General features: G+C 43.9%; 1 protein-coding gene across 2 annotated transcripts; it reads right to left on the reverse strand.

Annotated features, from left to right (window-relative positions):
* Positions 1–8277: 8277 nt before the first annotated feature.
* On the reverse strand, positions 8278–105971 carry RILPL1 (Rab interacting lysosomal protein like 1). 2 transcript variants are annotated; one of them, XM_069215004.1, is made up of 8 exons: positions 105601–105971; positions 76057–76207; positions 46130–46248; positions 45453–45671; positions 34864–35033; positions 22075–22167; positions 18072–18159; positions 8278–11901 (listed from the first exon to the last, which is right to left on the reverse strand). In XM_069215004.1, exons 1-8 carry the CDS (start codon positions 105883–105885, stop codon positions 11896–11898), a joined length of 1131 nt encoding a protein of 376 aa, XP_069071105.1. In that variant the 5' UTR covers positions 105886–105971; the 3' UTR covers positions 8278–11895. The 2 variants fall into 2 exon arrangements, with proteins under 2 accessions (XP_069071105.1, XP_069071106.1); XM_069215005.1 differs by lacking the exon at positions 18072–18159.
* Between the last annotated feature and the right edge of the window lie 38208 nt (positions 105972–144179).

A 144179-nucleotide genomic window follows, 5' to 3' on the forward strand; every position in this document is an offset into this window, starting at 1 on the left:
GGGGGTAGGTGTGCCCCCCAGAAAGTCCTGACGTGCCAGGCAATTGTTCAACCTCAGGGTGGTGACCCTGGGTTGGAGAACCAGGTTCAGAGGTTAACCTCTGACCTGGTGGGAGGTAGGCGTGCCTCCCAGAAAGTCCTGGTGTGCCAGGCAGTTGGCCAACCTCAGGGTGGTGACTCTGGGTTGGATACCCAGGTTCAGAGGTTAAACTCTGACCTGGTGGGAGGTAGGTGTGCCTCCCAAGAAGTCCTGCTGTGCCAGGCAATTGTCCAACCTCAGGGTGTTGAATCTGGGTTGGATGACCAGGTCCAGAGGTTAAACTCTGACCTGGTGGGGGGTAGGTGGGCCCCCCAGAAAGTCCTGGCGTGCCAGGCTATTGCCCAACCTCAGGATGGGGACCCTGGGTTGGGGAACCAGGCTCAGAGGTTAAACTCTGACCTTGTGGGAGGTAGGTGTGCCTCCCAGAAAGTCCTGGTGCGCCAGGCAATTGTTCAACTTCAGGGTGGTGACTCTGAGTTGAATGGCCCAGTTCAGAGGTTAAACTCTGACCTGGTGGAGGGTCAGTGTGCCCTCCAGGAAGTCCTGGCATGCCAGGCAATTGTTCAACTTCAGGGTGGTGACTCTGAGTTGAATGGTCAGGTGCAGAGGTTAAGCTCTGACCTGGTGGGGGGTAGGTGTGCCTCCCAGAAAGTCCTGGTTTGCCAGGCAATGATCCAGTCTGAGGGTACAGACCCTGGGCTGGAAGACCAGGTTCAGGGTGTCCCCCCGGACCTGGAGGGAGGGGCTACTGATAACAGTGCCCCTACCATGTTGTCTTCTGAGGAGGCCACTCCTAGTTGGAGGGTGCTGGACCCCAGAAGGGAGGGCAGGGGGAGGGAAGCCTCACCCCGGGCCCTAGTCCAACCTGAAGGTACAGACCCCAGGTTGGAGGGCCAGTTGCAGGTTAACAGCCCTGCACTGGTGGAGGAATGGTACAGGGCGACTTCTGTAAGCACCCTGACCATGTTGGACTCTGGGGGTACCGCTCCAGGAGGGAGGGTACAGAGCCCCAGAGGGGAGGACCAGGTTCAGGCTGTCATCCCTGACCTGGTGGAAGGGAGAGTGGTTAAAGGGTGCCCAGCACCTGGGGCTACCGCCTCCCACTCTCCACAGCCACAGTGGTTGGAGAGCTTTGAGAGGCCTGGGGCCTGGCTCTCATCCCTGGCAGCTGTCAGTAATCACTGTGGCTTGCTGTCCGGGTGGACAGAGTTATCCCTGGGGAGGGGACAAGTGTCACACCCCGGGGGTAGAGTGGGCAACACCACTGTGTTGGTCATGGTGGTACTATCCTGCTCCTAGGATACATCTGTGAGCAAAGTAAGGTTAGGTGCTGCACAGATGGGATCCGCAGGTAAGGAGAAAGGTTCCCCATGGGTTGGCTTAGTGGGCCCTGAGAGTATGGACAGAGGGATCCAATTGGAGTCAGGAAGGTGAAGAACTGGAGCATGCCCCTGCTGTTGTGGGCCTGGGTCCTTGTTCTGTCGCCTCAAACAGGGAAGTACATCAGGATAGTGATTGTTCTCCCCTGGCTTTAGGCTGGTAGGGGGTCATGTTGGACCTGGCTTTTTGACAGGGACATCCCCAAACTTTTTGCCTCCTTCCTCCTATTTTTTCTGACCTGTTGTTGTTGGCTTTTGACCTCTGGGCACTTTACCACTGCTAACCAGTGCTAAAGTACATATGCTCTCTGTGTAAATTGTACTACTGATTGGTTTATCCATGATTGACTATTTAATGTACTTGTAAGTCCCTGGTAGAGTGCACTACATGTGCCTAGGGCAGGTAGATTAAATGCTACTAGTGGGCCTGCAGCACTGGTTGTGCCACCCACCTCAGTAGCCCCTTAACCTTGTCTCAGGCCTGCCATTGCAAGGCCTGTGTGTGCAGTTTCACTGCCACTTCGACTTGGCATTTAAAGGTACTTGCCAAGCCTAGAACTCCCCTTTTTCTACACATAAGTCAACCCTAATGTGTGCCCTAGGTAACCCCTAGAGCAGGGTGCTGTGTGGGTAAAAGGCAGGACATGTACTTGTGTGGTTATATGTCCTGGTAGTGTAAAACTCCTAAATTCGTTTTTACACTACTGTGAGGCCTGCTCCCTTCATAGGCTAACATTGGGGCTGCTCTCATACATTGTTGAAGTGGCAGCTGCTGATCTGAAAGGAGCAGGAAGGTCATATTTAGTATGGCCAGAATGGTAATATAAAATCCTGCTAACTGGTGAAGTCGGATTTAATATTACTATTCTAGAAATGCCACTTTTAGAAAGTGAGCATTTCTTTGCACTAAAATCTTGTGCCCTTCAATCAATGTCTGGCTAGGTTTAGTTGTCAGCTCCTTGTGCATTCACTCATACACACCCCAAACACAGGGTACTCAGCCTCACTTGCATACATCTGCATTTTGAATGGGTCTTCCTGGGCTGGGAGGGTGGAGGGCCTGCCCTCACACAAAGGACTGCCACACCCCCTACTGGGACTCTGGCAGACAGGATTGAGCTGAAAGGGGGCTTGGTGCATTTCTTAGAGACTCTTTGAAGTCACCCCCACTTCAAAGGCACAACTTAGTATAAAACAGGGCCTCTGCCCTACCTCATCAGACACTTGCTGGAGAAGAAACCTGAACCAGAAACTACATCCTGCCAAGAAGAACTGCCTGGCTGCTCAAAGGACTCACCTGTCTGCTTTCTACAAAGGACTGCTGCCTTGCTGTTGCCCTGCTGCCTTGCTGAACTCTTGTCTGGCTGTGAAAGTGCTCTCCAAGGGCTTGGATAGAGCTTGCCTCCTGTTCCTTGAAGTCTCAGGACCAAATAGACTTCTCTCTTCCTCTTGGACGCTCCGTGCGCCGATCTTTTCGACGCACAGCTTGTTCCGCGGCAAGAAAAACGCCGCACACCGACGCTAATCGACGCGACGCCTTCGGGACGACCGAAACTTTGACGCACGGCCTCGCAAGGACAACGCCGCCCGACTTCCCGGGAGAAATCGACGCAACGCCTGCCGTGAGATCAAAACTTTGACGCACGGCCTCGCAAGGACAACGCCGCCCGACCCCGCAGGAGAAATCGACGCGACGCCTGCCGTGAGATCAAAACTTTGACGCAAGGCCTCGCAAGGACAACGCCGCCCGACTCCGCAGGAGAAATCGACGCGCCGCCTGCCGTGAGATCGAAACTTCGACGCGCAGCCCCGCAGAACGACGCGCAGCCGGAAAACAAGCAGGAAAATCCACGCACAGACCCGGGACATCTGGTAATCCCCGCGACCCACAGAAAGAGACTGTCCGCGTGCCGGAAAACGACGTCCGACTTCCCCGCGTGAAAAATAACGACGCAAGTCCGTGTGTGCTGGGGAGAAATCGACGCACACACCCTTTTTCCACGCACCTCTTCCTTTGTGGCCCTCTGAGGAGATTTTCCACCAGAAACCAGGTACTTTGTGTTTGAAAGAGACTCTGTTTACTTTCTAAAGACTTAAGACACTTTATATCACTTTTCAGTGATATCTTTACAAATTCATATTGCAACTTTGATCGTTTTGACCTGAAGATACCCAGATAAATATTATATATTTTTCTAAACACTGTGTGGTGTATTTTTGTGGTGTTATGCTATGGTGTTGTATGATTTATTGCACAAATGCTTTACACATTGCCTTCTAAATTAAGCCTGACTGCTCGTGCCAAGCTACCGGAGGGTGAGCACAGGCTGATTTTGGATTGTGTGTGACTTACCCTGACTAGAGTGAGGGTTTTTGCTTGGACAGAGGGCAACCTGACTGCCAACCAAAAACCCAATTTCTAACAGTTGGCAAATACACAGATCGAAGCCCACATAAGCGACACGTACTGAATAGCAATAAAGAAACACAATGAGGCAGTCGATAGGAACAGACACATGCTGTCAAAAATAATTGATTGTATTAGTTTCTGTGGTGCTTTTGAACTGGCATTACGAGGACATGATGAATCTGAAAGTTCCTCAAATTCTGGTACATTCAAAGGCCTTGTGGATTTAATTGCAAGCATAGACAGTGAAATGGAAGCACATTTAGCAAGTGCTACAGTCTTCAAGTGCACTTATAAAACAATACAAATTGAATTGCTTGACTGCATGCTAGAGATTACAAAAAAGCTACATTGTGGAAAAGTTGAGAACTGCAGACTTTGTGGCTACTCAGGCTGATAATAATACCACTGATGTGGCCTTTAATACACAGTCCGTACTAATCTTTAGGGACCTTGCCAATAAAAGTAAGGTTGTGGAGAGATTCTATGGTTTCACACATTTCAGACTAGTGCAGAAACCATTGCTTCAGCTATACTCCGTGACCTGAACTTGATTGTTCCACAGACCCCTCAAAAATCAAAGACTTATTTTACAAAGCTACACTGGTGCTTCGGTAATGAGTGGAATCCCTGGTGGACTACAAAACAAATTAGAGATGTATACCCTAATGCCCATTATGTCGACTGTTATGCCCACCAACTTAATCTTATTATACAACAAGCAGTAGCAAGTATCTCTGAGGCACAAATTTCTTTTTTGGATGTAGCAGGCATGGCAACTTTCTTCTCACATTCCCCCAGAGGAATGGAAATACTTAAGGACATTGTCTCCAGCAGGCTTCTAAAGGGATCCCCTAATCGTTGGAACTTTCACATACACATTATCAACCTAACATACCAATAAAGGGTTGATCTTGAGAAATGTTCCGACATCCGCAGAAAAAACATCCACAGGCTGGTCCTCACTACAAAGGAAATATGTTACACAACAGTTGTGCATGCAAGGGAACAGTTTTCTTTTACAAAGCATTTGGTGAGTGCCACATTACTGCAAATTATGATATTTTCCTCCCTGAGCGGGCACTGCGTGAGGCTGTGGAAGCGTATCCTTTGCTCAACAGAGAGGATCTGAGAAATGATTGTTCAGAATGCATGTCAATCGGCAGGCCACTGGTGCCATTTATTTGCTCACTTTAATTCAGGAAGTTACTAAGGACAAATCATTAGAGAGATTGTGGTTTTACAAAAAAATTGTCATTACCACTTCTATTTCAACAGCAGAGTTGGAACAATGTTTTTCAACTTTAAACAGAATCAAGACATTCCTGAGGAACACCACGATTGAGGAAAGACTAAGGCCCAGATTTATACTTTTTTAGCGCCCCAGTTGCATCATTTTTTGGCGCAAAGAAAGTATAAATATGGGCCTAAATGCTTTAGCAATGCTCTCTATAGAGAGACCTTGATAAGAGAATCCCAGACATTAATATGCAAGTCATTGAGAAGTCTGCAACTATGAAACACAGACTTACTGATTTTGTCTTCAAAAAGCGAACAATATTTGTTAATCCTAAAACTTCTTGAATGGTGACCTGCTCAGTTGTTCCTCATCTGCTCAACAGATACTGAAATCACTGATGTTTGCATGGCGTCAGTCTTTCCAACATTTACCATATGATTGCTCTGAAACTCCGATTATGTTATATTTTAGCAGCACCTCTCTCAATAAGTTGTGTGGGTTCATCCAGCCTTCTTTTCAATTGCTATCTGATCCAAAACACCTATTTATTTTTTGATAACTTTGTTCTGCCTGTCAACTGCAAGATAAGACTGGTGCTGCAGTAGGTCACCAGCTTTGTTGGGCCACCACCACCACTTCTGAACAACAACGCATCACTCACAATGTTTGTAACTGATGCAGCTGTTTTTCATGATGTAATGGACCGGAAAACGGAGCTAATGGAGCCCCATCATCAGGATGGGGTGATGTGATCATATTTCTTCTTCTGAATGAGACATACTGTGCCTTGTAGGGTGACCTACTGCCTTTTAATGTTTATTCCTTGCTGTCTTATTGTGTCCAGTCAGACAAATCACAATAACTTGTATTTCCTCATTCATTTCATTTGTAAAGGTACATAAATAAATAAGGAAATCTGTGAGGTAGTCAGCATTGTGCTCTCAAAGTCTGTTAGGAAGTTCTGTACTGAATAAGCGGCAACCTACATCATTATCATATGACATCTCTTTATTGATGTAATAACTACACTTTCACAATTGCCTTATTAGCCCTTCTTGCTCTCTCAAATGTACTTAAAAACGCACCATTTGCCCAGTTTTTTTCAACATTTTCTCAGGGAGGAGAAACCTCCCTTATTGCAGTCGGGCTTGCTCACAACAGGTCGCTTATTCAAACTTTTATGCCCCTCCTTTTCAAATGTCACCAGCCACCACTGGTCTTTAGGTTAGACCTAAGAGAGAAAAAAATCAGGCTTAGGGAAGATGTTTCTACAGCTGATATGCACACATGCAGTGAAGGCAGGAGCACAGCTCATTATTCTTTCCTTCTCCCATGACCATGCTGCACATACTCAAGACGGGCAAACCCCTTGTCGTGCTGGTGTTTTTTTGGTATCGTTTGTTGGTTTGACTCAGATCCTGTCCTCTCTGTTTAATCTCCCACCTGCTGCGCTATAACGTGGACTGCAATGCCTAACTTCTATGGGACTCTGGTTGCAAAGCATTTCTAGATCAGTGGTGTACCTGATGTGGGTAAAGAACCTGTGCTTTCTAAGTGAGTCCACAGTTGATAAGGTGATTGCAAGAAGTTTATGAGTGAGATGGCCACTATTTCAATGGCTGAGAAGGTTGAAGCGGACCGAGCTGTCTTGTTAGTATGGCGTGTTTCTTTCCTTAGAATTCCTGCTCTTTTCTGACAAGGTTTTCCACCTGGGCCAGCTTCCCACCAGACTGCTGGGCTAGTCATATTCACAATCCCAAAACCCCACTGTGACAGAATCAGGCTCTCTCAGTATAATTGTCATGTGCCCTGATGTAAAGTGAAGCTGACTGTTAAAGCCGCTGGAACACTGAATGCCTCCATGCCAAATATCCATGCACTTCCTGCGCTGGCATTCAGGTGGTACCATGCACTTGACGACAGTACACCTCACCTGTCATGATTAAGAAGATCAGAGAGTAAATTAATCCCTAGTTGGATGTAACATTCCTACTAGCCTGGTATTAGATTGGATATGAGATAAACAACAAAAGTTCAAACAGTAGATTGTTGTAAAGAAAACGCTGACGAGTCCAATTCATGATTATGAAAAACAGAACATAGAGTTAATCTATTGGTTGTTGTAACCTAACCATCAGAATTTCAAGCCGATTTTATTATTTTTTTGCAAAGCATCTACCAGTAATCTCACATTTGGTAAAGTCAAGCAGAAGAAACTAGAAAACATCTGCAAAATCGCTGTGTGCTATCTGTGCTAAACAGAAATTACGTGTTAAACGGCCGTTTCAGATGCTCAAAAGCTGGACCAAGAAACTGCTATACCAGAGGGTTCGAGTAAGTAAAGCCCCGGGAAGCCTATGAAGATCTGATATGGAGGGCGCACTTCCAGCACACCTTTTGTACCAGGAAAGTGAGAGGGGACATAAAAGACGGAGATGCCTGACAAGATGGCACTGAGTGGACAGCCAGAACCCATTCAGGGTATATACAAAGGTGGAGGAAGTAGTTTAGTAGCATGGGGCTCCTACTCCTTTCAGGCATTAGCGCTGCGATGAGGGCTCTACATTTGCTAGCAGTGCAGTTATGATATATATATATATTTCGGAGGGTATTTCAGAATAAAATCAGATTTTGACTCACAAGTATATCCTTTATTTCGCTAATGCGTTTGGATTGTTTAAAGTTGTCTGGATGGAATCAGTTTTTTTTTTTTTTTACATTTGGGGGAAACTATTGTTTGAAAAAGTTGGGTTTTTGTATCTTTGGGTGGGCACTGTATGCATGTAAAAAGAGGCTTCAGGGGTTGATGACAATGGCACAAGTGACAAAGGGGCACTGACTAGTTATTAGAAACATCCACCAAGTGAGGTATGGGGTAGATTGACTATTAGGTGGAAATGGAAGGTACCATGTCGTCGTACAGGTTCCTTGATATCTTGTCACCCAGAGCCAATGATGGAACCATTACGCTTTCCAAAGTTTTCCTCCGTTTCCACGACAAACGGTTAAGCAATAAAAACTCCAAGTGGTACAAAACAGAGCTGCAAGTCAAGTCTTTCATCAATGTTTATGACCATGAACAAACAGCACTTGTATGTCTCAATGCACCAAAAGCGCACATCATTGTAGCTCATATTGACAAATGAAGATAGCAATGAAATACATTTTACAAAAACAGCTGTAAAATGAGTAAAGACAACGTAATTCAAACACAAATTTGAAATGTTCTCATTTTATTAACCAAGATCGTAGATTTCCTAATGGCAAAATTCCAAGGCACTCTCACCATGTGCACCAGTATCTACACTATCTACACGATTTAGGCACTATAAATATAGTGAAATAGACATTCATAATCCCTTTGGAAGATGCACTTTGTACAAGAGATTCCGTACTCATGATGCTAATACTTAGGCGAGATCAAGAAGGTAGGCCCTCCCAGATACAAGTGATTTCATGATTGTTTTTCCACTAGGGACATCACACAATCTAAAATGCACAGCATAAACGTTTAGAAAAAGATGTTCATTGTACAATAGTAAGGAGCTGAAACTGGCTTACTGAGTGAAAGGTAATCCACACAATTGGATCTGAAAATAAGTGGGTGTCATCAAATGACAAAAAGGGAGTTTAATGTTGATGCTTGAAATAATGTATCTCTCCTCCCCACCCTTCACTCCCAACCAAAAACAAACTAACCAGCCAGGAGTGTTCGGACAGAAACTGCATCACATGTGGCTCTGTGTAGTTGCAGAAGTAGGCAAACTAGCTGTTTTTGCTCTAATATGGACTCATAGACCAAGAACCTTTGGGACCAACATTCAGGACATGCAGGTTACAAAAACAAAAAGAAAACCTTCTGTGAGTAGTAGCAAATAAATAAATAAAATATTAAACACAAACAATAGTTCTGAGGGTGGCTGTGTAGGGGCACTACTCCCACCTCTGTACTATTAATAAAATGATGACTTCACAAAGTAATTTATTGGAAAAATCAACATTTTAGTTTTATTTCATTCCACAAAGAACGCTCACATTTAAAGAACAGTTCCCACGATGCTGAAGGGAAGAAACCTGGAAATATTTATTCCTCTAAATGTTGAATTTTAGGAGCCATTTGCCCTGTTAATTATTTCTTCTTATCCGGCACCTTGTGGCGCTGCTGCCCTCCAAGACGCGATGCCTCAAACAGTGAACTCCACATATGGGCATGCTGCCTTTCGTACCCAAACTCAGCAAATTTACTTAGCCAAAGAATAAGACGTTCCCAAACAAGTAATCACAGGTTAACCTATGTCCAAATGTTGCAGTGTACACAGGCTCCCTTGAGGCCTGCATCACAAAGAATTTAGCTGTTATACGGAAATCTATAAACCCTAAATTGCATGCTACGATTTGCTTTTTTTTTTTTTTGGTATGCACATTACCACGTCAAATGCCTAAAATAACCAAACAGATTTTCACCTGTTGGAAAATCAGTAAGTTAAATTTTTAGGTACAAATGCACCATAATTGTTTCCTTCTTTCTCTTCACAGAAAGACTTTGTGGGTGTTTTCTGCCTTCGCAATGGTCAGAAGATATGCCTAGTCCAGGAACAACTATGTGCCAACCAACCCTAAACCTAAACGTACTGCTGAGTTTTGACATACTGGCCTATTTTACAATTTTCTATTGGCAGGAGTAAAATGCTAGATTCTGTCTCTTAGGTCCTTTAATTCTAAACAGGTTCTCTGATTCTACACCCATCTAAAATTAAAGCAGGTGTAAAAAACAGGCTTATGAATGAGTTTGTGCCCTTTCCCTAACACAAAACTCTATTACTTTAGAAAAGACTGATCCATCAATTGGGATATCTCATTTTACAGTTCAATTCACCCTTCTTTAGAATGATCAACCTAAAGGCCTTCAAATTCCAGTAATTGTCGCTCTACCCCATTAGAAAGAGACTGTTTGCATTCTACAGCTGAAACAAGGTACACACCCACTCATAAAATGGTTTACTAACTTACCCATTAATTCACTCAAGAACAATGTAATGTCTGTGATAGTGGCAACAGAGGTGGATCCAATAAAAAAAAAAAAAAAAGGTTTCCAATGATTATCCCAGCCAACACGGAAATCAACCTGGCTTTCAGAAGTGCACAACCGTTCTGGCAAAGTTTCTTGTGTTTAAAAACACAGGTCACCAAACGGTTATAATAGAAACATGAAATTCCTAAGATTTGCAGAGGTTAACAGGAGTATTACTTTAAAAAAGTACAGATTTTATGATGTGATACTAAGTTCTTGTGCATAAATGTAAGAGCAATAACAAATTCTCTTGATTTAACAACAATAAAACGGAGCTCATACACAGAAGTAAATAAAGTTGCAATCAGTCATTTTCAGAAAAATCAGAATTACCTATGGAATTCACACCCCATGTCAAACTGTTTAAGTTTCCATGTTACAAATTTCAAAAAGCAAAACCACTGCAAACTTATGTGTCATAAAACAAAGCCCTCACAAGAACCTGTAGAGATGCAGATGCATTTTTAAGGGGAAGAAATTAGTTGCTGTAAATATTACTGCCTGAGATATTGTCATGAAACAGTTAGAAGAAACATCTCCTTGCAGAGCACTTTTATACAACGTATCTTTTAAAAAACATCAATTATTTTTTACAATAGCAAAACATTTTAAGTTACTTTTAAAGTGCTTCATGCAGCTTAGAAAGGCCAAGAAAACAAAGGTCTGTTTAACCAAGGAAGAATTTGTACTGTCGTTGATTCCATCCTATATGAATGGCAGAGAGTGAATCCAGGATTTCCTGGAGTCCAAACACAATTAACATGTTTTAATAAAAGCACTATAAAAGTAGGCAAATTATTATTTTTGTATCATTCACTTTAAGAATGTCATGCTTTTTCAGAAAAACATGGAGTTAATTGGTTATAAAAATCTATACAAATCTCGAAAATAGGTTATTTCCCTCATAAACAATGTTTTCATCACATAGTACTTTTTCCACATACATTTCCTCCATCTCATCTTTTGTGCAGTTTCCGGTGATTAGGAATTTGCTGGTATGAACAAATGAACTGATTTCAAATTTGCCTCTAGGTCCTTTGCAATTCTTCGTTTTTGCAGTCTCCAGACGGAAATCTATTAGGCGCCAGGACTTCATTCATAGCATCGATGTCCATTTCAAGTGCAACACTGGGAAGTGGGTAATATCATCATTGTGCAACTTCTGGCTTTGGGCACTGGAAGATTTAAAAAGCCTTTTGCACAAGGTACTAATTACAAACTTGCAGCTGAAAAAAATAATAATAATAACACAAGTGCTTTTTTAGCAAAACTGCACAAGAGCTAACCTTGAGCTGGAATAGCTCATGGCTTCCCTTTTCTCATTAGCACACTTTTCTAGTATTTTAAATAAGCTTGAATTACATAAAAGTATTGCTAGGATGCCAAAGACTAATGTTGATATAATTATATATATATATATAGGTCTATAAAACTGGGACTCATCCCAGTGCATCCATGTATAAAAGATGATCAGAACATTGTTCTCTTCTGCCCATGAACATGTAAGCAGCTCATATATAAATGTCTTTTCTCTTGAAATATATAACCATTCTGAAGTAGGTAGCAAATAAAGATATTTTGTAGTCCAAAAGCAATGAGAGTTCCAGGCAGCAACTCAAGTTACAGGTCTTGCAATGCCTCTTGCCCTTGCTCTGTGTAGTAATTTTCTCTGTTATATTCATCCCAGGCGCCAAAGGATTCTTCAAAGTGGACGTTTTTGTGAGTTGTCGATGTGCGCTTTTTATCTCGAGAGAAGAAACTAAATCTTTAAAAAAGAAATAATTGGCGAATTAATGCACTGCATCATGGAAGTTGTTTTACAGTGTAGTATTCAAGGCGTTTGTATGTTAATACTGAGAGTTGTTAATACTGATCTACAAGAATACTGAATCCTCAACAAAGGACTACAGTGTAAGGCAAGTAGATATTTACTTTTCTTAACACCACCCATCCTTGCTTTCAGAGGTAAATACAAGCACAATTAACAAGAGCGATTATATTTACAGTACTATAGTAGTGAAGTCGATGTAGTGGATGCAAAACTATTGTCATGCAGTGTATTACAAACTAATACAGTGACCCACTGCCCTTGAAGGCACCCGGCCACTCAACAACTACACAATACAAATGAACATATAATGTATACAATGTACGTGTCTTGTTAAATCTTCTTCCACTTCATCTACTAGCCCACATCAGCTTCCAGAGTTAGAAAAGCTTCTCCTTTTATTCAACGAGGGACTAATACAAACGCTAGCAAAGTTTTACAGGAGAGTGCTTACTGAATGGGACTAGGGAAATATGTTTAAAACCTGCAACAGGTCATCCTTTCTACCCTCAACACTAAACATAAGACATCCTAAAGACTTCACTAGACATGCTTATGGACGTGGAAGGGTGATGTAGAGATTGTAGGGCTCTCAATCGCAGTTCTGCCAACACTTCAAACATATTATAATAAGCTCTAGCTTACAAATATTCAGACAGTGAGGATTTATTTTGTTGGGCAGCATTTTTTGATGGTGGTTAGTGGTGTCTTCACCAGCACCCGAAATTTGCTTTAAATTTAGTCAACTGGAGTTCGCGTTAAGGTGAGTTGTGAAAAACAAGCACTTGCTGATGATCAGCTATGCAATGGATAAGACCCCCACACTTAAGCATTCACCTCTCACTAACATCTATAAAAAATGCACCCGCATTTAGGAACACTCGATTTCACTGGTACAGCGGGCTCATTCCCTGTGTGAAACTCAGACCCCTACAACAACATTAGTTTCTATATGCTGCTTGGAGATGGGTCAACATAGATTTCCTATCTCTTCCACGATTCCAATCGTCAATGCAACATTTATTTTTTGACACCATTCATATTTTCAAAACCAACAAATGTGTGACAATTAATAAAATGCCTCTACAGGCCAGAAACTTCAGCACTGAGATCCCCACCACAGAGGTCTGGAATATAGGCTTCCAACTTATCCAAAACTGCTAGGGTTAGTTCTTCAGTGTGCACCTGCACTTGAAAAGTGACCATTCAGAAAAGTTTAAACTTCACAACATTTCATGGCTGGTGTCCTCTTATGGGATGGAAGCTGAAAAGAAGGGGCCTTGTGCAGAAAATCCAAGAAGAGGCCTTGTGCAGCATACCATAAATACTTTTTAAAGCACAAAGCCTACTTTCCAACTTTCAGCAAACATATGAATTGTGTTAAATTTCAACCATTGTTGTGGACTGCAGGTCATTATATTTGAATGACTGGATAGTGTCTGCAGGAACCATCCAGGCCACAAACAGTAAACCTATTTTTATAAATAGATCCCCCAATTTTGTATTCCTGCAACTCTGATATTAAGCTGATGTTTTAAAGGACTCCAGAAATTGTGGCCACTGAAGTGAACGGCAAAGCAGATTTTTAAAAATATAATAAAAAGAAAAAAAGAAAAAGAAAACTTACTAAGGGAAACAATCTACACTCAAAACCGGTCATGTTTTTGCTTTCAATGATCAAACCCTAAAATAAAAATTATGTAAAATGGCAATTTTAATAACTCATTTTTGTTTTCAACATGTATAAAAAAGATTTACAAACTTTATTCCAAAGGGCCTGGCACATAAAACCAATAGGGTAATATTTCATAAAAAGTAGTGCCTTTGTGCCTGTGTTATAATCAACTATCAGACTATAATTAACATGGAAGAGACGTTACTACTGAACTATACAACTGATGGTGAGTAGCAACCCTACACATTGCAAGAAGTTCTACTTTAGTAGTTTGTCCAGGTCCCAAACACCAGGAAGCATAGTCCGAAACAGAGCATTAACATTTAAAGTTTGTTGCAACTCGCAGAACAAAGAAAGCTACGACTATCTCTGCTCAATTACCAGGTGTCAACAAATAATAATATAAAGTATGGGCCATAACCATTTTATCTAGTTAGAAACACAATTTTCGTTGGACTGCAAACAAAGTGAGCAAATGATGTGATGAATGCCACTTCAGCACTAATACATACACAGTTGTTTGACAGACCTTTAGGCCATGCGAGAGGGGCATGTCTAAACCGACAGGAGTAGTGTCTTCTCAGGATGGGCAGGTGGATGGTATATCACTGACCACAAGCAAACAGCTGGTTTGCTGGCTGACGTGTGACTCCATCGACTGAAATGACAATGTCCTTGTGTGTGTGGGAGACTTTCTGTTGAGAAGACATCCAACATTCACAATCCCTGGTTCTCACTCTGCAGGGGGAGGCTCACGAGCTGTTTTGCTCCTCGGGGGCGTTCTAGATCAGGGGGGTTATCTGAAGGCAAGATAGGACCCATCTGTATCTTGACAAACCTCGAGGCCAAACTCCTCTGGGCTACCCTGGTCGACTCACAGCTCTTTTTTAAACACCTTTTATTGGATTTTAAGACATGTACAACACAAATAAACCTTGTTTCACAGTTATCAAGCATAGAACCTAGGTCCTCAGGGCACACATTAACTACACACAATAAGCCCATCCGTATAAGCCCCCCCCCATTCCTCCAGATCTTTTGGTGCTTCTCAGGGCTGCAACAGGGCCTATATATGGGGTTTTTCTGCCACAGCATAATATTCCAGTCCATGATTCCATTTAGCTATCAGGACTTCTTGCGCCAATGACGTGCAAGGTCCATCTTTGTAATAATGAAGCCTGTGACAACGAAAATCTTTGTGTATTGACTCCCTCCACCCTACTCGTCCATTAACCCAAGTAGCATCACCTTTGGGTCCTGGTTTACTGACCTGCCCACTACAAGTGATATTGTGGAACAAACTGTTCACCAGTACAGCTGTTTGATAGGACATTCCCATATAGTGTGAAAAAAGAGTCCTAAGGATTGGTAACATCTCAAACACTGTGGGTCTAGGTCATTATTAATTTTGTAGAGCCTTGTGGGGCTAAAATAAACATGGTGCAGGTATTGTAACTGGATCAGTCACCATTTAAGAAATTGCCAGCGTCCTAGGGGCCATTCTGGCCTCCACCTAATCTTCTTCTTTCAGGGGCCCCACGTCACCCCGACCCCTCCTTCAAAGTCCTCATACTCTGGATTTTATTCACCAGCATGCAGTATAAGATAGAAATACTTTTCTTGCCCACCTGTACGTCTGCAATATGTGTCTCAAGAGGGATGTGTTGCAGAAAGGTTTGTGTAGGATCGAGGGAAGCCTCAAGTGCATGACGCAGCTGTAGATATAGATATAATTGTGTCTTGCGTATTTCATACATGTCAGCGAGATATGAAATGTGCACATGGCAGTGCCCTGTCAGAAGTCCCAAAGCCTGGATACACCACTATTATCCAGTTCCAGAAGCCCTCCAGCAAGATTGTATGCTTGAACCATTTCCCAGCCGACAATGGTCTGTGTTGCAGGTGGGAGGTTTGTGGGTGTACTGGAACCATAAAGTAGGTTGAGGATCCCCTGGTGTTCAAGGGCGCAAAGCTCTAATGTTATGGAGGGGTTGTGCCACCTGGCGAATAGCCAGTCATTTACAGGTATTAAGTGGCTGGCCCAATAGTACAATCTTAGATCAGCAGTCCCCAGTCCCCCATAATAGGGGATGAGAACCCACTCACCATCTCTGCAGCAGATCAGTAATGATTGAAAATGGCACAGTGTCAAAAGAGGCCTGGCCTTTAAACAACAGAGTAAGTGAGCAACACATGGCGCGTCAGTACAGTACTGTTCCCAGTCCAGATGGCTAAAATAAAGTGACAATAGGTCACCCCTCATTAATCCAAGGCCTTTAGCTGCTTAAAGCCTTGAAAACAACTCTTGTTGACCAAGGTGTCTCTGTATTTGTAAAGGCTCAGGTGGATGGTCTCCCATACAGACTCAATAGACACTGTTCACCTCATCTAGTTATTAGACTGTCCCAAGGAATGCCACCACAGGTAGGGTGAATGTACTGTACCCCAGTGAGAGCCATGGAATATCTTAAATAATGCCCCAACTTCAAACATCAGAGGGCTTTAAAGGTCTGCATGAATGAGAGGATGAGCATTGCTGCCCAGCAGGAGTGCAATTTTATGTTTATTTTACCAACCAATTGGATACCCATAGTCATGTAAAAAAATGTATATTGAGCCCTCTAGCCAACAATAAGATCATCGTCATCCTCTGAATCACCGATTATGGTTGGTTCAAGACGAGCACCCGTCTGGGACTGTCTTTTTTTGCTGCCAAAACAAGCTTCACATTCCAGAGAACCTGGTGGTGCCTTCATTTAAGTTATTAGTGAATGGGACTGCTTTCACGAGCTTGTCCAGCCAACATGTGAGGCCCTCCATCACTTCAATCACTGAACTTGGACAAGCCACTGCACATCTAGCATAGGATGGCAACAACTATTTATTATCTCACTCAGTGCGTCTTGCGAGTGGATGCCATTCATATGGGGGTGTAATGGTCTACACAGTTTTTTGTAATCTTCTCATTGGAGATGTATTTGCTCATAAACCTCAAGGAATTATAGAGATTAGAATGTAAGAGACCCCAAAAAAATATCAGGACCTTTTATCAGCATAAAGCAATTTTGTTCAAGTCATTTGAATTTGGTGTATTAATGTCAAACATATGCAACACATTTTTCTATACTATAGAAATAATATATCACATAAATAATTCACATCAACTGTCAAAATTCTTATGTGTATATCATTATATATTATGTTAATTAGTTATTCAGAGTGACCACATGCATCGTTCATTTTCTACAAGTCATCCTGATGCTTAGAATTATCATTTATTCAATGATGTTTAAAAGGACTGAACTACTAGTTCCCTGAAATGTGCATTATGTGGTTGAATTTAGACAGAAGAAAGCAATGGAAGACTGGAACATTTCAAATTGCCCTCCTTAGACTGAAAGTCTCTAAATGTTCCCACCATAACCAATGATTTGTTGGGGATCTTTAATAAACATAAAACAACTGTTCTACAGGACAGGTGTGCCCACTTAATTTCTTGCAATAGCCAATATTATATCTGATATAATATATAGAATTTAAATTGGAGAAACACAAACGTGTCGAATAGGTCTCACAATGGAAAGTACAAATAGATTACGCAAATGACCAATAAAAAGCACCACATGGTAAAAAGGCAAGAAGTGTTTTTTCGTTATTGTAAGAATTTGATTTTGGCCTTTTGTGCAGAATATCTTCATTATAAACAACTCTTTCTGGACAAGATACATACAATGATATACACCACAAGAGGATGCAAAGTGCAGGATTAGCAAACAGTAACTGCACACTAACACACAAACATAGCTGGTTATGGAATTGTTTTTTTTTTCTCTTGTTAAAAAATACGTATTCAAGGCAGGTGTATTAGCTTGATTACAGAACAAAAGTGCTTGCAAATGAAGCCGTAAAGGCTCAGGGATGAACTAACTCATAAGGTTAATATGCCCATTGGTCATTCCGATTGACAGATGTGACCCCGTACTGTGATTAAAAGATCCCACAGGCAGCCAATCGGAATGCAACCAACTGCAAATATTAAAGCAACAGTACTACTAGATGCATCCAGAAAAAAATGATTTTAATATTTGCAAAATCTTGCATTTTTTATACATTTGTACAATACTTTCTAATAAAAAGGTGTGCAATTTTTATTTTGCCAAGCACCCAGTTTTAGCCTTAAGTGCTGACAGGACACTACTGGACAGCAAGCATCCAAGTAATATCGGCCACCGCGTGATGTGTTCTAACTGAATAAATAAAAAAAATCAAAATTTATATGGGAAATTATATGGGGAATTAATAGGAATTATGGGAAAATGTTACTCCTCAAAAAGTTGCTGATACTGTAGTACTGCTGCTTTACTACACACACGAGTCATGCAAGGAAAGCCAAACTTAAAAAGGCAAACTAAAAAAGAAAGAAAGTGCCTACAAGGGAAACAAGTCTTCTGATTGGCTGCAATGTGGGATCGTCTGGAATCAAACCAGCTGCTACCATGGGCATTATGGCTGTGAACATCCTGGTCAGAAAAGTACAGACACAAAGATAAAAGACTAGAGTAAGAAACAAATACATTCCAAAAAAGAAACAATCAATATGAGTGGTGGACCAAGTTTGGACTATCACACAGTGTATTTTTCAAGTTTGTTTAGCAAAAAAGGTATGTTACAGCTGCATCTCCGAAGATCAATGAAGTTTGGAGTTTCCCCCTGGAGTTCCAATGCAGTCAGTGGTATGTTGTTATGCAGAATAGAGGCAATTACCACAAGGAGAACTTGACTATAAAAAGCCACTGTGGGAAGGAGCCAAGTCGGCCCATGTCTAAGGAAGAATTTAAAGTGTGGATCAAACTGACAGATCCCCCAAATGGAGGATGGAACAGCGGGCATTTAAAGTGTACATTCTCAGCTATTAATGAGATGGATCAGTCACCGTGAGCTTTGTTTACAACCTAAGATTTATCTTGTACCAAAGCGCCAGGCGGAAGGTAGAAGAGATCATCACATATTAAAGCTGCTTCGTAGGCAGCTACAGCTAAAACCACTTTGCACTTCAGAAATCCTATTTTGGGTCTGTTTCAAAAAAATGTAATGCAAACTCTGCTAAAGCAGAAACTACTGCCAGAAAAGCCCAATGGATGTCGCTAACACATTTAAAACAATTAGTTTGATCAAGAAAGCCAGAGGCATCTAGGGCTTGGCCATGTGGGATGCTGGCACCTGAAAAGAGCTATACAGAATGACCAGGTGCACAAGGATCCAAAGTTATCTATGCCTACTTCAATGCCTCTAGCTTCCTGCAGCACCAAATCTAAAATCTATGACTCAGTTGATGTGGATATATAAACTTCCATGGGCCTTACAAGCTTTCAGCAGCAAAACCTATGTAGTCATTTACTTCCACTTTGAATCCTTCCCCAATAGCTAAAGTATTGGTACTGCAACTTTGTATCACAGAAATACAGAAGTTGACAGGAGGTCTAAGCAGACATTTTAATTCAATATTTCACATACCTCCCCCAATTGTGACACCTAGGTCATTATAGTTTGAATTTTATACTCACTTTACTGTTCTCCTGTCTTGGTCCATGAATTCCTTCACTGTGTGAAAATGTATGCAAGTAAATTTCATATCGTTCCTATCTTACTTGTTTAGGGCTTACATAAAATTACTTGTTTTACACCAAGTGAATTAACTGAGGAGTCACTGAGTGGTTCTTGTGTTACTTAGCACTAAAGCTAGTTGACCCACACGATCAGGGATTACCCGCCGGCTTAAAAATAACAGGTCCCAGTTAGCAGTACAAACACTGTGGCTTTTCAAAAAGAATGTAAGCACTCAACAGCTGAAACTGTGTGTAATGTCTCATCTTGTTTTTTTCTGTGAAGAGTTTTCAGTACTTTCCAATCTGAGAATAAATGCGCCAAAACAGTTTTAAAATGTTACGTTGGTTAGTTTTATAAATTAAGAAAACGCTCACGATCACTCTAGTCTGACATTTCCACAACTATGAACAAGCTGTTTCATTCTGCCATTAACCTACATTCCCCTTCAACAGCCTTACATTTTTTAAACAAAATTAGATTTCATACCCGAAAACTGAATATATCTGTTTGCAATTTAGAGACCATTTTGTTGGAGTCTGAACATCATCTTCCTCGTACCTACGTACTACATATAATGGCCTTCTGTTAATGTTTTCTTTGAAATTTAATTTTACAGTGAAAACATTTTCTCAGAACCAACCACTTCGTTATTTTTACTTCCTTTATAAAAATGAAAAACCTTTTTGCAATTTTCAAGAAATAATTCAAGGTAGTGATTTCCTAGAGGGCATCCCAAAGCATTAAAGAAACCATGACTATCAGCCCATCATTATAAGAACAGGGAGCTCCGGCCCTGCCCTCGAAGAAACTGAAAGGTAATGCTTCGGTAGAGAACTAGAGTACCCGTCAATACAGCAACCTACTCCAGCCACACTTCAAGCCAAGCCAACCCCAGAACAAATACAATCCACATGCCATACACACCAGCTGCCAGATTTATCCAACCCTTCAGCCCCAGCGAGTCGGACGCTACCCCCACACAGTATGAGCCAATCTGCCCCAATCTTACTCAATCTGCGACAAGTAGAATCCAGAATGCACGTTCATCCCAACCCGCCCACACTCCAACCTAATCTGTAAACCATGCAGACTCTCCTACCCCTACAAGTACAGCCCAAAAGGCACACCACCAGTCCAGCCAAACTTACCCTCCAATCGTCTTTGTTCCTGGTCAACTAATATCTGCCCTATTAAAAGAATTAGTGTCAACTCTAATAATCCACACTTTTAATTATCCATGAAATGAATCCAACATTTAACACAAACAAAAAAACAACAACTTTATTTTGGGTATTTTTTAAGTGTTGACCAAGCCCTGAATAGCAACAGAGCACAGCAATCGATGATAATCAAAACTGGGTTACGTAATGTATAGCAGCGGAGATGCAAATCAGGAAAGTGATGTGGCTGAGATGCAAAATCATAACTATAGGAACATAAAAATACAATATTGGAGTGGAAAATGCACGCAGCATTGTTAGATGGGTTGTAGTGAGTGCCACAGAAATGAGGGTTGTAGGTTATGACCCACGCTGTTAAAACGTGAGTCTTAAGGATAGTTGGGATGTATTTTTAAAGTGCAAAACTGGCTGATTTAAAAAAAAAAATCATTTTCTGCATCTCTGGTTGTGAAAGTTCTTTAGGCGAAGAAAAATGGAAAAGTTCCTCACAATCCTAGTTTTGCATCAAGGAGATCTTAATTACAATACACTATGCACTAAAAAACTCCACCCACGAGACCTCAGAACCCTTTGTTACTTAGATAAATAACTGAACTATTTTAACACTGCTTCTCAAGTACATTTCCTGTCTTTTGAGCTTCTATAGAGATGTATACAGAAACGTAAACTGAATGCAAGGAGCCTTGTTTCATCCTCTCTACTAAAAGGAAATTTAAACTGCAATTAACACAGCTAAATATAAGCAACAGCCTTGTTAAATAGAAATTTGTCCAAAGCAGGGTACTTTAAAATCACAGAATGCAGGTCAGAGGAATGGCAAAGGCAGCCATACGCATGACTTCTTGTCCCAGAGATGGACAAGTAGTATGGGCTGAGTAGCTGCATGCTCCTTAGCACGTTTTTGGAAGACAATTAGCACCGGATTCCCTTTCTGCCCCTTGTAGCGGAAACAGACTGCTGGGAGGATCTGACAGTCATCAGCTAGATGTTACCTGGGACTTGGTGCTTCAGCATACTTAAGCGGGGGTGGCATCCTGTTAGTTGAATTTAAGCTGTTTGGATGTTGTCCAAAAATTCAAATGCATTTTAGCAGGAATTTCTGCATCATCTGTAGAGCAGCCTAATAGAATGATGGACAGCATTTGCCTGTTTTACATCATAAAGTAAGAACTGTTCAATTACGAAATTGCAGTTACAGCTACAGACTCTCAGGCCAAAAGACAATTTTCCTACAAGCCATTGAGCCAACTGGGGATCAATCAATTTGAAAGATTTGAAGTACTAGACACTGTTCTGTCTCCTAAGAGGGTGGAAATGGAAAACTTGCTGAAAGAAAAGGAAGGGGCTGTTACATCATTGCTCAGAAAGAGTGAAAGCATTTCCAAGCAAACTTAACGGTAGGTACTGTTTTTGTGTATCTTATTTTCAAATAAGAATTCATTGTTTGGAGAACTTCACACAAGTTCACGTCTGCTATCCCGGTGCTCTAGGCTGGCATTGTCACTCTGAAAAAAGGAAATATTTTTTTTACAATATCTTACTTTTATCTTCCTCGGATGTGTGTGTGCCTAAACTCACTGAACTACCACATTAACTAAATAAAGAACACTGCAATGAAAACAGCAGATCAAAGAAATCACTACTTACAATCGTTTAATACCGGATTCTTGTTGTGTTGGCATTTTTGAATGAATTATGGGTGTTGGGTGTATCACTTTATTTTCTTCTTCTGCTTCCTCACTGTATATAAATAAAGCAAATTATTAACCCATCTCCTTCCTGCACATCCAAATACAATATAAAACTTAATCAAGAAAAAAAACAAAAAACTTTTTTTTACTTTGTTGCTAGGAACTTTCAACTTCCTTCTTTCTCCTGGTACAAGAAGACTTATCCTCATCACAACCTGACACTGATACATCAGATGATAATTCTGTTTTGAACCATTATCATACGACATCACTTTAGGAGGTATTCTCTTGATGCAGATGATGTGAAGTGTGAGATGGCTGCCTTAACTTCTGCAATCTTAAGTACAAAGTCAAGAAACTTTACTTCCCAAAAATGCCCGTGCGTGCCTCACCAGTTCGATATTTTTCAATCCTGTTATGCATGTACTTAACTAGAAATGCTGGTAAAAAAAACAGCATTTTATACAGATAAAATTTCTAATTCCATTAGACTGTTTAAAATGTTCCACAAAAAAAAGAGTGTTATTAAAGAAAATGTCCAGCTTTCAAGGTAATAGCAGACACATATGACAAAAGTGTGACTGGACCCAACTTCACCAACATCCTATTTTAATGGTTACGAAAGCATGAACTAACCAGCTGAACAACAAACATGCAACCAATTTTCACTGCACAGTTACAAAATGATTCAAGCACTTTTGACTTTCTCTAATCTTTTTACAGTGAACTGTGAATGTTTTTATAAATTAATTAGAGACGACAACAACTAGCTAATGCAAGCACTTCCACATCTCCATGCAGGTTTAACTGTAACTGATCTATTTTGGGATTACACTGGAAAGAAAATAAATGTTTAAAGTGAACAGGTTGAAGTATTTAGGAACTTTATGTATTACATTGTGCAAAAGTATTTTGGGCATGTAGCTGAAAATGTTCCCTATATTTTCTTTACAGCGACTAGTGTCTTTTTAAACTGTCTATAACACAAATTTGATAAACAAAGTAAAACATATGTGTGAGTATTCTGAGCCAACTGCTATTCCTGAAATTTCTCTAAATTCTTGGTTTGAAGATCTGGTTTTCTTTTCATCTTGATTTTCATTTATTTCCATTCTGCTTCTGCAAATACCATATTTTGTCACCTGATCCACTTCATTTCTCCTTTCTAGATCTTTAATTTTCCTTTCCCTGCTCACTATCGATCTGTAGCATGTTCTATATGTTTGTTACTTTATGTCTGGATAGCTCTCACTTGCCTTCTCACTATCTTTAAGACACTTCTATTCCCTTTTCTTTGTTCCTTCTCCACCCACTCTCTCTTTTTTCTCTTCACTGATGTTTAAAAATATGATGTTGTAAATGAACAGCTCTTCAAAGCAGATCAAAGTTAAAATAGATCAGGGATCAAGGAGTCTTGACTTCTGCAAATTAAAATCTTGTTTAGGCAACATCATCTCATAGCCAGCAGGAGGAATATTCCTAGCTAGAAATAAAAAAGAAACAATCTTTAATCCATTTCAATCCTGAACAGGCTCAAGTACTTCCAGTAGGGACCAACAACATACTGTGCACTTCTATAACAGGTTTTAAACCATTACTGTTGAGCAAAAAAGGTCCTGGTCAGGATATGGATCTGAGATGACCTGGACATACAGAGAGGAGGAGGATATAGTTGGCAGTCGCAGTCGAGTTCTCTCCATTTCAACACTTATTTAAAATTTGCTGGCATGTGCATTAGACCAGTTGTTCAAATTAAGCTGTGGATTGCCAAATCCATGTCATAATTTCTGCATAACCACCATTTTTCATCATATCCATTATGTATAAATCTATTTTACAAGAATATTCTAAAAACAAAACTAGGGCCATATTCCACCATCCTGGACCTATACTGAACATTCATAAAACATAATATTGCATTATATGACAGTGCTTGAATTTGCTCACAGAACAATTGCATTCAAGGATTTTCAGTCTAGCCTGGCAAGTTCACTGTAATAACATCTAGTATTCGGAGACAGTTTCCTTTCTAACCTCCGTTAGCATCCTGTACATCTTTCATGGTTTTTATTTTAACTTATTCTCTTGTCATCCCTCCTATTGGAAGGCAGTTCCATATATCTCGCAGCCTTTTGGTTATGACCTTTCTTAAGTAACTTTGCGATAGGCTGGAATGCTAGCCAGAGCATTCCAAGCACTGTTTGTGTGCATTATTTCTCTGACAAGTCCCATCACATGGTCTCTTTTTCCACTCACTGCAACTGAAAAAGGCCCATCCTTTCGAGTGTATCCAGACAACCATACCCTGATATACGTACAAGTATGTCATATATCACCCAGTCTTTTTATCTCCTCCATAAGATTTCTGGTTGAGGGCATGCACCAACTCACAAGGCCTTCTACAGACAGTCACAAAACAAAAACTGACTGAACAGCCAACACTCCTCTGGTGCTTCATACTGCCCCGCCATATTGCTTTAAAACATTGAAGTCAGATACAATACCAAGGACAGTCTAAGGTTTCTGAACCTAAAAGTTATACTTACCCAGAAATTAAATTAATCTTTTGCACTTGACTGACAATATTTAACATTTTCTGAAATGTTCCACTCTTCCTGATATACCCCCTTTAATGCTGGTCTTACCTTTCTCAACAGGGTACTCCACTCTGAAAAAACTATATTCGGCAATGATTATGGGGCACCCCTTTGTTATCCCTTTTAACCATTCACTGGTACCCTTTTATTCCTAAACTAAGACCTATGAACAGAGACATTGGATGCAAGCTTTGCCTCTGAGCATTGTCAGGTTTTTAAGAAATCCACACACACTACACTAATCAAGTTCCTGCATAGTCATTCACAATCTGATTGTTTACCATAAACATACGTTTCAGGGGTCAGATCATGCAGCTACTGATTATGTAATCTAACTGGTGTGGAATAATCCAGTAGTGAAACTTTCATTTGGTTCTCCATTATTTATGCTAACCTGGTTAAGGCTTATGAGCCTACAGCTGCCAGTGTCAACCCCACTTCATAGGTTTTGATCTGCAGCCACATCTGCTAGCATCCCATCTGCCAAACAGTGCTGCAACTCAGTTTGCACAATTCGCTCCAGAGCAGGTCCTGGATATACATGGTGCAGGACAAATGGACAGTTTAAGGTAAGGACCCTGCTAGGCTTAGCCTCCAAAGGCCTTAATTCATCACCTTTCACACGTACTAAAGCCCAAGTACCTAGACCCGATACTGCCCACACAGTGAGCTTTAAACTGTGTACTTTGTGCCTTTTTGCTCATGAATATTTATGCTGCTGAGCACAACATTCCCACATAAGAGAAATAGTAAATATGAATAACAACATTAGTAACTATGGAAGGTTTGCTAATACTAACCTCTCATACTGGAGCCTGAGAGGCTTCTAGCTTTACCGTGTTCAAACATCGGAAAATCTTAATAATAGCAGACAACTGTGATAACTGTGTAAAGTACATCCTATTCAGCAGATATGTATAGCTTTTGACTTGTATACTGCCAGAAAACAGCTGTGACAACTTCAGTGTCGGATAACTACTAGTGAGGGCATCTTTTTTTTCATTTTTTTCCAGCTAGTCAAGCTATCATCCACCATTTTCAATGCAAGTAATTATTATACATAGTTGTTATAATTCTCTGTGCTGTTAAAAAAAATACCAAGTGTTTGAAAAGCCTTTATACATCACTTCCAAACCTTTGTTTAACGCACTGCTGTTGAAGAATCACTGTCTACAATGTACACTGAGTGTGCTTTGGGCCAGCCTCTAAGCCATGAATGGAAGGCTTTCCTGCTTATCTCAGTTTCCTGCTCCTTCCTTATCCAATGAGTTTCCTCTGTAGTCTTGTGCTTGTCCCGGCCTGATGCCTTCCTGGCTATATGACTTGCACTGCTAACATGAGGGGATTCATTTTTGATTCTCTTTAAACATCAATGGGTCTGCATTGCTTTATACACTTTCTCCTGCCTTCTCAGATAATTTTTTTTATTTTTTTTAACTTGACTTTTTTTGCATTGTTTGTGTGAGCATCCGGCAGCTGCACGCTACTACATAGCCACTTTCTTCTCGGAACAGCTGCTGTCTGTCTGCCACCTGCTTTGTTTTTATTCGTTTTTAAAAAACATTTTTTATTAATTATTAGTGCATCACTAGTGTATAATGATACTAGGCAACTCACTTGTCTTTTAGAGTTTGTGAACACTTTATTTAAATTTAAAGAGACAGTCTGCAATTTTGAAACCGTAAATTAAAATGCCAGAATGGCAGCTGAAGCATAACCACTTCAGTTTTACTGCCCATTTTTGCGCATGTCTAACGATGCACCAGTGGCCATCTTGAATTCACTTTTCTTTATGATAAAAAACATTCCAAGATAGCCACTGATGCATCGGGATGCATGTGTTTGAATGCACTGTGTGGCACCAGCCTACATTTTCTATTGTTTTTTTTCTTAAACAATAGCAATCAAGGGGGGATGCAAGCCAGTTTGAAGGAAGCCCTGCGGCCCTCAGCCCCCAATAAAGTATCCTGGGATGCTGCTGCCTCCCTCGCTACACTACCTGGAAGGTTCCTGACCCCCTTGAAGTGCACCAGCAGGCTTCAAAGAGCTGCTCCACCTACTACGCTCTTCCAGGCTGCGTGGACCTGGAGGCCTGGAGATGCGGCCTGCGACAGGTAGTGCAGAGGGATGCGAATGACGGGTGCATATCACCCAAACTCAGACACAGTGACCCAGACGGAGACATAACGGTTGGGTAATTCCATCCCCCCACCGCACAAATGTTGCAGGCGAGCCCTCTACTGGAGAAGTGCCACAACTGATGCCGTGTCCGGCTGCGTTGGCTGCTCAGGATAGTGTGTGGCCAAGGTGGAGGCACCAAAGCTACAGTGGCTCCCTCCTGGTCTGCTGCAATGGGGACCCTGGATAGGAAGAACCCACTGTTCTCCTGGTTGATCCTGGTTCGGCTGGGTGACCATCGGGAGGGGCCCTGTATCTCAGCTCTGGGTGCCTCTCCTCCCTCACCAATGCAAACTGGGGCCTCTCCTGCCATATAACCCCTCCCTCAACCGAGCTCTTCGCGCCCCCCCACCCCCCCATTCCCCATGAACTACATTGGCTGCCCTGACCCCTACTTAACTTCGACGACTCTTGCAATGGGAATGATCAGGGAGCAAACACCGGGGGTCTCAGTAGTGTCTTGTGGAAACACCTCCTTATCCTGCAGGCACCCAGGCCAAAGTCTTGGGCCAGCGACTAGGAGGTCAATACGCACGTGTCAAATCCACAGAATCTACTCTGGCATTCCTTGGCCCATCGGTCACTGACACCAGTGCACACATCAAGGCCTTGCAAGATCAAGTGGCATATCTCAGATGACGCATAGATGACCAGGAAAGAAGATCTTGGCGCAACAACATACGGATAGTGGGCCTCCAAGAACATGCAGAGGGTCCCAGCATGGCGCTTTACCTCGAAGACTGGTTCTCAACGACCATCCTGCAGGGAAACACTCTACTTTCTTCTCTATCAAGCATGACCACAGTGTGCCAGGCAGGCCACACACCGCTCTCCCCAGGACCTCCTCCACACCTGGTGGTCACCCGCCCGTTCAACTACAGGGATAGGGACCATATCCTGCAGGTCATCCATACCAGAGGCCTGTGGAAGGTGAAGAAACTCAAGGTAATATTTTCCCGGACTACACACTACTGGTGCAACAACGAGGGCCTCCTTCATGGCCATGAAACAATGCTTTCGTTCACATAACATCAAATACACCCTCCAATTCCCTGAAACGCTACAGATCATGCAAGAGACAGTACCATCATCTGCGCCAACCCAGAGGATGTATGGTCTTGGCTGGAACGAAAGGGCATTACAGCTTCTCCGGGGGAATCCTTCCCCCTTGGAGTGGAAAGTGCAGGATTGTCACAGATCACACAACAAATGCTACTCGGTTGGCGCTACAAAGGAACAGGTTGCCAGGGAGAGGGCGCAGGTAGTTGCAGAAGTTGAGCAATGAGCGGCGAACCCTATCTCACTGGTTCGGTTGTGGGAATTCACAAAAGTGACTCTCCAGACACAGACCTAGATTTGATGGCTTTATTACTAGGAGGAGGCCCTGAAGTGACTCCTCAAACGACTGTGGAAGTAATATAGGAATACACAGGCATTGGGACTGTCCTATCTTATCCCGGGTTACTCTGTGCATCATGCGGTAAGACGTGGTGAGATGATGCGGCACTGGTGTATTGGCTGAGGGTTGCATGCTCCGTTCATACAGACTGCTGCTGCCACCCACACTTGCAGACAGCAACATAGTAATTTACTAGATTAAAAGTTTTGTTCCTTGCAGCATTACAGTGCTATTGGTCAGGCACCTTATGGTGCACTAGCTTAGGAAGGGTGTTCAATGCTAATTTCAGGTTTCCATTTGTTAGTCCTGAGTGATGTTAACCCTTTTTTTCTATCCTCATTTCTTTACTCATGTTACATTGGTTATGTGTGTGTCGTCGATGGGGCATGGCGGGGAGGTTGAGGTGGTGGGTGGGATCCATGGGGTGATAACGGAGATGTTATGCGAAACGCTATAGGGTACACCAATACTTAAGCAGATGCAAAATCCAGTTTGCATTACTTCAGGAGACCCCGGACCTTGAAAGTATGTACAAATGAGGGCATGGTACAATTATAGGGACCACCTGCTCTCATTACGCTAGGGGCGCCCTCATATGGGTAGCCCCGGGGTTCCACTGGAGGTCCTACACACAATACCTGGAAGGGAGGTATGTAATCTTAGAGGGAACAGTAGAATGCTCCCGGTGTCACTAGTCTCCTTGTACACCCCCAACGCTAATCAGGTCCTTTTCTTGCGATCCCTCACCCCTGCTCTGCTACATAACGCATTGGCGCCCTGTTACTGGGAAGGAGATTATAAGTGCATCCCAGATCTAGACAAGGACCGCTCACGCCCAACACTACCTGGTACTTAATCTGAAGCGCTTTCCCACCACCTGAGACACTGGGCTTCCCGTATACAAGTACTAGATGCCTGGCGCAGCTTACACCCTACATCCCGAGAATACTCCTATTACTCTGGACTCCATGACTTACACACCAGAAGGTATCTTTTTTACTGCAGTCTGGAAGCACTGACGAAGGTCACGTACGCTAAATACCTAGGGCGTACCTCCTCTGACCACTACCCACTCCAATTTCAACTATCATGGGGCACCAGAATCCCCACATGGAAGCTCCCTGTTGAGACCTTGTGTGACTGGGCCTTTTTTATGCCACTCTCTCAGATCACATTACCACATATTTTAATGCGAATGAAGGCATGGCCTCTGATGCTTGCTGAGAGTGCGACACATTTAAGGTGGTGCTCTGCAAGCATGCAGTCAAGACAGTTTATGGTGTTAAATTTGTACTGCGCAGGAAATGTAATTCCCTGAAAACAAACATCCGAAGACACAAGCAAAGGATGACAGGCCAGTGGCCGCCCCTTTGGCGCAGGCACGACTCGCCCAATAAATGGACCTAAACCAAATGTGCAAATTGGATTATAATGAGTACCTGACCAGAAAACAAGTAGAAAGTGACAAAGCCAGCAGGCTACTGGTCTGGCTCCTCCGTTCTGACTCCCCTCGGGTCCCTACCATGGTTATTAAAGGCGAGGTAGGCACAACACCCAAGACGACATCAATGATGCTTTCTCCTCATGTCACCAAGTCGTGCACAGTCCAAAGATTGGTAGATGCAACCCAATTACATATAAATTACATATATCTGCCACAACTGCAGGTGACGCAATGGGTGACCCTCGAGGCACCCCTGGCAGACACCGAAATTACTGATGTGATTAAAAAAATAGCTTGTGGCAAGACCCCGGGGTGAATGGTTGGCCAATCAAATTCTATTCTGCTTTTTAGGCCACATCAACTCCTCGCTTGATGAAAGTCTTTAACTCTGCATACTACGGGGATATAACGTCCTGCCTCCCTCAGTAAAGCGGTACTGATTCTCTGCCCAAGCGTGATAGGGGCCCCTTATTGATGGACTCTAATCGTCTCCTTTACTTATTACATTCAGAGTTTAAGATTCTTGGTAAGAAGCTGGCTAACCAGCTAATCCCTATTGCGCAGCATCTAATTCAACCTTATCAGAACAGGTTCATACTTGGTAGGAATACTTTTATGAACCTCCGCCGCCTGATATTGTTTTTGGCACGATCCATGGCCAAGAACCCCTGGATCACAACGCTGGACATAGAAAAGGCGTTCATAACCCTCGGGTGGGAGTATCTGAAAGAAGTTCTCAAGAGAATGGATACAGGCCTCGGATTTCTTAAATGGATTGATTTGTTATACAATATACCTCTTGCAAGGGTTAGAACTGGAAACACTGTCGCGTAGGCTCTCATTATTTTAATGAGACTACTGGTTTTTGAGTGGCAGAATCCCCTGCGGTGTGGGAGACTAAGTCTAACCCACTGTGGGTGACACCTGTCGCTCCAATCCTAACTAGCAGTGCCTCATCTCTACCCAAGGATAGGGAGGACTGGGCAGCCGCGCACATAACATACTTGGCTTCTCAGGGAAGTCGTGGTCACTCAGGTCTCATCCGTTTCTCTCATTTACAGTTCAGTCTGATATATAAATGACAAGCAGAAGCAGTATATGTTTCAATAATGAGTTTAATAAAACAACTTAATCTTAGATAGCAAAGCGTGGGCTGCAATAACCAGGACGACACAACATGAAAGTATTAAAATTGTGACGAGAAGAGTGAAGCATTAAAACAATGCTATCATATTGTCACTATAATCAATGGACTAGCTCCTACCTAGGCTATGATAGAGCACAGCATGTTAAGCTCTAATTCTGCCCTTCAGGTTCCCCTGGGAAGACATCAACCCCCATACCTGAGCAAAGGCCTGCAGTCTGCGATAGCATCTGTAGCGAAGCATTCAGCAATCAGCATACAGTCGTGGTTCCCTGGCTGGAATCTCCCTCCAACGTGTAAGGGACAAGGAAGTGTTTTTATAATAACACAGCTGATGTTCTGAGAAAATGTCCCTACGTAAGGATGTGTGTTTTCTACGAATGCTGGAGACTAAACTTCTACCACGTTCACTGGCAATGTACCGTGCTGTAGCCTTGGAAGAAGCACAGAGTAATCAAGAATGTTCTCAAACAAGACAGAGTGCTGGCCTAGGCAAAAACAGTTAGATAAACGAAAAATAAAACAAGACCGTAAAAATGGTTATTGTAACAATAATAAGACAAAGCTCAATAAAATATATCTAGGTTAAAGTGCACAGCGGCCTAGTGTGTTAAAATAAAGTGCAAGGAGCTATAACTAAAATGGCTACACAACAACACTATCTCTGACACATTTAACAATAAGCGTGGCACTGTGATGCTATTAATTGTGTTTGACCAATGACTGTGTTTCATCATTGCGCATATTAGTTGCTCAATGTTCACCAGTAGCACATTACATGTTGTATTCAGTTTAGCTGCCTATTGGCTTTAACATGGAGTAAGCCATTACATTCTGTATTCAGTTTAGCTGCCTATTGGCTTTGACATGGCATTAGACATTACATTTGGTATTTAGGTTAGCTGCCTATTGGCTTTAACGTGGGGTTAGACATTGCAGTTGAGACATTGCAGATGAGCTGTGTTTTTCCAAGCTGTGTTTTTCCACATGGTAGACCAAGCTGTGTTTTTCACACCAGACCTTAGCTGATAAGAGCACGTAGATTTTGTGTTTACCTCTCAAGCCAGTCTGAGAACGTGAGGCTCGGGAGAATTGGCCACTCTCCAAGTTTCTTCTGTTCTCACACTGAGTTTGCTTTTAAGGATGACTCTGGACTACAGCAGGGTTAGATTGAATCTGCTTGATTTCAGACAGGAACGGAGACGTCAGTTGCCTTTCTCCTGTTTGGGTAGAAAATCTCTTTCTTGCAGTTGACCGGAGTCATCAACTTGCAGACCCCAGAAAGATGAAGCTGGGTTATAGGCCCTACAGCCTTCCAACGGTGATGAATTTTGACTTTTATGCTTTGCTTTGAAGTTATGCTATAATATAATCACATGTATTTGCTGTGTGCATTGCAACTGAGAAGTACTTTGATATATTTTGCTTTCATTGCTGTGACTACTTTTGAACGCGTGCTGCCAATCGACTAATTTTGTCTCTCAAGAACCTCGTGGTGAAGTAATAATAACAATAAATGTCTTCTTTAAACTCAGAAGTGCATTCCAGAGAGGTTCTGTAAGCTCGGTTATGAGATAAGAGCAGGAAAGCAGAGCAGGCACCCACCAGGGATGCCTGTTATCCCCCATAATGTTCATATTGGCCGTGGAACCACTAGCTTATGCACGCCAAGCATGTGCCGCGGACTCAGAGCAGATGACCACTGGCACATAATCTCCCTGTAAACCAACAATGCCCTGGTATACTTACGAGACAACGTTGCCACTCTCCCCAGCTTACTGATGCTTTTGCAACTGTTTGGGATACATCGGGTATTAGGGTGAATTGAGATAAATCCCATTTGTTCCCCCTTAGAGCTTCGACTGAGGAACAGCGGAGAGCACTTCTACAAACCCCTCTCCCCTGGACATTCGACTCTTTTAAATACTTAGGTGTCCAAGTGCATCACTCTGGCAAGGATCTGATAGATGGTAATGTGGGCCAAGCCCTTCCTTCCAAGAGAAAAGGCATAACTCCTGTTCTGGACTAACCTTCTACTTTCCCTGGCAGGTAGGATTGTTATATCCAAAATATGTGTATAATTGTGAAAGCCCTTTCTAAATTATACACACCGTTGGAGAGGGGAGGACTGGGTGCCCCAAACCATGAAAACTATTATGCCACTGCCCAACTCCAGTGGCCAATGCGTTGGCTAGTGTACCTGAATACATCCGACCAAGGACATTGGTCTGGTAGGACTACATCGACCTCTGTGCTGCACTAGGCAGAGGTGGCGGCGAGGGGCGGCAATGCTCTCATGTGAGTGGTCAAAGCATGCTGGAAAAAATGCATAGTCCAGACCAGAGCCTGTCCCCCTTATGCACCCAAGCTTTCCCTCTGGGCTATACCAGAATGCATTGAGCTACAATCGCGTCCAGATCCAGCCCTATGGACTCAGGGGGGCCTCACTATATGGGGCGATTTTTTCACAGACAAGATTATTAATACATTTGAAAGCTTGGTGGATGACTGTGGGATACCGCCCGGATCCTTCCTTATATACGCTTCGCTCCCTATATACAGCTTGACGAAAGACACATGCCGAACCACAGATGTCTCCGAGGCATGTTGCATGGGGGAGGACACAAAGCTGTCATGCACCTCTAAGGCTCCCTAAGCATGGCCCGGAAACCCCCCCACTCACACCTACTGAGATACTGCCCATGCCACTATATTAACAGATAAACATTGGACTCAACGCAAAGAGTCGCTGAAATATATCTCCACAAATGCCAGTCTGAAATATACACAATTCAACTATCTAAACCGCACTTATCTTACCCTAAAACGTCTGGCACACATGTATCCTGGTACCACAGAAACCTGTTCCCGCTGTCACACCAACGGGGATGACTTAATACATGTGGTGTGGAACTGCTCACTACTTGATCCTTATTGTGGGGAGGTGATGGGATTTCTCTCTGAGGCTACTGGCTCACTGGTGTTACGAACAGGGCTCCACTGTTTACTGGGGGTTACTACCCGCACAACTGCATACAAACTCATCAATTAATTTATAGACCTGCCCTTAGCACTGGCAAAAAAAAAAAGTCATGTGTTGGAAATAGCTCCCAATCCTCCGCCAATACCCCAAGCCCTGTGGCTTTCAGACCTGTGCTCCGGTATAATGGTGGAGCAGCGGGCACTGCATGCAACTGGATTGTGAGGCATGGACCAGACCACCTGACTGGCACCATTAATTAGAGAAGGAAGAGGAAGGAAATCTGATCATAGACTACATTGAAAGATGCCCCATCCCCATACACCAGGGACACCTGTAATGGGGGCATGTCCTCTCGCCGGGAACGTCTATCACTGCCCACACAGACTCCCATCCACCATACCTCGAACTCTCACCGATAATGACCTAACATGCACCAAGGACATATGGCCCCACGGCCAGCCCACTCCCCATCCCCTGCATCCTATGCCGTGCCCACACAATGCATCCAATATTACTGGTATTGTATTTCCTCACTGGTAGCAATAGTGCTACTGTTATTACCTACGCTGTCCGTGAGATTGTTTAATTTGCGCCTCACACTGATTCCTGAATGTATTTCATTGCTGAAAGATCTGTTGCACATACAATGTATACTTATTTGGTTGCTATAATAAACTAAAAAAGACATACTGGGGAAAAACACAATGGCACAAGCATTGACAACACCAACAGGTAAGAAATCTCTTTTTAAAGGTAACACCTATTTGTTTGGACAATGATTGCTTAAACTGTACATTGAATCCCAGCCGCAGCAGTCGTTTTTTACACATACATGTAAAAAGGTTGGCTATCAATCACAACTGGAAAGGGAAATGCAGTGGATATGCACAGAGTTCAAGCTATTCAGTGCAAACAAATTCAAATAATATTAAGAAGGAAATGTTCCTTTAAGACAACATTAGTTAGGCAATATTTGCCCCCCTACAACTGCATGCAGTACCTTTTATAGTATGCTATTTCTTCCTGTAGTAAAAATACTTTGGCTTTCAGTTCATTTCTTTCGTGTAAAACATCACGAAGCTCTTGTAATGTAAATCTTGGGCGATTGGGATCCTTCAAATCCAAACTAGTTTCAGATTCAATAATATATTCCTCATTCTTTGATTCAGTCTGTAAAACAAAATGAACACCACCGGTAAATGGCTACAAGTTTACATACAGCTTCCGTCCAGTCACAGATGGTACATTTCCAAATGTCCCGCCTTGAGCTCTAGTTAAGCATTTTTAATTTATGTATTCATTTTAGGTGGTATGTAGGGTGTCACAGGCCAGTTTCATGCTGCAGTTTTAGATAGAATGTGGATTTTTTGCACAGGCAACAAATAGACCCATGTAGTGAGGTTTGACATTGCTATAACACATCAGATAATTTAATGGTGTGGTACAAGAAAGTTATCTATCTAACTTATCTCTATGCAGGTATCCTTTAAAGTACTTGAAGTTATACTAAGGTTATTTCTAAATTCACAGATGGATCCTTGTCATATATTAGGATATCCATACAAGATAAAGTAAACAAATCCAATTTACAAAGTCAGCAGTTAGTCTAAAAATCTGGCATAGACCCAGCCCTTCAGGACAAACTTGGGCATCGACACTGTTTTATGATGCTGAAGAAAGAAGATGCAAGACATGAGTGAGTACTGAACTAAGCAGAATAACACCACATTTTCAGTTATTTTCTGAAAATAAGACTGATTTCTTTATACAGGATGAGCAGAGCCTAGCGGCCAAAATAGGAAGGCTTTCCCACAGGTTTTGGCACCATCAATTTGAAAGAGTAACATATGCTGGTACCAGTGAAAATTAACACCTCAATAAACGTGAGGGGCCCTTAGGGATTACCTTTGGCGTCAAAACACATGACTTTAAAATGGGCACATGTGGCCACAGTAGCTAGTGTATCCAAAAACTAGTTAGGTTATCAATAACAACCTGTTTTTGTGCCTAGAATTTAAATATTGACTACCTCACAATTTATTGGTACTTTGGATGAGGTCATAAACTAGAAATAGCATTAAATATTATGACATTTTCGTGCATTCTCCTTTTTTGCTGAGTAAATATTAAAAAATGAAAATATAACATATGAATGTCAGGACATTTTTCTTTGAAATAATATAAGTATCAGTCATTTAATCTTCTCTTCGTAAAATCAGCATCATTATCTGTTAAGTCTTCCTTGTACATTTCAATTTAGCCAAGGCAAAGCCAATAAAAGTGTGGTACTGGATGCCAGCCTTGTGCCTTTCTCAATGCTTGTTTTGTTTTTTCATGTTTTTAAAAAACGTCACTGCTGGAGCAGATGCCGGGCCCTTGTCAATCTTTAAATAAAAAAAAATATTTAAAAAAACCTGGCTAAAAAAACTATTTTTTTTAATCTAAAAAAGCACACACTGTAACAGTACTCACGGGTACTGAAGGGAACTACTTTGCATGGGGATGTGTTCCTTGAAAAAGGATAAAATACTGTCACTCACACTGAAGTTAGCCAATGGCTGAATTGCGGAAGGAGAAATTGATTGACAAAAAGACGAAGAAGTATGGCTGAAAGCCCACAAAAGTACATATTTTATGTTTATATCTTTAACAAAATCAAATGTTCCCTGCTGATGCCAGCCCTAAAAAGTACACGAGATGGAGAAGGGGACAAGCATCCTTGTGACAAAAGTGTTAGAATGGGATTTCACCATGTGCAGGACACTGATGTGATCATTGTTCAGTAGAAGTTTTACATTGAAAAGACTAATAACCCATTACCCGTAACTTAAATGTGGTAACAGACATGGACATTTTCCCTTAAATAAAATTAATTAATTCTTGAGCAATTTCTCATAGAATTCAGCCAATAAATGAAACAGTTCATTCAGAAACCTGACTGACGGATAATCAATAAGGAAGCTAGCTGAGTCTCAGAAAAATAAATCAGTTTAGCTCCCAGAATCGCACAACACGCAGGCTAGCAGAACTCTTGGTAATACCTCAATGTGGGGGAAAGGAACCTTGGAAAAACCGAAATGGGTCAATCGAATGTCTACCTGACTGATTTTCTGTAAACGCAAATAAGCTTGTGCCTCCAAAACACAGACTCCTATTAATCAAAGTTTATCTTGATGAGAAGATAATTCTGAAAAAAATAGATGCTACTTGTTGTAACAGAGCTAGTAAACGTGTTCTTTCGTACACCACGGGCCCATAAACGTACAAGTAGAAATAATCTGCAGCTGCCCAAACTCTTCATTACTGCATCTGAGAGTGTGGGTTTGTTTTGTCTGAAGATGTTTCAAAGGATTAACTGTCCACCTAGTAAAGTCTTCTTGTTCTGCTCTTCTCACCTTCAACACCGGCCAACTATGTTTTCAAGTTTGCTCACTCTTTTTTGTTATACTTTTGTGCCAAACCTCAACATAACCTCACAAAAAACGCAAAACATATTCCTCTCAAGTCAGCTATTCCTACACCTTTATAGAAGGGCCAATCTGTCAATCTATTCCCTCCTTTCATTCTTTATCTTATTTTTGCAATATCCAACGTCTGACTTATGATGGTAAGCTGTCCAGAAACCACAACTGAGAGGTATATGTTGTTATGCAAATTAACTGAGAATATTTCTCGAGATATGACAATGATACCATAGGGGCAAACAAATGAGGGAGAAGGACTCAAGCATGTCTACATCGAGGGAGTGAACTGCCTGTGATTGGCCGACAGTAATATCAAGAACAGTGACGGAAAGTAAAAAACGGACAAAGGTTGCACCCAGTGACTGGTCACTCGGTGGCGAGATTCATATCCAAGTATGTAGGTTAATGTGGCAGATACCTTTTAGATGGGTGGGTTCAGTAAGAAGATTTAGCATCCATAATTGATGCATACACATACAACATACTTAACTCTCTTGATAGGACAATATCTCGGGTTAGTTAAACTTATTGAAAATTAAAACTTTGCCAAGGACCTAGCCAGTACTTGAAAGCCTGGGTCTTAGGGTGCCAGGCAGTCGCTACCATGGCTGAGGAGGGCACTGACAGAGGGTCAAATATAGACTCCTCATTCAAGGAACAAGAAGGAAACATTGCTTTGATTTCTCCCTCTCCATTTCTTTCCCCAAAAGAAGATAAATATCTTTACAGGGAGTGCAGAATTATTAGGCAAATGAGTATTTTGACCACATCATCCTCTTTATGCATGTTGTCTTACTCCAAGCTGTATAGGCTCGAAAGCCTACTACCAATTAAGCATATTAGGTGATTTGCATCTCTGTAATGAGAAGGGGTGTGGTCTAATGACATCACCACCCTATATCAGGTGTGCATAATTATTAGGCAACTTCCTTTCCTTTGGCAAAATGGGTCAAAAGAAGGACTTGACAGGCTCAGAAAAGTCAAAAATAGTGAGATATCTTGCAGAGGGATACAGCACTCTTAAAATTGCAAAGCTTCTGAAGCGTGATCATCGAACAATCATGCGTTTCATTCAAAATAGTCAACAGGGTCGCAAGAAGCGTGTGGAAAAACCAAGGCGCAAAGTAACTGCCCATGAACTGAGAAAAGTCAAGCGTGCAGCTGCCACGATGCCACTTGCCACCAGTTTGGCCATATTTCAGAGCTGCAACATCACTGGAGTGCCCAAAAGCACAAGGTGTGCAATACTCAGAGACATGGCCAAGATAAGAAAGGCTGAAAGACGACCACCACTGAACAAGACACACAAGCTGAAACGTCAAGACTGGGCCAAGAAATATCTCAAGACTGATTTTCTAAGGTTTTATGGACTGATGAAATGAGAGTGAGTCTTGATGGGCCAGATGGATGGGCCCGTGGCTGGATTGGTAAAGGGCAGAGAGCTCCAGTCCGACTCAGACGCCAGCAAGGTGGAGGTGGAGTACTGGTTTGGGCTGGTATCATCAAAGATGAGCTTGTGGGGCCTTTTCGGGTTGAGGATGGAGTCAAGCTCAACTCCCAGTCCTACTGCCAGTTCCTGGTAGACACCTTCTTCAAGCAGTGGTACAGGAAGAAGTCTGCATCCTTCAAGAAAAACATGATTTTCATGCAGGACAATGCTCCATCACACGCGTCCAAGTACTCCACAGCGTGGCTGGCAAGAAAGGGTATAAAAGAAGGAAATCTAATGACATGGCCTCCTTGTTCACCTGATCTGAACCCCATTGAGAACCTGTGGTCCATCATCAAATGTGAGACTTACAAGGAGGGAAAACAGTACACCTCTCTGAACAGTGTCTGGGAGGCTGTGGTTGCTGCTGCACGCAATGTTGATGGTGAACAGATCAAAACACTGACAGAATCCATGGATGGCAGGCTTTTGAGTGTCCTTGCAAAGAAAGGTGGCTATATTGGTCACTGATTTGTTTTTGTTTTGTTTTTGAATGTCAGACATGTATATTTGTGAATGTTGAGATGTTATATTGGTTTCACTGGTAATAATAAATAATTGAAATGGGTATATATTTGTTTTTTGTTAAGTTGCCTAATAATTATGCACAGTAATAGTCACCTGCACACACAGATATCCCCCTAACATAGCTAAAACTAAAAACAAACTAAAAACTACTTCCAAAAATATTCAGCTTTGATATTAATGAGTTTTTTGGGTTCATTGAGAACATGGTTGTTGTTCAATAATAAAATTAATCCTCAAAAATACAACTTGCCTAATAATTCTGCACTCCCTGTATTTGTTAATATGCCTATTAAAGAAAGCAAACATGGTTTTAATGACCTTCAGCCGATCTCTATTTCGGGTCTAGGGGCATGGCTATGATCGGAGTGGTAAGATGAAGAAGGACAACGGGTTATACAAGAGAGTCAGATGATGTGAGTTAATGTTCCACACATTCCCTTTAATAGCTGAAGTGCAAAAAGCGATACAGATTGACTCCCAGGCATTCTTGCATTCCATTGGTCGTTTACACCAGAGGCAGACTGCACACTTGATCTACAACCAATACTTCAAAAGCAAAAAATTAGGAATTTGTGTCAAACCACAGCTGAACCACCAATGTATATCGACCTGTGCCATAAATATTCATCACACACGCTATACAATTTGTGTGCATTGCTTTACAGCTCTAGGTGTGTTAAAATGTAGGAAACAAGCATTGCCAATGCCAATAGGTCTGGCTTTAAAGGAATGTTGCATGGTAATCTGAAGCATAACTATTAATTACTAATAAATAGCAAGGGAATAGGTATGTATTAGTGTGGAAGCAAAGAACAGTTGAGTAATATTGGAACAGTTTAAAAGATCAGGTGACAGTTGTACTGTTAAGCCAGACCTAAAAATGCACATAGAGTAATGACTGCCTTCCTCCCATTGGTGCTGCTGTCACAGAAAAATAACAAATTATCTAGTCATTTAAGACACGTTAATAGCATTCCAATGTGGGTGCCCCTCAAAGATCAAAGATCAAGATTAGGTAGATAAATAAACAAAATGATCATAGCAGTACAAAGGGCAAACACTTTTTGTGGAAGCATATACCTTCTGTCCAATCAAAACATGTACTTCCTGGCTCCCACCACATGGGTGGAACAAAAGCACTTCTCCAGTGATGTTCACATAATAGTCTAGCAACAGCTGCAAAGTCAAGACAAATTATAACAAGAATTGGCAGTGCCAATAGGTATCGGCTATGCAAGAGCTATTGGTCTGGCAATACATTTCAGTTGGTGTGGCTCTGTTCTGCATGGCTAAATGTTAGTGGTGTGGGGTGGATTGGAGTAGGGTATATTGGGATAGAGTGCACTGGGGTAGAGTGCAGTGGGGTAGATTGGAGTGGGGTTGATTGGAGTGGGGTTGATTGGAGTAGATTAGGGTAGACTAGTGAAATGGAGTAGATCTGAGTGTGGTAGAGTGGGGAGAGGTAGACTGGAGTGGGGTGGAGTGGGGTAAACTGGAGGGGGTAGATTGGAGTTTAATGGGATACACTGGAGTGTACTAGAGTCGGGTGGGGTACAGTGGGATACGTTGGGCTTGATTGTAGTGGAGTGGGGCAGCATGAAGTAAATTGGGGTGGGATGGATAGGGGTTGAGTCGGTGGGTTAGATTTAGCTAGTCTGTACTTAAGTGGGGTACATTGGATTGGGGTAGACTGGGGAAGAGTGGAGTGATGTGGGATAGAATGGAGTGGGGTAGAGTGAGGTAGACTGGAGAGAGGCAGAGTGAGTTAGATTGTACTGGGGTAGATTAGGGTAGATTGTAGTGGAGTGGAGGCTACTGGGGTAGACTGGAATGGGAAATATAGGAGTGGGGTAGTTTTGGTTATAGTGGGGTGGATTGGAGAAGGGTTGACTTGGGTGGGGTGAGTGGGGTAAGTCAGGGTGTAGTAGAGTGAGCTAGATTGAAGTGGGTAGACTGGGTACAGTTGGGTAGACTGGGGTAGAACAGGGTATATTTGGATACATTTTAGTGAAGTGGAGTTGACTGGAGTGGGGCAGATTGGGGTGAAGTAGATTTAATTAGGGTAGAGTGGGGTACATTGGATCTGGGTAGACTGGGTAGACTGCCGTGGGGTAGACTGGAGTAGGGTAGATTGGGGTAGAGCGGAGTGGGCAGGTTGAGGTAGATTGGGGTATTTGTGGAGTGGGGTAGACTGGGGTAGGGTAGACTGGGGTAGAGTGGAGTGTGGTATTTTGGGGTACCATGGAGTAGATTAGAGTGGGGTAGGTTGCAGTAGGGTAGATTGGAGTAGGGTAGACTGGAGTGGGGTAGATTGGGTTAGACTGCAATGGGGTAGATTGGAGTGGGAAAGATTGCAATGGGGTAGTTTGGAGTAGACAGGAGTAGGGTAGGTTGTAGTGGAGAGGGGTAAATTGTAGTGGGGTAGAATAGAGTGGGGACAAGTAGACTGGAGTGGGGCAAAGTGTGGTATATTGGAGTGCAGTAGCTGCTTCACAAGTCTATGGCATTAATTTGTTCCTGTAAAAGGGAGCACCGAATTGTAAAAGAAATTAAGTGACCCAAAGCTGTTGGTAAAAGGAAGCGCTAAACCAAAAAACAGTAACCTAGAACAATGTTAGTTCCCTGAATCACAGCGCAAGCTGCGGAAGAATGCAAATCAAACAAGATCAATTGGTATGTTGTCCATGCTAACGAGAGAGAGTGAGACATGTGAATGCCAATTAGGAAGCAGCTTTAAAGACTGACAATCAAGCCAGCAAATGGTAAGTAATGGATGGACTTCAAGCCCTTTATTGTATGTAATACCCACGCAGCAACTGTGCATGCAATCTGTTCGGCGAGACCTAAAAAGCAGTATATTATGTCATGCTTCTGCTTTGAAAAGGATAATAGAGGTACTTGATGGATTCTGTTACTCGGCATTAGCATTTACTAATGAAAGATGAAATTGAACAATGATCTGAAGAGACCTTTAGGATGAAAAACACAAACGAACACATATTTAAGTTTAAAAACAAACACATAGTAATACGTATGTAAAGAAACATTTGTTTCTACCCTAGGGCAGGATGTCAAGCATCCACATGCAGTGCACACATTTATTGGAAAATTCATTAAATACAGAGGTTGTAGGCCTGGGTCTTGATGTGTCTTAATTAGCCAGGCTAGAGACCAAGAAAAAGCAGACACACAAAATGTATACATCACACTTGAGCAAGACACTCAAGAATTATTAGAACGCATTGCAAGAGACTCCCCAACTATGGCACACAATATAGAGAGAGACTGTGGCATTAAGATTCAAGGATGTGGAAGATGATCTGAGGTTTAGAATACTAAAAGATGATGCCAGAAAAGTAGCCGAAGACCACTTCATCGTTAAAAAGGACAAACATAACACTCTCAGGATTGCAGTCTTTTCCTTGTTTCATTGCCCGAGCAGATCTGCTTGACATGCAATATTCAGCCGTCTTTCTTCATTCCTTCTATCCCTCCCTCCTCTTCTTCACTTTTCTCCAGGTTTCCCTCCCTCTGTCTCCCAGTTCAATCCCACCTCCGACTCCTCTTTTTTCCTTCCCTTAATCTTCCTCTCCCCATTACGAGTGCTATTTCTACGATCAACCCTTCTCTCTCCTTTATACCTCCTTCTGCACTCACCTAATTCTAACATATCCCTTAGCCGCTTCTCCTTGTTCGGCAACTAACTTTAGTTAAGACCATAAGACGCATCCACAGATACCATGTAAAGCGCATCTATCACGCTGAGAAGGCGTTCGCACGTGTCCACTGGTCACACCTCCACGCAATGCTTGGACACTTTGGCCTGGGGACTCGGTTTCACGCCTAGATAGCGGGGGCCTACAGCCAGCCGAGGGCCTCGGTCAGGGTCAACGGGGTGTCATCTGCCCCCTTTTTGGTGGGCCGCGGGACCCACCAGGGGTGCCCACTTTCCCTCCTGCTCTTCGCTCTATACATGGAACCTTTTGCGCAGACAGTGAGGGATAGGCCGGAGATTTCCGGGGTCAGATTTGGAGGGGAAGCGTACATGATCGCGCTTTACGCAGATGACGTTGTGGTGACACTCGATGACCCGGTGAGGGCTCTTCCGGTCTTTCTAGAGGAAATGGATGCTTTCGGTGTTGTGTCGGGGCTTCCGGGTGAACCTATCAAAGTCTTGGGTGCTTGACCTTGTGCTCCTGAGGGAGATGTTGAATGAGTTAACACAGCTCTACCTATCCTCGGTGGGAGGAGGACTCCATCCCTTACCTAGTCTGAGACTGCCTACGTGAATTACCGGCTCCTCCTGCGGGGGGTCAGGGCCGACCTCCCGGAGTGGAGACGCTACCCCATCTTGTGGACTGGCAGAATAGCAGCCATCAAAATGCTGATCCTCCCCAAGGCCCTCTTCCTTTTTCAAACGTTACCTGCAGAGCCTCCGTCCAGCACCCTACCGACGCTGCAGAGAGAAATCAATCGCTTTATATGGGGGGTGAGGAGGAGGGGCCTGGGAGTCCAGGATGTGCAACAGTATTATAGGGCCGCGCAGCTAAGATATCTGGTGGAGTGGTCCAGATCGGAAACGAACAAGCGCTGGCTATTCATGGACCGGGCGGTGGCGGGCGCTTCTTTGTAGGGGATTCCATTCCTCCTGCGCCATTATAGACCAGGGGGTTTATCCTTGTCCCCTGTTACCAGAGTTACAATGAAGGAGTGAGACCAGGCAACTCGTTCGGGTGGTCTGACCTCCTTTTCGTCCCCCTTGACGCCCATAGTGGGGAACCTGGACTTCTCTCCGGGCCTGGACTGTCGTGCCTACCAGGACTGGATGGCCTCTGGTCGACGTTCTGTCGGACATCTGTTCAACGAGCAGGGCATACTTTCCTTCGAAGACCTTAGGAAGGTCCCAGTCTCTCCGGGAGACAGAGAGAATGCGCTAGCTTCAGATTTGGCACTGGGTGCTGCACACCCCTTGTATAGGGAGAAAGCCAGTCGCCCCCTCACACAGTACGAAAAATGGTTGTTGACTAGGAAATCAGAAAAAACACATTATATCAGAGTTGTATGACCTACTACAGTGCACAGTCCCAACTCCTAGCATCCCGGGCCGAGCTTGTTGGGAGGCAGAACTGAGGATATCCCTAGCGCCGGAGGATTGGGAGGCGATTCACTACAGGGCACACCACACAGCGCTGCAAGCATGGAGACTGCGATAAAGATAGCCACTTATTGGTACCGCACGACGGCCCGACTCCACCAACTGGACCGCACACGTTCACCCCTCTGCTGGAGGGGTTGCAACAATATAGGCACTTTGACCTACTTAATATGGGAATGTCCGAAGCTGTCTGGGTACTGGGAGGGAATCCTACACGACATCGACACTCACATGAACACCCAATTTCCACGCTTTCCGGCTTATATCCTATTGGGTCTTCCAAATACCCTAACGTTCCCGCTCAAATCTATACAGGGCCGACAGATAGGTCCGGCATTGGGGGCAGCTCTCCAAAATATACTGTCTCACTGGGGAACGTCTCGGATTCCTACGCAGCTGGGGTGGTTAAAGAAACTGGCTGATCCTTGGAATGGAGAGGATCACCCTATCCCTTTCATCGCATGGGGACTCCTATAGAGAGCTATGACACCCCTTTCTGACTTTGCTTTCCGGCGAGGTTAGAGAATTGACATGCCCTAGATATCTGCGACTTCCTCGTTTACAAGAATAGAAGTCTCTGAGACACGTGAGCGGGGTCCGCGCGGCTCCATTATCTATCCCACAGCCACGACTGCAGGCTAGCGCTTCCGGGGGTGGCGGGGCGAGGAGAGAGGTTAAGGGGGCAACCGGCCTGCTGCCTGTTTCTCGTTGGGGAATGTTGGGTGCTGCAACACCCTCCTGTGTCTTTATCCCTTTCTTTCCCCTTTTCCGTTTCTTTAAGTCCAATTCATCAATAAAGAAATTTGAACAATAAAGCACATCTATGGCTACTGTGATCATGTGCTACACAAGTATGTGAAATCAATAAACCAATATATAAGCGAAAGCAAGTAAAAAAAAAAAACAATATTTTGCAAACGTGCTACATCTGTCACATTGGGAACTTTTCTTACCTTCACCACCTCCCCATTTTGGCTCTGCTGCCCTTGCAGCTTTTCCCTTAATTTTCCAATTTCCATCCTCATTTTTCCCGATTCTTGTTCCTTGGTTTGCATATAGGCTTCCAGTTCCACTTTCTGCTCGATCAGGGACTTCCCCTGAGCCTCCACTACATTGATTCTGTGCCGAAGGTCGTGGTTGATCTTCATTAATCGGTTTTGCTGTTGTTGCAACTATCACACAATAATAAAACATGTTTTGTCATTGGCTGTACATTGTTGGGAAAGTTGTACAAAACTAGGCAGTTGTAAGTGTACCCCGCGTGATGGTTCAGTAGTTTGGATTTAATTTTAAACTATTATCTTTCTTTGACAATTTTGCAAGTGCTTGACTTTTAGGATGACAGCGATGAGCAATAAATATCTATCAGCTAGTATCGAACAATCTCTACATCAATATGGAAACGGGGCAAAGGTAGCATGAAAGGTGACATCAGATTGAAAACAAGGATAGAAGACTCAAGGTGATATTTAAGGCTCATGACTCATGAGCAGCAGAAGGAAGTGGCACAAAGCAAATCTTCACCCTAAACTTTTCCCTTTTGGAGTATATGTGGTGATAAATAATGTTTTATATGAACAGCAGTGTTTACTCACACTAACTTAACTTGGGCCGACAACAAAATACTTACTGCCTCAATGTCCTCATTTTTTAAGCCAAGCTCCCGATCCTTTGCTCTGATTTCATCCCTTTGTTTATCCACCACTTCCTTCAATTTTTTCATCACTTGCCGTTCTCGCTCCGACATCCCTAGCAAAAGAGGAGATGCTATTTATGTCTTTAATGATGATGCAGTACTATCAAGTGTCTCTTTTCTAGAGAAGGTTTTTGGAATATCTTTAGGAATGAAAAATCAAAGTATTTCACCAGAAGCAGTGCTGGCTAGTATAACATGTTTATGTGATAAGAACTGGTAAACATAAGAGTTTATAAAACAGAATGTGGGTTGACCTCTGGTCGTAGATGGATTCTGCAATTTACTTGACCAGTTAAAGAGACCTATTCCCTGAGCTCATTTCAGGCAACCCAAGCCTTCCAAAAGACTAATTTCCTGCACACTGCAGACCTGGACAAGCAGAGAATCAAAGGTAATTCAGTGTGGATTTATGCACTGTAACATTCCTCTTGGGGACCGATTCAGAAAACTGCCAACATTCTGCAACACAAAGTAGGTCACAGAATGAAAGTATGAAAGGCAGAGATACTGAACAACCAATCTACGACCTACATAACTGAGTTTGTCTGTTTAGAGATCTCTAATTGCAATTATGCATAATTAACTTACTATTCAAGATCAATTACAAAGGATGCAATAAGAACATATATTCCAAATGAGTGACCTGAAGAATTGAAAACAAATGTGGGAGTGAAACTTGGAACTCTGAAGGGGACGTGATTTTGGAGTGCCTCCCCAAACCATCTGGCCCACTACTCAAATGAAGTACTTAGACAGGATAATTTCTACTCCTGCTTAAGACAACTAATGAAGGTATCACTGGAACAGAGGGCACTCACCATTCAGTGAATCCGAACCACAACACGATTACATCACTTAGAATACAGAATTTAGACTAGAATACAGAATTCTAGAACTACAATATTGAACTCTGCAGTGCCTTTTCTATTGATTCATTAGCACAAAGAAATAGGAAACTACAATTTTACACGAAAAAAAAGACACTATGTCAAAACTTTATTTTAGTGGATGCCATAAAAGCAATTAATAACATACAACTCATATAAACAACACCATATCAACATTAACCTGTTTGGTGCGTCGGACGGCTGGGCGCCGTCTGATGCCATGGTGCCCGTGAGTGGACGGCTCACAGCCATCAGACATACACCGCACTGGAAATCCCTCCACCAGAAGGATTTCCTCCAAATAGAAACAGCCTCTGGAGGTGGGAGAAAGCTTCCCAGCCTCCCAATGCTGTTTCTTTGTTTTCAGAGAAATTACATCAGCGCACAAGTGAAATGAGCCGATTGGCTCATTTCACCTTCTTTGCACTGAAGCTCATGGGGCTATCTCAGCCAAGGAGGGCGATCCCCAAGCAGAGATCCACCCAGTAGACCTCAGGGCTGGGGAGCAGCCCCTTAGGCAAAGTCTTTTGCATCACCCATTATAATTAGGTACAATTCGGTTTTCTGGCCCTGTACCCAATCTGCCCCCCCTGGGGAACAGAAAGCCTACTAGTACACCACAGATTTTTTTTTTATTATTACTAGTATGGGGTAGGGGCTGGCCATGATAGCCTTGTCAATGACCCCACCCCCAAAACATAGTCTTTCTGCCCACCCCTGTTGGAGGCAGAAGCCTGCTGGGACACCAGGGATAATATTTATTAGTGTAGGGGTGGGGGATGCCCAGTATGGGCATGGCAATGCCCCTCCCCCCTCAAAATGGGTGGCTCCTGCTGACTAAAGCATCTCATCCCAATGGTAAAGAAAAGGGGGTTTTACTCTTCTTGGTGTTGATTTCACATATGGGCCAGCAGAGCTTGGCTAACTCCCAATATTGTCCCGCTTACAACGGTGAGCAGCTCCACTTTTTGGGCTTGGGTAGGCTGCTACCTGAAAAAACCTACCAGGCCCAGTCACTTCTGAAAAGTAGACACCTAGGGAAGTTCAGGGAGGTGTGCTTCAAATGCACCCCACACCATTTTCTGACCGACAGTGCCCTTCAAATCTCCAACTTTGTCTGGAGTCACACATTTTCCCTACATTTCTGTGATGGAATCTTTCAGAATCTGTAAGAATCCACAAAATTCCAACCACCCAGCACTGCCCCACCTGTGCCAATAAAAACTCTGCCCTACTTGTTTGGCTGGGCCTAGTGACAGCGACCGAAACTGAGCCAACCTACGTCAAAAGGTGTCTCCACGTAAGCACTCCCACTGTCCTTGGTTTCATCCGTTCCTGTTGCGGCACTAGCCCCAGCCACACAGTTTTAATGTCTAGTTTTAAAAAATGTAGGGGTTAGCCAGGTTTCCCTAGGTGTGGGGTGAGGTAGGGTCCAAAATCTAGAGCTACCCACATCGGGAAAAGAGGGTCAGTTTTCGGTGGAAAAATGTGCTGCATACATGTTGTGTTTTGGGCCGTTTACTGTCACAAGCACTAGGTCTAACTACACAAGTGAGGTACCATTTTATTGGGAGACTTGGGGGAATGCCGGGTGGAAGGAAATTCTTGGTTCCCCACAGTTTCCTGAAATTTCCATCACATAAATGTGAGGAAAATGTGTTTTTTTTCCTCACCGTTTGATTTTTGCAAGGGAATTATGGGTAAAAATAAATCTACAGCTAGGTACATTGCAAAAAACAAGTCAGTTTTCAAAGGAAGAATGCAATGTGTCCACGTTGCGTTTTGGGGTGTTTCCTGCCATGGGCAAGTGAAGTGCCATTTTTATTGGACGACTTGAGGGAATGCAGGGTGGAAGGAAGTTTGTTGCTTCTCGCAGACGGCAGAACTTTGCATCACCAAAACAACCACTAGCCTCTAAAAATTAGTGTTGTCCTTGGATGCACATGTCTCCTCAAGGCCTCACTATCTATTATCGTCCCACTCTTTCTTGGCCCTGACCAATGACAATTTATAAGCCTTCCTAGTGGTCATTATCATGGAAGAGGTTTTTGCTTTTATAGCCATGGCTAAAGTGCACCTTAGCTTCCTACATTCACTATAAAACCAGCTACCACCTCTGCGAGGGGCCTTCTTTTTAATTGCACAGGGAACTAGAAAGTGGGCAGGTCCTGCCTAAAAGAATTTTATGTGCATTTCAATGATTTCGTGCTTGCCATCATTTACCTCCCTGCAGTGTAGTAGTTTAGGCAGGAATTCTTGGGTGCAGTTTCTGTTATTTACCAAAAAAGTCAAGTTCCTCTTACTTGTTACCATTCAAGGCAACGTTTATCGGCTGTATGTTCAATATTTCTAGTGCTAGTAAGGGTTAGACAATCGACCAGGAGTTTATTAAAAAAGCTCTTCCATCGAGAGGCAAAGGGGATAATGATCGATCTCCAGTCATTCTTGGATGATCATCTCTGAATAAGAAGCTCCAAAACAACCGTAATGTAGTCAGTGCGGCTTTTAGACTTCAAGTTGTTAAAAGTAGATGCCCCCTTCCGGTCAGATTTAGTCCTCCAATTTGTGGCCAGTACTCCAAATTTGACTGCAAATGCTTTCAACTGGACAGCAGCCCGCGTCCATCTTTTTACCAGGTAAACCTCCAGCTGGGGATAGCACATCGTTAAATCTCCTCCGCTGTGATTTCAATATTGTCCCTATCAAGGGGCCCAAAAGTAGTGTTAAAATCCCCAGCAAGAATCAGATTGATACCAGGCTGCTGCCTATCCAAGGCTTCCAAAGAGTAGATCGCTGGTGAGGCAGCACCACCCATTTCCCCTCTCGCATAGATGTTAAAAAATGCCGCGACAGACTCTCTAACACTACTTACTTTAATACCCAATATATCCTCACTTTGAGTTTTTAATTGTGGTATTTTACAATTTAGGAAGGTTTTAACCAAAGTTACCAATCCATCTGCTGGCCTTACCACTTTGCGCAGCCTTGCCAGCATAAAGTATGTCAAAAAGCTTGGTCTATATACTGGACTGGGGCACCATGTTTCTTGAAAGAAACTTATTTCAAAATCATCAGTGAATTCGCACCAATGAGGAGGTAGCAACTTAGATTTAAGTCTGGCTACATTCCAAGAGATTACTCAGGTTGTAGATTGCAATAGATTTGCTTTGGAACTGCACAAGAGGCAATTATTGCCTTCGATTGAAGTTTCTAGGACATTTGATGAAATGGCTCCTGCCTCTGCTTTGCCCAGGTGTACATAATCAGCCAAGCCATGGACCCTTCCTGGACGAGAGGGGCTGTTATTATCAAGGGAAGTAAACATATAAAACGGTTTTAGGATATTAAAATCACCACAAGCTTCTGGTACACCATCAATAGTTCTCAAATCATCTTGCCCCACTTTGCTACATGTTTTTAAGCCCCCTAATGACAGCGTCTGACAGTTTTTACACAAGCAAGTGTCCACCTCTACTTGGGGTTGGTGGTTGAAAGGAAATACCTAAGCCAGCCCCAAGTCAATCATTGTCCAGCCCATGCCCAACAGCTGACAAATGGGTGGATTCACCTAATTCCAGCAGTTCCCTTTCCCTTAATCCTACATATTTAAACTGAATATTGTTTCGTTGGGCGGGAAGGTCCGGATGTCCAATGCAACATGGCCATCCACTATGTGCCTATTCCTAAACACTAATTTGATTGTGTTGAGAGATGTTGCAGCATTAGAACATCTTCTAGCTCCCATAAGGTCTTCCCCGATGACTGAGCCATATATCCTCATATGTGTCCTATCAAATAAACTACTTTGTTCTTAGGATACTGTTCACCTTCAAAATTCCTAGGGTCAGCCAATTTTGGGACAATGACCATTGCTAATCTCACCACTGCTAGTCTAAAACCAGCTGTGGGATGGCTACTTGAGCGATTGCTTCCTCTTGAATATATCCCATCTTTTACCCCAGTAGGGTCAAAAATTACTATTCCTGCTGCTTGCTCTAAGAGTCTTGAGTTTGATCATATATCTAGGATTCGGGGCTTCACTGGATATCTCTTGGGTCACATAAGCAGGTTGGAACAAGCTCTCCCTAGAATTAATTGTGGGCCTATGCACTGGTGCCACTGGAATAGCTACTCTTGCGGATCCAATTCAAGGCATCTGCAACCCCCACACTGCATTGTTACTCCCTTTAGAGTGAAGATCTTATCCGTTTGGCCCATGAAAAGACCTACTGTCGATCTCAGTTTACCCACCTCTGCTTTAAGCTCTATGATAAGGAAAACATAAGTGACCATATCAGAAGTTGGTAGGGTGTGTTAAACAATACGTTTGTACACTCCTATCATTAATGGGTACAGACCAGTCCTTGTCTTCCGTCAATGCAAGAAGATGATTTTGACATAATAATGGTGAGCCTGGGAGTGGGGCTACAGCCTCCCTCACCGTCTGATTGCACAGGCCCCAGGCACTGACCGGTTAGTGGCATCATTGGTCTTTCAAAATAGCTAGACATTGTTTGGGATTGTTTTCGCACTTTCGTCATAGCCATAACAGCCCCTGTAATCGACTCCACATTCTCAATTAACTGGTCGATCTCTGTCAGAGATTGGTGTATTAGGCAATATTTTGTGCAGGTTCTGCCACCTTGCACTTCCCCATGTTATCAAGTAACTCAGTTACTCAGGTGAGATTGCCCTTCCCAACGGCTAACCTAAGATTGGGATCCCCCTTAGAATATTAACAGGGTAAATATAAAAAGCCTGCTCCCCACATCTTCCCTTGCGTGCAACATGTTACTTCAGATCTTAGTCAGAGTTAAACATAGTACCCCCTAAGTCTAAATACCAGCTGCAAAGTTTACTCTCAGCTCACCCAAAGACACAGCGGCAGAGTGCTTGAATCTAACTCCTTGCCCCTATTGAAACCCGGTTATCACAATCACACCAACATCCAAGTGCTAATTCGAACACTAGCTTCAAGGCCAGTTAAGATGGAAATCAGTTTGAAAAACAGAATGGAGATAGGATAGCTTCCTTAGCTCCAAGTATGGTTTGGCACTACACCACCAGGAACTGGTATCAATTAAGGGGGCAAAGCAACAACAGGTACTAGGTGGGAAGGCTTATTTAATTCGCCAGCACACGATCCAGAGCACAAAACCTTCCTGTAAGTCTTAAAGACAGGTCTCTTGATCACAAGGACTCAGTCGGTCCCTCCTTGGTCACGCTGGCTTCGCTACATCACCACAAAATGGCCTGCGTCCAACCCCCAAGATTTCGGAAGAGAGGACCAATCCCCACAAACACGCACAATGTAAATAAAATAAAACCGCCAGCCACAGAAGTTAAAAGTTAAAGTTCAGAAGCATTAATGTGGCTTACGGGTAGGGATGTCCATTCCAAAAATAAGGGGTGGGGGCCCTTCCCTGGCTCTTCCTAGCAATGACAGGGAAGGACGAGCCTGCCCTTGACCCGGGCTTTGCCTGGTGGCGGCCAACAGGCATCCTGCACAGCAGGACTTTGAGGCCCTTAAGTAGTGTGGATTTGGCACAGCTGATAGTCCTACAGGGATGTTATGTGGTTCACCCCACCAACCGATGTACCTGAGGGGAGTTGAACGAAGACTCCCTGCCCGTAACACCCTGTTGGTCCTGACCGTGACATCGGGATAGAGGAAATAAAATGTGTCGAACTTCCTGCAAGGAAGTTAGATTAACACATCAACCTATAAGTAGTGTCAGTTAGTTGTGTTGAGGACATTTTGAAAACCCTCAGGTGCTCACCCGATACAATTGGCGATGAGTGGGAATGTACTGCTACCACCTCGCCCGCAGCCTCACTCATCCGGTGCAATGCTCACCCTAACAGCCCTGCCCGCTCAGCAGAGTAATCCGACTGTGGTCTGCCTATGTATCTCTCCACTGACTTGTGCAGACCTTTCAGCCAGCACTACAGGCCACCGTGACCCTGCACGGGCCCCTGTTGCGGTGCCCCATCGCTCCGGACATGGCACAACCCAGGCTCCTGGTCTTTCTGCCTCCTGCGCAGGAGGTCTGAGCCAACAGCGTGTTTGGCCATACCCTTGCTCCCTCAACAGGCCTAATTGCAGCACGCCTTCTGCCCTCACCAAGGAAGCCTGTTTCTCCTGGCTTGCTGCACGACATCGGGAGTGTGTAGACACCTCCTCAAAAAGCTAGTCAATCTCTTTTGGAGTTTGGTTGTCAATGCGCCGGGATGCTTTGCTATACTTGGCAATACCTACTGCGGGTTCTGCCGCCTTGTGCTTCCCCATGGTATCAAGTAACTCCGCCCTTACCAATGTCAGGAATGTGTAGACTCCACATCGGTTTCACAACAGACATGCTGCCACCCGAACTGATCTGTGAGTACGGCCTACCCACCTGCATTTCAGTATTTACAAGGCCCCGGGGGAGGTGTGTGACTCAACCCCATTAACAAAGAGCCCAGAGACACGGAGACAAAAAAGGACAGGGACTGTAACATTTCAGGCCACGCAAAAGACTATTAACAAATTAAAAGGAAAGCAAGGGAGACACACAATCTCAACCGCATAAACATCCGTGCAGCGCAGGAAATTCCTCATTACATCCAGGCCAAAACCTCACACAAATGATGGCCTCAATTCCCACTCCTGAGCTGTTCACATGTGAGGTGCCCCGATTCTCCCTCTCAGCAAAATGGAGGGACTGGATAGCCCACCTAGTATTTCGCAATAGCTATTGAAAATGACAGGAAACACCCTATGCTCCTACACCTGGGAGATGCAGCAATACACAAAATTGCAAAGTCTCTCAATGAAGCAGGTCCCCTGCATACCTACAACACGTAAATCAAGCTCTCGCAATGTACTTCAAATCGCTTGTAAATCCTGATTACAAGCCATTTTTGTTGCGCCAAGCCAGACAACAACAAGATGAGTCAGTCAACGTGTTCTACACTCGACTCGAGCTGGCAAGGACGTGCACCATATTGAACGCAGAAGACGAGATCAGAGCCCAGTTTATACAAGGCTGCTCCTCCACGAAGTTGCAAGAAAATATACTCCAGGTATCTGGAATGTCAATGGCCAACATCTTGACACTAGGCCGGTCGAAGGAACTGTCCAAAGAACGAGCGGCACACATGGAGGCTGTCCTCCAGTGACGCATCAAGACGCATCTGAAGGAGAACAAGAAATTAGCCAAAGTACAGCAAAAATGTAATTTAAAATAAATGGGAAAAAGGGATGTAGAAGAAGGCTTGTGGTTTTGTCCCTGAAAATGGCATGAACAAAGGGTTTGCGGTGCTAAAAATCACCATCTTCACAGCGTTCAGGAACAGGAAGACTTGAATCAGAAAACCCAATTTTTCAACACAATTTTGGCATTTTACTGGGACATACCCAATTTTTTCAATTTTTTCTGCTTTCAACCTCCTTTCAGTTAGTGACAGAAATGGGTGTGAAACCAGGAGTAGTTTGTGTAGATCGTACAAGGTTTTCCTACAGAAAATAACAGCTGAAATAAAAAAAAAATTGAAATTGAGGTGAAAAGAAACCCAGCCATTTTTCTACACGTTTTACTCTGTAACTTTTTCCTGCGATGTCAGAATTTTAAAAGCAATAAACCGTTACGTCTCCTGGCCTCTTCTGGTTGCGGGTATATATACGGCTTGTAGGTTCATCAAGAACCCCACCTTGCAATGGGTTCATCAGAAACCCTAGGTACCCAGAGCCAATAAATGAGCTGCACCTTGCAATGGGTTTTCATTCTATACCGGGTACACAGCAATTCATTTGCTGAAATAAGAGTGAAAAATAGTTATCAAGAAAACCTTTGGGGGGCGTGGCCAAGATGGCAATCGGAGTGGCAGCATAAACCGCAGCTCCGTCGCCCAGCCCGCACAACTATCCTGTCGCTAAGCTCCTAGCCCTCCCTGGGGCAGGGTGAGGAGGCCGTTCGGGGGACCCCAAAGTGCTGCACCATTAATCGAGTACGCGGCTTTGAGGACGCTGCGATCCCAGAGGGGGAAAAAAAAAGCATCGCCAAGATCGGCGCTCGCCTCGTGGACCGCCTAGCCCAGCTGATTGGGGGCTGCGCGCTCGGCCGTGCCGGAATCGTCACTCGGACCCCGTCGCCACCAGAGAGGTAAGGGCTCGATGCCGCGACCCCGTCGTGTGCACCGGAGCTGTCCGCTGGCCCACGGGGGCTGCCCTGCGTGCACAGGGCCGGCCGAGCCCTCCCGCAAGCGTCCCTGCTCCGATGAATGCTGCGCCGGAGCGCGCCTGTTAGAATCAATCTCATTCCTACCGCGGGCACCCATCGGGCGCCCACACTTCGTCCTGAAGCTATGTCCCATACTCGGGACTTCTGAAACTTAATACAGACGCTGTTGACGGCTCGGGAGGCGGCCTGGAAAAAGGCATAATTGGACACTCGCAGGATCGGTAGCCGCCATTTTAGGTGCCTCGGACCTCGGTGGGACCAAGTTCCTGCGGCTCAGTAATACCGTACTCGTCAGCAAAGTAAACTAAACTGTACAAGCGCCCCTCTTAAACGTGTTGCATACCAGGTGCACTGACTGGCCGCATTTGAGTAATAACATCACCTCAAGCCCCACTGTGCCCCCCCCCAAGGCACCAAAAAAGCTAGAATTAGTGAAGACAATGTAATTGGTGCAGGAGGGTAGCGGCAGAGACAGAATAAACTGCGGACGAATCCCTGGGGCACAAGTAGCGCAGATTAAAACATTAGGGGAGCCTCCTGGCGACACTCGTCAGCTCGAGGCTCCACAATAAGTTAAACATTCCTTTCAAGAAACCCTAAACATCCAGCACAAACACTGCTTCCACCTGATCTGGAAGCGCCATATCCACGCCTCCTCAACAACGTGATACCCGGATGACACCGCCAACTGCAGCCTCTTTAAGCAGATAGTCAACGCTTCTAGCTGCTACTTCTTCGGTTAATTGCCGGACTTGAACCCCGGCCGGCCGGCTTGCCACAACACTTGATCTGGTGGCTTTCGCCGCAGGGACCCCAAATGCAACACTAATTCACAGTCACTGCTGCATCTCTCAAATGGTGAAGCCAAAGACCACCCGGGCACCTCTCACCAAAATGGACCACACTACAACATCCCCTCCGGAAGCTCACGCCACTGCACAATCAACATTACAGAAGCTGGAACTAACTTTATAATCACATACTTCACAATTTGAAAAAATACTGCAAGCCATTCTAGACACTAAGAACACCTTGGAAGCCAAAATAGGCTCTGTAACAGAAGATCTCAATATCCTTCGCACTGATCAACACGCTCTAGCCGATAGAGTATCTGAACTTGAAAAAGACACTACGTACCTGCCTGGCTCCATGAAAGACCTGCAACTACAGCTAACGCAAGTTGATTTCTTAAAGCGCAGAACAGAAGATGCAGAAGGCAGGTCTCGCCGCAACAACATACGCCTGGTCGGATTCCCTGAACGCGCAGAGGGCTTAAGTGCAGAACTGTTCATTGAGCAATGGCTCATAGACATAATCCTTAAAAATAATATCCCGAGGTTCTTCTCAGTTGAAAGAGCACATAGAATTCCAGGCAGACCTCCAGCACCTGGCTCACAACCACGGCCTCTTATAATAAGACTCCTTAACTACCGAGACAGAGACCTTATCCTCCAACTATTCCGCAAATCAGGCCCAGTGTGCTACGAAAATGCTACGATAACAGGTTATCCAGACTTTACAGCAGAAGTGCAAAAAAAACGTAACTCCTTCTACTGTGTTAAAATATGCCTTCGCAAACACGATATCAAATACGCACTGATGTTCCCAGCCAGACTTCGGATACAGGATGACTCTCGCTCCCTCTTCTTCACCACCCCGGAAGATGCCTGGACCTGGCTACACGCCAAAGGCCTAGCCGACCCGTTGGACGCAAGCACTCAAGACGACAATAGATCTCTCTCCACGAGGAACCAAAAGCAACGCAAGAGACAGGGAGCCAGACCCTCACCTGAGCAGGCAAAATCCGAGCGCTCTCGGCTCCTTCGAACAACATCCAGTTTTGTCAATGCTCCCACCGCCGCCCTACCCTTGCAAACGGAAATCGAACAGGAACAAGATCTAAACTCTGATTCAACTGAGTCCACATGTGGCCCTCTTCTCACACCACGCACAGCGGACGACATCTGATGAGTGATCGGACTAGCTCACTTAACGCCTAAAAGTTTAATCGCAGCTTCTTTGAGGCTCCTACACGTGGTCTCGCAGTCAACGGGTGCCCCCCGTCTGACGTGCTTCGCCTTTTAAACTATGCGAAACTCGGGCAGGGTAAGACCGTACCTTTGCACCAACGCTAACTGGCACCCCCCTGCTCCATATGGACAATTACCTCACACTGGATTTTTCCGGTATTGTTTTCTATATGTTAATAGTTTATTCGTTGTATGTTGTTTTAGGGTGCACCTCTATATTAGGAGTAGGGATCTATAGAAGGCGGGCCAAATATAGAAACAGCAGCCAACACACAAGAGACGCAGACTGTAGCAACAAAAATACAGCTCACAGCTTGTTTCTTGATTGTCCGCCAGTCACAGCGACTGAGTCCCATAACAATGTCAATACCGGGTCGTTAGATAATTATAATCCCGATCATATAACACACACAAAACAACTATGGCCACTCACAAGCATCCAGGAACTCTAAAATATAAAACACTCACATGGAACGTTAAGGGTATGGCAAATCCTCGGAAACGCCAAAGGGTTCACGCCTTTCTCACAAGACATCAAATACACATAGCTTTCCTACAGGAGACACATTTCACCAAATCTATCCTAGACACCACACATTTAAAATGGAAGGGGCAATTATTTGGCACTACTTCTTCGTCCTTTGCTCGCCGAGTAGCCATCTGGATAGCACCCAGTGTCCCGTTCGCGCCCTCCCGCACGCAATGTGATCCAAACGGTAGATATGTAATACTTGAAGGCACCTTAGACGGGTCCCCATTAGCCCTGGTCGCACTATACTCCCCAAACACGAACCAGCGCGACTACTGGCAACCTTAGCGACCCCACATTGGAAAGCATATGGGGAGGCGACTTTAATAGCGTCCTAGACACTCAAATGGATCGCTCATTTCCCCCACTCATTGCAGCCCCCGCCAATCGTGCTTCAGAATCTCTGGCGCAGTGGGCAACAAACAATAGACTAAGAGATATATGGAGGGTGCATCATCCCACTCACCGCGAGTACTCTTACTTCTCCCCAGTCCATAAACTGCATACTACGATAGATATATTCTTTGTATCCGCCACGGTTAATCACAAAATATGCTTATCTGAATATTTAGCACGCACGATATCAGACCACAACCCATTATGCCTAACGTTGACATGGGGACACATACATACTCGGATACCAACATGGCGTTTGCAACCAGAAGCCCTCCTAGATCCTCCTTTTCAAAATGATATCTCCAAAAGTTTAACCGATTACTTTCTATCAAATAAAAATACAACCCCATCCCGTGCCATAGAATGGGACGCTCATAAAGTGGTGATAAGGGGTCACTGCCTTTCGGCCACGGTAGGGATCAGAAAGGTACTCATTAAGGAATTACAAGACTTAGAAATAAAGCTCCGTAATGCAGAAAATGCAAATGATAATAGTGAACCCGCACTAGCAACACTACATCTGCTTAGGGCTTCTCATAAGGAGACAGACAATAGACTGAGTAAACACGATTACAGACACTATATGACCAGACAACACGCTGAAGGCGACAGATCTGGTAGATTATTAGCTTGGCTGACTCAGCAACCATCACAACTAACACCCATTGGCGCAATATGCTTAAACCCTGACACGATCGTTAATACCCAAGCAGGCATAAACAATGCCTTATCCACATACTATCGGACCCTCTATACGCCCCCTCCACAACCTCCAGAACAACATATTATCAACACACTAAGCCTGGTCCCCCAAAATCAACTTATCCTCGATAACACCGCCACTCTAGATGGCCCCATCACTATTGAAGAGTTGCGTCTTGCATTATCACAAATAGCACGTAATAAAGCGCCCGGCTCAGACGGTCTACCGATAGAATATTACAATTCCCATGCTTCCCTTTTATTACACCCACTAACAGAAGTATTCAACGAAGCACACCATAAATTACAACTGCCGGACTCAATGTGCGAGGCACTGATAGTCGTCCTTCCAAAAACAGGCCGCGACCCTCTAGATGTCAAATCATACAGGCCGCTCTCCTTGCTGAACACAGACTGCAAACTATTAGGAAAAATACTCGCAAACCGTCTCCTCCCTTATTTACCGACTTTAATACACCATGATCAAACAGGCTTCATTCCTGGCAGAAGCACCTTCCTGAACATTAGGAGACTCTTACACATAATACACAGTAATACAAACTCGGTAGCAGTGGCCCTATCTCTAGATATAGAAAAAGCATTCGACACACTTAGGGGGTGATTCTGATTCTGGCGGGCGGCGGAGGCCGCCCGCCAGAATTCCGCCCCCATTATACCGCTCCGCGGTCAGAAGACCGCGGAGGGTATTATGAGTTTTTCCCTGGGCTGGCGGGCGGTCTCCAAAAGACCGCCCGCCAGCCCAGGGAAAAACTCCCTTCCCACGAGGATGCCGGCTCGTAATCGAGCCGGCGGAGTGGGAAGGTGCGACGGGTGCAGTGGCACCCGTCGCGTATTTCAGTGTCTGCAAGGCAGACACTGAAATACTTTGCGGGGCCCTCTTACGGGGGCCCCTGCGACCCCCCCTACCGCCATCCTGTTCATGGCGGCTTTCCCGCCATGAACAGGATGGCGGTAGGGGGGGTCAGAATCCTCATGGCTGCGGAGCGCGCTCCGCAGCCATGGAGGATTCAAACGAGCAGCGGAAAGTCAGCGGGAGACCGCTGACTTTCCGCTTCTGACCGCGGCTGAACCGCCGCGGTCAGAATGCTCGTTGGAGCACCGCCAGCCTGTTGGCGGTGCTCCCGTGGTCGGTGGCCCTGGCGGGCACCGGCCGCCAGGGTCAGAATGACCCCCTTAGTTGGAACTATCTGTTACACACACTTAAAGCATTCGGCTTTGGTGCCGGTTTCATTAACTGGATCAAAACGCTTTACTCCAGGCCCACTGCTCGTGTCAAAAATGGACGAGTTATCTCTGAAGCATTCCCCATAGGCAGAGGCACCAGACAAGGCTGCCCATTATCCCCATTGCTGTTCGCTATTGCTATGGAGCCACTAGCGATTAAACTACGGAGCTATGCACACATATGGGGTATACCGGTGGCTAACACCCACCACATCGTATCTATGTACGCAGATGATGCCTAAATATATCTGCATGACCATTCGGCTTATATGGCTGAGGCCCTGCAGTTACTGGACTCCTTCGCTATCGCCTCTGGACTGCACGTCAACTGGTCCAAATCAAGCATATTCCCCATTTCTCCGTCCCCGGTAGCTCATCATATGTCGCTACCGCAATACAAATTGCCCTGGTCACATATAACCTTTAAATATCTGGGAGTGCAGATTTATCACTCCATCACGGATCTAAAAGAAGGAAACATAGACAGGATCCTTGGCTCCGTTCGCGGCTCAATTCCCTTCTGGAGCTCACTTCCCCTGTCTCCAATGGGCCGTGTGGCGATAGCCAAAATGCTCATCCTTCCAAGGTTTCTATATTACTTTACAGCTCTCCCGCTGTGCTTACCGCGTTCCTTTTTTAATAAGCTGCAATCAATACTAACGGATTTACTCTGGGGTAAAGATAGACGGAGAGTGGCGCTGTCAATAACGCAACATCCGCAGGAGATGGGTGGATTGGGAATGCCTAACTTCGAAAGATATTATGCAGCCGCCCAATTATCATGGCTGTCTACATGGCTATGCGACACCCCGTCGGCTGAAAGCAGGACGTTACAGACACATATAGCATCACAGAGGCTGCTACTCTCGATACTAACTAGTACCCCCCATACGTCTCCCAGACTAACAATACTAGAGGCAGCCCGATTCTGCTGGCGCAGATATGTCCAAACTAAGTCCACATCTTTCCCCTACTCGCCTCTGCTGCCACTACTTCAATTGCCGGGCACCCAAAACCTGGCAATACACCATGATACACGTGAAATGAATACGATCCAATTGGGTGACTTATACTCTCGCTCCGTGATGCGTACTTTCGCCGAACTGGTGACCGCAGGCACTATGCAAAATGGGGCCTTCCTAACATTTAATGCCATAAAGCTATTGCTCAATAATATTTGGGGCGCAGGAGACTCGGAACCTCCCGAATCCTCGCTGCTCACCACTATACTAACCATTGGCAGCTCAAAGAGCATTATTACCACACTATATAAAGCAGTGCTTGAAGCAATATGTACAACACTGCCACACGCAAAGGTGCGATGGGACGCTGTCCTTCCTACTCCACTACCACAGAAGACCTGGGTTACTGCCCTCGCAACAATCAAATCAATATCCCGTAATCCTCGCCTACGGTACACTCAATTTAATTATCTTCACCAATCATATTTATCACCAGCCCGCATTCAAAAAATTTACCCCAACACAACACCAACATGCCCTAGATGCGCTACACCAGCAGCTGACTTCTACCATATGGTTTGGAGGTGCCATTCGATAAACTTGGCCTGGCAACGTGTGACGGAGGTTACAGCAGAGATCTCATCTCACACCCTAGTGCCCACTCCTGACTCCTGCTTACTCGGCATAAGACATCGTACTAAAGCGGACAAACATACGCACAGGTTTATCGACCTTGCGTTTTTTTTGTGTATAAACGCTTGATAGCAATACATTGGAAAGCTCCACATGCTCCCTTCCACGCGACATGGCTACATGATTTACATAGCCGATCCCAAGCTGAAGCCCAGACACTTCACTTGCTACAACACAGAGGTCTCATCCTGGCCCGCCCGGAGGTCTGGGACACATTTGTGGTAGCAATGGAGGCCAGAGACAACATGTATCCCCCATGAACAGGTTTCAACTCACGTACACCACAGCCTGTGCTGACACTGTTAACACCGTGGCCGCACGGCATCAACTCTGATTGTCCTTAAACGCACTCATTGCTAATATCCTTCTTCTTCCTCGAAAGTCATTTCTTAGCCGTGCCCAATCACTCCCCACACGCTTATACATGCTTGTAACATACAATCATAACAAGAAAAATAGTCCTGCCCCTGAACCTCTCAACACCACAGACACTCTTTACACCCCTGAAGTGATTTCTATATTAGTTACGGATATCGTCAGTGTTTGGCCAGACCCCTTAAGCTGCAATCAGCCCTCACAATAGTTTGCATGTTAAATATCACCGCATTCTCCTTTTACAATGCCCTTAACTCTCTCGCATTATTAGGATTAGATGTAAAAAAATTCCCTTCCAGTTATCCCTGCCTTCCTCTTCCCCTTTCCCCTCCTTTCTTTTTCATACCTCTCGTTGTGGCAATGCTGTGTAAAATTATACAAGTATGTAAATGTAGTGCAAAATAACGTACAGCTATTGTATTGCTGTGTGTAGTTTGTGTTCAATAAACAGATTTAAAAAAAAAAAAGAAAACCTTTGGATTTCCAAAATGGGCACAAGATGAGGTGTTGAGAAGCAGTTGTTTTTTGCACATCTCTGAATTCCGGGGTGCCCCTACTAGCATGTGAATTACAGGGCATTTCTCAAATAGATGTCTTTTACTCACACTGTCCTATATTTGGAAGGAAAAAATGTAGAGAAATACAGGGGACAATAACACTTGTTTTGCTATTCTGTGTTCCCCCAAGTCTCCCGATAAAAATGGTACCTCACTTGTGTGGGTAGGCCTAATGCTCGCGACAGGAAACGCAATATGGACACATAATATTTTTACATTGAAATCTGACGTGTTTTTTGCAAAGTGCCTAGCTGTAGATTTTGGCCTCTAGCTCAGCCGGCACCTAGGGAAACCTAGCAAACCTGCACAGTTTTGAAAACTAGAGACCTAGGGGAATCCAAAATGGAGTGACTTGTGGGGCTCTCACCAGGTTCTGTTACCAATCCTTTGAAAACCTCAACATTTGGCCAAAAGACACCTTTTCCTCACATTTCGGTGACAGAAAGTTCTGGAATCTGAGAGGAGCCACAAATTTCCTTCCACCCAACATTCCCCCAAGTCTCCTGATAAAAATGGCACCTCACTTGTGTGGGTAGGCCTAGTGTTTGTGACAGGAAGTGCCCCAAAACACTATCTGGACAGATCAAAATGATCAAATACATAACTACCTGTTTTTGCGGGGGGAGGGGGGAGATAGGGTTTGCGGGCACTTGCATTTTTAGTCCTGGGCTCAGCAGCCATCTAGGGAAACCTACCAAACCCAGCCATTTCTGAAAACTAGACAGGGGAGTCCAGGGAGGTGAGAGTTGCATGGATCCCCCAATGTTTTCTTACCCAAAACCCTCAGCAAACCTCAAATTTAGCTTAAAAAATAAAATCACATTTTTCCCCACATTTCTGTGTAGGATCACCGCACCGGGGCACATTTCCTACCATCCAATATTCCCCTCAGTCTCCCAGTAAAAGGATACCTCACTTGTGTAGGTGGGCCAAGTGCCTGTGACAGGGAAGAGACAAAAACATGTCGAAATTGAGGGGGAACCAAAGTGGGCCCAAAAGGGCAGTTTGAAAAAAAAAAACATTTTTAGGCTGACAAGTGCAGCAGAATTTTTATCGGTATAGATGAGACAATGCTGGGTGGTAGGAATTTTGTGGATTCCAGCAGATTCCGGAAGGTTCCACACAAAAATCCCCCCCCTCCCCCACCCCCCCAGGAGCGAGCCTTTGCATAAGGGGTCGCTCCCCACATATAAAAAATACAAATAAAGAAAAAAAAAAGTATCCCTGGTGTCTAGGGGTGTTTCTGCCCCGCCCCCTGCGGGCCGATCGGCCTAATCATATTAGGCCGTTCTGCCCCCTGGGGGGGGGGGGGGGGGGGGGGGGGGGGGCAGAAATGGCCTAAAAATAATTTGGGCCCCTGGGAAGTGGCCCTTCCCCAAGGAGCTGCTCCGCTCAATGCAATAAAAAAAAAAAAAATCCTTGGTGTCTAGTGGACATTTCGGCTGCCCGATTGCACCGCGATCAGGCAGCAGAAATGCTGAGAAACATGGAAGGAGAGGAAAGGCCTTTCCTCTCCTTTCATGCCTTTCTCGCCCCCCCCCCTGCAAAAGCATTTCTCTTCTGATCCGAGGGGCAGGCCTCTGATGAGGTCAGACGCCACAAGTGGGGAGCAGTGGGGGGGGTCGAAGGGGAAGCGATTTCCCTTCCATCCCTGCAGTGGGAGCACTGAGGCGAGGCTCATGGTGGCCGGTACGGTACCAGGACGTAAAGGTTATGTCCTTGACGCCTCAGCGCCGCAGCCCAGGACATAACCGCTATGTCCTTGGCTGTCGGGGGTGACGGTGTACAAACCTACATGTACTGACAGATTATTTACATGTCTTATCTCAAAGATACTGGGCCTCATTAAGAGTTTGGCAGATGGAAAACTGTCTGCCAAACTCCAGACAGGGTGGCCGCCACCCATGCGGCGACCTCCCCACCTGAGACATTAGGAGTTTCCTGCTAGGTCTAAGTTTCCTGCTGCTGGCTTAATGGGAAACAGGAGACAGCATTGTCTCCGGCTTGTAATCGATCCGGCGGCAATGCTGTAGCCAGCAGGGTGGACTAGCACCCTCGCAATGTTCACTGTCTGTAACGGAGACAGTGAACACTGCGACTGTGCTGGGCAGGGTGTGGCCCTGCACTGCTCATGCAAAGTGCATGAGCAGTGCAGGGCCCCCCGTGGCCCCTTGCACCTGTTATCTGCCAGCCTTTTCATGGAGGTGTTACCACCATGAAAAGGCTGGAAGAGAACAAGGTCGTAATCTGCAGGGCAGAGCTCCTTGCAGCGCTGCCCTGGCGGATTAGGATATCCGCCACCACCAGACCGCCGGGATCCAAGATCCTGGCGGAGCTGGCAGTCGGACTGCCACCATGAATGCGGCGGTCGTAAGACTGCCACACTCGTAATGAGGGCCATTGTTTTTTAAAACCAGTTATTCTTAAATATAGGATAATGATTTCATGTACACAATAAGATTTTTTATTTGCTATGCACTTTCTAGATGTTATATGTGCAGTGGGTAGATTTTAAAAGGCAGTAAAATATTAAAACGTTTATATTAATTTGATCAATATGTACTGAATATGTTTTTTATGTTCTTGTTTAATAGACTACCTCCTTAAAAAAAAACAATATTTTAACTACTACTACTAATGACTAATCCGTTGTCCATTATGCTCTCTTCCAACTCACAAAAACGAAATATACTAGATCAAAAACTTTCCCTCCACCAAGCTCACAAAAAAAATCTCAAACTACAGGAATGGTCAGACTACATCACTATGTTATTTGCTACCTACACTGGCATTCTACTACAAAAATAAATCTAAGTTTTGAAAACGGTATATAGTCAATTGAAGAAGTTTCAACCAGAAGCATTACTTTCTGCCGTTTTTGCCAGAAGAGTTAAAAAGGTCAGCATATGTAGAAAAGTTTGTCAACAAAAGGAATCAAATCTGCAGACTTCCTCATCTCAAAATCATCAAGCATAAAACCGGCAAAAAATATATATTTCCAAGAAGCTCAAAAGGGGGAGGGAGCACACTGCCTAACATACCAGCACACAATCCTCCCAGATGCACTGATGTATGAAAATCTCACGTTAGTTGAAAGTCTTTAGTATTCACCAATATTGGTGCAGCCAGTGCTGTGTATCTCTAGCCAAGTATTTCAGGATATTTGTCCTGCTCCATTATAGAGTAACAACTACAATTTTGGGGTGCTGGCAATGCTGCTCACAGTATTATCAGGTTCCTGTGCCACTACCAGAGCGCAGGTGCATCTCAGAGCTCTACAGGGCAACAAGGAGCCAATCACAAAGGGGAGGAGCAAGCAAACTGCCTGGCATACCAGCAGACAATTCGTTCAGATGTATTGTATTAAATGCAGTGCATCACAGCACTCACTTTAGTTGGAAGTCTTCCGCATTCATCACTGTTGGTTGCAGCCAGTGCTGTGTATCTCTAGGCACACAGTTCAGAGATAATAACAAATCAAGCAAAAGCAGCATGGGCCAAGTTTTCCAAACTTTGGACATATGCTAGTAAGGCAAGACACAAAGGCAGGACACCCTCTTACCACTTCATGATCACAATCAGAACTAAAATGAAGCTAATATGCAGTTATATGTTGTTTGGGCTAAAGATGGTCTGCAAAGCGATAAGTCAAGCCGCACCAATGGACCTGATGTGCCTGACTAGACTAGTCATAGACAACTAATGCAGTCAATGACTTCATTTCATGGTCTGGGTGGAATTCTACTTGAAAATCATTTAGTATTTAAATTTCCTCCCCCAAACTGCAGTAGATGAACACTAACTTTTATGGATAATTTCTTTGCATAGTACTTTTTTTATGATGGTCTTATCACTGCATGTGTAAAGTCTTTTGACCAACTACAGAGTGCTATCTACAGCGAGGCGACATTGCTTAAACTACAACCTCTATGGTTTAAATATCCTTTACATACACTCACCTACAATACCTCACTTGTAAACTACTGCTTATATTACTACGTTCTGCTGCCCAATTATTTTAGTAAATTAGTATCTCTGGATGAAGCAGCCTGCTCTTCATACCATTGAGACTATCAGTTTGTTACCCTTTTTTTAAGGTCTTGTTGCAGAGAGTTTTAGCTGTCTGTTTCAGACCTGTAGTTTCCAATGTTTTAACATATACTTACAGTGGGACACATGCTCATTACTGGAGTGGTCTGTTGTCAATCTAAGATCTCTACTGGTGATTTGTTGTCTTTCCTCCCTAATCGTGTGTTTCTCCCACACAGAGGCATAGATTAATTGTATCCTTCCAATGCTGATGTCAAGGAACTACTTTTCGTTTTGCAAGGCTTGGTCATTAGCTACTACCTGGCATCATTATGTCATGTGGAAATAAGCAATGTTACAATAAGAGAGGTTGTGCATTTCTACACACTAGTACCTGGTATTAGCCAAGAATAATAGGTGGACTTTGAGAATTTACAGAAACACTGTCTGAACGATAATAATTAAAATTTTCCTTTTTTGTCTTCATATCGCTCTCAAGCGCTCTCTATATGAACTGTCCTGGTGCCATGAGAGCCTTATGAACCCCTTCTTATAGGGAAAGCTCTATTGGGGTGTTTACTCCCTTCAAGATCCAATAAAGTTTGGGTTTAATAACGCCCATTTTCATTACAACCCAGCATTAGCATATAAATTGGACACAGAAATTAAGAAAAAATGAAGACGTGTGAAACTGAATATGGAAATGTATGCGTAAACTGTCCATTCTCTGAGATCTGGTCCACTGAAAATAAAAGCACATTCAACTTTTTTCCATGGTTTCTTTCCACTTAAAAAAAAAAAAAAAAAAAAAAGACATTCAAGGGCACCTCGAAGATCATTTTTCTCTGGTACCCTAAGACTTAAGGGGCAGTGATGAACATATAAGGGACCTTAAAAGCTATGGTGTACAATTCCAGGTTCCTTTAGTAATGACCTAAAGTACAGCTGCCCGATTACAGCAAGGGCATATGTTCGATTGTGGGAATCCCTGACAATGACCTAAGGCATGGGTACTCGCAAACATTTTCCCAGGGGCCAAAAAGTTTAGTCTGTGACGTGCCTGGGGGCTGCATTAATGCCAGGGTGGTGGCGGTCGGGTTGGGTGACTAGGGGGATTGGTGGCAAGGTAGGCGTAGGGGAAGCAAAGGATATACATCTAGTGGGTGAAATAAACAATGGGAAACCAGAAAACCTGGAATTAATCCCAGCTTACCCACTTTTGCAAATTTTGTGATCCTAGGCAATTGTTTAGTGTCACTTTCCCTCCTTTTTTTGCATTATCACATTCAAGATGACCTCGAAATACATGATTCATGGTGTGTGCTGCACAAAACCTGCTTCTATGTTTGATTTAATAAACTATAATGTTGTTTATGTATTATAGGAACCCAGGCCACCCATAAAGTGCACATACCAAGTGACTTGCCTCTTTAATTTACTATTGGTGGTGTTCTCAGGGTAAGGGAAATAATTAATGTTTCCAAATTTATGTTTAAAAACTATCACTTTAAAATGAATTCATCTCAATGCACTGATAAAATAAATTGTACTAAGGCGAAAAGGTTCTGCATGCTAACTAAATACATTTAATTAATTTTTAAGAGACTGTCTTAGTTTTACACTTATACTGCAAGATGTCTTTAAAAATGAAGGTGTTTTTAAAGTTAAGTGCAGGAGTCCCTAGTTACTTCCTTTCTTTAACACCAATTGAGTTTGAAATAAATGATTGTGTGTGTACTTAATATTTTTGTTAGTGCGGAGTCGAGCAAACAGCTGCCCAGTGCTCCTGTTGCCACAGGGGCCCAGTGCTCCTGTTGCCCCAGGTACCGCATGTAAAGGTCAGAGGGGCTGCATGAGGCCCGCGGGCCGTACTTTGAGTATTCCTGACCTTAGGTATGGCAGTCTACAACAGAAAAGGGTTTGTGCCTGACTACAGGGACATCTGGTAGGTATGTAAACAGAGTTAATTAGACTTCTCAACCAAAAAACAAACACCATCCAATATTAAATACACTTTATGAAACATTAACTTATAAACATTAAAAGAAAATTTGCAAATATTTCAAAATTATAATTTAACATTGAACAACAAGCAATTTACTAAATTCATTAAAAATAGAGCTACTCCAATTTTTTCAGATTTCAAAAGGAGATATTCAAAAGCAGAGTGCATCAACAGAGTTCTGACTCATGCGTGTATTCAAACTAGTTATTCAGAAGTGCAGCAAGACAACAAAAAAAATACTTGAGAGCAATCTTGAATTTAGTCTATTTGGAAAAAGAGTTGCCATTCCTGATGCTAATTTGACCTCATTATAAAAATATATTAAGAATGTACGAGGCCATGGCAAGTCAGTGGTCATCGGGACATGCTATTTTTAGGGTCTACCTGCCCGTTCTAGGAAGAAAACTCAAGCTGGCAACGAAAAGGATTTTTGTTCATTCAGAAAATAAATGAACAATTAAGATGCCTTTAAATCTTGTTTTTTTAAAAATTCTTTTCACACATGAAGTACAGAAAGTGTGAAAACCAAGGCTGCAGGATGTCAGTTTTTTATAACACACATTTAAATATTTCGTAAATTAAATGTACAAATATTTAAAAATAAATCAGCAGTTTAGCAAAAGCACATTGTTTTGGAATTTTGAAGTGAGATGGAAACAGACTTTAATCTGGATCAAAACAAATCAGAACACATTACTTACTGATGTGCAAATTATAAATATTTGCTAAAACTAATTATTTTCCACATTTTCATTTGTACACTATAAACTGCACCTCAACAGGACATTTTGTGACAATTTAACTAGAAAATATGCTGCCTGTAAATGACCTTGCATTACTACATCATGCTTTAGCAACATAGTTATTAAAATTTATACTTTTTAAACATGAACTGAGAAACGTTCCGTCCCCCGCCCTAATGATAATGTTATTAGTAAACATCCAGGCAAGTCGGGGGTACAGTGTGCTCTATGTGTAGGAAGCTGGCTCTTTATATAGTGGACCAAAATGAGGTACACTGTGCAAAGAGTCTAAGAAATCACCAGAGATATCACAGAGGCACAAATGACATCCCAAATGCTGTTTTTGGGTAGTGTGGTCGAGCAGTTAGGTTTATCAGAGCGTAGTGCTAAGCAGGCACGGTACACACTCATGCATTAAGTCAGACACACACTCAATAAAGAAATCCAACACCAATTTATAAAAATGACACAAACTTTTGTATAAACTTTGATACCAAGATCACTGGAGTCAGGTGAGTACTTTGAGTTATGAATTTTGATGTTTTTCAAAAGTTGAGGCAGTGCTATTTGTGGAGCAGTAATATTATCCTATGGGAGAAAAACATTCTTCATACTGGTACTTAGTTATGTCTTACAGGGCCAAGCTTTTGGACTTAAGTTAAGTACAGGGCAAGGTCCAAAGCAGCACTAATAGGTCACTTTGGGAGGCACTGGGGTGTTAGGGTGTAGAGGTGCTTTTCAGCGTCAGGAGCCCAGTGTTATCCTATGGCGAAAAACATGTACCGCGTGCGGGCACGCAGCAACAACCTACATGACTGTTCTTCTGGAGTTAAGCTAAGTACGGGGCAAAGTCCAAAGCAGCACAAACAATTCACTTTGGGAGGCACTGAGGCATTCAGGTGAAGAGATGCTTTTCAGCCTCGGGTGCCAAATGTTATCCTATAGGGGAAAAATAGACACTGCATACGGGCACTCAGCAACGGCTTACAGGACTGTTCTTCTGGACTTGTGGTGAGTACAGGGCAAGGTCCCAGACCACACCAATAGGGCACCTCGGGGAGCTCTTGTGCATCTGGGTGAAGAGGTGTGTTTCATCATCGGATATTCCATTCAAGTCTATAGGGATTGGTCTGGTTACAGAGTCGCTGCAGGGATGAACAGGAAGGACAGTACAGGGGAACCGACAGGGAGGTGTGACCCTTGAGGTCCTTAGTCATGTGGGGATACCTATGGTCCACTCCTCCTCTGGCTGTAGGGTGCAGGGATGCCTTCTAGCATCGGGTCTAGCACTGGAGTTCCTCATGGTTACGGGGGTGGGGTCCAGGTGTGGACTGGGGTCCATTCTGACCAAATCAACAAGTGGGCTCAGGTGTCACGAGATGGAGAGGCGTGTGGACACCCTTGGTTCTCCTGTTCTGGGATCGGGGCGAACAGGTGCAGAGGTACCCTAGGGCATAAGGTTTTGCCTCCTGGTCACTCGCGGTTGCAGGGGGTCTCCAGAAGCAATCTGCAGACGCTGTGGGGAAGTCCACATTGGGTGAGCAAAGCTTCCTTTCTGGAGGGACTGTTGACCAACTTCAACACAGGCTAGATGGCTCAGGTGCAGTGGTGGTGTCTGGTGTCGGGTTTTTGGAAGCCCCGGTTCTCTGACGGTTTTCTTGGGTGCCTGCGGATGGAGGGAAGCAACTCCTCTGCTCCTCAAGGGTCAGGTGCAGCAGGCAGGCCAGCAGGGTTTGTGCCAATTCAGTCGTGCTCCTCGGTTCTCAGGTTCAGCAGGTGTCTCATCTACTTCTCCTTTTGTGTCCAGCAAAGACCTGAGGATCTGGTGTCAGGAGGTCCCTTTAACCCTCAATTTAAGGGGCATTAAGGGGAATGAAGGGTAGTAGCCAATGGCCTACTTACCCTTCGGGTCTAAACACTCCCTAGATGACCCTAACCAGAGTTCCTAAATTCCACCACACACAAGATGGTAGAATTTCTAAAGTGGAATCCACTTCAGGCTGGCCACCCTATGAGTGTTCCCAGTCGAAGTGTGACACGTCTCCTGCAGAGGTAATTTTCCCGCCTGACCAGGTGCCAGATGGGCCCTGAGGCAGGGTGGTGGCATCCTCCTCTGAGGAAGGCCAGTTTTGCCCAACAAAGGTGGTGGGCTTCTTTGAAGCTCCTGCCTTGGAATGCAAGTCATCCTGTGGGGAGGGATGGGCAATAATCCGGCCCAGACAGGCTTTTTTCTCTGGCCTCTCAAGAGCAGAGGCTCTCACCCTGGGAGGGCAGATGTGTCTGTTGGTGGCAGCTGGCCAGAACTGGTCAGCAAGCTCACCAGCAGTTGGCATGTTTTTTAGGGGGCACCTCTAAGGTGCCCTCTGGGTGCATTTATTAATAAATCAATCAGGGTGTAATAGTACAAGATGTTTGGATACCAAACGTCCCTAGGTTCAGAGAAGCCATCCTGTATTTGGGGAACTCATAGTGACCAGTGTCCAGCATATGTATTTAAAATGGTTTCCCTGTACACTTACTATGGGCCTCATTATGAGGCTGGCAGTCTTCAGACCGCCAGCCTCGCAGTGGTGGTCAGGAGCCCCGCTGTTGCGATGGTCCAACTGCCATATTAAGGCCCTGGCAGTCAGACCATTAAAGTTCTGTCAGCACTGCCAGGATCCATGATCCCGGCGGCCTGGCGGTGGCAGAGATCGTAATCCGCCAGGGCAGCGCTACATGTAGCGCTGCCCTGCGGTTTACGACCTTGTTCTCTGCCAGCCTTTTCATGCCGGTTACACTGCCATGAAAAGGCTGGCGGAGAACAGGTGCAAGGCCACAGAGGGGCCCCTGCACTTGGCATAGGCAGTGCAGGGGCTGACCTGCCAGGCACCGTTGCAATGTTCACTGCCTGCTTTGCGAGGTACAGCATTGCTGCCGGCCTGATTACGACCTGGAGACAATGCTGTAGCCTGTTTCGTTTCCCACTAGGCTGGTGGGTGAAAACTGAAGTTCCCACCGACCGACATCGCAGGAAACTCTTAAAAGCTCTGGCGAGGTGGTACTCATGCTGTAAGTAGCAGCACTTACTTATTAGGGGGCTGAAGGGCCAGGGGATCAAGTGACCAGGTGTCTTGTTTTAGGGAAGGAACACCGGCACTGGTGACCTGGTTAGCAGAAACCAGTGCACTTCAATCGAAGTTGTATCTAAAAACCAGGAAAAAAGTGGGGAGGTACTGCAACCAGAATCCAGCTCCCTACACCCTGTATGTGGGCTAGATTATTTTTATACATTGAGAAAATGCTCACTCTGTTAGGTCAGACAACAGGATGTCTGCTGTGCAGAGAACACTTAACTCACATATTTGAAGGTGCTCTCATTTGTGTCGATAAAAAAAGGCAGCTGAGTGAAATTAAATATTTGCCTGGTATCACAATTTGAGACCAGTTTGTGGTTCAAGAGCATTACCGTTGGCTGGATTAGACTATTCCAGTCACTAGACCTGCAAGTCTGGTAACATTTTTTATATTTTTTCAAGGCCTGTGTTGGAATTATAACATGCTTAACTGTAATAAATGATTTCTCCACAGCCAACTGCCTAAACGTGAACTGTTAACATTCAGTACAGTGCCTGTGATTGTTTATTATCAAAGTTCAAGTCATCCTTTTCAAATGTTTATTACCATTCTAGTTTGTTTCCACTTAATTAGTGTCACACCATAGCAAATCATTCAAGCACTTAATGTCCCAAATATGTCTACAATTGCTTATCAAGGAATCTATAAACTTTATACATGTGATCTTAATCTCGCATTGAAGTGAACACAGTTCTTGTTCTAAATGAAAAACATCTTTGTCTATGCTACACACTAGCCCTAGGGTATGGCATTAAATTCATCCCCTGAATTTATTAAAACCACAGACACAGTCTTTGGCCAATCCTACTAGGCCATTCAAAAACTGGCACAATATGTACATGGTATGCCTTTACTAATGGTACTATTGTTAGACTACAGTATTGACTATTAAAACGTATTAAGCTCATCATGGCTCCTTTTGCTCTTGTAAGTACCACGAACCTGAATTTAGAATTCAAAACAGTAGACTTATATTTATAACTACTACTTACCTTAAATTTCATATTTTCTGTGAGCCAACTAAATAAAGGAGTTCTACTCATTCACTGCAATCACTTGAGCCTTCTTTATATTAATTACCTATTTGCTTGTTTTGCAGTGACACTACGGCAAGCCATGGATGTTGGGGTCCTTTCGGGGTTCAGTCTACAACGACCTAGTCATCGGCATATAGTTAAGTGTTTCTTTGTCTTACTCAATCATAATCGTGGAGGATTATCTCTTGCAGAATAAAGTGATGCTGGAATATCATGGATAAAAGGAGGAATAACAGTGGGACTAAAACGCACTTCTGTTTCAGACTGTGGTTTTTGTTGGGCGCTCCCAGATGCCCCTCATTCACTTGTGCCCAGCGATTTCTATGAAATGCAATTAAGATGCAAATAGTGGTATACGTGCTCTCTTGAGCCCAAGGTAGCTAATATAGACCATAACAAATTTCAATCCACTACATTACAGGCAGATTTAAAATCAAAGAAGCAGATGCATAATGAGGCCCCTTTTGATCCTTTATGAATGACATAATTCAAAGTTAATCAAAGAAGTAATGTCATTTGGGACTAAATCCCACTTGTTCTTGAAGGATTCATTTTAAGGTGTATGGCAAATCCTCAGCTGCTCGCAGCAAACTTTGTGAAAAAGATTTCTGAGGGCACATTTAGAATGGAGTTTAGGTGATAGCCATAGGATTGTAAGACTAACTTCCATTCTTTGAGATCGGAGTGATTATTGATCCTCGTCAGCTTTCTTGATTTTTAGCTCACTAAAGGCAACTTCTTCACTTAAAATGATTTTATTCTGTACAATATTTGAACAAGAGAGTTGTATAAGTTTTATTACATGTTCTTCTTACTGCCTATTGGAAACAATCAAATCCTTACAACTCATCCAGACTACTTCCTTTAAATACTATCTGCCAGTATTGTCTACAGTCTTTGGACCGTACAATCCTTGTTATATCTTCCATGCCTTCACCATAGATTCCTTTTAGTCCTCTTAAGCAGAGTCCTGAAAATATTTAAAGATGACATTGTGCCTACAATAATTCAGTCTTTGTGCTTTCATGTGTTCTCAAAACCTGTTGAAGCTTGTGTACTTCCTTCGAGCCTCCACTGTCAAACCACGCTTGAGGTGTTACAAGACTATAGCTATCTAGAAATAGAATATCAATATAGCATTTCAACCTATATTGCATCAAAGGCTGGTTCACAGAGGCTGACTTGTGTAGATGTCTGCTGGTCACGTTTTAACTCATTCAAAATAGTGATGGCAGTTCATAACCTAACCATTCTTTTGAACCACTAACGCTTTATTCAGATGTATACTATTTTTAATTTGATGTCTGGCAGAAATGTAATGTCAGTGTGAATTTGAATGGGAAGTGGTCACTCCCAAACCAGTACAATACTCTGAATGATCATACATACATATTAAATGCTGAGGCGCCCATGTATATGTGACCAATAAGGTAGCCTATGGAACTTCTGATAACTGGCTTATTTGCTGGCTGGTCACCAGCAAAGCAACCATTTAACATTACCAGCCTTATTTTAGTCAGATATTCCTCACAACTTTAAACAATCAGCTAATATTAAGATGCCCTTCTTCTCCAAATTCAGACTTTAGTAATGACCTAAGATATTACAGTCAGTAAAGAAAATGATCCGTATTTGACTTAGGAACCCCTAATAAAAACCTAAGGGGATGGCATCTTTCCACAGAAAGGATTTATGCCTTTCTCTAGGGACATCTAACAACAACCAAAGGTACTGCATCCTGACTTCAGCTTAACAGTCTGACTCAAGGCACCTCTCAAAATAGCCTACAGCAATGTCTGCTCCTTCTGAAAAGGTTTGCTTCTGACACCAGGGACCTCTAGCAATGGCCTAACGTACCACAGTCTGCTACAGAAAATTGTTTTTGAATCCAGGGAGCCTGCTACACAAAGGATTTGTGCCAAACTCCAGGGACGGCTCGCAACTACCTAAGGTCCTGCAGCCTGCTTTGGCAGGATTTCTAATAACAAGCCTTAGCAAAGCTGATCTGTCGGACCTGCTTTTCCAGTTATAGCCAGACATATTGGCTATGAAAGTTCTTGTTAAAAAAGAGACTCTGACTTTCCAAATGCTTATATATTCACAAGTAATGCTAAACAGTTGGCTACTTCAGTTAATGAGTTAGTCTGTTTCAAGTTTATATTATTCATGTTACAGCATTGTGCCATATCTAATGCCTCAGTAACTTTAGTGACATCAACAGGTTTTCATTTTCTAAAAATGAATGCTTTAGTATAAACATTTTATACTTTTTTATGTGTCTACAACATACACTGAGAGACAACTGTCCTGTGGGCCAAGGTTCTTCTTTTACCTTCATGCTTCTGAAACTCCTCTTCTGTTAAGTTGACATCCTTCACAGTAAGGTTTGTCATCAGTTGCTTGTTTTCTTGCTGGAGTTGAGAAATTTGGGTGAGAAGGTCCTGTGCCTCCCCTCGCCATACATCTTCTATAAGTTCCAGCTCCTGGAATTATAAGAAAGAGCAAATTCCCATTAGTACATATTGGTTTAACTTATTCTATGGGCTGACTAACATTCTTGGCAGGCCTCACCACAGGATGGAAGAAAAATACTTTAAGGTGCCATACACCTAATCCGATCTACTCGCCTATTCTGATCCACCTCTTTGACACTACTACAAATTCTTTTCTTACATCACAGCATTACCGTATGTCTGAGATGACGGTTAATACAAATATATTTAACATTCAGCAACATTTATGTATTTATTCCAGAGAGGCTGCAAAACAAAAACGTTGCTTCCTAGAAAAATAACCAATACAACATATGCACACAAATACAATAATGTACCAGCACAGTCTATATGCGTTTGATACATCTGTGGCAGAGGTCTAGACATGTTCTACTACTTTCTGTTTCATGTGTTAAGATTACAAGTTCCTGCACGTATTTTTCAAAGCTTCTGGAACAATTGAACCTCATCCAGCTTTGCTGTTTGGGATAATTGTAAAGTGTGAATAATTATTATATGATAAACATGCCACATATTTGGTATTTGAAACAGTTCCCCTGACAACAGTAGTTTTACAAAACAGAAGAGGCCGACAGCCATGAGGCATTGGTGAAATTAAGTTAGTAGGCATCTCTGCATGCGAAGTCGCGAGAGGGAATACCAGTCAAAAATTAAGGCGGTGAAGCCACAGCATGGAAGAATCAAATAAAAAAAATGTATCAGCGCGCTACTCACCCGTGAGGGTCTCAAGGCGCTGAGGGGGGCTGCCGTTTTACTCTATGAAGAGCCATGTCTTGAGGTGCTTTCGGAAAGACATGAGGTCCTGGGTCTTGCGGGGGTAGGTGGGGAGGGAGTTCCAGGTTTTGGGGGCGAGGTAGGAGAAGGACCTGCCTCCTGAGGTGGTGCGTTGGATGCGAGGAACTGTGGTGAGGGCGAGGTCGGCGGAGCGGAGGTGGCGGGTGGGAATGTGGAAGTTCACTCTTTCAATGAGGTAGGTTGGTCCAGTGTTGTGGAGGGATTTGTGTGCGTGGATGAGGACTTTGAAGATGACCCTTTTGTCAATAGGAAGCCAGTGGAGGGATCTGAGGTGGGCGGAGATGTGTTCATGGCGTGGGAGGTTCAGGGTGAGGCGTGCGGCTGCGTTTTGAATCCTCTGGAGTTTCTGCTGAAGCTTGACTGTGGTGCCGGCGTAGAGGGCGTTTCCGTAGTCTAGCCTGCTGCTGATGAGTGCCTGGGTGACTGTCTTTCTAGTTTCTATGGGTATCCATTTGAAGGTTTTTCGCAGTATTCGGAGGGTGTTGAAGCAGGAGGAGGTGATCGAGTTGATTTGCTGGGTCATGGAGAGGGAAGAATCTAAGATGACTCCGAGGTTGCGTGCGTGGGTGGCGGGTGTTGGAGGTGGTCCTAGGGTGGTGGGTCACCAGGAGTTGTCCCATATTGTTTTGTTGGGGCCGAAGATGATGATTTCGGTCTTGTTGGAGTTTAGTTTGAGGTGGCTTGCTGTCATCCAGTTGGCTGTGTCTAGGAGTCCGGCGTGGAGGTTGGTCTTGGCGGTGGTGGGGTTCCTGGTGAGGGAGATGACGAGCTGGGTGTCATCTGCGTAGGATATGATGGTGATTCCGTGTGGGCGGAGGATGTTGGCGAGCGAGGCCATGTAAGTGTTGAAGAGGGTGGGGCTGAGGGAGGACCCTTGGGGAACTCCGCAGATGATCTTGGTTGCTGGAGATTGGAAGGGAGGGAGGCGGAATCTCTGGGTCCTTTCGGCGAGGAAAGAGGCGAGCCAATCCAGGGCCTTGTGTCGGATTCCTGCATTGTAGAGGCGTGTAGGGAGTATTTGGGGCAGACAGTGTTGAAGGCTGCGGAGAGGTCCAGGAGGATGAGTGCGACGGTCTCGCCTTTGTTGACTCTGGTTCTGATGTCGTCGGTGTAGGCGATGAGGGCGGTCTCTGTGCTGTGGTTCTTGAGGAACCCAGACTAGGAGGCGTTGAGTGCGTTGTTTTACTCTAGGAAGTGAGACAGGCGGGTGTTCACTTCAGCGCAGGTGGGGGCCCAGGTGTGTAGTAGGTTGAGAGGGGGTGTTGTTGTTAGCCGTGTCCGTGTTGGATGTGGTGGGTGCTGGTGGCGTGAAGCTGTTGTGTATGTCTAGGATTTTGGAGTGGAAGTGGTTGGAGAGGGAGTTGCAGAGGTTATGTGTGTGAGTGGGGTCGATGTTGCAGGATTTGGGTTTGGTGAGGTCTTTGATGATGGTAAAGAGTTCTTTGCTGTTATGTGAATTACTGTCTATGCGTTCCTTGTAGTAAGCCCTTTTGGTGGTGCTTATGAGTTGGTGGTGTTTGGGCATGGTGGTTTTGAGGGTGGAGAAGTTGGTCATAGAGGGTTCCTGGCGCCAAGCTTTTTCTGTTTTGTGACATTCGCGCTTGGATACTTGGAGTTCAGTGGTGAACCAAGGGGCGTACTTGATGGCGCGGGTGGTGATATTTCTTCTGAGAGGGGCGAGGGAGTCTGCGCAGGTTGTAATCCATTTTATGACGTTATGGGCAGCAATGTTGGGGTCGTTGGTGTTTGGGGGTGCGTTTTGTGCGAGCTGGGCGTTCAGGTGTTCTGTGGGGATCTTGTCCCACATGCGGTAAGGTGTGATGTGTTGGTGGTGGTGTGTGGGGGGTTTCGAGTAGAAGTGTACGCTGTGGTTGTCGGTCCAGTGGAGTTCGGTGGTGTGTGTGAAGGTTATGTGGTTGCTGGAGATGAAGATCGCATCTAGCGTGTGTCCTGCTGAGGGGGTGGGTGATGTGACTATTTGCTTGAGTCCTAGGTTTGTGATGTTGTCTGGAAGGGATGTGGAGTTGTGGTCGTGGTGGTTCTCCAGGTGAAAGTTGAGGTCACCAAGGAAGATGTAGTCTGTGGAGGTGAGGGCGTAGGGGCTGATGGTGTCAGCGATGGTGTCACAGAAGGACGGGTGAGGTCCTGGTGGACTCGAAATGAGGGTTCCTCTGAGGGTGGTGTTGGCGTTTATGTGAATGCAGAAGTGCATGTGTTCTGCGCTGTCAAGGGTGTTGAGTGTGTTGGTGGTGATCTTTATGGTGTTTTTATGTACAATGGCGATGCCACCTCCTGGTTTGTTTAGATGATCTCGACGATGGATTCTGTAGCCTTCTGGGGTGGCTAAGGCTATGTCGGGCTCGGATGAGGGATTCATCCAAGTTTCCGTGAGGAAGGCAATGTGTGGTGAGTGTGACGTGATCAGGTCCCAGAGTTCGATTGCATGTTTGTGTATGGAGCGGGTGTTTAGGAGTATGCAGTTAAGGTGATTGCGTGGGCTGTTGTGGTGGTGGTGTAGTTGAGGGGGGGTTGGTGCTGATGTGTGTTGTGGTAGTGTTGTTGTAGAGCGTGCTAGCGTTGTTGTGGGACTTGTTGGGGTTGGAGTGGGGCGTGTGGGGTGTGGGTGTTTTTGGTGTTGTTGTTGTGGTGCATGATGGTGTTGCAGTGGGGGTGTTGTTGTAGGTTGGGGTATTGTTGTTGTAGAGCGTGCTGGCATTGTTGTGGGGCGTGTAGGGGTTGGCGTGGTGGTGTTTAAGATGTTTGTGGGGGTGCTGGAGAACCGGCAGGCATAGCATGTACAGTGTCCATGTGTGTGCTTGGGGCTGGCTTGGGCACAGGTGGGGTGTAGACCTGGGTTGAGGGTGTGTAGTCTGGTGGCTGAGTAGTGTTGTCTGGGGGGTTAGGGTTGCGAGGACCAGGACGACCGGCGCTGGGCGCGGTCCAGGTGCAGACGGGCTTGCCTCTGGCGCGCCTCCGGGGTGAGGGGTGAGTTACAAATCTAATTTAAAAAATGATTTTGGTGTGACGAAACAAGCATCAGGGGTGAGTGTGGCACTGCACTGTTACCCTGCTCCACTTAGAATAACCCTGTTTGGCCTCAGGCATGTCATGAGGCTTAACTTTTAAGAATGTCCTTTTGGAACCACAAATACTAATTGAAATTACATTGAAGCAGTAGAGTTGATCAGCCTTTGAGCTGGCATCTTCTCTCAAGGTTCACCAAAGAAATGGGGTATGGCCAACTAGCAGGTCATTCTGAAGGAATTTATCTCCAGGATGTGTAAAATTGCAATAGTTTGTGCTCCTGTATCTAGCAGCAGAATTCTTGCCAAGACCAGAATCCCTGGATGCAATTAATCTTGCACCAAAGCCCTTAACCAGAGTCGATGGGACCAAAAGGAGGCCACTGTGTTGACTAACAGGTGTTCCAAGTAAGCTGGACCCTGCAGCGCAGTCATTAAATAAAATAATTTTAAAAAGACAACCGACCCACACCAAGATATACCGGCCCACAGAGAAACTATGCAGCAGAGAAGCAAAGATCAGATAAGGGTCTTTAAAGAGAGTGGGTGACACGACTAAAGGACAATGAACAAGTTCTTCTATCAGCATAAATTAATTTTGAGGGTGAGAACCTGGTTAAAGACAAGAAAGTGTCAGAAAAAAGCACAACAGGACGACCTGGCAGGAGGCCCTAGCTTTGCCATCATGAAATGCCAGAGACCTAAAGAGACATCTTCAGAAGTCACACTTTATTGTTGTGGGAGCTGCCAGGCCCTCACAGTTGTTAAAAAAAAAACACTAGCAAAAAGAAAAAACATGTTTTCTTTTCGGTTTTGATTTGGAGAAGTGTGGCACAATGGTTGGAGCGGCAGACCCTGATGCAGAGATCTGGTCCGGGACCAGGGTTCAATTCCCGCCTCGGTGGGTCTTGGGCTCAATTCCTGTGGACCAGATCATTCTCGCCTCGGTGCCTAATCTAATTAATGGGTCCTACTCTGTAACTCTGAGCAAAAGCTTGCTTAATCTCCACAACGGCCCTGACAGCGCTTGGATGCCTGGCTTCACCATGGGGGTGCCCAGGAGTGGGTGCCTCACAGGGAAAAGCCAGGAGGGGTTCCACAGCGGTATGCGTACAGCGCCTTGAGACCCTAACGGGTGAGTAGTGTGCTATACAAGTGCGAAGTTTACAGTTTACATGGCTTTTGTACCACTTTATAGTTGTGGGAGCTGCCAGGCCCTCACAGTTGTAAAAAAATAAAAAAAATAAAAACCACTGTCAAAAAGAAAAAACATGTTTTCGGTCCCAAAAAGCACATATTGCCACCAGTGGCATAACAAAGGCCCGCAGCCCACGCAAAGGGGCTTCCTCAGGACAGCACATGCCCTGAATGAGTCTTGAGGAGGGGCCCCTCCATGTCCTTTGCAGGCGGGCCCCCTCCAGTTTTGTTACGCCACTGATAGAGTGAGAAGTAGAACTTTAATACAAACAAAAAGTCTTTGTTAACGCCAGACCTAATTAGTGACCTAATTCTTAAAGAAAGTCACAAAAGTGCACCCATGGTATATGTCTTTGAATTAGTGGCTTTCATGAATTCACAAGAACTTACAGAAGTAGACCAGGAAATCATATCCCTAGAAAATATTTGTGAACTGTATTTTAGCACAAGCCAATATGCATGTGTAGATTTGCTCATGTGAAAATCTATTGGGCATTTACAAGTTCACTTTCCCTCCAACCACTTTTTTTCCCCAACCCTGAAAGAACTTCTACTTCTGCCATTTTCAGGAGTAAATTTCCAACCTCTCTCATTATGGGAAAAGATTAGAGAAGAGCTGGGGAAATTCCTTAAAACATGCAAGTTAGTAGGTTTGCAGACTCAAAGGCATTCCAGCCCTGCTTACTGTTTCCTCCAGCCCCAGTATGTAGATCTGCAGAAAGGTGGCAACATAAGGAAACTGCTATAGTAGGGATTGATACTGCAAGTACTCAAGCCCTACTATAGTAGTAACCCTGGCATAATCAGAAGGCAATTATCAGAGCTCTTACATAATGAGATTCCTGCTATAATTTGTCGCTGCACTACATGGCACCAAAGGGACAAGTAGGTTTTTTCACAGGACAAGTAGATTTAAGAAGCAACCTGTCCCATGGACAAGTAGATATTTTATTAAATTCCACACCCCTGAAAGTGGATGTCAATGGGAGGAGTGGAGGGCCGTGGGGGCTCTCAAAAGTGGAGGCCACAGGAGGCAGTCCAAAGGGTCAGAGGAGAAAGCCTGCTTTACCAGCACCCATGGTTTGTTGTCTGGGTTATACTGCCAATCCAGGGAGGGCCGAAGTTGTGCCCCTAGGATAAAGGTGGACACATTCGGAAACCCAAGGCCCCATCTGCCGTGGCACGATACACAGTTGCCCTGGCCACTCATGGCGATTTGCATCCCCAGACAAAATTGAGCATTTTGGTGTGAATACATATCTGCATTGATTAAAGTATCAATAGTGGGGGAGTCTGGAGGGCATATAATAGGTGTGGCAATAAGTTCATCTTGAGGCAATTAAGCGAGCCCAGCCAGAAGATTTCTGGCTTGCCCCAGCGATAGCAATCTTTGAATAGAGCAGTAAGCAGCGAAGAATGTTGCCATGATCTAAGTTTTTTGTGCCTGATGTGAGTTGACTGCCCAAATAAGCGATTCTGGAGTTGGACGATTGGAACCCAGCCTTCCGAACAGGTGCCTTGAGGCTATCATGCAGGTCAGATACCCACATGGCCCAAGATTTGGTAAAGTCCACTTTAAGTTCACTTTTAAGCCTGAGGTTCTGGAAAATAAATCTAATTTGCTCATCGGGCTGGGATGAAAGTATCTGGGTTAGTGAGGAAACACAGTATACCATCCACGACAAGAGACAATTTGTGCTTCATCCCGCCGATGTGTATTTCTTAGATTTCCGGGTTGCTTTGAATTTTTGCAACCAAGGGTTCCATAAATAATGCAAAAATTGAAGGGGACGGGGACATCCTTTCAAAGGTCACCCTCAAAAGGGTGATAATAGGGGAAAGAGTCCCATTGATCTTCAGTTTTGATGCAGGTTTCTGAAAGTTAGCTTGTATACAAGTCATTTTCTTGGGGCCCATGTGGATTTTTGTCATGATTTTGGATAGGTATTTCCAATCTACCCTGTCAAACGCTTTTCCAGCATCCAGGGAGAGGAGGGCCAGGGTTGGAGGTTGTATTCTGGTACTTCTAGGAGTTACAGCCAGGCAGTTTCTTATCATTAGCCTGCCTGTTAAGGAGAAAGCCCGATTGTTTGGGTGCTATGATTGTTGGCAAAACATGCTGTAGACGTGTCACAAGGATAGATATAAAGATTTTATGATCGCAATCTTGGAGTCCTATAGGGCGATATGTAGAACCGTTGGTGGAAATTTGTCAGGTTTAAGGAGTAACGTTATGTGAGATTCTAACATTGTGTTGGTAGTTAAAAAATAACTGAATACCCGTGCTAGGGGTTCAACTAAAAAATGGATGAATGCTTTGTACAAGATGGCAGGAAACCCCTCTGGTGCCGGCACTTTATGTGTAGGGAGATTGTTAATGATTGTTCTAACTTCGTCTGGACTAATGACGCTGATTTAACTCTTCTCTAAACTCTGGGGGAACATGGCCTTCCTGACTTTCATCTTGGAGATGTTCGTCCAGGGCTTGGGCTCTACAAAGAGCAGAGTAGTAGTCTTAAAAGACCAATGTTATGTCTGGCGTTGTGATTAATGTTTGACCCTTGTTATCATGGATGTGATTGCACATAGATTGCAGACGTAATTTATGGGCCAGTAATTTGTCAGCCTTGTCCACCCATTCGTAGTAAGTTTGGTCAACATAAAGGAGTTTCTTGGCTGTCTCTTTCATCAAGAGATGTTCTAGTTCCTCCATATGTGGCATAGGAGTCAGAGTCCGCTTGTGCCCCTTTCTTTGCGACGGGATTCTGCTTGTGAAAGTTGGGTTTCGAGTTTCTGTCTACGGACCTTGGCTGCCCTCACGAACGCCATTGTGTGCCAAATCAGTTGCCCCTTGAGGACTGCCTTCACTGCGTCCCATACAGTCACTGGGGACACAGCATTGGTGTCAATGCCACAAAATAATGTTCTAGAGTATCTTTTATGCAGTCACGGAGAGTTGGTCATGGAAGGCTACCTCATTTAAAAACCCATGGTTTTGGGAATGGTCAGATAGAACCATAACATGATCACAGAGTCTAACAGAGGAGGGGGTATTGTGCAAGAAATCAGGAAGTAATCAATGCGCAAGGGTGTTTTATGAACATTAGACTAGAACGTGTAATTCCATATGCGGAGGTGTAGATGCCACCAGGCATCCATCTATGAAAGGTCGGAAATGCCCTGAATCAGGGCGAAGGGAGAAAGGGTGGGTGCTGGGTCTCACTGTCTAGAGCGGGAGCGATCAGTGCTAGGGTCAAGGGCTGTGTTAAAATCCCTGCCTAGGAGTATGTTGTCCCTTGCGAAGGAGGAGAAAACAAATCTCACCTTCAGTGTTAGGTCCATAGACAGAGAAAATTGATGTTATTGAGGATCCCAGGATTCCTATGACGCCCATTACTCGAACCTTGCCATCTCTATACATGCAGTCAGGCTTAAAAAAAAGGTCACTGTGGAGCAATATCGCGAGTTTTAGAGGTGCATAATAATGGTATTGTGTGGGGTACCAATAGGAGCGGAGGCACTTGGTGTCTTCTCTGAGCAAATGTGTCTCTTGTATGAGGATGACATTTACCTCTCACCTACACAGCCAATTAGTTAATGCCCTAAGCTTGATGGGTGAATTGAGACCCTTGGCATTTAAGGTGACAATTTTGAGTCATCTGGGTGAAATCCTGGCAAACTGATGCAATATCTTTGCAGAATTCAACCAGCAGTAGGTGTTTGTCTTCTTGTGTTGCCAGGGTGTGAGCGTCTGAGCTCAATTCTGCTGTCTGGGTTGGAATAGGAGAATCGTCTCCCTGGAACTGGGAGGGATCAGACCTCTGGAGCATGTCCTTAATTGGCCCTCCCATCTGAACTGTAAAAATTACTGCCTCTCCTAATGCATCAGAATTGAAAAATGTGCATACTTCAGATTTATTCTTGCTATCCAATCTTGTTCCTGTAGAATCTCTCTCAACAGGTGTATTTCCCTCTATTTTGAAATACCTATAAAAATACAAATGCATTAAAATTTCTCGATTTGATCACCGGTCTCACACCTGAGTCCTTTTTTTTTCTACAACACTGTACTTATTAAAAAAAACAACCTATGTTATTCTCCTATTTTACAATAACTTTTCCCAACATCCAATTTATCTCTTTGCTCGCAAGTTCTCTTACATTTTGTTGAAAAAAAAAAATCTCTCGGCTTTTGATGTGGACCATTTGATACTCTACTGTATATCCTTTCACTGTTTCAAAATCTAAGTGTCTTTCGTAATTTTCTCCCATTCCTTTACAATTTCTTTTTAATCTTCCTGCTATTTTTACCTGGTTAAACCGAATACCAATCCTCATACTCACTGTGTCCTGATTAAGTTCCTGAATAAGACCCCTGTGATCTTCCGCTTGTGGACTGTCCTCTACCACTTATTCCTTTTTGTGGGTAAAAGTAATTTGAGGTGTAGTCTCCTCTAAAAATACCTCACCCTTGTCCATATGGGCCTCTATAATATAATTAACAGAGAGACTGGCCCCTTCTTCCGGCCCTACCATATAAAATGTCATCTCCAAGGACTTTACGCAGCGACAAATGCGCTTGGTCTTTCACAGTGAAAGTGCGTACATATTTCCCAAGGCTTTTATTAGACCGTCCCCAAACAGAAGTCCTTTTGTTTCCTCAGAAGCCTCTTTCTTAGCCAACTCTCCTAAGTTTGGGCTTATTCTCAAAAGTACTGCTCTCGGTCTTTCTGCTATGAACACACCTTTTTTATTTAAATAAACAAAAACAAATGGCTCTTTGGCTCCAACCTCTTAACAAGTTAATGCCTAAATCAGTTCCTTTAATTTATGATTCCTCAACCATATAAAAAATACTTGCCAGCAGCCTCAGGACATCCAGAAGCTTATCCTCGCATTGTTTTAGTGATCTTTCAAGGCCTTTCCTAGGATCATGGCCTAATTTAAATGTGACCATTCTATCATTTCTTTTATTATACTTCAACTTGCGTCTAACAGCCTGTTAAACTGTTTCATACATATATTGCTGGCGGTTTCCACTAGGTAGTTATAGTTAGGACCTAGTTTCTACATAAAAGTGTTTTTTCACTTGCCTATTTCTTTGGTGCCGCTTTGTGAATCTTCACAAACTTTCCCCCAAAAAATTGCCAGTCCCGTCAGCTGCTGCCTGGAAAGTTTCAGGGTGATCTGCTCAGGGGGGCCGAGAGAAAAAAGGGGGTTCCCAAAACATGTTTTCCCCATTAATTTTTCCATAGGGATTTTGAACAGCAATAGCGCAAAAACTACTGGACGGGGCTACACCAAATTTGGCAGGAAGGTAGGTCCTGGTCCTGAAAGAGCGCTTTTTCTGTTTTGGTGTAATTCCATTCAGTAGTTTTTGAGAAATTAAGGGGAAAACAACTTTGAATATCTAGGGATGCAAAGGATTCACGACCCCTCCCGATCTCTGGCAGAGATCTGATTGGCTGATAACACTTCAACAACAGAAGTCGTTGAAGTGTTATCAGCCATCTTGGGACTCGGCTGAAGCAGAGTCCCCCAAAACAAAAGTTTTAAAAAAAGAAAAAGGGGCCAGGGGCCGAAAACCCTGGCTCTGGCGGTGGGGTCCCAAAGGGACCATCCCTGAGGACTAAAAATATATATTTTTACAATTATTTTGTGAGCGGAGATGTGGTGGATCCGCGTGTAAAATAAAATTAAAAAAAAAAAAAAAACATGGGGTGTAGTAAGCTGGCTCTGTATATACTATATCAAAATGAGATTTAGTGTTCACAGAGACCAGGGGTTCCCCAAAGGCTAAAGTAGATAATTCTAATGCTCTCTTTTCTGGTAGTGTGGTGGAGCAGTTAGGCTTATCAGAGGGTAGTGCAAAGCATTTGTTGTACACACACAGACAATTGAAGAAGCACACACTCAATGACTTAACTCCAGACCAATGGTTTTTATATTGCAAAATTATATTATCTTAATTTATTTTTAGAACCACAAGATTCAAGTTGCAAGTAAGTACTTCAAAAGATTTGCATTTCACACAGGTATCAACAGTACCTTGTTTGAAATTAGTAAGTAATACAGTTTTTGAAATTGTGGCTGTTATCTGTTTTAAAAACGGACACAGTGCAATTTCCAGAAACAGTTCCTGGGGGGGAAGAAAAGTTAGATTGTTTTACAGGTAAGGACAACACTTACAGTTTCAGTCTCTGGGTTTTAGGAAGTCCACCAGTTGGGGTTCAAGTTAACCCAAAACACCCACCACCAGCAACACGGGACCGGCCGGGTGCAGAGGTCAAAGATGAGCAATTTTAACATGGGCTCCTAGGGAGACGGGGGTACTTAGAATCCTGTCTGCCTGCAGGTAAGTACCCGCAACTCGGAGGGCAGGCCAGGGGGGATTAGATGAGCAATGAAGGGGCCACAAGCAGGCACCAAACACAAACCCTCAGCGGCCGCCGGGTGCAGGGTGTAAACAGGACGTCGTGTTTTCAATGCTGGTCTATGAGGAGACCCCAGGGGGTCACTCAGAGGCTGCAGGCTAGGTCCAGGGCTTGTCTCGGGCACACCACCGGTTGGACAGGGAGGAGGGCTGCCTGCTGAACATAGATGCACCGGTGTTGGGTTCTCCAAGGCCTTGGGGGCAGCTTGTGGCATGACTTTCCTATGCCACAGGCAGTGTTTTCTGGGCATGGCATCCTGAGGGGGATGCCATGTCGACTTTGCCTTTTTCTCCCCGCCAACACACACAATCTGCAATAGCAGTGTGCATGTGTTAGGTGAGGAGTTCCTTAGAGCGCACAACACATACTGCAGCCCTTAGGGACTCTACCTGGTCACAGGGCCCTTGGTACCACTGGTACCTTTTACAAGGGGCTTATCTATGTACCAGAGGTGTGCCAAATGTGGAAACAATGGTACATTTTTAGGGAAAGAACACTGGTGCTGGGGCCTGGTTAGCAGGATCCCAGCACGCTCTCAGTCAAGTCAGCATCAATATCAGGCAAAAAGTGTGGGGGAAACTGCAACAAGTGCCAGTTTCCTACAGGAGGCCCCGACCCGCTGCCCCAGGGACCACCAGCTCCCTGGGGCGATCTACTAATTAACGTGGGGGGGGGGGGCTGTGGCCCCCTGATCCGTAGGAACCACCACACCCTGGGGCAAAATGTATTTTATTTGGGGGGGGGTGCAGCCCCCACAGGGCAACACTATATTCTTAGCAGCGCCCACTTCCCCAGGGACCACTACCCCCTGGGGCTAACTCCTTGTAGGATGGGGGCAGCGCTGCCCCCCTCCTGAAGCCTCTGATGGCCCTGGAGACTGCCAACCCCACCCCAGGGCCGGCTCCTGCTACGTCCCTGGAGTTCCCACCCCTGGGACATAGCTGTCTGCTGTGGTTTGGCTACAGTGCTGCAGCCATGCCACAGCAGACACTGTGCTGTTTGACAGCAGGACCTTCACAGGAAGTCCTGCTGTCAAACAGCTGAGCTTTCATCTTTGTCCCCTGCATGTGTGCAGGGGACAGAGATGAAATGATTCAGCAAGCATGGAGCTGCTGTGAAAGCAGCCCTAATGTAACTATAACTTGGCCCTTCACCATGCAAAGTTAATTACTCCACGTTATGTTATTGATGACATATTCTTATCACACCTTTGATAGTATCACAAAAACATTGCAATAAAGTTATTGATCAGACAACTGTGCATGCTGAGGGCATGAGTTACAGTTACTTTAGGGTGCGAGTTATAGTTACTTGAAAGAACTATAACTGCTGAATTTGTATGGTTTTGTACGAGTAAATTCAGAACCTAACTAGAATATCCCTGTAACCTTTGTTTTTTTTCAGTGGATATATATATATAAAAACAAATTACCTTTTTTTAAAAATTCCAGTCTTAATATGCATCTTAAGAACCATGGTGATTTAGGCCCTTCGCAATCTGCTGCAACGAGACGGCCACTGTGTCGAATATCCAGCCGCAGGACAGATGCTGGGCCAATTTTTCCGCCATGGCACGTTGGTGTGTGGATTTCCTCCTTCAGGTCACAACCTTACACTTCCAAGGTCCCAGGGACTTGAGTTGGCACCACTAGGCAAGTCAGGACTCTCAGGAGATGAGCCCAGGCATTGGCAGATGAAGTCTTTGATGTCCCTCAGGGTTCTTAACAGGAGGTGTTGTGTAGCTATTTTAGTTATAGCTCCATACGCGTTATTTTAGCCAACTAGGCCTGCTGCTGTGCACTTTAACCTAGATATTTTATTCAGCTTCGTTTGTTATTTTCCAATAGCCACATTTGTGGTCTTCTTTTATTTTCTCTATCTAGCTGTTCTTTGCCTAGGTCAGCACTGCGTTCTTAAACAAGACATTTCTTTCACTCTGTGCTTTTCTCAAGGCTGCAGTAGGATAGGTTGCCGGCAAACGTGATAACGCTTTGTCTCTAGTGTTCATAGAAACCTACACACTCTTACGTAGGGATCCTTTCTTGGAACATCAGCTGTTTATTAGAAAAACACTACTCTGACCCATGTACATTAGAGGGAGATTCCAGTCAGATGATCATGACTGTATGCCGATTGCTGAGTGATTCGCTGCAGCTGCTTATGTAGACTACAGGCCTCTTGCTCAGGTATAAGGGATGATGTCTTCCCAGCGGAACCTGAAGGGCAGAACTAGAGCTTAACATGCTGTGCTCTAACATAGCCTAGGTAGGAATCATTTCAAAGACTCTAGTGACAATATGGTAGAGTTATTTTTATGCTTCACTCCCTTTGTCACAATTTTAATTCTGTCATGCTTTATCGTCCTAGTTATTGCAGTACATGTTTTATTAGCTAACATGCAGTTGCTTCATTAAAACCTTATTGAAACATATACTGCCTCCGACTGTCCTTGTATATGTGAGACTAATGTAACTGAGAGAAACGGATGCGATCTGAGTGACCACGACTTCCCTGAGGAATCCATTGTGTCATGCACTCGGCTGCCCAATCATCCTTGCTCTTGGATGGAGAAGAGGCATTGTTAGTTAGCCGGAGCAAAACCTGGATTAGGCAGACAGGTGTCACCTGTAGTGGGTTTAGACTCAGTCTCCCATAGTGCAGGTGATTCTGTCACCCAAATCCAGTAGTCTCATTAGGATAATGAGAGCCTACGCGACAGAGGCAAGACCTTAGAGAACCTTAAAAAGCAGGATGTAGAATGCAAAGTCCAGTCCTTTCACTCCCAGGACAGTAGCGGCAAGCTGCTGGCCAGCACAGCAAAGTAAAAGGCAGAGTGGCAGTCCCTCCTACAGCATCCAAATCTTCTTCCTGGCAGAATGTCCTCAGTCTAGAAGTGTTCCATGTGGTGTCAGAGGTCCAGTATTTATACTCAGTTCTGTCTTTGAGGTAGGCAAACTTCAAAGAGAAGTCTTTGTAGTGCACAAGACCCTGTCTTTCCCCACCCTGGCCCCAGACACACTCCAGGGGGTTGGAGACTGCTTTGTGTAAGGGCAGGCACAGCCCTATTCAGGTGCAAGTGTCAGTTCATTCCACCACTCTAGCTCAGGAAAACCCATCAGGAAACGCAGGGCACACCTGAGCTTCCTTTGTGTGACTGTCTAGAGTGAATTCACAAATAGCCTAACTGTCATTCTGACCCAGACGTGTATTCCCTAAAAAGGGAGAGGCACAGAATGCTTAAGGAAGAAAATGCTACTTTCTAAATGTTTTCAAACTTACAAATCGAAAACCAACTTCATCAAAAGCTGTATTTTTAAATTGTGAGTTCAGAGACCCCAAAATCCACATCTCTAGCTGCTCCTAATGGAAAATTACATTGAAAAGATAATTCAAGGCACTCCCCGTGTTACTCTATGGGAGAGAAAGGCCTTGCAATAGTGAAAACAGAAATTAGCAGTATTTCACTATCAGGGCATGTAAAGCACACCAGTATATGTCCTACCTACTGATGGGGCTACCTTGGACCTACCTTAGGGGTACCTGACAGGTAATAAAAGGGATGGTTTGGGCCTGGCAAGTGAGTGCACTTGCCAGATCGACATGCCAGTTTAAAACAGCACACAGAGACACTGCAGAGGCAGGTTTCAGACATGTTTACAGGGCTACTCATGTGGGTAGCACAATCCGTGCTGCAGGCCTAATAGCAGCATTTGATTTAGAGGCCCTGGGCACACCTGTTGCAATATACTAGGGACTTACTAGTAAATCAAATATGCCAAATCATGGAAAAAACAATCACCAATACATTTTAGACAGACAGCATATGCACTTTAGCACTGGTTAGTAGTGGTAAAGTGCCCAGTCCTAAAGCCAACAACAACAGGTCAGGACAAGCATTTCCAATGCAATAGGTCTTGCATTTTCATGCGTTAGAGCTATTGGCATTGTAAATTCAGAACTGGACTTTTCTTGCCACATAAATTGGACAACCCTGTTTCATAATTTCATCTTTTCCTGCCATGTTTTGGTGGTCACTGGCAGCTACTGACATCAGAAATCAAACGCCCTTGAGGAGAGACGAGAAGATGACAGCACTACCTCGCGTTGTGTAAACATCTGAACGAAAATTGGAAAATAAGGCTTGAAAAGTATTTTATTTTAATTTTATCAGAATGAAAAGTCTTGCAAGCATTCTTGATTCGCACTTCAAGGAGCAGAGCAGCCTGAGAAGATTTATGGCCCCAATAAAGGAGATAAGAAATGCCCTGTGTGAGATGTTGTGAAGGCTGGCAGGGAGAGGCCCTGGGGAGAGACTTGAGGTGCGATGCAAGGCTAAGCAACTTTCACATCATTGCTTCTAGGTTCAGCTACATTCTACCAGAAAGGGCATATTGTGGCTTTTGTGAGCAATGAGCTAAATGACCGGGTGTTTCTTTGGTAAAATAAGCTTATTTTAGGTGCCAGAGGTAAACGGGGGCAGCACTGGAATAAAGCCAAAACAAATGTCAGCGATATGGGAGGAGACAGCAGGAACAGAATGCTGCAATAAAATGCAGGCAGCTACCAGTCTAAAACACCCACAGTGAAAGGGGATCACCAAAGAAATAACACAAATAGCCTGCCACAGCAACAGATAAAGAAACCAAAGTGGAATAATACAGTAGTTGGTCACTGCTCTGGAACAGAAAAAGGAGGGAGAAAAAAGCAGAACTGACCACTAGCGAGCAAGAATTTTTAAAGGACATTGCAACCAATAAATGAAATTGCTTTAAGCCATAAGAAGCATACTAAAAGTATAAACGAGGTCGACCTCAAAAATAGGAGGAAGAAGGCAAAATGTTTGGAGATAACCCTGCAAAAAGGGCCAGGTCCAATAATGTTAATTTGCATTTATGATCCTAACATCAAGATTTCTTTTTTGTTTACCCCTTTCAGAGGATTGCATCCTTCGTTGGGTATAAAGGTCATCATCGGGGTAGAGGAGTGAGTTTTTATGTGCAATAGTAGATCTCTCTTGTTAAATCAAACCAAATCCCAACCAAACTGAGCACCATAAAACTCCTACATCACATAGTGATGTCATTAGACAATTGGTTCATTCTAATGTTAGGAGACAGGTCTCTGCCCTGTTGAGAAAGACTTCCTACACTATGCTCATTTAAGAAGAAGTTTCTCCAAAATGTTTTTAATCAAAAATGAATGACTCAATACTTTAACACCCCCTTGTAAACTGGACTATAACTGACCAAAGCTTTTGACTGAATGCCACAGCTGTGTGAGATTCTGTAAAAGCAGTAATTGGCATGAACTTATGACATTAAGTGCAATAAGGAAATGAAACATCAAAAGATCACCTGAGACAAGATTTAGAGGTATGGATTACACCTCTGAATTCCGCCATAAGAGGGCAGTGAGTGTCAGAATAGATTGTTAGCTTTACACTGTCAGATCTTGATGTTTTGCTGGCTGAGGACATAGGGAGGCACTTGTTATATTTTAAACAATACTAATACAAACATTGTAATAAAGTTCATATGTTGTTGAATAGCATAAGGCAACCCCAACCAGAAACTACATTAAATGGCTTAAGAATTACAGGAAGTCTCTGGCAATTGCCAAACCGGGAAGGTAACATGATTTCAACAACTTCCATCTTTGCCACAAGCAGCACTTCCTCTTAGATATTTTAACTCTATCTTTCACCTCTTCAAATTCCAGAGAGAAGCTTGAGGATAAAGTTACAGAAGAAGGAAGCTGCTTCAATCTACTCTCTTGCAAATACTAAGGTTCCTGGGCTGGATAGGTTCATTCTTTTCTTATAAGCCTTTTTGTACAAGGTCTAATATCCACATTTGATAATCAGTTTCTGGACATGAGGCAGATAGCATTAACAATTATTTCAACATTTGCAAAAGCAGCAAAAGACATGTCAAAATGCACTTCTTGTAGCCCTATAGGTCAGCTGAACTGTGACACAAGAATTTAACTTTAGATACTTGCCCACAGGCTAGAGCAAGCTGTTTCACCCTTAATTCACCCCTTCCCAGCAGGTTGTATTGCATTGCAACTAGGCAGAATTCAGATAAATTTAGAAGGCTGAAATAAATATATTTACAGATTACATGTACTAGATTATTGTAAATGTCATGGATAGTCCCTGGCACTTCTATAACTGGACAGTGAGAATGCATCTGACAACCTTAACTTGGGTTACATTCAATCGATAGTGGAAAAATACAACCTGGCTCTAGACTTGAAACCTTTTATTTTCTTATTTTGTGACTCCCAAATCCCGTGTTCAAGATCAACACTATGCGTTATGACCAAATACCGTTACACAAGAACTGGGTTACATAAAATAAGCTCCTTTGATTGTTTTTATATCTTTTTTATTACTTTTGTAAATTGTCAACAAGACATGACACACACCATCAAATGGAACACCCTTCCTTTTGCCACTATTGATAAATTGTGTCTTTTTGCACCAGTGCACCGACAATCCCATTAGTTGGATTTTAGGGAGATAATCCAGTGTCTTCTTTGTTTTTTGCTCTCTTGGTCAAACCATTTGCACCACGCCTAAGAAAAGGTTTGTCTTTAAAAGAACTCCAACATGACCTTTTGCTTTCTGCGATATCCCTTATAAGCGCTGCCTAATATCATAAATGACCACCACAGTTTTATTTAGTAGCCCTCAAAATTAACTGCACCAACAAAATCCATCCTATAGGTAAATATATGCATCTTTCAAAATCAAATATCCTGTCTTATATATTCTGTGCTCTTTCAGCACTTTATATTGGCTCAGTATCTTAGTCGATTTTTCTGCAATATACTTTTAAACAGTTTTAAACAACATACGTAACAATGCAATATGAATAAATCACCACAATAATGCACATGGACTGGTAACGCAACACCAAAAATATTGCTACCTTATGCCCCCTCCCCCCATTTCGTTTCTCACCTTTGTTTTAATATCACCATACCAATCTAATCCAGCATTTGGACAGGACGCCCTAAGTGCACCTTAAAAATACTGCCTCTGTATTTCGTTGCAAACCTAAATTGAGGTGTGGTAATGTGTTACTGAATCGCAATTTAGTTTTGTACACAAGAAAAGATTTTTTGCAGTTGCAAACGACCAGATTCTGTGGTTCAGACCCTCTGCAATCAAAACAAAGTTCTGTACATCTGGACCTTAAGCTTTCAGAAATTATTTACTTGATAGTTAAGGGTTAAAAAGCTCTCTTTCACAGATCCATAAGGAGGCTGAAAATTTGATAGCTTTCACTTTCAGGAATTAGGAATTTTAGAGTCAGCATATATGCCAAACGCTGCCTGAAGCACATAGAAAATTTCAAATTCCAAAAGTATCCTAGTTTAATATTAGGGAGCAGGTTACAGAACAAGAGCGCTGGAAGCAGTTATTACAGTCAGATAAAGTAAAGAAATAAATGAACTACTGTCTAACATAAAAAAAATGAAAAAATACAATATACCTCCTCAAACGGAAGTGTAAGATACTTGCCAGCAAAAGCGCTGTTTAAATAAATGACACCCTGATTTTGTGATCCTTAACACATCACATTAAAAAATTAACTTTATTCGTGAATACGTACATTGGAAATTATGGCAGGAAGTAACTCTAGACTAGAAGCCAAGGTTTAGTGTTTCTTGTACGTCTTGTCTACATTGTCAGCAGTAACACGTGGCAAGGCATGTGTTACCCGAGTGCTTTTTCGTTGGCAGGCTGGCTGTTTGCCCTTACCATGTGTGCTAAAACTTGCCGTATAAAAATAGACCCCTTATCACAGTGAAAGCACTAATTTATTTTTAACATGGAACAGACTGCTAATGAAAACATTTTACGCAATGCAGTTCTAGATGTATAAATGTGTGGGAATGGAGGCATTTGAAGAACAGAACCTACTTATTATTGAGAACTGTCTGGCTGCAGGTCTTTACTGTATGGGGCTTTCATTTGGAAGACATTAGGATACATAACCAGATCAGAACCCGGTAATTCACTGCTGTGACGTCTCAACAGTGTGTAACTATTGGTAAGACGTCACAAAGGTAAGAGCTTGCTTCCCCTTTGTTCTGCTGCCTCACCCAGATCTCTAGCGACCCAAGCATAGAGGGAGGTAGTTGACATTATAGTACTGTAATAAAATACGCCATATTACAATATTCTGTTACACTATATTTGATATACACCAGGGCTTTAAGTGGCATGAAAACAAGCATTTGCAATGCAACAGGTCTCCTATTTGTTCGAGTTAGAGCTATTATCGTTGTAAACTCCTAACCGGACTTTTCTTGCCACATAAATTGAAAGAAAAAAAAAATTCGTAAGATCGCGGTATGTAAAACCCAGTACGATCGCACTCGGTTTTTCAATTTCAGCACGATTGCACTGGGTCTCGCTCGTTTTTTTTCTTTCAATATATTTTATCTATGTCAAACCAAGTGCAATCGCACTGCGTGGAAAATAAAAAGATAAGGTAGTGCAGAAACCAGGCTAAAAACATGGAGCCTTAAATGTTTTAGTAGTTGGCCGGTGCACTAGAGGAGGGCTAAACACCAGAAAAGGTATGGCGTATGCATGCCTTTCACTAATGAAGCCAAGCGGATTTTAAAAGGCAAGCCCATGAACCAATGAAAGGGACAGGCGGGACATGGGTGTGGTTAAAAGCCCAAAGAGAGATTACAACAGGGAGGGATCGTTTGTGCGCTCGACCCTACAAACTTGAGGTCTCTCAAAGAGGTGAGGCAGATGTAATTAAGGGTGTGGCTTAAAAACATGTAAGCTAAAAATATGTGATTAGCATAGTGTGCTGCCCTACTTGTATTTTGCTGCTTCTTTCAGTCATTGCATCCAGATATATATAATACAATAGGTAACATTACACCTATAACAAGATAGGACTATTGAATTTGTCAATGGTTGTTAGTTGCATAAGATAAAAAACAAAAACAATGAATTCGGTGTATAAAATATTGAAAATGCTTCTGTTCGGAAATGATGAGACTGTGAAAGAACTATGATGAGTCTCTGGAGTTACATCAAAGGTAGTGAAGGGTGGGACTGCTGCCGAGGTAAGAGCAAAAGTAGAGAGCCCGATAGGCACCCGTCTCAGCACCTGCTTTCTAGAACCTACTGTGCTACTGAACGCAGGCAGAATTTCCGGCCCCCTTGTAGCCCAGATATACACTAACCAACACAATCCCAGATTTCTGCAAACAGTTACAAACCACTCACCCCTCAGTCTTGCGGTGGCCTATCTTGTTACCAGAAATACATGATTTCGTAACAGGATTTTAATACACAGTAGCCCATTAAACATTGTTTATGGATGAATACCCATGATTAGACTTGGACACAAATCGTACACTTTTCACAATTTTTCTGGGTATTTGTTTATGCTTGCTGGTTTTTCTGATTTAGTAAGGGTAATTGTTTTAATGTTTATTTCTCTACATTTTTCTGTCTGGCTGTCAGCCAAACCTACTATTACAACATCATGAAAAGACAGAGTGGGCGTTGGCTCCACCCTGAGGAGTATTACTTTCATCTATTGGCTACTTGGTGTATCATTCTGCCGTCCAAGAAGTGCTGCACTGGAATACAGGAAGGATTATTTTAAATATGAAAACTACAGTCAATAATCAAGCTCTTTGTCCCATCCGTTATTTATCACCTAGATGGATTCAAAACAGAAAGTCATCTTTTTTTTTCTTTGCTTTCTCCCAAAGTCTGGCAAAGCCAAAGGTGCAGATTGTATTAGAACAAAGCATTTGAGCACAGCCCGCATGTAAACATCATTTGTAAATGCCTGTGTTTACATGCAGGGGTTAGATTAAAGTCAAACCTATTGGCTTTGACAATACTAGGGACTTTTGTTTTCCGACATATTGTCCAAACCGCCGTTTTCAATGCGGCACAATTTGCCCAAAACTACCAACTTCATCCGAGGGGCTGTACTGTGCCCATGGAGGCATGTTCTGCTCTGCAGGGCTGAACACGCCAACTCCAGAAGAATTAGTCAACAACATCCGAGACTGACTAGCAGCCTGCCATGTGTGGGCGGCTGTAAGTGTATGTTAATGTAGTCTAAAGACGAAGGAAATGATTGAAAGACAGTTTTGTGGCACAGACTGCAGACAAAATGGATTCTGCTGTAGGTGCTTCGAGTAGGAGGCCAGAACAGCAAGCCTCTGTGTGGAAGGATGGGTGTATGCAAATTAAGTGTCAGGAAGGAGGCGGGAAAACCCCAGCTCAGTCACAGCAGCAACAGTTACTGCAGGTTAGGGCAGTGCAGTGTTTAGGGTATACAGGGTCACCTCAGCCCAGAAACTGACAGGTCCTAAATCCCCAAGGATACCCCCCAAATCGGTGACTAGAGGTTATGGGATCAGCTCTCTTCAATATTTGATACAGTGTGAAGGACTCGTCAGTCCATTCCTGGCTCCGTGGATCAAGTGTTGCAACCGAACGCGCTGCAGCGTTTCAAACCCACAGGGGTTCTGTGAATGCAGCATGTGACACCCATGTGGCCCATGCCCAACCCAGTCAATACAACGTACAGAACCCAGTATAAATATTCAACACCAATACAATCGTCCCCATCCCTACTTTCTTGTGCACCAGGTGTGCAACACATGGCAACTGCGATCCGTCGCCACCCAATCGCAATGTGGACATTTTCATCCACAGGTGGGAATTAGTGTTGACAATGTCTTAATCAATGCACAGTAGTACCTATAGTAAATATCACTCAAAAGATATTAGGATGGCACTCCAGGTAAACAACACCGCTCACTCAGAGCCTCATTTCTTCACATCCAATAATTGTATCCAAACTTTTCAATACACAAATTGTACCAATAAACTTCTAGCATTCTGGTTTCTTCTCCAGAAAACAACTGATATATTTTGAAATAGCATTGTATTGCAGTCTCTGAAACACAGTGAAGCATTTAGGTTCTGAGTCTAAAGGAATACTATCATATATGAAAGTTTCATACACATTGTAAGCTAGAGAAAGCGGCATATTGTGGTTTAAAGTCTCGTGTGATATCAAGAAAGCTTGATACCTGACGGTCTGCAGCTAGAACGCAACGAGTGGGAACTGTACATTTGATTAACAGTATCAAACCTAAAATTTGTTGTGAGCACAAGAAGGAGGCATTTGTTGATACTAACAATATCCTATATCTGTAACCACACCAATTTACCCTCAGGTTACTGCGGGAGAGTAGCATTGTTAGATATAGCCTGTCCCTTGCAGAAGCCCCTCACGGATGCTCAACGGGTCTCTTGCCTTTCTACTCCAATGACCACGCTTGTTCCTCTCCATCAATAGCTTTGTGTATGAAAACAAACCTACTAAAATAATTCAGCAGCTTCTAAAAATATCTATTGGTTTGGAGACTCCAACAGTGCAATGACGCCGCTGTCCATGGGTGGGACTGCTGCTGACTTCTAGGACTACAAAATGAGGATTTCCTTTTTGCTTTCATGGGCAAATTCTTATTGTGCGGCTAATCCTGGCGCGTTAACTCATACAAAAGATTTACAAACAAAAAAATAGAAAACTGGGACTGGGCTCGAGGTGCCGAACTTTTTCAACGCAAAATCATGGTGTCCTGCTAGCATGTACGTTACTATGGCATACGCATAAGTCATAAATTCGTCTGAAGCAGTAGGGAAACAAAGCTATGCAACATATTATATTATATTTTGGGATTTCGCCAACAAATGCCTGCATTACGACTCTCTGGAGTCCTAGAGACTTGTCTTTGACTACGGAGCGCTGTTACTCTTGGCCCCGATCGTCGTGGATATTTTGTTTGAATATATTTATATTGTATATAAAAAAAATACTTAGCCATCATACTAAGCTATGATACGCGTAGACATGATACGTTATTCAAGTTTTTCACAAAACAAATAAATTTGACAATAAAACTCCTTAACTCATCCAAAGAGAGATATGTCAGGACATATTTTGCTATGTTTCACTCTGCAAAACATTTAATAAATTCAAAAGGAATTCGTTTAATAATAATAATGCAACAGCAGCCACAAATCGAACGCATGCCAGAAATCTAATGTTCCGTCAGTATTACGCGTCAAATATTATTATTATTGACCAACTCAATGTAGACCCCTGGGGGCCATGGCGCTTACCACTGGGATGCGAATGGTTAGAAAATTAAATATTATTAGCAGATCAATAAAGTGTTTATAAACAAAAAAAATGCAAAATGTACAACTGAAAATTGTAGGCTAAAATTGAAGTTGGTGTCCTTAGTTTGATTCATGGAAGTGGTGCAGGTGCACTGCAGCATCGGTATGCAACGACAAAACAGCAGACATTAGGGGCAAAAAAGACAACCCATATGCTTGAATCCGGCATACTGCTTTGTTTTTAAGAAATAAAACTGAAGTGTGAAAAGCTACAAACTTTTAATTAAAATTTCAATTTATTGTATATTTTGTATATGGGTTAAATACAAAGTTTCATATTTGTGCATTTGGTTGGCGTATACTTGCTTTTTTGTGTTTCCATATATTTTGATTTTCAAGATGTACAGATTTTTTAAGCAGGGATCTTTGGCTTCCAGTAGTGATTCAGTGGCATTTACAGAAGTCAAAAGTTTAACAACTGCAGTGTTAACATACAAAAAAAAATTAGGCACCAGGTCTCTGAAGAATTATTTAGTAGAATGTCTTCATGCATACTAGTATTCCCAAAAATATTCATAATGGGAAATCAGAATGACCAGTTTCAACAAGATTATAGGAAACATGAATATAAACAATCATTGACAAAGCCAATAGGTCAGACATTGGTGGTCAGTCTTTTGGTTTTGTCAATACGTGTCTTTGTTTGACATGGTTTTTGTAAAACGTTATTGTTGTGGGAGATGCTCGGCCCTCACCATTCTAACACATACTAACAAAAAGCAAAATTATTCTTTTTGCTGTAGCTTACATTGCCAGAGTAGTTTTTGGCACTGAACAAAAAAGACATTGTGTGCTGATATGCTCCTTGTGAAAGAGCAGATTGGATCATTGTAATGTAATATACCATGGATTTGTAGAGCACAGAACTTGTCGCCTGTGAGGGTATCTAGATGCTGAGTAGGTTCTGCAAATAGGATCAGTCACAGTGAAGCCAGCCGATAGATGGATCGAGAGGGAGATAGAATTTTACTAAAACAAAAGGTCTTGGTTACCGCCAGACCTAATTAGGGAACCAATTCTTAAAGAAAGTCACAAAAGTGCACCCATGGTATATGTCTTTGCATTTGTGCAGATTTGCGTAGTTCATGAATTCACAAGAATTTACAGAAGTAGATCAGGAAATTGTACTCCTAGAAAATATTTTTTAACTGTACTTTAGCACAAGCAAATCTGCAAGTAAAGATTTGCTCATGCAAAAATCTGTTAAATGTTTGCAAGTTCACCTTCCCTTTAACAACTTTTTTCTCCAACCCTGCAAGTTTTACTTCTCACCCTTGTCAGGAGTAAATTTCTAACCTTTCTCAGTATGGGAAATAATTTGAGAAGAGCTGGGGGAAACCCTTAAAACATGCAAGCTAGTAGCTTTGCATAGACTCAAAAGGGCATTCCAACCCTGGAACTACTGCTTCCCACTATGTTCGGCCCCAGTTTGTAGCTCTGCAGTAAGGTAGCTAAATAAGAAATTTGCTAGTATTTAAGCCCTACTATAGTATTAGGCCTGGCAAAATCAGAGAGGCTATTATCAGAGCGCTTATTAAACGAGATTACTGCCATAATTTGTTGCCGCACTACATGGCAGAAAAGGGACAAGTAGATTTTTTTACAGGACAAGTAGACTTATGAAGCAACCTGTCCCATGGACAAGTAGATATTTCATTAATTCCACAATCCTGATCTGAAAAACTACTGATTACCTGAAGAACAGTTTTAGGTCAAACATTTAAAAGTCTATGCAATTGCTATTACTTTGAGAATATGTGAACAATTGAAATTTAAAGTCTAATAAAAAAAAATTCTGTAAAAATTTGAAAATAAATTCCCTCAATATGAAAGAGTTTTTAAAAAGGTAACACTATTGTGTTGTGGTTTAGATGATAAATTATAATAATTATACTAGGACAGAAATGCAAAAGAGCAAAAGTGAAGGAGTACTTGGAAATGGGCCTGCTTTCCGCTTCAATTGTGTATGTTGTACTATTACATGCAGGTGTTGAAGAAGATCTTGGTGGGGTCCTCTCTTTCATCCATGTAATGCGGGGACGTCCTGGAATGTTAACAGCAAAACAAAGGATTACCGGTGGGAGGAGGAGGATACCCACAACTGCAGCAGGAATCACCATTAGCAAAGAGAACATGGGAGTAGGGAAACTGGTGGTGCACAAGGGATGCCAAAAAAAAGGAGTACACCGTTCCAAAAGAGACTGTCTAAACAGAGGACAAGTGTCAGTAATAAGATAGGAGTACCCTCAAGCGTCATAAAGTACGCTAGGCGTCATCATTGGGCTAACTCCTCGTCAGACCGGTACTGCAATGTCTGACGGATCACCACCCAGAAGGTGCTGACACAAAACCGGAGATGGAATCGTGAGTCCGATGGACTCTACAGTTTAGGCTGACAGTGAAGAGTAAGGAGAGTGAAAAGAAAGTTAAAATTGGCTCTGGACACTAGGACGCAAAATTGAATTACTCAAAATGTGGTCAGGCCAAGGGATGGCACCCCTGTGCAGCAGCAATTCATGTGAAGGGCTGCAGTCTACATACAGCACGAAAGAGTATATTGTCAAGAACAAAATATATTTTGGGGAAAAAAAAGGGTAACATCCAAAACGTAATTCTTTTGAAAAGGATAACTATGCAGCTTAATTTTATTTTCGAACTAAATGTTGCTCACTTTTAGTTTCTAACTTAATGTGAACGTGTTTGGTTACCTATAGGATTTGGGGTGCATTAAAAAAAAATGTTGAACACAACCAATGTTGCTTCACAGAAAACCCACACAAGCTCGTTAATATGATAATAGCTTGGCAGGCAGCCCTGAGGCAGCTGTCTATTTACTGCTCAGTGAGGTTCTTGCATTATGTAGTCTATTTTCTTTGCCGTGTCCTGGCGCTTGGATTGCTGAAGAGGCTGAAAGTCTACTGGTGTTGGCACTACGGCGCACAACTAATCCGCAGAAGACAAATATACTCTTCCTCTCATCTAATTATGCATTCTGAAAATTACAGGGGATGTAAAACGTTTCTCAAGACCTGCCCCTTGCAACAACAACAAAAAGTTCCAGAGAAGCAACCCTAGACTCATGAGCTTTCCAAACCTTGTTCAACGCGAAGGGTGTGTTCACTAGGTCTATTTCATGCCAGACAAAGGGTAAACACAAACAGCACTTACCCAGTCTGGAGGGGGCGGGGCTGCCAGCCCCATGATATGACTAATCAGAAAGCAGTACAGTGGCTGCCCAGTGAGATGACTGCTGTCCCTGCTGACATACCGCAGGATTCCTTCCCCATTGCAAATCTCGAACAAAGTACTATAAAATTGTCTCGTCAACCCACGTTTGTCTACTGACCATTCGGGATAGCAAAGTTATAGAGAAATCACACTGAGCAGCAGGAAGGCCCTCACAGGCAGACAGAAGACCAAGCCATTCATTCCAAGTCAGCAGAATAAGTCCCACTGAACACCGTACGTCAGAACTCAATCGTAATGATGCCCTCTGCACTTTAGTGGGGGAGAGGGGGTTTAAAGCTGGCCCACAACATTAACAGGGAATCCAAGGGCGTTTATTAAGGTGCATATTTCACAGGTGGCTTGAAAAAGTCACAATCAACATACTTGTACAGTAGTGTAGATCACATGTGTATAGCACCCTGCTTCCAACAGATGCCCTCGCAGCACTGTATGCGGGACCAAAACGCAAGGTAAAGTGTCACACACGAATAACTACAAAGACCATAACTCACATGTTACATACAGCAAGTTGGGGCAGTAAAGCACGTGACTGCAACGGAACAGATGGACTGTGAACACTGGCGCCAACTAAGTTTGAGACAGTCTATTGAGGATTTCAGGCTTATTACAGCATGCAGTAATTCAGGACCCAGCCATTGAAATCCTACCTGAAAGATCCCTTTACATTTAATAAATGCATGAATATGCAGTAGCCCGGTCTCCAATAGGAGAGTGGGTGTGGGGGGGCAGGTTAATGACTCGCGTGCAGGAATGCAGCCACAGCACGGCTTTCTGAATGAACACTCCCTGGTGAGGGCGCGGAACAGGCTATTAGGACATTTAGGAAAATAGTATGTGGTATGACAATTAAACTACTTGGAGAAATTCAACCTCCCCTAACCCCCCATCCCATCCGGGTCACAAAGGTTAAACCGATAATGATAACGCGCAGATGTGTAATGAACGCTCTCGGGGGGGGGGGGGGGAGGGGACGCACTGAGGGAGCATTGCAACAAAGGTCATAGACACTTTGCAGATGTGTGCATTTCATATCACCCGGTTAACTGCAAATGCTAACAGCGTTCTCTAATAGGCCGCTGATTACAAACGTCCATCCCTACTCACATCCCTGCAGCGAAAATCTCTCCCTTAGTCGTAGCTGCCAGCTCTATGCATTTCGCACCCCATCTTCATTCGCCCCCAACATCTCTTTCAGCCCATCTCCTGCCACTCGCTTTCAGTCATACCCATCACCAGTCAGTCAAATCCTCAAAATAAAATGTGTGGAAGTTTTGTCAAGTTTATTCTAGGGTAAAATTAAACATTTATGGAGAAACGCTAATACGCCGGTATAAAATACGATCGAAGTACACCCTGACGTCTAACAACAAAAACATTCAAACAACGTAGGTTTGTATTTAATTTGAATACCTCTAAACGGTGAAAAAGGAACCGGCAGGGGTTATGCTCCACTCCTGCAAACCTTTCCATCGCCCCCAATGTGTACACTGATAGCAGCATCTGTTCATCTCTCACCTGCATCCTTCTCAGTCTCAGTGTGTAGTATGACCAGACTTACTGCTTCTTCCCACGCCCCGCATAAGACCCCCCAACCCCCCGACTTGTCCTCCTGCCTGAGCGTCTAGTGCCTTGCCACGTTCAGTCATAAAGGATACAAGACTGTCCACACGGTGTGACTGAGTAACTCAGACAGGAAATCTTCTTACAGGCACTTAGGGTGCGGATGCTCACTGCCCAGCCCAATCTGCCACTCACCTGACCTTCCTTTACAATCAGTGGCCAGTGAATGCCAACCTGTGACGCAAACCCTATGTTTATATTTGCCACCAGGGCCCCTATAATTATACTAATAAATTATTTTGATGTACAAATGTTTCTAAATTAACACATAAGTGCCATCACTGCCCCAGTCGGTCAGTTCTTCCCACAACAACAGTCCCTATCCAAGTCTCTACTTGTCATACCCTGCCAAACCCATCCACTGCCAGCCTCCACTTTTCCAGCCCATCGATCACGATCTGGACCGCAGTCTTTCTACCCACTTCCCATCACTACCTACTGCCCCATTCCACATCAAAGCACCAAAGTCACAGTCCGGGTCTTTGGTGCTTCCAACTGCACTCACGACCCATGCCCTTCCTGCACCTCCTGACCCACAGTCAGATGTTTACTGTACTTCCCTTGCCCCTCTACTGCCCCCACAACCACCATTCCATCCCAAGTGGGGCAGTATCAGTGTGTGGTGCCCCCTGTTTTCTTCCTGCGACAAATCCAGTTCAAAGCACCCGAGGCCCCACCTCTAAGCGCTACCTCAATCAAATCACCGCCAAAACCACTCTCAGATGCATCCTGGCCCTCTCTCCACCACAACTCTCTCTTAGCCGCCCACCCCCAACAACCGCAGCCCACCTTCTGGTGCTTCTTGTCCTTCTCCTGCCGCTCCACCCTCTCCAGGCGGAGGCGCTCGAGCTCCAGGCGCAGGTCGTGCTGCTCGGGCTCCATGGCGTTGCGGCTCACCAGCACCTCCAGGATCTCCAGCACCCGCACCACCCGGGGCATGAGCCGGCCGATGGCCTCGCAGCCGTGCAGGTCAATCAGCCTCTCGAACTCCTGGCCCACGGACGAGGCCATATCGTACACGTCCATCACCGTCAGCTCGGCCACCGGCTTCTCCAGGGCGGGGACGTCCTCCATGGTCGCGGGGCTCGGTGCGCTGGACTGCGGGGCACCCACGGTCTCTGCCAGCGCCCGCCAGCAGTGCGCATGCGCGCTCAGAAGCTTGGGAAGCCTGCCATGGACTACTCCTGCAGGAAAGGGCCGTCTCTGCGCGTGCGCGCACTGCAACCGGGGGCGCCAAGGAGCAACGCCTGGAAGGGAGCGGTACTGTCAGCATCATGGGGCCTGCCAGATCCCGACCGCGGGTGCAATGAACAGACTGACCGGGGTCATGATGTCACAGATGTGTTAATTTAGAAACATTTGTACATGCCTAACGCAATTAACTTCTTACACCATTTACTTTCTCGATGTGATTTGCGAATTGGCAAGAACAATGGAATTGGAGGTAATTCGTCTCCAGTAAATCAAAGTTCGTCCAATTAATATTATTTCATGCTCCGTTATAACTTCTGAAAGGGACAATCACCTATTTGAAAGTCCTCTGAAGATTTTTTTATTGGTAATTCCAAGTTACAAAGCATCGGATTCCATTATAATTTAACACATTCGTAAGTGGACTCAGATAACACCATAAAAACAGCCAACATGAGTTTCGCAGGAGAATTCGCATTTTAACTTGGAATGGCAAATACATCTCCTACAGATGCAACTGTCCTTTCTACAAAGTAATAACTGATGAAGAAATAATACTGATTGAACGAACTTGGATTTTCTACCGACTTAATACTTTCATTTTTCTTATTTGGAGCCAACATGAACTTGTGGACATACACAAAAGGAAGTCTCAAATTTAGCAAAAAAAACCGTTAATAGCTAAAGTTAACAGTCCTTCATTACCACACTTTTCACCAACAAAAACAGCACCCAATATTTGGGCGTGGTTTCATGGGATAGGACAGGAACTGGTCAAAATCGTGACTGTTTGAGGGGGTTGAACAGGTCTTAACTCAAGCTTGAGATCACTGGATGGGCCAGGATTAAAGGCTTTGGAGATGCTCCTCGCTGGTTTACAGCGGCTTCACTGTATTGTGTGTAATGTAGCATGTGTGTAGTGCTTACTACCGCTCTTTGGTGCGTTGGGGCGCTTAATCACAGGGATTGCAAGCTACGCAGTTTAGGGTGTGGTGTTGGGAGGGTGCTGTTTTTTGTTTTGAACCTATGTGGGAAAAGTTTTCATGTCATTCGTGATGACCACTGAGGTGCTGCAGTTGTTCACATTCCTATTACCACCTCTAAAGGTAAAAGTGTTTTTTTCTGAAACAGCATTGCTGTTGCTACTGCATCCCATTTTCTTTCTAAATTCACGCTAGAGTAAGTAGGCGCCTCTAAATGTGTACGTAGCGTGCACAGCCCCTCATTGGCCTCCAGCTTGGGCCACTCGGCCATCCCAGTTCAATCCTGTTTGCTAAGGAGCAAACATTGCACCGATCTGCCTTGGATATACCTGGTTTATTGGAGCCTGCGGAGCCCAGGGAAGTCTATCAACCCCAGACATCTACGAAGAAGGGACATAGGGGATTATTGGCTAGTACTGCAAGTGCGTATCCCACGACTTTTGATTTACCCAGAATGCCCTGCAAACAACAAGATTTCAATAAAGCACAATTTCTTCACATTCACGTGTCAGAAAACACCAGAATTTTCAGAAAGCTCTGGGGAGGGGGGTGAAAATGCAAGATGGAAGGACATTTGATGCTGAGGTAAATTCACGTATTTACCACTAAACAGATGTCAAAAAGTACCGCATTTTGTTAATATGTGAAATTTCTGGGGTATTATGTAAGAGGAAAGTTTGCACGGTCCATCCAAGGCATACCTCAGTAGGTGCTCCATTGTATCTATGCTTAAAACATGTGTGATGTTGGAACATTCCCATGGGGGCTGAACTAACCCAGTGCGAAAACCTGTAGACATTCCACTGGCCACATTTCAGTTAAAAAGAGCCTCCAAAAACTACAGCCATACTCGAGCTCATGAACCATTACCCTGTTCTTGCAGTATGCCTTTTGGAAAGCCAGCTGTGGTGTGCATTTTGTTATCGGGGAGGATGTGTGATTTAAACATGAGACGGCATTTACCTTTAGCACTGCATTCCAGTCTTTACTACTACATAGATGTGACTAAATAACGCTTTCCGTCAGTATTTGGCATTTGCACAGCATTAGGTTTGAGAAAGGCTTGTGCAATGCACTCAAGTACTCCTGAGAGTTAATCTTAAGGCCAAAAACTAGAGATGTGCCACTTGACAAAACTTAGTAACAAACCGCACATCTAAAATGCTCTACACATGGATGCAGTCCTGAACCCTCCCTGCTCATTATAGCATAGCCTCCGACATGTGTGGTATTATTTTCACAGAGTGAAGTGTAGGATAGTTGGTGGCTGAGTACAAGTGGGGCAAACAGAAGGCCACAGTGGACAGCTCCTGCAACATTAGCGGATCTCAGGGTACACAATGGGAGGTTAGGCCACTGATCCTCTAGCCCCAGAGAATGTAGGATAGGTGAGGGCTGAGTACAGATGGGACAAACAGAAGACCACTGTGGACAGCTCCTGCCTCTCCTGCAAAGTTAGTGGATCTTAGGGTACACAATGGGAGCTTAGTCCACTGATCCCCTTGCCCCAGAGAAGATGGAATGCAAATAGTTGGCATGACACTCTTCTGCAGGATGCCTGCTGCCCTTACTCTGTTTCTGTTTGTTCATTTCACAAAACATATAAATGCTTTGTGTCGAAAGTGCATTTCGAGACCTATGCTGAGGGAAGAATATATAAGACCCCTGGCTTGCTCCCCAGTAGGAGTTGAAATGCAGATGGCAAGGAGAGGATAGCGAATGGGACGCCATTAGCAAGGATCATCTCACTCTATATCTGTTTTCTGTAAAAAAACACGATCCTTGAAGTCCAGGGGGCATTTACTTTCTGTCATGCACCCATAGGAGAGGGGAAAGGCTGTGAAAAGCTGCGTAGTTTTCTTGGGATCCTCACAAATGTAGGTCTCATTCTGAAAAAATCCCTGGTGCTTTATGAGTTTTCAATTCCACAAAGGACAGAACGATTCCCTGGGAAGGGAAAGGCTTTTTGCATCTGAAATATTGTGGGAAGCCCTCTCTCCAAGGGGGAAAGGATATCCACCATTTTGCACTCTTGAAGGAGCAGAAAGGCTATGAGGGGCTGTGGTTTTGTGGTAAGCCAGGCACTGTGATTTGGGTGCCCCTATGCGTTGGGTTTGTGTGTGCTAAGGAAAGGTGGGTTCTGAAGTACTGAAGTTTAAGAAGAGGAGTTTAGAGAGCAGGAGCCATGAAGGTAAATGTGTAAATGTAGAGAGAGGGGCCTTGAATTTGAATTATCAGAATATAAGCTGGTTTACTGAGCCAGAATCGAAATTCATCTTTATATCCACAAATGCACGGACAACGGAATGGACCAGAGGCAGGAACATTGGTTGTCTCCCTGAAGGTGGAGGTATATACTCCACTACTGGGATACAAAACTGCTCTTTGTGATCTGAAGTAGAGGAGGAAGTCTGCATGGCTCGTTGAGATCCTGCCTTGTATAGGCAGGGTGCGCTAGGCCTGCCTGCTTCCTCCACATGGTGTAGTGAGGAAATTTATATCACAAATTGATGCCAAGATAGGATACCTTCTGCCCCTGCCTGCTTCGACCCAAGACTGCTGACAGAGAGAGCAGAGCTCTCCACATTCCCTTTAGAACAATTATAGTCAGCATGACATTGCCGACTAGATTAGAGGGAGTCAGGAGTTCAGTATCAGGGACGTCAGCCACAAACGATGCAGATTGCTCGTTCTTATTGTGTTGCATTCAGGAGTATGGCCCATCCGTGGTGGCTCCCCTGTGGCATTTGATCCCGTTGACCCAACAGCCTTGTTTACCTGTGGATGTAGCACCTCAGTGCCTCTTTTGTCAGAGCTGTGCTGGCACCCCAACGTCATCGCATGGACCACCAGAGTCACAGACTTATTGTGCAACCTTCTGCTAACTTCTGCTACCACATGGAGACTGAAGATTCTTGGGACCTGGTTCCCAAGCGTAACTTACACTTCTGAGTAAGTTTACACTTAAACTTCACTTTTGTGGTAACTTACACTTTTGCAGTAACTTCAGCACTCATGCACGGCTCATCCGCTAGGGTGGAGGAGCGTTGCACCCCGCCAGCAGCGACAGCTGCAAAACCTTTAAAAGGAAATGATAGTAAACAGTTTATTATCATTTTCTTTCAAAGGGGCAGGCCATTGGGGAGACGAACAGTGAGGATGAGCGCACAGCACTCTCCCTCAGAGTGCATGTGTGTTTGACCGGCCGTCTCAGGCTGGCCAAACACACATGTGCACTGTGCTCTCTGCAGCCCAGCAACACAGTTGTTGGGCTGGAGAGAGCAGGAACAGGCTTCCAGTCTACCTGGGAGCGCCCTGGCTGGGCACTTCCAACTAATTCTGATGCTGCTTTGAGCAGCGTCTGGATTGGCCGCAGGGCAGGCTAGGAGCCTGTGCCTGCACCCCGTCTGGAGGGGAAAGGAGCAGTGTTGTAACGGCGGCGGCAGTGATGATTCAGGTGAATTTTTTATTATTAATACCCCTCCCACCTGCGCGTGTGCCGCCCGCCCCTCGTTTTCACCGCAAGCCGCTCCTGCCAGCACTACACATGGCAAACCAATACCTTCCCATAGAAAATAATGGCAGTAAGGACTTACTACAAAAGTATAACTGAATACAAAAGTTCAACTTTTGAATACAGAAAAGTAATAAACTTACTTAAAAGGGTAAGTTAGTACAAAAGTATAGTTTGTGAGTAGAACCTTGTGGTAAGGAATTCATCCACTGCAGCTGCTTCTCCACCACACACTATGCTCTTCCGGGATTTGTGTGCCAGCCCCAGTCTCTCCATGTTCACACCACGAGAACTGAGTGTGACAATTACTGCAAATGTTGTCACTCTCCCACCCCAGCTGGACACCGCATTCCAGCCACTCCCTATTGCACAGGGGCCCTTATTGGTGCTGGAATAATTCCCAAAAGAATTATTCTACTGCTCAAAAAACTCTTGCATTTCAATCAGGTATATTTTGTTCCCAGTGGGAGCCCTTTATACATTGTGAGTATTATGCTGTTACTGTCAGAATCGATTCTATCGGAAGCATTGGCCCCAGCAGAAATAGCACCCTTGATAAGTATTATAAAATGATACCAGAAGAAATAATGTCCATCTGAAGTACTGTGTTGTAGATAAAAATAAAAACATCACACGCTCCACAGTGCGAGGATTAATATCAGACCCAAAAAAACATGCATACAATAGGGATTATGACATAAAGCACTACCGTTTGGTCCATACTTTCCCAGAGCTAACTGGGCCACATAAATATTCTTCTTGGGGATACTGTGAGGTGGAATTGTGAATTAAAATAAAGTTTTAGGACAATAATTGTCAGCGTTAGCTGTGAACCTGAAGAGTAACAGAGGAAGACTGGCATACCTATTAGCATATAGAAAAAGGTGTACTTTATGTTGTACCTGTTCTTTTTATGTACAGCGGTGAAAATAAAATGGTCAGTCTTTCCAGGGTATAGTACAGTGAGCGTATCACATGCTACTGTCCTTGTCTGTGATGAAACTTTAAAATTCCCGTAGTCTTGATTATATACAGAGTTTCTCAGAAGTCCACACTTGAAGATACCTGGAATCCCCCAGAGATCTGCTATTGATGACACCCAGAGATTTGGTGTTGATATTATCCAGGTTCGTTTTACCTACAGCTTAAAACTGTGACTTTGATACTGTTACCATCCTAAGCCCTGTTCTTTATGTCAGCAAACACACTCCTAGACGTCAGCTGTCGGTGGTAGAGGCTCATATAAGAGCTCACCCTCCATATACCACGGAGCCTCTCAGACTCCAGCTCTTGATATAGACCTGGGGTTGCTCAGTTCTGCTCCCTTCCAGATTGTACTTAAGTGCAGTTCATTCTCATAATCTCCCAGAGGAGCTGCCTTGTTATTAACCAGGCCCGCTCAGAGTTCTGCTCCTGATGCTATCCAGACTCACTCAGGATAATACACAGAGATACCCAAAGTTCCCATCCAAAAAATACATATATTCACTCAGAGGTCTGGTCTTGTTGATAACAAACTCACCCTGGGTTCTGCTTTGTATTCTGCCTGGATTCACTCCAAGGCCTGCTCTTGGTGATAAGCAGACTAGATGGCTTTGCTCGTGATTGGCCGTGACTCACTGAAAGCTCTGTTTGTGATAATATCTAGGCTCACTCACAGCTCTGCTTATCTACTATTAAGAACACCCAGGCTCAGTCAGAGCCACACTTGCTTAGAGCTTTGGTAATGTTATTGCACAGGCGAACTCCGTGTTCTGCTCATGGTAATATCCTAACTCAGAGCCTCAAGTTTTGTTTTCACTAATATCAGGTCTGACTCAGACTTGGATCTTGGTTACACCTAGACTCATATGAATGTTTGCTTTTGATAACACTGAGTCACCCAGAATTCTGTTCTTGACAATATAGTTTTATATACTACACAGCAGACCAATTATTAAAGATATCAAGGATTACCTAGGATCCTATCTGGCTAATCCCTAAAGCTACTTAGAGCTCTAATCTTGCTAATATGCAACAACACTCATAGATCTGTTTACGAAAAAATCTAACAAGAGCCAATTTCCTCATAATACTAAATCTCGCTCAGAGAACGTCTAATGATAACGATGGACTCGGAATTCTTACCGCTTCTGATAAAATCCATACTCTCCAGAGCTCTCTTGTTAATTAACAAACTTTTTTATGGTGTGGGGATTACTAATGCTTAGACTCTTTCAGAATTCAATTCTTCTCCTGATAATACATATCTACTTATTGTTCTGATCCTCATAATGGCCATTCACTCAGGGCTCTGTACCATATGATACTCATTCATACTCAAAGATCTACCTTTGTTAATATCCAGATTTACCCAGAGCTGTTCTTTTGATTATACCCAGAATAAGATATACCTCTGAAAAGTTATACCTCTGATATGGAAAATGCACTGACTCATTTATAGCTGTGCTCTTAATAATTCATACGGTTTCTAAGATCTGCAATTGAGAATCAACTCACCAAGAGCCTCTCTCCTGATAATCCCCAGTTTTACTGAGAGCTCAGCTCTTGCATCCTTTGCTTCTGGTCATTCCCGTAGTCACTGCTTCTGATAATGATGAGATTCACTCCGAGCGCTACTTCTGGTAACACAGATTTACAGCAAACTCGATTTCTGACATAAACCATAATACATCTTCTGCTGTTAACAATACTTCATTTCAGACCCAGTTCTGCTACTGGTAATCCAGATTCATTCAAAGTTGTTCTCCAGATAATACAAATATATATTCATAGGTTTGCTTTTGATAATATGAAGGACTCTGCTCCTGATAGCAAAAATATACTCGAGCTCCCTTTTTGAAAAATCTGAGGTTTACATTTTCTTGCTATTGGTAATCCAGAAACACAATCCCCAGTTTGCTCCTGATCATATCCAAACTTACTACGAGCTCTGCTTTTAATAATTAATTGATTGACTCTGCTTTTGATAATACCGTGACACGATTACAGCTCTGCTATTGATAAATAACATTCACCTAAAGCTCTTGAGGTTGTGAGATGCTCCGCTTGGATGTCTGAGAGAGACCTTTTGAGAATGTTGCCAAGTAGGCAGAGCTTTGTGCCCTGCTAGGTGACCCCTGCCAGCTTGCTTCTATGCAGAACTGGCACATTCAGAATACAAGATGAGTCATGAGTCTGTGGTCCAGTGTCAGGCCACCTGCCCAGGAAGCAAAGCAAAACGCAGCCAGTCCTTAACCAACCAGACAGCAACTCCTCCCGTCACCCCCACACGCCAGACCAAATCAAATTTAAGTTAGTCTTTGAATATAATTACATACTTTTCACTGAAGTCCCTAATTGTTTATGAATATTTATAAGGAAAATGTTTAACCTGTGAACTTGTTTTGTGCCCCAGTCTCTTGTTGAAATGTGTATGCCGTTTAAAACACGTTTTTCTCACTTTCTCAAATTACCTATTGGATAAATGGTACAAATTTATGTTATTGTTTTACGTCCTTAATGTGCATTTTCCTTTGTTAAGCACTATGGGCCATATGTACGAACACTTTTTCCCATAGACACAGAATGGGTAAAAACCTTTGCTACATCTGGCCCTATATTTTTAACATTGCACTTATGTCAACCTGGTATATGGAGTAATGCCACCTTGATAGGTATAGGTAGTCATTCTTTCGGGGCTTGAGCAACACCCCTTTTCACGTGATAAGGTAAAGCGCAGCGGTTGCTCACAGTTGGCTTTTACCGCATTCTAACACACAAATAATGCTGCACACAAATCAAACTGTGTAAAAAGGCCTTGTGTTTTTCCATTATCATTCTGAGCTGACCTCATGTCTGGGGGTGCTGCATCACCTGCTGCACCCCTTGTTCCAGTGCCCCTGCCTGCTCAGCAGAACCCCACTAGTGTGTGCACAGATGCACAATTAAGACATCTATTTTAGGATTTTCGTAATCGTTTATTCAGTGAAATAAAAGTTACGTCATTTTAATTCTATATTTCCTAAGCATTGCAACTTAATAGAAATAAACGTCTCATTTAGTTTGAAAAATTTAGCACTGACTGCACAATAAAATTTATTGCACATTATCTGTGCGCTAAATGTATTTAATGTTCTTCTCGATAGGGTTTCCACTCAAAAGCAAGAAGGAAACGAGAAATGGAGACATTTCCTCAAGTTAGGATCTGTCACAACCAGTCACGCAGCTGCTGCAGTGCAAAGGGGGGGGCAATTTAACCCAAGGAATATCCTTAGTGACATGGGAGACTCAGGGGGTCCCTCATCATATTCTGCAAGGGGCTCTATCTTTTTGTGTTACACCGCTGGTCACACTGTTGCAGCAAATATCCGAAGACTGGGATCACAAGTCAAGTACTTACCTTCAAACTGTGTTGATACTTTTCCTCCCCTAGGACTGCATTGTTTCTATAAAAAAATTGCACTTAGAGCCTACTTTTGATATTGAAAAGTAATACTTACCTGAAAACTGTTTAATTTGTGAATCCTAAACAAAGTACATTTGATACTTGAAAGGGATACATTCTTGAAACTGTGCTTGCCTGCAACAAAGATCCTTTAGTTCTAGAAATAAAGTAACAAAGTATATTTTCTGATACATAAACATTAGCCTGGAGTTAGTTGTTGAGTGTGTGCCTCATTTAGTGGCTGTGTGTTTACAACAAATGCTTAGAACTACCCTCTGATAAGCCTAACTGCTCCACCACACTACCACAAAAGAGAGCATTAGTGTTATCTACTTTAGCCTCTGTAAAGCCTCTGGGGATCCACTGGACTCTGTGCACACTATACCTTACTTTGGTATAATATGTACAGAGCAGCTTCCTACAATGCTGTAATGATGATCCCTTGGTGTAGCAGTGTGGGCATACCGGGATTGAGTTTGAAAGGAGCAGAGCTGAGAAACTGGCGTTGCCAGGAGAATGTAAGGAACAACTACAAACAGCACATGGTTTGTTGTCTATAGCTTTGTGACTGCAGAGAGTGCTGGATAACCTACTTAATTGCAACTCCAACACACATTTCCTCCAGCAGGATATTGAGGTGTTGGGCAGTGATGCATTTGGGTATGATGAGAGATTAGACAGTGAGACAGTGTGCCTGCGATTATCAATATTAATAATCAAGGAAGAACATGTTTGATTAAATGCAAGATTTTGATTAAAGAGAAAGTCCAATGACTACCCTAACTGGAAAAATGGAACTGGTACAGGGATGGTAAAATCTGTTTCCAGCCACTTCAGCAGTTCTAAAGAATGAACAGTCTTCAAACTAAAATTGATAAAATATCTAAGTAAACAAGCAGTATTAGGCGTACTGTGTACACAGAAATATTGCTGTGGTTGTCATCTTGTAAGCAGTACTGTATGGAATAGGACCTCCACACAACTTCTATGCTTGCTAACACCTAGTGTCCAGTCTTAATTTATAAGATAGAGTTGCAAATTAAAACATTAACACTCCTAAAAGCATGTTTAGCTTACAATTACAAACATTGTTCCTATGAGGAGTACTATGGAGTTGTGTGCATCCAAAAGCACTATTAGCATTAGTATGGGACAACTCTTATGTATATTATCTACTCCAGTGCATTTGTATAAGCTTTCCTGTGCACACTTTTATTTGTATTAAAAGTATTATATACAAAACAGAGTTGAACATTGGTCTACAAGGAGCCAAATCTATGGCAGGTTTGTGACATGCCAAATGACCAAAAGTTCCTGCTAGGCTCTTTGCAGGCAAACGTATCTTTTGTCAATATCCTGAAAATTATCTAGTATGGATCCAGTCACCAAAGATCACCACTGGACACCCCTGCATGAGTATCCATGCTACCTTATTTTGTGTACAATTGCCCATACTTACAAGTTCATGCCCTTGGAGCTTATTACTAGAATTAGTACAAATACATTTACTGTTGTATGTATTTACTGCTACTATGACCAATTAGCTTGACTAGTACTATCCTGATTATTGTAAGCCAGCTTCTTCCATTTCCAAACAAGTAAAATGCAAAACTAACAGTTGCTTAACCAAGGTTTTTTTTTGTTAGGACTGATATTCAGGTCTAATGGGATGGCAGATAGATTTGATGTACAGCCTTTCCTTGTGGCAGAATCTGCACCTAGAGCTATTGTAAGGTTCACAAATGCAAACCCTCTGAGAAAGGAGGGAAGAAAACAAGGGTAGGAGGCAAGACACGTCTTCATTACAGGTACCACATGATCTTAACTCTTGGCTCGGGCTGGGCCTTCTTGGAGTCTCTTCTGGTAATCAGTGAACTCCGAGATGGAGTAACCAGATTCAGTATTATGTAATAAGACAATAAAATGAAGTAAAACATTTAGTCAAAGTTCAACTAGATGGAACGTACATGGTGACAAACCACAAGGCGCACTGTGACACCTCCAGGAATCCAAGCACAGCTGGTCAACACCTAAGAGATAGGAGAAGATCACAACTCAAACAGAACCAACTCACTACTGGAGCATAGAGGCAGGGCCGGCTTTAGGGCGGCGAGCAGTGCGGCCGCACCGGGTGCTGACCTGGACTTGGGGGCGCTGACCTCAGGGGGGCACTTTGTTTAGCAATGGCTTTCAAAACTTGAGATTTGAAAGCACCTGCTGAAAAGTTCCTTGTCTGTCCAGCCTTCAGGAAACAATTAAAATGCCAAGAAAACCTCTTGTAATTAATGTTCCTGCTAGGGAGAGAGACAGGAGTTTTTTCTAAGGGCAGTTTTGACTCGCCATAAAGTAGCGCAGAGGGTTAATATGCCTGCTGCAAAGAACAGAACTATATTTAATGTGGATAGCTGAGTGGATGAGTAAAGCCAGCCTTTACAAGCGCTTTAAAAACAAATGTATGTGATGGCGGGCTATGGGGAGATGAGGGGCACATGTGCGTGGTGGTGGAGAGTGAATCTGAGGAGGTGGTCGTGAGGTTAGGGGTGCCAAAAAAGACTGCCGCACAGGGCGCCACCAGCGCTTAAGCCGGCCCTGCATAGAGAGTAACTAAAGAGCCAGGTAGCGAGACACAGAAGTGTAGAGGTGAGGAGGTGGGCGAGCGAGTGAACGGACTGATGCTAGTGGCGGGAGCCACCACAACCCAAACACAATGGTGCCCGGCACTGAAGTTCAGGTTTTCAGTCTCTATATATTACTACTGCCTGGCACGACCTGAAACTGACGTCGCATGATGTTGATGCTGATTAGCAGCTTTCTGACAGTTTTGCATGCAGAGGTTTCATATACTTTATGTGGAAATTCTGCAACTTTTCCAGATTCGTAATTGGAACCTAAAGGTGAAGTTGTTGGGTCAGTTTGTCAGTAAATTGAGTAATTACAAACCTTTCCTGAAAAAGTTTAGACTGAATGAGCCTGGTGCAAGAGGTGCAGTGTGTGTACAAAAGTGCACCGGAATTTCCAATTTTCAAAGGTGATGTGGGAGCTAAATATGCTGCTCAAAGGAAAGGGAAAAAGAATCCTCAAACATATTTCTAATTCTTTAACCAGCCTTCTTTGCATTTACTACAAGTTAGAGCAGGCGTAGGTCAGAAATGTACACACATACTAGACATTACCGTGCATAATTTTAAAATTTGGAGGAAACTCAGGCAAATGCCTGGGATTTTGGTAAGCATATAAGCAGTTAGAAATCTCTGCACTGTGTAGGCAGATTCCCAGAATCAATTGATTTATGACTCTTTGTTACGATGCATTCAGGAGCTATTGCCCTGAAGTGTAATCTTTGCTTCAGTTTCATATCCAGATACTCTACTTGAGCACTCCCCTTCACTTGCACTGCATGCTGCGAACATTTGTTTCCTTCTCACTTTGTTCCTTAATGTGTTTTTCTGGTGCTAGTCTGGACTAAACAAAGTAATGAATGTTATCCTTTATTGCACTTTACTTTGTGAGCGTGACTTTCATCATATCAGTAAAAGCTTAGCTGCTGTGCTGTTAGTTTACACAATATTATCTTGATGAAAAATCTGGATTCAATGAAAAAAACATGCTGACAAATCAGGAAATGGTTCGCCCAGGGAATCGCTTATCGTGCAATTTCCGTGATCTATTAAGATTCACCAAAATGGCAAGGATGGCAGAAGTGACATCATACACTCTTTGACCAAGTGCTCTGGCATTAAAAGGGTGATGGTGGTGGGGGGAGGGGAGACTTAAACAGATACAGCCTCAGAAGTCTAACTAAAACCAGGAGTGGCCCGCGGGACCTGGTTGGGGGGAGGGGGGAATTAGGGGAATTAATTTAAAAAAATCACTTACCCGCTTCTCTGCTGCTGCCTCACCGCTCCTCTCCTGCACTTCAGGTTCAGGCTCCCAGCCTGCCCTGCAGCCAATCCTGACGCTGCTCAAAGCAGTGTTCTAATTGCCTGGGTGCACCCAGTCAGGGAGCCTGTGCCTGCTCTGCTGGGCTGGAGAGAGCCTAATGCGCAGGCAGTGCTTTAAATGGGCCGGTACTGTCCGGTACTGAGTACCGGCACTTTTTTATTTTGAGAGGGGGACTACCGGCACATCTCAGGAAAAACGTAATACTTTTAATTGGAGAGTACCGGCACTTCTCGGAAACAAGCAGGTACTCTGGCACAGAGTACCAGCACTTTATTTTTTCCATTTCAAGCACTGTGCGCAGGTATGTTTGGCCGGCCTGAGACAGCTGGCCAACCGTACATGCGCACTGAGGGGAAGCTCTGTGCACTCCCTGTCAGTCTTGTCATCCCTAATGCCCTGCCACATTTACTACAAAACGATAATAAACCTAGTGTATTATCGTTTTGTAATAAAAGTTTTGCAGCTGCTGCTGCTGGATGGAGGGCAATGCTCCTCCGCCATAGCGTAGGAGCCGCACCTAACTAAAACCCTCTAAAAGAGGTGTGACCTATGTAACCATGGTGTGGCCTAATACATTTGAAACAGAGTCCTGTGCTTGACAACTTCATACCTAGCGATTTACTGGATAAACAATAAATGGGCCCTATAGGCAACAGTTTACGTAATATCATTACACCAGGCCAAATGTAATAAAAAAGTACATTCAAAATTGCACGATACCTAGACTTCTTTGTAACGCTGCCCTAGGAGAATCAACTGTATGAAGGGGAAAATTTGGTAATTCAGTTAAAAAGAAGTACTGTTCCTGGTCCTGGATATTACTTAATTTGAGCTGGTGGCTGCCAGTGGGGTCCACCGGCACTCATTTGTTTGGGTCCAGTACTTTTTTCCCTCATCAGACTTTGACCCAGACAAAAAGAAGGAGAAACACAAAAGGGTAAAACAATAAGTAAGGTAAAGCTGGAAAAACAGTGACAAAAGCAGGAAGCAGGGATAAAAGAGAACCTACAGGAGTGAAATAATGGGATAGAGAATGTCTGATGATTGATTAAAGAGGCATGGGTTGATTTGTACTCCCCCCACTGAGCAACTGGTGGACACGGATCTATCACAGAGTCCGACTCTATGATTTACCAGGCTTTCTGGCTCACAGCAGAGGCCGGGCACTGTCCCTTGGCACTTACGGTACAATTTACCTCCTGATGGTTGTCTTTGATCCTGATTCATGGAGGGGACCACCACTCTGGTCCCATTATCAAGTTGGGCTGTGTTTGTGGTTCTAATTTATGGGCGACAGACACTTATGGGGTGGAAGTATGGGGTGGTGGGGTTGCTGGGGTGTTAGGGTTCTGTACTGTTTCTGGAGTTTTTTTAACTTGTTTTCTCATGCTCCTTTGTTTTGTATTGCACTCAGCAACTATTGCATCACGCACTAGGTACACTGCTGTTTAATGCACCCATGGGGCGAGTGGTCTGGAAGATGCCCCCACGCTCCTTCCCCATTAGTGTCACACAAGAAACGTGCAAGCCTCACGGTCCCTTCCTTGCCTTCAGTGGTGTGGTGGAGGGATGTACTGTTAACCTTGTGTGTGCTTACACTCCCCATAGCCCTCAATGCCCTCCTTGGGGATCTCTCCAAGGCACTATTGTCCCTTCAGAGTGGACTGATGGTGATCAGAGGCGACTTTAATGCGATCCTGACTCCGGACACGGTTGCTACGGGCACTCTCTCTGTCTCCCATTGGGCCAGTGCCCATTGTCACTCGGTCTGAACCTCTGGCCTTAGTCTTTGTGAAGTGTGGAGGGTGTGGAACCCTTGTCACCATCAATTCACCCATATCTCAGCTGCAACCCATATCCATTCCCACATAAATCTTATCTTCATTCCAGCTACAGGTTCCCATACAGGTGATTCGCGGCCTATTTAGCAGCTTAATGCTTGGTACCTCAAGAACAAAGCCTATACACAGGCACTGGAGGGTGAGTTGAGAGTCTACTTCCTAACCAATGAGGGCTTGGTCTGTTCAGTTGGTACCTTATAGGCCACGAGTAAGCCGACTCTCAGAGGATTCACTAAGGGCTGACTCCGGGAACTAGAACAGGCACACTCTAAGCATTTTACTCACTTGGAGGCCTGTGCCCTTCAGCGAAAGGCCCCTCCTTATGGATGACTGCCAGGGAGACCCACCCCGCAAATTGACTTAGTGCGGGCAGAAATTCACCTTTTGTCAATAGAGGCTGCAAAGCAGATATGGCATGCATCGACAGCCAGGGTCACCGGGTGGGGAGACAAGGATGGCAAACTGTTGTACTGGCTTACCTCCCGCCCACTGGCATACAGGATAATCCCTGAAATAATAGATGTCCATGGTCACACTCACCGATCCCTTTGTGACATTGCACAAACATTTGCAGACTATTACAGCCGTCTGTACACGGCGACCTCTAGCCCAGAGGTGGCAGCAGAACCTCACTTTCTACACAAAGTACCCCTTCCTTGCTTGTCTCGCCCAGAGGTTCAGCTACAGAACCAACCAATATCAATTTTGCAAGTGGGAGCAGATATTTCTGCCGGGGCTCCCAGTAAGACTCGTGGCCCCAACAGATTTCCCACAGAATATGATGTCACTTTACAAGAAAGTCTGTTACCCAATCCCTATCCCTTATCACTCTATGAAAAAGTGACAAAGACTGGTACTTTCCCACCTAAGATAGACACTGCTACCACTGCAGTACTTCTGAAGACACAAGCATGTCGACTTCCTGCTCCAACTATCGACCGATTTCCCTTATCAATGGCGAGGTCAAAATATTTGTCACAATCCTCGCCACTCGCTTCAAGCCGGTTCTCCTCACGCTTGTACGTCCCGATCAATGTGGTTTCCTGCTGGCCATGAGTATGTGGCACTGCCTCCGGCGTCTTCATGTTGCCCTGGCCCATCGTCACCTGCTTCGGTTACCCTTGCTTCTCATTGACTTCAAAAAAACATTTGACACTGTGGACTGCAATTACCTGGAACGCGTGTTGTTGAGGGCTAGGTTCAGACCCCGCTTTCGTGGTTTCATCCGTGCCCTATAGTCGACACCCATCTCATATGTCCAGATCAATGGTATGACCTCTGAACTCTTCCCTATCAGACGTGGGACTCAGCAGGGTTGCCCCTTGTCCACCCTCTTTTTCGAATTAGTGATTAAACCGCTCACGCGCCTCCTCCGTTGCGATGCTCAGGTAAGAGGATGGCTATTGGATGAGGGTCATGAAGACCGCATCATGCTTTACGCTGATGATGTGCATCTCTTTCTGGCAGATCCAGCAATGAGTGGATCCCATTGTCTTCAAATTTTCCAGGTTTTCGGGGAGGCCTTTAGCCCTCATGCCAACCCAGCCAATTCAGTCTTGGTGCCACCAGGTCTGAATTGGGACTGTGTCGCATGGCAGACTAACATACCTGTGCACCGCCTAAGCTTCTAGTATTTAGGTATATGGGTGGAACTCCACCCTGAGCTTATTTGGACTCTAAATCTCAGACCTGTGATGCAAAAAACGAAAAAGGACCTCAACAACTGTCAATCCCTTCCGCTGAATGTGATGGGGCGAATTGCCCTTTACAAGATGATTGTGTTGCCGAGGTTCCTCTACGTCCTTCAGGATCTTCCTAAACCATTGCTTTGATGGTGGTTCCATGAGCTGGATGTGGTGGCGTCATTGTTTCTTTGGTAAAATTCCAGGCCCTACCTTGTCCTGAGGTATTGTCAACACGCCCCCTATTATGACGGTCTGTGTATGGCCAAACTCTACCTTTATTATCTAGCCTCCCAACTTTTGATGGTCAAAGACTGGCTTAATGGAGGTTGGACCCTGCGTACCAACTGGAAATGGCATCTCTAGTGTTTTCCCGGATCAACCCCATGTTGTATGGATCCCCGATCTCTGCCGCTCTCCCTGTATTGACCCGGATAGTTCTTCTCACTTGAAGGGCTGTGCTAAGTTACACCAAATGGGAATCCAGGCTTACGCTTCAGACCCCCGTGGCACGGCACATGGTTGCGCGATGTGGCAGTGCTAGAGGGCTTTGGTAGATGGGACCTCATTGGCATAACACAACTAGGCGACATGTGGTCCAGAGCTCATATACAGTCCTTCCGGAAACTCCACAACACATATGCAGTACCTCCTCACAATTTTACAAATATTTGCAGCTGCGACATGTCAAGCAATGCTTCTCCACCTGAATTCAGTCCTCTGCAAGCTAAACTCCTAAAGGGCCCATTGGGAAAGGGGGGCATCTCTCAGATCCACTGTACACTAGTTATCAATACCCCCGCACTCTGGACCACCTTAAAGCCTGCTGGGAGGGTTAGTTGGGCCCCCTAGAGGATGTCGACTGGAAAGACTCCATAATGGCCCCTACAGTTATCAAGCTTACACCTGAATCAGACTTACTGCTTTTACTGTGCCTACCTCACTCCTGCCAGGTTACACTGTGCAGGCCTAGTTCCAGATCCTACCTGGCCCCGCTGCTCACATCCTTTCGCTGACTTTACCACATGGTCTGGTTGTGCCCTGCTATTCAGAGTTATTGGACTGCTGTAACACCGGAGCTGACTGTTAGGCTGGGAAATGCAACTTTCACCCTTGCTGTTGCTGGGGGATCAAGAGCAGATCGGGCACTCTTGGGCATGATCACAACAGTGGCGAAGCTGAATATAGCTGCTCAATGGAAGGCTTCTGCCCCCTTACGAAAAGGCGGTGGAAGAGAGGTGTGGAATGGTGTGCACACAAAAGAGAGACTTTTTTACGAAGCTCGGGTTGTCTAGGGAAGTATGGGCACATTTGGCAGAAGTGGTTGGGGCAATTTATATCAGATTCTTGTATCACGCTACTGCTTGATTGTGTCTCCTCTCCGGATACTCGTCCTACGGTGCTTTCTACTTTCGTCTCATGTTATAACCAATATATAGCTTCTTGTGTCTTCGAAGGGCGTTTTCACTCGGCAAAACTTAATAAAGTTGATTAGAAAAAAAAGAGGCATGAGGTGGCATCAAGAATATGCAGCATTCCTATTTGGCACCCAGACCTTCGATAGCACTAGGTGCAAACCTCTGAACAAAACTGTGGGCTCCAGCAGTTATTGTTTTACAAATTAAGCACAGGCACTGGGAACGCAATTGTAAACAGCATTATCCACCAAGGATATTGTAGGAAAGTAGCCTCTTTCTAGCATGGTTACTCCCACCTTTGGCCTGTTTGTCAGTGTGTTTGACTGTGTCTACTGGGATCCTGCTGATCAGGACCCCAGTAGTTATGCTCTCTCCCTTAAATTATGGTTATAGGAAACTGGTAATCCAGTATTCCACCCACAATTGGCATACTGGTGCCCGCTTATAGGTCCCTAGTACATGGTACTTAGGTACCCAGGGTAATGGGCTTGCAGGGGATCTCTATGGGCTGCAGCATTTCTTTTGCCACCCATAGGGAGCCCATACAAAGGCTTCTACAGGACTGCCATTGCAGCCTGTGTGAAATGGTGCATGCACCCTTTCACTGCCATTTACACTGCACCAGGTCACTTATAAGTCACCCATATTGGAGGACTTCCAACCCTGAAGGCTGGGTGCAGAGTACCTGTGTGTGAGGGCACCCATGCACAAGCAGAGGTGCCCCCAAGAGCTCCAGGACCATTTTCCGGACTTTGTGAGTGCAGGGACGCTATTTTACACGTGCACTGGACATAGGTCACCACCTATGTCCAGCTTCACAATGTTAACTCCGAATATAGCCATGTTTTGTGTCAACCATGTTGGAATCATATCCCAAGGCTTTTGCAAGCATTGGTTGTATGATTCCATGCCCTCCTGAGCAGCTCAAGCCCAGGAAGGCAGAACAAAGGATTTCCTTTGGGAGAGTGGTGTTACACCCTCTCCCTGTGGAAATAGGTGTTACAGGCGTCGGAGGGGTAGCTTCATCAAGCCACTAGAAATGCTTTGAAGGGCACTGATGGTGACCTCCTTGCATAATCGAGTCTACACCGATTCAGGGACCCCCAGTCCCTGCTCTGGCATTAAACTGGACAAAGGAAAGGGGAGTGACCACTCCCCTGTCCATCACCACCCCAGGGGTAGTGCTCAGAGCTCCTCCAGAGGGTCCCTGGGTTTTGCCATCTTGGATTCCAAGTTGGCAGGGCACCCTGGGAGCATCTGAGTGGCCAGTGCCAGCAGGTGACGTCAGAGCCCTCCCCTGATAGGAGCTTACCTGTTTAGCTGACCAATTCCACTTTCAGGGCTATTTAGGGTCTCTCTCTTGGGTATTTCTTCAGATTCGGATTGCAAGGCTCCAGCAGAAATCCTCTGCATCCTTTACTTCACCTTCTTACTGAAGAAACTGCATCTGGATCCTCCAGGAACTCCACAACTGCAACAAAGAAGCAAAGATGACTTCTGCAACATTGTATCTTTAGCTCCTGCCAGCAACTGCAACTGTTTCCCGGTCGTGCATCCTCATAAGACAGCCAGTCTTCAGACTGCACCAGAATGAAGGAATCTCCCTTGAAGTGAAGGAGTCACTTCCCTGTTCCAGCAGGCACCCCTCTGCAACAACGACCTGAGGCTTGGGTACCCTCTCCTGAATAAGTGCCTGGATCCAGCATCACAGGTGAAGTGGTCCCAACGGTCCTGACATCCAACTATCCAACTTTGGTGGAGGTAAGAGCTTGCCTCCCCACGCAAGACAGTACCCCCGTGCTCCACGTGTTTTGCAGTTGCCAAGGCTTGTTGGCATCTTTCCACAAACTTCTTCATGCCGCATGCAGCTCTGGCACCCCAGCACACCTTCCTGTGATCCACAGCCACATGTGTGGTTCTCCGGCGGCGTGGGATCCCTCTGTGTAGTGCTGCGTGGGCCTCCTTTTGCACCTTCTTTGTCTACGTGCTGTGGGACTCCTGTGCGCACTGCCTGGTCTTCTGAGGGCTCTCTGAGTTGTGAGAGCCCCCTCTGTCTCTCCTCCTGGGTAGAGTCCACCAGGTCCCTCCTGGTCCCAGGCAGCGCCCTTTTGGGCTAACCAAGAGCTTTGCATGTGCCAAGGCTTGTTAGTGGAATCCAGCGACGCAAACCAGACTGCAATCATCCCTCCGGTGTGGGACATCTTCTGCACCAACCAGGAACCTGCATCTGTCTTCTTGGGTGCAGTACTGACTGTTGTTCGTTTGCACCTTCATCTGGGTTAGCAGAGGCTCCTGTTCTCCCTGGACTCTTCGGTGCTTCTTGGACTTGGTCCCCTTCTTCCACAGGTCTTCAGGTCCAGGAATCCATCATTGGTGTCTTGCAGTTTCTTCTGGTTCTTGCAATATCTTCTTTTTCGTGTTCTTGTGTGTTCTAGGAAAGTTACTGTGATTTTCTCCTGTTTTCCTGTTTTCCTGGGCTCTGGGTTGGGTTCTATTACTTACCTTTGGTGTTTTCTAATACTCCCAGCGCCCCTCTACATACTACACTTGCCTAGGTGGGAAACCAACTTTTGCATTCCACTTTCTTAGTATATGGTTTGTGTTCCCCCTAGGCCCATTTCTAACTATTGTGATTTTCAGTATGTGCACTGTTTTCTAACTGTTTTTACAGCTATTTCTGCATACTAGTGTATATAATTTATGTATTACCTTCCTCCTAAGGGAGTACAGTCTCTATGGTATTTTTGGCATTTGTGTCACCAAAATAAAGTACTTTTATTTTTGTAACACTGAGTATTTTCTTTCATGTGTGTGAGTACTGTGTCACTACAGGGGTATTGCATGAGCTTTGCATGTCTCCTAGTTAGGCCTTGACTGCTCATCCACACTACCCCTAGAGAGTCTGGCTTCTAAACACTGTCTACATTTCACTAATAAGTGATAACTGGACCTGTTACAAGGTGTAAGTACTTTAGGTACCCAGTACAAACCAGGCCAGCCTCCTACAGATACTGCCTTCAAACCATCTGTTGCCAAGGCTCTAAAATCTCCATCTGCCTTTACAAACACATGGAGGGCTTAAAAACAGGCTCAATTCAGGTAGTGAGTGCTCTCAAAACTTTAGATTGGAACCCCAAATTTGGCAGTTCACTGGGGTGGGCAAGCAGACAACCCCACCCCTACCAAAATATGTGCTCCAGTATACTTGATATCTAACCTTGGCTTTATCAAAATATGTAAGCAGGACCACCAACGCAATAGCTTTTTCTGAGGCTCTGAAGTTTTTCTTCATTCAGCGAATGACAGAAGGAGATAGTCTCACAGCGCTCTGTTTTGATGTCTATTTTCTGCTCTGCCAGAGCTTAGGCCTGGTCCATCTTAGCCTTCAGTGACATAGCAGGATTTACACTTGTGCCACCATCAGCTACTCGTCGCTGCTTAGGAACTAGGGAGAGAGCAGGGATGGAAGCTACAGATAATAAACAGGATTCTTAGATGGGCTTTGCAATCACTTCCTAGTAAGTATAAAACATTATAGTCCCCCTTTTAGTAAATAACAGACACAATTCCAGACCATTAGTGCTTTTGGCACTCTTTTGAAAGGAGATAATTCTTGTTTTGCAATGTGAAGGATTTGAGACCAGCCCATTATTTTGAAGGTTGGGAAACACAGGTTACAGGAGTTATGGGTTTTCTTTGGTACACTTGTTTGAACTCAGAGAGTCTGTGTCTCAATACATCATCTAGAACAATGTGTTACTTGCTGTTTGGTCCATTAATGGTGCCTTTTGTGGCAAATTAGAGTTGTTTGCACCCCTGGAAGTTTGCATTGATGCGTTTCAACACAATCTTGTTGAGGGGTGTCATCAGGATGTAAACAGTTGAAACCCACGTCTGTGGATGGTGGTAAAAGGGAGCGCAGGCTAGGAAACACAGAACTTGGTGGAAAGTACGCAGGTGTGTAAAGTGCTTATGTAAGGCATAGGTTCTGAAGAACTAAAAGAGGGAATCATCCTCAAGAAGAAGAGGAAAAATTCTAATAAAGAAGTGAGTGAAGGCAATTGATTGCTTTAAGAACTGAGTAAAGAAAGTGCAATTCCATACTTTGTTCTAGATACGTTTAAGGATAGATAGGGCATGTACTTTTTTACTGTTTGCCGAGTTGGCAGCCTGAGAGAGATGGCCAGTGTCCCTCGTTCAAAATGTGTACAGGTTTTGTGGTCGTTCAGGTCTGTGGAGACCGGGGTGTGTCAGGTTAGAACCGGAATCCTACGGCCACCCTGTTGGGCAGGGGAAATGTTTAAAATAAACTTTTTTTTAAAATAAAATGATTTTTTGCCATGGGGTATGCATGCAGACATGTCATCATGCATGCACATACCTAATGAACACCAGAAGTATCATGACGCATACATTATAACACACTTTTATTTTATTTAATGACAAACCTTCAGCAGCCACAAAAAACGTTTTCCTTTTGCCAATGTTGTACAAATAGCATTGTCAAAGCCAATAGGTCACAAATGTGAGAGCAATTGGTTCTGCTAATGATTGTTGAATTTCAACTTCAATTTTAATTACTGCTTTCAACACTTGCCATTAACACAATAAAATATAGTTGATACAAGAAAATGTTAATAATAATAATTATAGTAATGATAATAATAATAATAAAATAATGTTAATAATAATAATAATAATAATAATTAAGATAGGAAACCCTGAAGTGGGTGAAACAACATTGCAAAGGATCACATAAAGAAGGACTGTTGGGAGTAGAAAATAAACTAAAGAAGAGAATAAAGATCAAAAAGAAACTAAGCACTTAGGACCTGATTTATTAAGGTAAAATATACATGTGTAGATGTAGTTGTGTATAGTATTACTACACCTGGGTGCAATTCTTTCTATTCCTCAGTGCTTAATTTCTAAAGATGTAAGTACCAGGGCCCTTTTAAGAAGGCCAGGGCAGCCTTTGCCACTCATTGCCTCTGCCAGCACTGCAAACAACAGTGCCAACACAGCTACTAACCATTGCACTCCTACAAGTGTGACAATTCAGACTATTTCAGACCACCTACAGCTATAAGAATGGCATGGGCAGCAGGTATTATGCATTGTTAATGTATATTGAATAACCAGTGTCGTGCTTATTTTAAAACTTAAACCACCAATGCCACCATGTGGTGGACTGTCATTAGTGTCTGTGTTGAGAATTAAGGAACGGTGATGAGCACCCGACACCACCAGCTCAAATTAAGCACTGATGTAGATTAAACACATAAGCGCATACTTCCACGTCTCCACCCCCTGGTGGCGCATCCAACAAAAGGATTCACAAGAGTAAGGACCTGATTTAGATCTCAGATGATGGAATACTCCGTCCGTGATGGATATCCTGTCCGCTGTATTATGATTTCCACAGGAAATAATGGGATCATAATATGGGGGATGGAATATCCGTCATGTTTGTGATGGAGTATTCCCCTCCGGCAAGATCTAAATCAAGCCCAATGTCTTCTTCATGGGGATTAATTAATCCCATTCATATTGTGAGTTTTTCCATGTCAATTTTAGCATTTTTCATTCAGCTTGGCATCTTTAATACAACACACACTGACCTTTTCACACGTGTGAGAAGGGCTATTGCAAGTCCAAAATGGATTGGGGATATAGGGTAATCATTGACAAGTTTTAAACCTATGTATGGAAGAACATGGAAAACACAGAATGTGAAATATTGTAGAATAATATTATTAACATAAAAGCATATTAGAAAATAAAGAAGTGTTTTGTGATACTAAATCAATAAAGAAACGATTCAATATGAGAAATCAGTGACATACTGGCAGGTACAATTAGCACTGTGCAACCAACACAAGGAGAACTCATACTGAGATGCAGTGAGTGCTTGTATAACTTTGATGCATGGTTTCCGGGACCAGAGAAACTCATCCTTGTATGCACGTCAAGCATGAAGTAAGATAATATTTGAACAGTGAACACTGAATGCAGTTAATGAGTGAAAAATTGATTGCTGCTATAGGTTTTCAAACTCAAAGATATAAGACCAATTTACATTGGTTCCCCTGTAAAAGGAACAATGCAAAATTGTAATGTCAAATGTTTTCATTAGTTTATTGGCATGGATGCATATGCTTTGGTATTGATATTTTATTGTAGTGTGAGTGTTTTTTTTCTGCAAGAACAGATTTGTGCAACAAAAACAAAGTTATATTCACCGGTGAATAGATAGTTTGTGACGGCCATACGGAAAAATGTATCTCTGTATTTGCAAACAATGAGCATAAAAATAACACTGTCACTTCAAATAAAATAGTAACATTCTAATGCTACAGAAAATAAGCTAACATGGTACAATGTTGCATTGCCTGTCCAGTCTAATTAGCTAGTGCCTGTTCTGCCATTGCTACCTTTGAAACAAATATATTACAGTCCTGTTGATGATCTGGCGTTGGAATGACAATAGCTACTTTCTATTGTCGTCATTTTTGTCTCTGAGTCCACTCTGCCTGTAGCTATTTTTCTTTTTTCAGCAATACTGAAGATGTCCACTTAAGAATTTCAGTAAGCTTACATGGGTTTGATGTCTAAACAAATCTCTCCAACTGTTAAAAGAAATTTATTTTATAAAGGTCAAGTTAAAAAACACTTGAAAAGGCACTTTTTTACAACACAAGAAAAAATGTCCATTTGATTTTTAGATAAGTCTCATATGGGTGATGAAAATGCAGTGTGGGGAAAGACAGAGCAGAGGAAGAAAATAAATTCATGGGAAGCGAAAGGAGAAGTGGTCTTAGTTGAAGAGGAAGGCTGAGCTCAGCCACATGACTGAGGGGATTTTCACCAAATCCGGTATGTGCCACATTACAGTCTTTTCTTAATGAGTTTTTCACTTTTTAGTTATCTGTATGTTTCCTAAACCCTTGAGCATCCAATTGATTTGCTTCTTTCCATGATTCTGCAACTGCCACAAGTTATTGACTGTGAAAAGCTGTTTTTTCAGTTATCACTATCATCGTAATATTTAATTTGATAAAGCATCTAAAAATGCCATAACTCCACTGAAATGCAGTGTTAAAACAGAATACATTTTGTACATTAATTACAATGTCCATACAAACACATGCACTTACATTTCGTAATGTGGATTACTAGTTTTGGTAAGTGGTGTATAGTGATCCTAGCTCCAAGAAGCAGCAGAGAGCTTTACAGAGATTTTTCATTTTTCGCAGAAGCGTCACTATTACGAGGTGCTGTAAACAGAAAAGATGGTGCAGTGTGGAATGTGGGGTCGAGAATAGATTACAGATACCAGATTGTGATGAAGAAGGTGGGGAAGGTGGTAGCAAAAGGTAGTTCGGACAGTACTAACCAGCACACTCTACACTTGTTTTTTCACATTGCAACCATTTTGATCATAAGGTGCACGAAAACCCCGTTTGTGAGGGATCATTTTTATATTTGCCAAAAGGTTACTCAAACCTGGAGCCTTTATTAGGTAAGGTAAACCCTTCCTGCTTTATGGCTTTACATATGAGCTCTTTCCTTGAACAAAAAACACTTCATATGGATCGGTATATACGGCCAAGAGAGATGAAAGGGCTCACTTTACACATCGGGCTGATTCACAAAGGTAACTTACACTTTTGAGTAGGATCACTATTTTCCCCACACACAATCTCCAGCTATACCTATTTTAAATGATATAATTTAATTTAATGTTATTCCCTTTGGGGTTTTAGGGCCAGATGTAGGTAGGTCCGAGATTGCGACTCCGCAATCTCGGATGCAGAACGGTGTCTCAGACACCGTCTGCGACTCGCTATGGGGTCGCAAAGACCCACCTCATCAATATTCATGAGGTGGGTCGCATTTTGCGACCCCATAGCGAGTCCCTGCACTCACAGGGATGGTGGCCTATTGAAGTCAGCAGACCTCCATGTCTGTGACTGCTTTTTAAATAAAGCAGTTTTTTTTTCATTTTGCAGCCCGTTTTCCTTAAAGGAAAACGAGTTGCAAAATGAAAAAAATACCGAAACCATTTGGTTTAGTTTTTTCAGGGTAGGCAGTGGTCCATAGGACCACTGCCTGCTCTGAAAAAATATTTTTGTCGACATTCACAAAGGGGAAGGGGTCCCATGGGGACCCCTTCCCTTTTGCAAATGAGTTACCACCAGTGTGACACTGGTGGTAACTGCGAGTTGCTTTGCGACCGCATTCGTGGTCACAAAGCAATTCTGAATTGCGATGCGAGTCGCAAATAGGAAGGGAACACCCCTTCCTATTTGCGAGTCGCATTCACAAATTGCGAGTCGGTACCGACTCGCAATTTGTGAATGTGCGTCGTGTTAGGCCGTTTGCATGGCGCAAACTGCGATTTTCGCAGTTTGCGACATGCAAACGGCTTGCTACATCTGGCCCTTACTCCCTACCTCCAATATTGTCTATGGAAGAGTGTTGTAGTAGTAGTGTTGCACCGTGTGTAGTGCTGGACTTACTACTGTTTGGTTTTTTTGGTAGTAAGTTACATTCAAACTTAGTGAATACTGAAAAGTAGTAAACTTACTCAAAAGAGTAACCTTACTCAAAAGTGTAAGTTACCTGTGTGAACCAGGAGCTTCATGTCATTATTTAGCTAAAGTCTAAACATGTATCTTGCAATAGCTCTATTTTTCTAGCTGCTAGCAACAGCCTAGCTTGTAGGCCCCGCTGCACAGTAATACGGGTTTTTACTGGGTACTTGAAATATGAATTTTTGAAAATTGCTGTTTGTGACATAACGCTGAGTGGAGCTCTATGTTTAGATACTTTTGTAAGAGGTTAACTCTCAGCTCTGTTTTGTCTCTTTTGGACACCTGCCCACTATCGGCTCAAACATATGTTAATGTAATCTAGAAGCCTCAAAACTTTGCCATAAATGTGTGCTTTACCTTTTCTTGTGGAGAGACCCTGGGGCAATTTTTCACAATCATGCAGTTTAATAAATACATTTTGCAGACTCAGTGCATACAAGGAATACTGAAATTTCTTCAACAAACCTGGTGGCACAAGGTCAGATTCGTAAAGTTTTGATGATAAGTGATGGGGTGGATGGACCAGACCTCCACTTTACAGCTTAGGTGCATCAAAGGTAAGATGGAGACTTCTCTGTAGGGTACTTTGTAGAAGCATCACCCAAGTGTTCAAATTGTCAATTACGCACAACAGTTTTTTGTAATTTTAATTTTTAAATGAGAGCCTGTATTTGCATCTATTGGTATAAAATAAACCAGGTTTGTCTGTCTGACAGGCCTGAGTATAAAAGATGAGCCAGATAAGGATTGAGTAGAAAAAGGGGGAGCCTCAGATATTAAAAGGTAGAGTCTGAGAATATTCAAGGAAGGACAGGCAGCTCAGGAGGGACATTGTAAAGTACAAGGGTCATAGCAGACCTTCCATGTGTCTCAGATCCATGCATGACTGGCTGCACCAGTCCAGGATTCTGCTTTGCATCATGGTGCCTGTAACCCTGGGCTGAAGAAGCTACTCACACATGGACATTTGAAGCGTGGAAGGTATGTTGTGCGAATGATAGGAGGCACTAAATTATACATGTCAACACGCCCAATTCAGGCAGGAGACTCCTGATACTTTAAAGCCAAAAATGGTTTTATTTTAGCAATCTCCTGCCTAAAATTGTTTTACCTTTAATGTATATCAATGGGAATATTAAAGTCCTCCATTGTTTTTCAAAATTTCCCTCTTTCTAGGTTCAAACTGTTGGCATATATGCTAAAAAGATGTTGATAATATATAGCGAAGAGCGACATACCCATTCGGATGACAGAAAAACAACCAGGAAACTGAAATTTGAAATAAATTTGTGCGCACAAAATGCTACTTTTACCTTCACAAAAGGTGTAGAGCTCACACTATGGAAGAAATCCTACAGCTATGTTCTGCTGTTGTCCTGCGGACACACTTAAAATAATGGCCTGATCTCAGTGAAATTGCTTCACTCTGTGACAACCAAAATGCTGCGTCTCTTGTGAAAGCATGCACAAACCTTTTTCTGGTCACTGATTTAAAGTAAAACCAGAAACATGTCCATTACTTTCAAATGAAGCCTAAATTATTTCCTGTCTCTAAAGATGCAATGAGGGCCTGTAATAGGAGAGGAGGGCGAGAAAAGGAATGCATACTTAGTGGAACACAGAGGATAAATTCCTTGTTATTTGACCTTGGAAAAATAGGTGAAATAAACAGACATTTATGCCCACATGTACAAAGATTCGGTTTTGCGACTCGCAAAACCGAATGTACAACAGTGTACTTTACACTGAGTGCGATTCCCAATGGGGTTGCAAATGACCTACCTCATGAATATTCATGAGGTAGGTCGCAATTTGCGACCCCATTGGGAATGGCCTCCCTCACAGGGATGGTGTCCTGGTGGAGACAGCAGACCACCATGTCTGTGACTGCTTTTAAATAAAGCAGTTTTTATTTTTTTAAGTCCAGCCCGTTTTTGTTAAAGGAAAACGAGATGCATTTCAAAACCAAAAAATGAAAAGTTTTCTTTTCATTTTTTCAGAGTCCCTGGGACCACTGCCTGCTCTGAAAAAATATTTTCGCTACCATTCACAAAGGGGAAGGGGTCTTATGGGGAACCCTTCCCGTTTGCGAATAGGTTACCACCAGTTTGAAACTGGTGCTAACTTCGATTGTTTTGTGACCGCATTCACGGTCACAAAACAATCGTACATTGGACTGCGACTCACAATTAAGAAGGGAGTCCCCCTTACTAATTGCGACTCGCAAACTCTTTTTGCAATTCGGTAAATAGATTACCGAATCGTAAAAATGGGTCTGTACATACCAAAAAGCATTTTTCTCGTCGCAAACGACCCGTTTCTGTGAATCGGAACGTTTGCGATGAGAAAAAAGGTATCTACATGTGGCCCCAAGTTACAAAATAAATGACAGTCGGTCCTTAATATAGGAACAAGCAACTAACTATTACAAACTACGTAAAGAAACTGGATCAAATGCATGTAATGGTTTCCTTAAGAGCACAAGTCTAAACTAATAGCCAACAATAACTGATCATTACTTAACCACTAACCTTGGTTTCCAAACCAGTGTGCTCCCTGGTGTAAAACACTTCAGTGCCTCGTCAGAGGTGTTAAGCACTATATGAATGCAATTACAATACAATTTTAACCAGGCTGGTAAACTGGCTGAGGGAGTGAAGTAGGGGTTGCAGGGAGAGGTCTGTCTCACGACCACAGCAAGCAGTCCAGTCAACAGGAAGATACTTGCCAAAGTTCGAAGAGCTGGGCCACCTAGTTTCAGGAGGCAGGAAGGAGTTCTTTGTGGTCCTTGGAAGAAAGAAGAGTATGGCATTGAAGGAGGTAGTGGCAGAGCCAAGCAATGAGGAACGCTTCCTGTTTGTTAGCACTTGGTTTCGGAAAAGAAGTAGTAACAGAACAGAACCTGACTGTAGTAACACAAGCAATGAAGCACACATTAAACGCTGCCTAACACAGCACACAATTTAAATTGGGTGAAAACAAACAGGATGAAAGCAAAATCAGTGTGCAAGGAGCACCTCTTAAATCAAGCCACTTCATCTTCCAGTTCCTGGGGCACCACCTTTTAAGGCAACTGGTGGCCTCAGGCTAGAGGAAAATGATCAGGGCAGATGGGGCTATTGAGGGGCAGGGGTGTTGCTTGACTGCAAGTGAGCTTATCACATGTGAGGTTCCACAAAACTGCAAAGGAAAACGATGGAGATGTGGCTTAGCGCCTGCTGCTGCCTTTAAAGCCGGAGGAATCAGGTTTGAATCCCGGTTGTGGTGCTTGACTCAAAATTGTATGGTTCTGGTCAAATCTCCCTATGCCTAAAAAAGTGAAATGTATTTGTGTAATCGTTCCCTTATACAAAGAGATCACCAACAAAGGAATCAAAAAGTCTATAAAATTGAGAAAGGAATTGCACTATATTTCAAAGACAATAAAAAAATATTAGATGTGCCAGCAACTAGGCGCATAACAACATACAATAGTGATGTCCCTAAACTGAGTCCTTCCTCACCCGTTTCCTTCCTTTTATGTCTCCCTGTGCAACCCAAACCCTCTAAACTCGGAAATACATACCCAAACTTCTGCCACCCCAACCCAGACACAGGATGGCACCAAGATAGAAAGTCCACAAATGTTGGACAAGAAGAGTTGAAAAATACCCATCCAGGATTAGAGGAGCCTTGGGACTTTTAAAAATAGCAAATTCCCTGGTTAGCTGAAAGCCTCCTGCATAGACCGCCAGAGAGTACTATCCCCTCCCTCAGCCAGTATTTCGTTCAGCATTTTCAATTCAACATTAAGTAGGTCGAAGCACAAGGAAAGCAAACAAATGAGTCAGGATTAGGACAAAGACAGAGATAGAGACAGAGAGAGCAAGAGAGATTACACAGTGGCCACTGTGTAGCTACAGTTAGGTAGAGAATCTTTATTTTGCTAATAACTTAGGTGGAGTTTGACAATTCTGCATGAAACTTTCCCCAAAAAGTTCATCCGCCTCACCTTCTTTCTGGACGGTTTTGGGATGATCTGTCAAACAGGGGCCAAGAAAAAAGGGGGTCCCAAAACACAAATTTTCCCATGTTAATTCCCATAGGAAACTTTCTTTCCAGTACAGAAAAAAATGGCTGAACATAACAACACCAAATCTGGCAGAAAGTTAGAACTTTTCTCAGCGTCCTTTTCATTATGTGGTGTAAGCAATACTCAAGAATTCTGCGTTTAAAGAGGTGCACGGATTGGTCTTGAAGGGATTAAAAAATTAGATATATCTGGACAAAAAAATTAAAAATAAGGCCTTCCGATTGGAGGAGGAAGCTTTTTTTCAATAGGTTCTTTCGGTACAGCAGGAATGGTACCGGTTCTGCCGTACCAAATGATCTGTTTGTTTGACAGCAATCCAAAGACAAATATGGTAGCTGCCAATGCACAACTCGGTTCCTATGTCCTGAATTTGCAAGAAACAATATATGAGCGGGCAGGGAAGGGACACCCTGACCCCCTGGCATTTGTGAGAGGACCCAGAGGGACCAAAATAACAAAACAATTTGTGCCATGGATACCGTAGTACTCCTGTGGGCCCCAGTGCAGCCGCTTGTGGCTGGACCAGGTGGCTGAATGTGGACATTGCAGGCTCCAGAAATTGTCCCAAAGGACCAAGGTGTGGCCTACAACTTATAGGACCAGGCAGCTCTGGTGGCAGTGGGTTTGTCAGGAGCAATCTTGACGGCCATCTTGAATCTTTCAAGCCCTCACGAAAGTAGATGTCAACCTGAGCATGGTCTCTAGGCAAAAATGGTTGTGAATACAGTTTTCAGTGAAGGGGCAGCAGCAAAGACTAGGTGCTTTCCAATGCAGATAAAAAGATACCCGCCTTCCTTGAGCCAAACAGGGGTCAGAAAGGGAGCTTAGAGACTTCCTTCTTAGCCAGTCAAGGACTTTATAGGAAGTGAGAAATATGGCATTTAAGCCAAAAGTTTGAAAAGATTTAACTTCATTTTATACTTTGATTTTAATGCACAATTCTCAGTACCTTTGAATAGTTTATAGAAAGATCATTATGAAGCTAAAGCTGTTTGCAGATAACTGAGAGGACTTAGGCGAGACACTGAGAAGACTTTGGAAAATTCCTGATTTACAATTGGCTTGAGCTGTGTAAAAAGATAACCTTGGTTTTCCCAATATATTCAAATATAAGCACTTCAGAGGTGACTTTAACCACTGGATGAGTGGTTTTGTTTACAAATTCTGAAAGACATTTATGAGCTAAAATAGTTTGTGAATGTGAAGAGCCTATTAAACAACTATAAAGAGAAAAAGGTATTTGCTGAGTCTAGTTATGATCTCTGGGAGAGGAGCCTAAAGTTAGGTGAGACTGTACGAGAAAGGTCTGTTTCAATGTTTAATCATGACTGTTTTTTTTCTTATTCCCAGAATTCCGTAACTCAATCCCATCCTTGCCTTTAAGAACAGTTTAGTCCAGCGAATAACACACCACTGCGGGTCAGTGTGGTGCAACTCACAGATAGGGATATTCTAATTGGCAACCATTGAGATAATTAGACAAGTAGGCTGAATAACCTACACTGACCGACTCTACTATCTTCACAGGATCTATTCCCCGCTTTCCGTTCTCTAACTCCCTTCCACACGCCTTAGCAAGGTCCATCATATTATATCTGTGACATCTTCCGCTCTAAGGTACGGGCAGCACGTGGTACCATTCTACCCCCAGGTAAGTATCATGCTCTGACATCCTGCTCCTGCCATAGCCTCCAGCAGGAGTAAATAAATGAGTCCTAACATCTAGAATCTGCTCCAACAAGGAGCTCCCAAAAGATCTGAAAGTTCTTCCCAGCAAGCCAAGCAGGCAAAAGACTTGCAGGATTCAAAATACTCAAACTGTGAAGCAGATGAAATGATCACCAAAGGCACATTAGAAAATATGATGTGTGAAAGAGCCCTTTAACTGGAAGAGTTCAGAATGTGGATAGTAAAGCTGGATGAGCAAGTCATTATAACGCAAGAAAAACAAGAAAGTCCTCCAAGCACTGTACCCTTTGGAACAGAGGTATCCTATAGGGAGAGGGGGGTAAGGACATAAAGAGATATGTACAGGATATGTTGGGTGCCACTGTGGAAAGGTCTGAGGGAGAAAACATTAAGATAGACAGAGGCCATAGTACCGTGATAGGAAGTCCTGGGGCAACACAACCACCAGTTTTCCTAGCATACCTTGAAGACAAGCAGGAGATGACTGTCCCCCCTGCAGAACACTAGTGTAGTTTGCCTTTCTGTTTGGCGTGTTACCGGTTGTGACAGGTTCCCCACGTTCAGTTCAGTTCATCCCCAAGTTCAACTGACATTTTTCCTCCCCCACACCAATGCAGCCAACACCCTGCCTCAATACCCCCCAGAGCAGTTTACACAGCTTTCACTAACTGAATCCCAGCGCACTCATGCAGCTGACACCAGCCAACAGCAGCTAACTTCTATATGAGCCGCATCGCGACACCCCAAATTCAAACTTTTCCCTCAGGACACTCGATTTCTCCTGTTAAACATTTGGGGCATGCACACCGCTAGGATGTGCTACGGGACCTACTCCTACATCAAGCGGCAGCAGGCACAAATAATCTTACTACAGGAAACACACATAACTCAACAGGAACTGGGTCGCCTGCCCAAGCGATGATGCAGCCAAATCTATGCTACGATGTGCTCAGCTTATGCTAGAGGTGCCTTAAAATGGGTCCTTCCTGGCATCCCATTCCAAGAGTTACACTCTACAATCGACAAGGATGGTCGCTATGTCCTTCTGGAGGGTAGCCTAGACGGTCAGTCCTTACTGGTTGGTAGTATATATGTCCCTTACACCAATCAAGGCCCCTTCTGGGACTCGATTTCTACTATCCTAGCACATAAACACATATCCCATGGATCCTAGGTGGGGACTTCACATGCGTACTGTGCCTTACTCTAGATAGATCACACACCCCCATACCCCATTCTTCCCTCACATGCAAACACACCTTTTTCACACATGGACTCATCACTGATCATTAACAGATGCGTGGCGCGCACTGAACCTCACTGACTGACTTTATTCTTTCCACTCAACTGTGCATAATCTTTCTGTGCGACTAGACAGCTCCCTCTGCTGCCATCCCTCCCCCCCATCGGTTCCTACCTGGAGAATGCCTGGAGGACCCCGTGTTCCAACAGGGACAACAGGAGCACATCAGGCAATACTTCTTGGAAAATGTGGGTAAGGCCTCTTCTAGGGCATCTGAGTGGACGCTTTCAAGGCCACCATTAGGGGGCTCTGCATACAAAAGATAGTAGGTGTGCGCCGCACCCTGGAAGCAGACATAGAAAAAACAGAGTACCAAATGGCGGATGCCAGCAAGGCAGTGGACTCCCACCCAGAGCTTACTCCCCAACTAGCAGAAGTAAAAACTACTTATGCAACACTACTGGAAGACCTGCACCGCTACAACTTCAGGGTTTATGCCTCCAGAGTTCACAGGGAGGGTGACAGATCCAGTAGCCTCCTCGTCTGGCTGGCCGGACAAGAAACCACAGCTCCCCTTATTATGGAGGTGGTGAACCTTGAGGGAATCATGGTGCACACACATTCTGAAATCCTCCAGTCCTTCGTAGACTACTACTCAAAATTGTATAGCCCACCCGAGGTCCCCACAAACACACCACAGGGGGCCTTTCTCATCTGTGTTTTCCTCGCTACTGTCCTGGATTCTGACAGGCAGGCTCTGGATGAGGCCATCGCAGTCATGGGAGTAGCACAGGCAATCCGGGACCTTGCCCGAAACAAGACCCCGGGCCTTGACGGCCTGCTGATTGAGTACTATAGCACATTTTCATTGTTGCTCGCACCCGGCTTTGCCACTCTGTATGAAGAGGCACGATGCTCCAAGGAGCTCCCCCGCACTCTACGGGACTCCTTGTTGGTCTCAGTCCCAAAACCAGACAGAGACCCCACAGATCTCTCATCCTATAGGCCAATAGCAATACTTGGCTCAGATTATAAAATACTCGGCAAGCTCCTAATGTATAGATACTCCCACATCCTCCCAGGCCTTATACACACTGACCAAAATGGCTCTGTGCCGGGACAAAATCCGTCCCATAAAATCCGTCACCTTTTCCACATCTAGGATCAGATCAGGGATCGTTATTCCCATTCAGCCTGCCTGGTCCTATACCTGTAGAAGGCCTTTGACACCCTGACTTGGCCTTACCTCTTTGAGGTGTTACGTTGGGTGGGCATTGGGCCACGACTATTAGCTTACACTAAACTCTTATACACCAGTCTGTCCGCCAGGGTCCATTTAGAGTGCTGTATCTCAGCGCTGTTTCCCATCAGATGGGGCACTCTGCAGAGATGTCCCCTTTCACCCCTGCTGTTCGTGTTGGCGGTGGAGACATTAGCCGTATGGCTCCAAGACAGTGGGAAGGATTGGGGGAAACGAATGGCAGATGGGGTCCATGCAGTATCTTTTATGCTGACAATCTTCTTCTATACATCAGGGATATCACTATGGATCTCACCCCCATTCAAGATACCCTGCAGGAGTTTGCCTCTGACACTGGTCTGCGGGTTAACTGGGCAAAATCAACGGTCTACCTGCTGTGGCTGGGAAAACCGCCCTGTGATGTGCTCTGGGCTGCTCCCCTCCAGTGGCGCCCACAAGCATTCCAATACCTAGGATTCTATCTCTACCACGCACCTACTGACCTATTTGAAGCAACTATTGCCACGTCCTCAATGGGATTCTCGCAAAAATGCGATTTTGGCTGGCCCTTCCCTTGGCCCTGATTGGTAAGATAGCTCTGGCCAAAATGATAATCTTGCCACGATTACTCTACCACTTCATTAACCTCCCACTCATACTGTCTACTCCTTATTTGCAGCACTAAATACCCCCTTTATTGCCCTATTCTGGGGCACTGGCCGCCGCCGGGTTTCACTTGCTATATTACAGTTGCCGACCAGTCAGGGCGGTATGGGAGCCCCCTCTTTTGAGGCCTACTTTCTTTCAGATTCATGGTCAGGATACACAGATTGTCCCGTATATATACTATATACTCCGCTGTTCCTACTTGTTGGGTTACCCTATCAATATGGATATCACACCACCAGTGAATTACAAGTATGGTCTAACAAAACTCTTCATACAGTAGGCAGCCTCTTCCAAAATGATCAATTACCTTTCGCACAACTGGCAGAGGAGTACGACCCACCCTGACGGGCAATTTCTTCAACACGCCAGGTTGGTTCATACATGCAAAACACTCTGGGCTCTATCAGAGGGAAAGCCTCCTATTCATCTGGTACTGCACTCCATTCTTTTGATGGGGGAGGGTATGCGTCTAATCGCGTGAATACAAGCAGCCATCAAGGAACTCACGCAGTCCGGCAGCAGTGGGAGGGGGATTTCGGGTGGGCACTTCAAGATAAGGAATGGTGTGCTGCGCAGCGATCCGCAAAGTCAGTCTCACGCAACTCTCGCTTCAGGAACATACAGCTCTTTATACTACACAGGGCCTACCTCACCCCAGCGCGCACACATCATTTGGTCCCTAATGCATCATCAAGATGCCCACACTGTCCAAGCGAGGTGGTGGATTTCCTCCACATGTTTTGGTCAAGCCCGTCCCTCCAAAACCAGTACATTCCATGCTATGAATGGTCATGGAATTCACCGATCTACATACATGGGAATTGAGCTCCCTGGGCATTTTTCTACACAACAAGCGGCAGCAAGTGCGAACCCGCTTTGCATCACTAGCACTTCTTCCAGCAAAGCACACCATAATGATGCATTGGCGCTCACCCTCAGCTCCCCCAATGGCCGCCTGGCATGGCGCAGTGTGTAATTGGGGGGCGGCTGAGGAGGATGCCCTACGATATGAGGAAGTCCATCGGCTCCGTAAGCGACCAATCTCCCCCCAATGGGCCACTCTGTTGACACACTTCTGTCAGGTGACGACGCCCCCTACCATGGTCCCCATCACATACCATTAGTCCCTTCATTCCAACTCACAACATCCATGAACCAAATAGGAGGCGCAACAGATGGCAATTCCTTGTGCGCCAATGTAACCTCTATTGCTGACTGTGTCCCATCTTAACTGAATCCCCCTCCCCTTCAACACCTTACAGCTGCTCCCATACCACCGCCCCCACCCTCAAGTTCACCCTAGTTTTTCCCCCACCCCATCAGTTGATTCAGAGAGTTACAGACTCTTTTTGTTAATCATAGTAGTTCACAGAGATTCCTTCCCTTCCACCCTGTGATAGGCCATACTGCACACTGAAAGAAAATGGACAATGATTTTCTTCTCTTTTCCCTAACTGCATCACAGAGTTAAATGTGAAATTTGTATGGTATACTTGATCTCTGAGTTATATAACCTTTACCAGAAAAAGCAATTAAAATTATTTTACAAAAAAAAAGCAGGAGATGACTGTGGTTCACTCTATACAATCGAGTAAACCTACAAATCTGTTAAGATCTCTCCATCATCATGCTATAAAATAGAAGTTATTTCCGGTGAGTTACAGTATTCTTGAGAACCAATGGAGTTAGTTATAGAGTATAGACGGGGATGCTCCTTCCACATCGCATTGACTTGCAAAAGAAACAATAGACTACAAAATCTCCGGCAGAAGCCTGTAGGGTTTTTGGAAGCTCACCGAGAGAAGACTGATTTGCAGATGGTGGTCTTGCTGCTCCCGAGGAGTGAAAGGTAGACTAGAAACGATGCCGACAAATCCCGCAACAAGATGACATTTTAGCAGGCTACAAAGTAACAGTAAAGCAGCTCCAAAATATCAATATAACCCCGCCCAAGACCGAATAGATGCATTGGACTAAAAAGCCAGAGAGAATCCCAGGCAAACAAAGATAGGCTTTGTCGGGCTGGGAGGCAGAGGGAGGATAGATTACAAACAATGATAAATCCAAGATGATGAGAAATGCCCAATAGTGGGAAAGGCCATGAGCTGGGACCTGACACAAGATTAATGGCCGTCTCCTTATGGAACATACTTTAGTAACAACCATCACCTCCTTGTTGAAACATAGTGTTGGGAAACTGTTAAATGTTGTATTTTGAGTGATGGTTTTTAGGGGGGGAAGTTGAACATATGTTGTTGGAAACTAATGACAATAGGGAGGGGGCCCCAACATTAGAAACACCAGGGGACACACCACACCTCAAGGCAAACTAAGAAAGATAGGATGAATCTCGTCATTACAACTTATAATGTCAGGGGTCCAAATAGTCCAACCTAATGAAAGATGATACTATAGGAGTTTACTTTAGTAAATACCAATGCTGGGCTCATTCAGGAAGCTCATTTGACTTAGTGTTGCAGAACCAAAGAAATTCCATGCCCGAGTTTTTCATCTGCAGAGAGGAAACCAGCAAGGTTAGGCGTACTCACATCACAAATGTGATTTTCAAGTAGAAGGACAGTTAAAAGACAAGTCAGTCCAGTGGATGGCAATTGGAGACACACATAATGGGCAACCACTGACACTCGCATCTATCTACAACCCGACATAGGGACAAGACCAGTTCTTGGGACAGACAGTGCAAATGGTGGCAGCAGGGTCAAAGACCCCATATTTGTGGCAACTGAAAATGGTCGTGGATGAGTAAAGGGAGGGGTCACAAAAGCAATATGAAGGAACAGCGGTCATCTCAGTATTGAAGCTTGAAGAGCTGGGTCTGTATATGGACATTACTCAGCAGT

Source organism: Pleurodeles waltl, chromosome 11 (genome assembly GCF_031143425.1).
Source record: "Pleurodeles waltl isolate 20211129_DDA chromosome 11, aPleWal1.hap1.20221129, whole genome shotgun sequence".
NCBI classification, from domain to species: domain Eukaryota; kingdom Metazoa; phylum Chordata; class Amphibia; order Caudata; family Salamandridae; genus Pleurodeles; species Pleurodeles waltl.

Excerpts from the sequence above, each read along its gene's own strand:
- RILPL1 (XM_069215005.1), bottom strand. The coding sequence starts at position 105,885 with ATGGAGGACGTCCCCGCCCTGGAGAAGCCGGTGGCCGAGCTGACGGTG. Across the intron at positions 76,208-105,600 it reads AGGACAAGAAGCACCAGAAG|GAGCTGGAACTTATAGAAGA; the intron begins GTGGGCTGCGGT and ends TTATAATTCCAG. Across the intron at positions 11,902-22,074 it reads GAATCCGGTATTAAACGATT|ATTTAGTTTCTTCTCTCGAG; the intron begins GTAAGTAGTGAT and ends TCTTTTTTAAAG.